Source organism: Mesoplodon densirostris, chromosome 15, assembly GCF_025265405.1.
Source record: "Mesoplodon densirostris isolate mMesDen1 chromosome 15, mMesDen1 primary haplotype, whole genome shotgun sequence".
Lineage (NCBI taxonomy): Eukaryota > Metazoa > Chordata > Mammalia > Artiodactyla > Ziphiidae > Mesoplodon > Mesoplodon densirostris.
The window spans coordinates 4246760-4390938 of NC_082675.1; the positions used below are offsets into that span (position 1 = coordinate 4246760).

The following is a 144179-nucleotide window of genomic DNA, read 5'->3' on the forward strand; positions in this document are numbered from 1 at the left end:
TCTCCGAAAATTTTTCCAACATATTTATTGAAAAAAAATCCATGAATGAGTGGACCCTCGCAGTCCAAACCCGTGTTGTTCAAGGGTCAAAAGTATATGTGGTATGTATGTGTAGTGTATATATATATATATATATATATATATATATATATAGTAATGATATATAATATATAATAATGTATATTGTAGATAGATAATATACTACATAGTAATATGCATAATTTTTATGTATGTTTAATGGATTATAGTGCAGTTCATGTATATATTCTATGCATGTAATATATAAGTATTTCATATTTATAGGCATTATATAAGCATTTTATGTAAATATTTATGTTATATATATAATTCGTAAGTATGTTTAATGGATTATTGTGTATTTCATGTATATACAATATAAATATTTTATATTTATATGCACATATGCATCACATAAATGCACTATATATGTAGCATATATATGTGTATATACATATACATTTAGTGACTGGATTATTAGAACAAGAATATGCAGCCGTGTTATCATTCCCAGTTGCACACGAGGAAAGTGAGAAATAGGCGGGTTAAGTACTTGTCTAGGGTCGCTGGGCTCTAAGGGGCAGAAGCAGGACGAGCGCCCAGCAGTCCAGCTCCAGCACCACCTCTTCCCAGTCACACCACCGTCAGTAAACGTGTGCTGACTTTTACAAGTAGGAAAAGAAAACGATAGAAGAAAGGGCCAGTGGGGCCACAGGGAATGAATGTATGGAACTATGAAGCTGCCCCTAATGCCACACCTGCACTAATGCTTTACATGTGTTGTTTATTTAATGGTAGTAACCACCCTGTGAGGCCAGTGTTATGGCAGCTCCTATCTTCAGATATTAAAACTTAACCCAGAGGAGTTAAATAGTATTCTCGGTCAAGTTGCTAGTGGTCGGCCGAGGCTGGCTCCTGGTCCAGGCCATCACGACCGCATTCTGGGCTTCTCTCGCCACGAGTGGGTGGCACATCAGAGCCATCGGACCCCAAGCCCAGGCTGCTGTCACCCCCTGCGGATGCTGCTTCCCTGGGGCCTGGGTCCCACCTTTACAAAGCATCCTGGGCCCACAGAAGATGGGTCCCACCATCCTCTCTCTGGTTCCTCACCTTCTGTCCGAGGCCCCTGGGATCCTCCACCCTGTGATCTGGCTCAGCTCCATTTCTGAGATCTCAACCTGCAGGGGGAGTCTAGGTGCCCACATGGTGACTTCTAACTGGCGGGTGAAGTTCACAGTCATGTCCACTGTGCTTTTCAGCTCCCTCCCATCACAAAAAAATGGAATCACAGCCTTAGGAAAGGAGGAGATCTTGAGATGTGTCCACAGAAACAAAACAAACAGAAAACACAAGCAAAAATCCACAACAATGATGGTTCAGGAAACTACAATGGCTCTGATTTACTGGACATCAAGACAGTTGGAGAAGCAGACTTGTGTCTAACATGTTCTCATGGACTAGTTAGTGACAAATGATGATAAATACATTCCAGAAAGAGCGTGTTGTCCTTATCAATCATGACTCACAAAACTGTAGGCCTCACTTAATGGAAGTACTTAATCTCTTTTGCCTCTATGTGTGTGCATGTGTGTATGTGTGTATATATGTGTGTGTCTGTGTATGCATGTGTATGTGTGTGTATGCGTGTGTGTTCGTGTGTATGTACGTGTGTATCTGTGTGTATGTGTTCCTTACCAGATGTACTCAGTCTTCCATAAATTAAATCTCGGGTGCGTTCACATTTTATGCTTGGGCCATTTCTGACAATTCCTAAGTGTTGACCATATGGAACTAAGAAATAGTTTTATGCCAACCACAAACAAGATCTTTTAACAAATTTAAACAGTAGAGTTTTGTGACAGATTGAAATTCTACTGGGTGAAGTGCTCAGCAAAGGCTTTGAAAAAAAGAGTGTAGGTATTTTTAACTCCTTGAAACTGTAATTTTGCAGAATGAAAGTGATGGATAACATTTTCATTATGGCCTTTGTCTTCAGCCTTCTGAGACCCATCTAATTAGCAAGTTAAGAATGAAATAAGTAAGGTCCTGTTTTACTTCACATCTTCTTGTTGAACAAACACCACACTTTATGACTTTCTTTCCTAGGCCCTCAAGGATGGAGGAGAAGCATGAACAATTACAACTTCCTATGAAAAAGATGCCAGATCCAAGAAAAGTTCTCCTCAGAATCACAAGCAAAAATGGGTCCCCCAACCTCATTTTTCAAAAACAGAAATGGAGGCCCAGCAGCATGACAAGGCTGGATCCAGATACCCAACTACATTTGGAGACAATGTCAGATTTGGGCTGTTCACAGGGTTCCCTGTTGCCATGAACCTACCATTATTCCAAATCTCTTTAAAGCTCTCAAAACCTTTAACAGACACGTAAGGTCCACCATATTCCCTAGACTACGCAGTTTGTCTGTTTTGATCACTGGTGTATCCCAGGCACAACAAAAAATGCCTAGCACCTAGTAGGTGCTTCACAAATGTTTACTGAATAATGAGTTTTAAGGAAAGATACAGAAGAAAATGATTGTCAGAAGATGGAATATAGCAGACACAAGAACACTGGTGAGAAAACAGAGTAGGTGGTCCATTCAAATGCTCCCTTTGTGTATTTTCCTCTCCTATTTCAGCGCTAATCCCAGGTATTCACATTTTCCTACGTAACCAAGACCTGGCGATGGTCTGATGAAGGCACCTACCCACAGCACCCATCTGTGAGTCCTATACCTTTGTTTGCTCTGCCAGGATCAGAGACTGGGCTGCCCGAATCCCTTTACTTTCTGCTTCTTTACTCTGGTATGCCCTTTGAGACTCAGACCCACTAAAATAATATGAAGATTACAGGCTTTTTTTGTTTTTTGTTTTTTTTGCGGTACACGGGTCTCTCACTGTCGTGGCCTCTCCTGTTGCAGAGCACAGGCTCCAGATGCACAGGCTCAGCGGCCATGGCTCACGGGCCCAGCCGCTCCGCGGCATGTAGGAACCTCCCGGACCGGGGCATGAACCCGCGTCCCCTGCATTGGCAGGCGGACTCCCAACCACTGCGCCACAAGGGAGGCCCCAAGTTATTGTTTTTAATGTGTGCAGAGAGCATGTTCTAGGGCTCATTAACTTACTGAGCTCACTGGGCAGGATGTGGGTCTCATGCCACCATTGTTTTATTGTTTCGGGGCATGTCTCGTGCTTCTGTTGCATGGTCTTGTTGCTAAGCAAGCCTGCTTGGCTTTGTGGTTAAGCAAACCTGCTTTCTTGAGTCATCATTAACTTACAGGGGTCTTCCATACTTTTTCTACTTACAATCCTCTAGTGGGATTAACTATTTAATCACCTACTTTGTGTCTTTACTCTGTCCCTATCAAAATCATTTCAAGGAACCCAGACTTTCGCATCTTCCCATACATAGAAAGCACTAAATTCATTGACTTGTTTGTTTCTTCCTTTAATGAGCATTAATCTTTTGATGTTCTGGGTTTGTTGCAAAAACCCCTATATATCCTGGCTCTGACCTTACCACTTTGGAGTGGTCCCTCAGAGCGCTCAGAGAGGCTGTCTCCTGAACTTGAGTCCTCAGACCGCCCACCAAATGAAACATAATTCTCAACTTTTAGGTTGTGCATTTTTTCCTCAATAAATGACAGTTTACTTCTGTGATTCCAGGGAAAGGGAAATAAGGAAATACAAACGTTGCCTCTCAACCACCTATTCCACAAACAGAAAGTAAAAAAGAGGGGCTCGGAACGACCCAAGCTGGTGGTACCTGGCTTACACAGATGTGGTCCCTGTTGCCAACAGAAGGCTGGACTTTCAAACTCAAAGCCTCAGGGTAAGTATTTCTCAGGAGACCCAGGAATTCAGAATCCAGCCAAACCCTAGTATCTTCATGAGGAAATTCTTGGTGCACAAGCAATGGGCTCCACATTATAAAACGTGTTACAGTGGGTGGAGTTTTTGTTCTTCCTACCATGAATAGAGGTAAATGAAATCCTTGCCTTTAAGAGACCTTTTCTGAGCTGCCTAGAAAATTCTGTCTGCAAGCGCTGAACTCACCAATAGAAAGAACTCTTTATTTAATTTTTATTGAAGTAGAGTTGATTTACTATGTTGTGTTAATTTCTGCTGTATAGCAAAGTGATTCAATTAAACATATATATATATATACATTTTTAATATCATTTTCTATTACGGTTTATCACAGGATATTGAATAGAGTTCCCTGTGCTCTATAGTAGGACCTTGTTGTTTATCCATCCTATATATAAAAGCTTACATCTGCTAACTCCAACCTTCCTCTCCATCCCTCCCCAAACTCCTTCCCCCTTGGCAACCACAAATCTGTTTTCTATGTCTGTGAGTCTGTGTCTGTTTCCTAGATATGTTCACTTGTGTCATATTTTAGAACCGGTGGAAATGACTCAGTTAGGCAGTGTGAGACATAGCCTGCATATACAATGCCCGCCCCTTGCCTCACACCCGTACTGCCATGGTGAAATGATCCCAGTTTATTACTTCATGGAAAACCTAGATTGACACTAGCACAATAGAACAAACTTATCATCATCTCATCTTGTACCACCGTAATGTAATTCAATTCACAAAAAGTTAATTTACCCATCAATTTTCAGTGCTCCTGGACACAAATGTAGTTCAAGAGGTGCTATTCAGACGACGAAAGCAAACAAACAAACAAACCAAAAAACCCCACATGGCTCAGAGAGACAATATGGCATCAGGTCTGGTGTAATATAATTGGGGACACTGAGGACCAAACTTGAATGAACATAGTTCACTAAAGAGGGGCAGCCACTACAGCCAGAACTGGTTGTTTCTTTGTGCAGAGGCTGGTGGTGTCTTTCTAGAGTATCTGATTTTTCAAGAGAGAAAGAAAAACTAGGTTTGGGGTGAAATCAATCACATTTCAACGTTGATCAACACCAGGAAAACAATAAAGCATGATGATGTTGGCCAAACAGAACAAGTCTTGGGGCTGTATCTGCCTCCAGAGCTGCCGTTTTAGGGTCTTTGGTATAATGCTTTCCTTGACAGTGTGATTTTGAGGGCTGGAGAAAAAAACTAAGGTGGGTTAATTAACGTATTTATTTTCAATGTATAAAAAACCATCTGGCACAAAAGTGCACCTCTTTGACATCATGCTCCAATCCTTATTGAATATTTTTCCTGCTCCCACAGACTTTAACATAAATATTAAAGGCTTCATCACATTTGTGAATGTAAATTAACTCACACAGCCTCCTGGGGGAGCCCTGTCCTGAGAAGGAATTGCTTCTAGGAAGACACGCTTGGGGGTCAATTAGTGATGTCTTCCTTGCACAGGTGCTAGGGAGCTGTGGCCTGCTTGTTTTGTCTCAGCCATGTTTACTATAAATTCAAGTTTAAATTCTGTGACAGGTCCTGAAGGTCTTCAAATACAACTAACAACCAAGTATTCAAGATGTTTTCTCAGTAGCCATGATTGGTATCTTCATCTCTATCGCCCGAAAGTCAAACATCACAAAAGCAGCGTTGTTTAACAAAGGATTTAGTAACCTTATTTCTCCCTAAATTCCACTCTTTATTTTTTTTGACAATTTTAAGTTTTTTTAAATTAATTTTTATTGGAGTATAGTTGATTTACAATGTCGTGTTACTTTCTGCTCTACAGCCAAGTGAATCAGTATATATATATATATATATATATATATATATATATATATACTCTTTTTTAGGATCTATCCTCATATAGGTCACTACAGAGCATTGAGTAGAGTTCCCTGTGCTATACAGTAGGTCCCCCACTATCTTTCTTTTAAGGTAATAATGCTTTGTGGTAATAACGCTTTGTACTCTTGCCCCACATGGTTCTTTGCACAAACTGTCTTCCCCTGTGGACTCACGGGGTTCCTAGGGTTGAGAGTCTCTCTGAGTCCTTCTCCCATATAACCTGGTTACATGCCCCTGAGAACTGAGTTGTGATTTTTTAAGATTAAGGTAAAATTCACATATCATAAAATTCACCTTGTAAAGTGTACAAATTAGTGGATTTTTAGGTTCACAGTTGTGTAACAGTCACTACTAACTAATTTTAGGATATTTTCATCACCCCCAAAGGAAACATCCTACTCATTAGCAGTCACTGCTCATTTCTGCTTCCCCGCCTACAGCCCCTGACAACCACAAATCTACCTTCTGTTTCCATGGACTTTTCTATTCTGGACATTTCATATAAATGGAATTATACAATCTATGGCTTTTCACGACTGGCTTCTTGCACTGAGCAGGTTTTCAAAGCTCATCCATGTGGTAGCATCTAACAGTGTGTAATTCCTCTAAATGGCTGGATAATAGTCCATTGTATGGATAGACCATATGTGTTTATCCAATTATGTAGAAAATGGACATTTGGGGGTTTTTTTTGACATTACGAATAACGTTGCTATGAAGATTCATGTACAAGTTTTTGTGTTGACATATATTTTTATTTCTCTTGGATGTATACCTAGGAGTGAGAATTCTGGGTCATATGAGAAATCCATGTTTAATATTTTGAGAAACTGCCAGACTGTTTCCCAAAGCAGCTGCTTCATTTTACATTCCCACCAGTATGGGTATTCCAATTTCTAAATCCTTGACAGCCATGATTTTGAGAATAAACTCTCCACAGAAGCTATGAACTGTTACATTCCAGACTTCTCTACCCATCCATCAACAAACATTTTGGAAAGGTCTTTCCTGGGGTTGTCCATCAAGAGGAAAATTTCTCCACTGGGGAGGATGCCCTATTTTACATAAGGAACCACTTGCAGAATCTAAACTGAGACACAGGGACTTCCCTGGAGGTCCAGTGGTTAAGACTTCATCTTCCTATGCAAGGAATGTGGGTTCGATCCCTGGTCAGGGAGCTAAGATCCCACATGCCTCGGGGCCAAAAAACCAAAACATAAAACAGAAGCAATACTGTAACAAATTCAATAAAGACTTTAAAAATGGTCCACATAAAAAAAATCATTAAAAAATAAATAAAAAGAGACACAGAAGCACCAGTGGAAACATCTCAGTTTCTGTTTATCAACCTGGGTATTATTTTCTTCCAAATACCCCCATATTCACCAAGAATGCTCTTTTTTAATGAACCTACTGGAGTAGGTATTCATTAAGTGCTGCATTGAACAGATGACTGGATATATGCATGACTGAATAAATGAAAAATAGATGGATGAATGAACAAGCTCAGGGAATATTTACTGAACACCCTGTATATACCAGATGCTGTGCTGGACGTAGATACAGAAGTGAACCCCGGAGACTTGTGAGAACCCATAGAGATCACGTTCTATTGTGGGCAAAAGACAGAACAAAGCAAAGAAACAAGTTAAAGAAAAATTCCAGCCAGGGGTAAATGCTATAAAGGAAACAAGAATTCCAGTAGAATGTTTGGATCTTTGGAAGAGAACTTTAGAAATAACCTTTCCTCTATCCTATCCACATGCTACATTGTTGTCAATTTCATTATTTTCAAAGCTAATTTTCAAAAATTCTCACCCATTGACCATTGTCTAAAATGACCCTTCTCTGATCAAAGAGTAAACCCCAAACTCCTTGGCTCAGCTGGCATGCTCTTCATGCTTCTATTAACAAATTGGTCGACCAGGCATACACCGGGGTCCTAGCCTGGGTGGAGACCCCCTGTCTCGGCCAGAGAGGTTCTTTTTCTGATCTGATTCAAAATAACAAAACCGACGTTGAGAATGGAACAGCACAGGCTTTGTTCAATGGCCAAAGAATGGAGAAGCAGGAACCTAGTTCACAAATTAACTCCTCAAGCCAATTCAGGCAGACACCATATATAGAAGAGGGTCAAGGTAAAAGGGAGGGATTTGGAAAGAGTGGGAAGAATATTCATGAGTTACCCAAGAACAAGGGCATGGTTTGGACTAGGAATTGATGCAACTCTCCTTTTTAGTCCTTATTTGAGCTTTCTGGTTGTTGTCATGTCAATTGTCAACTGTCATGGCACCTGTGGGTGTGTCATTTAGCTAATGTACTACAATAAGCCTATAAGGAGGCTCAAGGTCCACTGGAAGTCAACTCTTCTGCCATCTTGGACATCATTGGTTCTAACTGGTTCTTGTTTTTTCCCTTTGCAGCTTCCTCCTGACACTTAGATAAGAGAATAGGTTTCTATCTGAGGGAGGGGCAGGGGTATGATCCTGAGGGGACAGCCTTGGTAACACTTGTCCTTCGACATCATCTCCAACACTTCCCCTACAATCGGAGCTTTGAGACAATTGATACCTCCCCTATTTTCCCAAGCAGGTTGAGCATTTATAAAAAAAGAGCCAAGGCTTTTTCAACTATGAGAACGCCTTACTTCTCATTGTCTTCCTAATCAAATTCTGTCTGCTCCCTCATGCCTCCTATATCTACTTCCAGACCCTTTTCAATCATTTCCCAAATCATAAAATAGAGTTCCTTATCACCATCTGCTGATATGACCTAGCACTTTCTCCCAGTTTAGCTGCATATCTAATAAACGACACTGAAAACCTTTCAGAGGCAGGACACAGGTGAGCTTTCATCTTCATATCCTCAGTGCTCAAGACAGTGAATGGTACAACGTATATGATTGATTGACAGAGGGATGGATGAATGAATGAATGAGAAAAGCTTCTTCCTTTCTCCTTAGCAGGAAACCCCTGCCCAACAGGAGATTGTATGAGCCATCTGGAGTCCTTCAGTTGCCTCCCAACACAGACAGGTCCAGAACTGACTTGCAGTAAGTTATGTTACCTAAGCTGGACTAGAGCCATTCTTAGCAGCTTTTGGACTGAACTTGGTTGGAAAAGATTCTTTTCCATCCTTAACACAGAGTTGCACAGATATGAGCTTCAATCCACTCGCAGTCATGGTCCCTGATGTGTGAAGAAGCTTATCTGGAGAAATAAAAGGGATGCATAGAAACAAGAAACAGGAGCAAGGGTCCAGTCACGGTTTCATCTCTGGTTCCAATCATCATGAAGCCCCCACCTTCTAAAGATTAGTTTATGAGATTTTACGAGATCCAAGATATTATCCTCCTTTCCACCTTTTTTTTCTGCAAGTAGAATTCAGTTCTCACCCAGGGACAATTTTACCCTGAGGGTAAAAGATGTTCCAGGGGACATTTAGCAAGGTCTGGAGACATTGTTGGTTGTTACAACTCAGGCAAGTGGTTGTCTCTGGCATCTAGTGGGTAGAGGCTAGGGATGCTGATAAACACTGTACAATGTACAGGATGGACCCTCACAACAAAGGATTACCAGACTGCAAATGGCAGGGTTGAGAAGCCCTGAATTAGTAAGAACTCAAGCCTTATAACAAGGATTCTAGCTGGTGCATTTATGCCTGGGACTTGGGAAGGCCACGCCCTGAGGCGGCAGGCTACGCTCCACCCTGAGAAGCAAACCTACCAAGTAACATCCGCAAGTGAACCTCCGAAACATGCACCCTACACAGCCGGCATCTCCATGTTAAAGTAATTGATTTCTATATGTTCATGGCCTTCCCTGGCAGGCAGGTGAAAAACACTTTTTCTTCCCTTCGTAATTTTGCTCTCTTCAGGCAAGGGTACCCCACGATATTGACCTCTGAAGTTAAACAAATAAAAACAGGGCTTATTAACCTTGGTTTTTTTAAACAACTCCATTAACATTCCACAGTTTATGTAGGCTGGAGATGTGGGCCTATTGATTTGACTTGAAAGAACTCCTTCTTCCTGGAGAGTAGATGTCTACTATTCTGCAATTTGCAGCCTCTGTGCTGTCAGACAGGCCTGTGTCTCCCCAAAGCTTTATTGATTGGTGAGGCCACTGATTTTTTAATGAACCCATGTACAATGCAGAATATGAGTAGCCTTGGGGCTTCCCTGGTGGCGCAGTGGTTGAGAGTCTGCCTGCCGATGCAGGGGACACAGGTTCATGCCCCGGTCTGGGAAGATTCCACATGCCGCGGAGTGGCTGGGCCCGTGAGCCATGGCCGCTGAGCCTGTGAGTCCAGAGCCTGTGCTCCACAACGGCAGAGGCCACAACAGTGAGAGGCCCGTGTACCGCAAAACAAAAAAAACAAAAACAAAAACAAAAAGAATATGAGTAGCCTTGTATTGATTGAACCTCAAGGGATGACTTCTTTATAGAGAAAGCCCCCCTCTAAACGTTTCCCATTTCATTTTGTCTTTGTGTTGTTTCATTTTGCTATTCATTTCATCTTTTGCACACAGTGAAATGAGATGCTTAACAACCATCTGGCTCCATGCGGAAGTGTTTGCTTCCAAACGCTTCCCCAGAGGGTCAAAGCCTCTGATTGATCTTAGTACGTTCACTTTAACCTTTCAGCATTCATGAAGAAATGGGTGTTCAGTCATGATTCAGGGTGTCGTCCCACTAATGCAGCAGCCAGTGAAAACATCCATGAAGTTCAATAAGTGTTTCTTTAATGCTTATCATCATGCTTTGTCGTAGCTGACAAAGCACAGACCCTGGAGTCGGATGAATGGGACTCAAACCTCATTTTACTTGTTTAGTTCATGAATGATCTTGGCATGTAAACTTCCAGAGCCTTGGTCTCTTACTGTGAAATGGAGAAAAAATCAGTTATATCCTAGAGGATTGCTGTATCCATCACTTTAAAAACCGGGTGCTTGAAAATCATTCAGCAAATTCAGTTCTCCATTCTCTACCTTCCTGGTTGCTGTAAAGAAAAGATGATCTGAAAAAACTTGGGAACTTTAGAAAAATCGCATATTGGCCCTAAAACAAACCAAAGGACCCTTCCATTGCATAGAATGAGTATTTTGAAAAGATTAAGAAACCAAGGCAAGGACCTACAGCATAGCACAGGGCCACATATATATATATATATATATATATATATATATATATATATATATATATATATATATATATATATATATATATATGTGTGTGTGTGTGTGTGTGTGTGTGTGTGTGTGTGTGTGTGTGTATATATACACATACATATATATATACACATATATATATGTATATATATATACACACATATATATATGTATATATATATATACACACACACACACACACACACTCGCTCAATATTCTGTAATAATCTATATGGGAAAAGAATCTGAAAAAGAATAGATATATATGTATAACTGAATCACTTTGCTGTACACCTGAAACTAGCACAACATTGTAAATCAACTATACTGCAATATAAAATAAAAATTAAAAAAAAGAGAGAGGACTTCCCTGGTGGTGCAGTGGTTAACAATCCGCCTGCCAATGCAGGGTACATGGGTTTGAGCCCTGGTCCGGGAAGATCCCACATGCCGTGGAGCAACTAAGCCCATGCACCACAACTACTGAGCCTGTGCTCTGGAGCCCGTGAGCCACAACCACTGAGCCTGTGAGCCACAACTACTGACGCCCATGCACCTAGAGCCCATGCTCCACAACAAGAGAAGCCACTGCAATGAGAAGCCTGTGCGTCGCAATGGAGAGTAGCTCCCGCTCGCCCCAACTAGAGAAAGCCTGCACGCAGCAACGAAGACCCAGCGCAGCCAAAAATTAAAAAAATAAATTAAAAATAAATAAAAGAGAAAGAAACCAAGGCTTGGACAGATGAAACAACTAGCCCAAGGTCACGGAAAGTGTGGTAGAACCAGGATTTGAATCTATGTCATGTGGCTCCAGACTCTGCACTCTGCTGCATAGACATCTATGCAGGGTATCTACCCACATATAACCGCAGTTCTAAAGACTGTTGGAAATGCATTATCACCAATATAAAATAGAAAGGAATGGAGTATTTGATGGCGAGATTAAAATAGGGGCACAGAACTAAGGAAGAAATAGAAAGGCCAGGGGGAGAGGTAGTGGATGGACTATGGGGAATAGACTGAAAGTTTACACAACCTGATTTAAGAATCAAAAAGAGGTTCTAAGGGCAGTAGGAGTAAATATAAAAGTCTCCTGGACTCCCGGTAGCAAGCAGAGCGAAAGAGGGATCAGGTCCCTCCTGTAACGTAGAATGAGTACAAATGTGCCCCGTGGTCCTCAGGCCACCTGCCTGGGAGCTGCCCACTCATCTCGGCTACACCAGGCAAAGGGCCAGGCCACTGCTTTGTTCAATGCCCACTAGCGGGGATTCCTCAGGCAGGAAAACTTGAGTTGCCTGCACACATCCTTAGACGCACCCCACTCTCTCCTTTGCAAGCACTCCACTGCTGAAGTGTGTTATGGAAAGATCAGCTTTCTGAGATGGAGCCACGAGGTAGAGCTAAGCTCCACGCAGCAGGTGCGGTCAAGGGCGGGCAGCTTTAAGTGCCACGGCTAAGGGGAGTCTGAGAGCTTGGAACCAAGTGACTGCAGGACAGTCTGCAGCACCTTGTGTTAGAACAAAGGTTACAGAGGGAGCATTGGACAGCTTTAATGCTGTGACTATTAGCATCTTTTAAAGTTTAGTAAAAGGAGTCCAATAAGGGCTGAATGTAGCTAAGCTATGGCCCCTTCTGTTCTCAACACACCTGGATGGTGGTCTCTAGTTTAGGTTTTTAACATCCCAGAGACATAACCAGGGAGCCCCCTGAGTTATTTTCAGGAGCAGAAATGCTGCTGCTGCTGCTGTTGATAATAATAATGATGATGATGATGGTGATAACAACACACCTGCTTCATGATTTGCATTTTACAAATTGTCAATTATACGAAATGTCTCACTCACTGTTTTGCCCATTATGCCTCAAGAAGCACCTGGAAGCATGGACCCTTGTTGATTGACCGACTGATAAATAATGATATTATATCATATTCATAGAACAACGGGGCTTGGGAGATAGACTGAGCTTACCTTTTCTGTTAAGAGGAAAAGCTGAGATTCCTAGAGTTGAATTGACTTGCTGAGGGTCATGGAGTCACTGGCCAAGAGAGAAGCCTCACTTTTCTGTATTAAAGGCAAAATAGAGTGTGGTTATGAGCATGAAGGGTAGGACCCCCCGTGCCTGGGTTCAAACTCCAGCCCCACCACTCACCTCTTGTGTAGACACTGCACGTGAACCCAGAGGAAGCTGCTGACATTCCCCAGAGGTGACGTCAGGTTCTACGTAGTGACCAATTTCCTTTCCATCTCTGAGCAAGCAGCTGGTCACATTCGATTTCCTCTGACAGCCCATCCATCAGAAGACACTCTTCCTCACCTTTACCCATCAGAGACTGCATTTGAAACTAAGATGCTTCCCTGGAGCAGGGAAAGCTTTAAAATGTTGATGTAACTTCTTTGAGCACTTTAGCATCTCATTAGTATCTGGTCCAGCTGATACTGAAGCCTGAAAACTTAATTATTGCAGAGGAAGTTGGCAGGCGCTCTCTTCCAGGGCAGCAATAGTGTTTTATTTATTTCTCTCTGAGAACGAAAAAAGTCCGGTCCCAGGCTGATGATGCTTGACTGGTTTCTGGTGTTCCGGAAAGCAAGGTTCCTTGGCAAGCAATACAGTCCCTAACAACACAAAGACATGAGCCCATTCTTTAGTCTGAAAGACAGACGCTCAAAGGTTATGATATAATCACACCCCGGGACTCGCAGTTTTCTTCCTTCCTCAAAAGGCCTTCAAAGAACCTTAGTAAAAAGAAGAAAATGGGCCTTATAGGGGATGTGGTTGGAAACACAAGCGTTTTGAAAATTCAGAAAAGCTAACTCCAACAAACTGATCCCTTTGATGAAAAGCAGTAGCCGGGGGTAATTTTTCTAATAGTTTTAAGAATGCTCTATATCTACACAACACACTGAAAATTCAGTCATGCACAGAGCTGATCAGGGGCAGCTCTGGAGCCAGCAAGCACCTATGGGTACCTAGGGGTCCACCACCTATTAACTGGGTGATTTAAGGTGAGTTACATGATGTCTCCACATCTGTAAAGTCACACAATAAATACTATTTTTTGTGTAATACCTACCTCAAAAAGATCTGTGGGTGAAGGAGTCAATATGTCAAACAAGCTTATAATAGTGCCTAGTGTCAGCTTAGAAATTATTAACCATTTCTTTTTTTTTTAATTTATTTTTGGCCACATTGGGTCTTTGTTGCTGGGCACTGGCTTTCTCTAGTTGCAATGAGCAGGAGCTACTCTGTTGCTGTGCGTGGGCTTCTCATTGTGGTGGCTTCTCTTGTTGTCGAGCATGGGCTCTAGGCGCACGAGCTTCAGTAGTTGTGGCACGCGGGCTCAGTAGTTGTGGCTCGCGGGCTCTAGAGCACAGGCTCACTAGTTGTGGCACACAGTTTTAGTTGCTCCGCAGCATGTGGGATCTTCCCGGACCAGGGCTCGAACCTGTGTTCCCTGCACTGGCAGGCAGATTCCTATCCACTGCGCCACCAGGGAAGCCCGATTATTAACAATTTCTTTTCATTAGCCTGATTATAACCCTCTAGGGGCAGGAGGCAAAGACAGCCCATCCTGGGGTCTCACAAAGCTCTCTGTACATCATTCTGCTCAGAGAAGGTCATCAATATCTATTCAATATGGTGGAACGAAAGTGTTTTATTAAATCATAATCCCTCAGGTCTCAAGCCCAAGTCAAAGCATGAATGAAGAGTTTCCAAATACCAATCCACGCCTCTATGATGATTCTCAATGTCAGGACATTCACTGGAAATGTTCTAGCAAAGACTATGTGACCACTCAGGCACTCACTGCATCTTTGGATAATGTTATGGGCTGAATTGTGTCTCCCCGAAACTCTTTATTTTTTCTGATATAATTTCTCCTGTTTATTTTATGTTTTTCATTTTTTTATTGAGGTATAGTTGATTTACAATGTTGCTTTAATTTCTGTTGTACAGCAAAGTGAGTCAGTTATACATATATATATACATTCTTTTTTTAATATTCTTTTCCATGATGGTTTGTCACAGGATATTGAATATAGCTCCCTGTGCTATACAGTATGACCCTGTTGTTTATCCATTCTATATAGAATAGCTTACATCTGCTTACCCAAAGTCCCCACTCCATCCCTCCCCCAACCCCCTCCCCCTTGGCAACCACAAGTCTCTATGTCTGTGAGTCTGTTTCTGTTTCATAGATAAGTTCATTTGTGTTATATTTTAGATACCACAAATAAAGTGATATCGGTTGGTATTTATCTTTCTCTGTCTGACTTCCTTCACTTAGTGTGATAATCTCTAGTTGCATCCACATTGCTGCAAATCTCCCTGAAATTCTTACGGACTGAATTATTGAAGTCCTAAGACCTTTAGGGAAGTAATGAAGATGAAATGAGGTCATAAGCATGGGCCCTAATCTAATAGGACTGGTGTCCTTACAAGAAGAGGCAGAGACACCAAAGACCACTCTTCCTTCCTTGGATTAGGGCCCAAATCGGTTGCCTTTTAACTTCTACTTGAACTTTTAAGTGGAATTCACTTAAAAAAAAAAGACTCCATTGACATGATGGCCCTTCCAATCCTTAAGAAGAGTTTCCATCCCATCTTCGTCCCAGCCATGAGCTTTTTCCTTTTCTCACCCGGTAAACACTGATGCTTTCTTTCATTGTTTCTCCTGTGGTTTCATGTCTGGGGCCCTCGGCACCACCATGAACACCTCTTAAAGAACACACTGCAATGCATCAGAGCTCGTCACATTACCTGCAATGACAGAGGAGGCACAAAGGGACAAGGGACATGAAGTGTGTTTCCTGCATTGGCCAAAGCAAGAGTATTCAGGGCTCATACACCATAATCCAATGGGTCTTAGAGTGTACATTTTTGATAGAGCAAATGCTTATTTTGCAAATGAGTTATTTAGGGATACTCTTTATTTCCTCAACGACTCAGATCTCTCTTGAAATCCTGGTCCTGCCCATTTGATCTTTTCATGGTTCACTCTTGACAGAGACCGGGTTACAGATTTCACATTCCTCTGAGCTATAGTTTCAGAAAACAAGCAGAATAAGTGTGAAGAGAAATGGCACGTGTAATTATAGTGCTAACTTAACCTTCTCAACAATGTACGTGGTAAGTACTCTTTTTCTTCTCTTTTATATAGATGATTTGCTTTACATTGATATTAAATTGGGAACTGATAGGTACTTGTCAACAGAACAGAAAATGTGGAGTGAAAATCTGAAAACATGATAATTGAACTAGAGAAGGTGAAGCATTGTCATGTTTTACATGTATTTTTTGCTCCCTCTAAATAAAATTGTATTATTTTTTGTTTTATTTTGTTCACTTTTATTTTATTTAGTTTTTATACAGCAGGTTCTTATTAGTTATCTACTTTGTACATATTAGTGTATATATGTCAATCCCAATCTCCCAATTCATCCCACCACCACCCCCACCCCGCTTTCCCCCCTTAGTGTCCATACATTTGTTCTCTACAAACATCTGGGTCTCTATTTCTACCTTGCAAACTGGTTCTTCTGTACCATTTTTCTAGATTCTACATACATGCAATAATATAGGATATTTGTTTTTCTATTTCTGACTCACTTCACTCTGTATGACAGTCTCTAGGTCCATCCACGTCTCTACAAATGACCCAATTTCGTTCGTTTTTATGGTTGAGTAATATTCCATTGTATATATGTACCATATCTTCTTTACCCATTCATCTGTCAATGGGCATTTAGTTGCTTCCATGACCTGGCTATTGTAAATAGCACTGCAATGAACATTGGGGTGCATTGTCTTCTTGAATTATGGTTTTCTCTGGGTGTATGCCTAGTAGTGGGATTTCTGGGTCATATGGTACTTCTATTTTTAGTTTTTTAAGGAACCTCCATACTGTTCTCCATAGTGGCTGTATCAATTTACATTCCCAACAACAGTGCAAGAGGGTTCCGTTTTCTCCACACCCTCTCCAGCATTTGTTGTTTGTAGATTTTCTGATAAGACCCATTCTAACCAGTGTGAGGTGATACCTCATTGTAGTTTTGATTTGCATTTCTCTAATAACTAGTAATGTTGAGCAGCTTTTCACATGCATCTTGGCCATCTGTATATCTTCTTTGGAGAAAAGTCTATTTAAGTCTTCTGCCCATTTTTGGAATGGGTTGTTTGTTTTGTAATATTGAGCTGCACGAGCTATTTATATATTTTGGAGATTAATCCTTTGTCTGCTGATTCATTTGCAAATATTTTCTCCCATTCTGAGCGTTGTCTTTTCGTTGCTTATGGTTTCCTTTGCTGTGCAAAAGCTTTTAAGTTTCATTAGGTTCCATTTGTTTATTTTTGGTTTTATTTCCATTACTCTAGGAAGTGGGTTAAAAAAGATCTTGTTGTGATTTATGTCAAAGAGTGTTCTTCCTATGTTTTTCTCTAAGAGTTTTAGAGTGTCTGGTCTTACATTCAGGTCTTTAATTCATTTTGAGTTTATTTTTGTGTATAGTGTTAGGGTGTGTGCTAATTTCATCCTTTTACATGTAACTGTCCAGTTTTCCCAGCACAACTTATTGAAGAGACTGTCTTTTCTCTATTGTATATTCTTGCCTCCTTTATCAAAGATAAGTTGACCATATGTTCATGGGTTTATCACTGAGCTTTCTATCCTGTTCCACTGATCTGTATTTCTGTTTTTGTGCCAGTACCATATTGTCTTGATTACTGTAGCTTTGTGGTATAGTCTGAAGTCAGGGAGCCTGATTCTTCCAGCTCCATTTTTTTTCCCTCAAGACTGCTTTGGCTATTCAGGTTATTTTGTGTCTCCATACAAATTTTAAGATTTTTTGTTCTAGTTTCCTAAAAAATTCCATTGGTAATTTGATAGGGATTGCATTGAATCTGTAGACTGCTTTGGGTAGTGTACTTATGTTCACAATATTGATTCTTCCAATCCAAGAACATGGTATATCTCTCCATCTGTTTGTGTCATCTTTGATTTCTTTCATCAGTGTGTTATAATTTTCTGAGTACAGGTCTTTTACCTCCTTAGGTAGGTTTATTCCTAGGTATTTTATTCTTTTTGTTGCAATTTTGAAAGGGATTGTTTTCTTAATTTCTCCTTCTCATCTTTCGTTGTTAGTGTATAGGAATGCAAGAGATTTCTGTGCATTAAAATCGTAGTCATTCATCCATGCACCAAGTATTATCTGAACATATATTCTTGTCAAATTTCTGTTCTGGGCATGAAGATGATAAATAAAGAAACAATCAAAAGGTACAGAGATCAAGCTTGGAAGAGTCCATTCTCACCAGGGAGATTAAACAATCACAAATAGATATTTCAGATATCCAGTAAGGAAAGGAAGACTTGAGGAACTGGGGGTGGAAAGAACTCATTATGAGAAGCCCGCGCACCACAACAAAGAGTAGCCCCCACTCGCTGCAACTAGAGAGAGCCTGCGTGCAGCAATTAAGACCCAACGCAGCCAAAAATAAATAAATAAATAAACGAATAAATAAATAAACAAATAGTTTAGATGTTGAGAGAAGTTCTTAGGAGCAGAACTAAGGTTTCCATGAAAAAGGGAAGAACTTCAGCCCATGTTTTGCAAGGTCAGCTCCTGTCCGAGTTTCCAGCTGCCCTGTGGATTTCCAACTTGCCTTGCTAGCACCTACGACTGCACAGACCAATTCCTTGCAATTCTTTTCTTAAGACATGCACGTACTACTGGTTCTGTTCTTACCACTTGGCGGGCAGAGATGAAGCACTGGCTGCCCAGGGGCAAAGCCAAGATTGGACCAAAAACACTTAGAAGTAAATGCTTACTGTTGTAGCTGCCATGGTATTGCTGCAGCCAGCCATGTCTTGTGATAAATGAAGTTAAAATTTTATCTTAACTAACCCAAAAAACTAACCCTTTGCATGTAAAAAATCAAATTCCTAAAAATTTGATTCAAACAAACAAACAAACAAGCAAAAATGCCCAACAAAACTGATTAAATGTGTTTTGCACAATGTGAAGTTCTGTTGGTAGGAGAAATATACAAGGAGATCCAAAGCTCATCAATACTGACCACAAGGCTTGTGGTTGATTATACACTGGATTCTCCTGTGTTCAGAAAGCCCCAGGAGTAATAACCAACTCTGAAATCTGTTTGCTCATATGCTGTCTGCTGGCTTCCCCATGCCAGCCTCTGAAGGGGACTCTCATGATAACTTTATTTCATTTTTCTCTCTTTGCCCTCAGGTGTTATGATTGAGCTATGACTGATAAAACTTCAAGAGAGCTGTAAACTTCAGCCCAAGAGAAACTAGGGTTTTGGCTACAACTTAAATCATGATTTTTAATTGTAGTGCCAAGCCTCAGATATCTCTGAAGTCTGCCTAGCCCACCATTTAAACTCTATTTTTGTGGTCTTTGATAACATGTTATCCCGTTATTCTGGCAGTAGATGCTTTCGAAATCCAGCTACCTGCTGGTCCCTGAAGAAAATGAAGAGAGACGCTTCTAAAAAGACAGTACTTAAAGGAAAATTCAATAAAAATTCAGCCGGGCTCAAAGCACAGTTCTTGTGTCAAGGGGGTAATAGTTAATATGGGGAAAAGGGAAAAACAGGAAGAAACTCCCATTATCACTCTACCTGCGGACAGAGAACATCCATCAGTAGTGAAGATTAACTAGATAGTAACACTCACCTATCTGACCCCTCTAAGGGGTCACTGCAAAGAAGATGGTGGGCTGGTGGGCTTTATGTATTGTTCAACAAGTTTTCTTGATCGAGTCTTTCTTCATAATTTGTACAACAGAATATAAAACAGATGAGTCTGCAAACCCTCCATGGAAAGCTTGAAGCTGGAGAAGTGACACTAAGCACAAATGTTTCCCTTGGAAAGTGGGCGGAACTGAACCAAGAAAAATCCAAGAAATTGGAAAGCCCACGAAGGTAGAGACCAACTTTCATGTCTGGCACATGGTATGTTTTCATCCCATGAGTGTTAAATGGATGTGAAGCCATCAAACAATGCTGTTCTAAATACTCATTAGGAATTTCTCTTTTCCTGATAGCCATCCCCACGGTAACAGCAACCATGTTGGGAAGAATGACCCTGCCCACCTTGGCCAACTTTGATTGGTCCATTGGTGAACACATGACCCAAACTGGGCCAATGAGACAACAGGAGTGCAATTAAGGGATGAAGTCTGTCTTAGCTCTATTTTTGAGAGGTAGAGACATAAACTTAGGAGCAGTTGGTGGCTCCACCAACTGAAAAGCAGGGAAAGTTTTTCTGTAGGAAGAGCAATAATGAGAGACAAATGCAGAGAGAAGCAGAAATAAGAGCTCCAAGGCTGGTTCCAGGTCATTCTTGAGTAAGGGATGGTTAATTTCCTGCCCTTGATGTCCAGGAGACGCTCTGCCATCATAATAACAAAAATCAGTGCTCTTTCATCCTGAGTCCACAGGGAGCGTTGCTGACATGGAGTCTCTACATTTTTTATATAATCCTGAAGTATTTAAGACATTTTTCACTTATCAGTGAGAGACAAACACCAGAGCCTACACGACCAGCTCACATCCTTGGCCTCACTGCTAGGAAGGTCAGATGAGTCATTATAAGAGGCACTGAAGCAGGGAGGGGTACATTGGGAGATTGGGATTGACATATACACACTACTATATTTAAAATAGATCAACAAGGACCTACTGCACAGCACAGGGAACTCTACCCAATACTCTGTAATGACCTATATGGGAAAAGAATCTTAAAAAAGTGGATGTATGTATACGTATAACTGATTCACTTTGCTGTACAGCAGAAACTAACACAACATTGTAAATCAACTAGACCTAATTAAAATTAATTAAAAAGAAAGAGGCTCTGAAATAAGCATCACAGGACGTGGGTTCATCTCTCAGCTATGCTGCAAGTTTCCTGGGTGATTCCAAGCCAGCAAGAATCTCGCTGGTCTCCACTCCCTCATCTGTAAAACTGGGCATCATAATGGAGCCTGTTGGATTTCCAAAGGATGGAGAGTGATTTGACCATGATGAGAGGTGGGGGGAAGGTACAAGATGGAGAGAGGGAGGGGAGTGGAGAGGATGGGGGAGAGAAGAAAGAATCATTATATTGACAAGTAGAGAAAAAAGACAGTTTTGAGCTCTGAAAGGAGCAAGAGTCACCAACAAAAATGTCCCCAAAGACCAAGCAGGTGATGGATAGAGGTGAAGACGGAAGAAACAAGAGCGCCCCCAGAGGGAGGTACTATTATTACACCCATTTTACAAAAGAGGAAACTGAGGCTCAGAGAAAGAAGCGACTTAGCTAAGGTCACACCTGGTCAGATGCTGAGCTGGGACTTGCCAAACTCCGAAGCACACGCTCTTAACCGATGCCCCAGAGCCACAGTAATTGAGGTTGGAGGTCAAGTGTGATTGTCTTTGCTGTGTTGGTATCTCAGTAGGACTGTACCACGTCCCAGTGAATAAAAAATATGAGAGGCTTGAGTCGATTCCATTCATGGCTGAGTCTCTCTCTCTATTGGATAGATAATAAGGAACAGGCAAAGTGAAGTCGAGATGTCTTCTATCACTCAGTACCAACCTCCATCAGCAGACTCTGAATTGACAGACAGGCGTTTGTCAGGCTTCTGTGGGTGGGTAAAGGATGAGGAATCTCCCGGTTCTGTACTGAGGAGGCCAGCAGAGTACTCTGTGAGAGACAGAGAGAGACAAAGAAACTGAGACAGAAAGAGAATCCGCCTGCTCAAATAAAGCCAAGGAACAAAGCAACAGCAGGCAGAGGAAACACATGTTTAGACACAACTAGAGAGACAGCTAGAGAGAGTGAAACACAGGCTGCAATGCAGAGAACATGGAAGCTGAGACACAAAGAAAGAGAAAAAGACAGAGTCACAGAAACAAAGCAGAGAGAAAGGGAGAGGGAAATACAGAGAAACTGTAAATGCACAGCAACCCTCAAAGGAGGCGCCATTATCATGCCCATTTTACAGGATAGAAAACCGAGGCTCAGAGGTGGTTACCGGTGTGCCCAAGGCCGACATCTAATAAGCAGTGGGATGGGGATGGTCGAGTGCCCAGCTTCAAAGAACCAGCTCTCGGCTTATGCCCCACACAGTTTGATGAAGATCGTTTTGTGAGAGGAAGTGGTTTCTACCGTCCCAGAAGTGGCAGGTCAAATGTGATCCTTTTGTTCGTGTTGGTAAAAGCCTCTTTCAGTCCAGGTCAAGGGAAGTCAGGGGTTCTCTTATGTTCACCTGCTCTGGTCTCCATCCACATGGCTCTGAGTAGGAGATGCAGCTCAAGATGGATGTTCCTGTCTGTCTCCTCTGTTTAAAAAGTCAGTTAATTTCTGGTTCTGGACCAGAGAGGAGCAGCCGAGGATTCCTTAGAAAGGCCTCTTCTCTGAGTGGTGAGAGGGAGAAGAAACTGGGGACAGAGCAGCATTCGGAGTGATGGACTGAATACCGGCTCCACACCCTAATCCCTGGGATCTGCACATGTCACCTTAATGGCTCGAAAGGGACTGACAGATGTAATTAAGTTCAGAGTCTTGAGATGGGGATAAGATTATCCTGGCATATCCAGGCAAATCCTGAATACAACTGCATGGATCCTTATAGGAGGAGGGCAGAGGACAATGTGGCACAGAGAGAAGAAACCCGTTAGTTTCCTGGGGCTGCTGTAACAAATCACCATACAATGCGTGACTTAACAGAAACGTATCTGCTCACAGTACTGGGGCTCAAAAGTCCAAAATCTGTGTGACTTGGCAGAAAGCAAGGTCAGCAGGGTGGTGTTTTCTCCAGAAGCTCCAGGGGAGAATCTGGTCCTCTGGTCCCCTTGGTTGGTGGCCGAAGCACCCCAATCTCCACTTCCGTGTTCACCTGAGCTGTTCTGCTTGTATCCGTCACCTGCTTGGTCTTTGGGGACATTTTTATTGGTGACTCTTCCTCCTTTCAGAGCTTGGAAGTGTCATTTTCTCTACGTGTCTATATAATGATCCTCTCTTCTCTCCTCCCCCCTCCCTCCCAAATCCCCTCCCTCTCCTTCCTTTTCCATTGTCTCTCTCTCCCTCTTGCACTCCCCCCGCCCCCACCTCTCATCATGGTCAAATCACTCTCTATCCTTCAGAAGTCCAACAGGCTCCATTACGAATCAGCAGGACCCACCTGCATTGGGGAGGTACATCCATCCATGTTCAACAACCATCCATGTTCAACATCCATCCATGTTCAACATCCATCTGTGCTGAAACTTTGGTGACCTGGGGAGTGGAGATTGGGGTGAGGCAGCCACAAGCTGAGGCAACCAGAGGACCAGATTCTCCCCTGGAGCCTCTGGAGGGAGCTCCATGCTGCTGACCTTGATTTTGGCCCAGTCAAGCTGAGTCTGGACCTTCTACCTCCATAACTGTGAAAGGATATGTTTCTGTGGTTTTGAGTCATCCATTGTGTGGTGATTTGTTACAGAGGCCCCAGGAAACTAATATGCCATCAGACCGAGAGAGAGAAGACAGCAAATACAAAAGCTGAAAGACTGGTAAGAGGGAAGGATAGACAAATAGAGAAACAAGAATAAAAGAGAGACTGGGAGAAAATGTCAAGAACACCTAAGTTTAAATGTGGGTGGATTCTGCATTTTATGCTCAGGCTTCCATAATTCAGGTGGGTCCTACCGATTCACATACCCCAGCATCAACACTGAATAATAAGTGTCTGAGTGTTTATCTCTAATTACTTCCCAGTACTTGAATCTATTAGTGGTTCAGTCAAGCTCTGCCTAATTACATCTGTAACCTGCTAATACAAGCATCTTTGTTGACTGAAGGAATTTTCTTATCCAGCTTAGACCAAATTAAAATTTAATATGACACCAAGTTGCCACCAAACTAGCATGCAAATATCAGTCATTTAATTAATGCCGAAACCTGATTAGACAGAGCTACTTAGAGAAATACTCCAGAAGACAGGCATACAACTCAAGTTCACAACAATGACCTCACTGAAGGGTGAGTGAGCCCTGTTATAAGACTCCTGCAACTGGCTACTGGTAGGTCCAGTCACAGGGGAGAACGCAGCTGGGTCTTTGGCTGGTTCCCATCCCTTGGACAAGTCCTGTTTCTGGGTGTCTGGACCAAGAGATTGGAAAGGAGAGGGAACCAGAGAGAGAGACAGTGACAGAAACAGACATAGAGGTAGAGGGAGAGAGAGAGAAATAGACTGAGAACCTAATGCCTAAATAGAGTCAAAGAAGCAGAAAGACAGACAGGAAGACATCAAGCAGGAAGAGAGAACATACAGAGGAAGACAGAGTCAACAGAGAGAGACAGAGAAAGAATGAGGAAGCCAGACTGATTTTAAAAAGAGAGAGAGTTAATCCAGGAGAGAAGTCAACAGCTAAGGACACCGAAAGAAATAAAAAACAACAGAACAGGGAGACGGCAAGACAGATCAAGAGATACAGAGAGATAGAGAGTCAAAGAGAAATACAGAAGCAGAGGCATCCCTCTGACCCAGGGATGCCTGCTGTCAACATCCTGCGGTGCCCCGGGGCTCCCTGGAGGACCACTGGCCCATCCACACCTGGAACTAAGTGCTCTCTGACTGGCCAGCCAAGGCTGAGTCACCTGAGCCACAGTACTGGGGCCCATCCTTACCCAGCCCTGTTTAAGCTGCATTCCCAGCGCTTTTCCAGGTATCTGGCATGTAATAGATACTCAACAGACACGTGTTAGGAAGAAAGGGGGAGAGGCAGGGATAGAGAGAGAGAGGAACACAAAGAAAAGAGATTCTCACAAACTCCTGGGCGGGAGGTCACTTGCCCATCCCACTTTGTGAAGGAGCTGAGGTTCAGAGGGGCTTGATTTTCTGTCCCCAAGTCATACGGTGGGTGAGTCACACACATTCCAATCCTTGGGAAGTTGAGATGCACACACTTTCTTCAACCATTCATGTTTCATCAGATTTCTCTCTCTTTCCAGACACTTCTCAGAACACCCAGCAGTGGGGTATGATAGCTCATAGCCCAGGTTTTAGGACAGTCTGCCTGCTCCAAAAGCTACCTATATTTGGGAGAGTCAATTTCCCCAGTTTTCTCATCTGTAAAATGGATATAAGAGTTTCTATAACTCCTACCATTGAATGATTAATAGTAATAAGGCATTTCAAACATGTAAAAGCACATGTGGCACATAGTTGGTGCTCAGTTAAGAGTAGCTGTTGGTTTTATTACTCACAGATCATTGTTCTTCCTGACAAACTCCTACCCATCCTTCAAAACCCCATTTCAATGTTGTCTTTACTTTAAAGCCTTCCCTGATGGAACATTTTCCTCTCGGGAGAATTAGCTCTTTGTCTAAATATGTAACCATATCACTTGTAAAATACCTCCTCTTACATATAGGAACATGGCCAGCAGATATCTCTCAGCTTCACTGTAAAAATCTTGAAGGTAAGTGATGGGTGTCATTTAATTTTGTATGCCTAGAATCAGAGTGGGTCTGAAGCACAGAAGGTACTTGAATAACTTAATAAATACAACGATAAAAAAGAACTCTACAACAAGGACCTATTGTAGAGCACGGGGAACTCTACTCAATATTCTATAATAACCTATATAGGAAAAGAATCTGAAAAAGAATGGATATCTGTATATGTATAACTGAGCCACTTTGCTGTACACCTGAAACTAACACAACATTGTAAATCAAGAATACCCCAGTATAAAATAAAAATTAAATTAAAAAAGAAGGAGAACTCTAAGAGGGTGAGCTGTGTGGGGTTGGTTGAATGCAGGTGAGCTGGGGAACTGCAGGAAAGTGGTGACAGTTTCTTGGCCAGAGAAGGTATGAATGTACACCCCCTTCCCCTTTGATCCTGAGCCTGCCCTGCCCTCTCCCATGTCCCACCAAGAAGCAAACTCCTCTCAGGAGAGTTAATCTGGCTAAGACATTTTTTAAAATCTCTTTGCATAATGAAAAGAAGGTTGTGTGTCACTATGGGTAAATCTGATGGAAAACTGCTTCTTTCCCCCAAATTCTTTCTGAATTATCTTTCAGAAAAGGCTAAACGAATGTAGTAATAAGCCAAATTCTATAAAAATTCTCTCTCTTGTTCTACTAATTGCCACCCACTGGAAGCAGATGCTCTCAGGTGGAGTGTGGGTTCTGGTCCAGCCATCTTTCTATTTAGGAATTGGACACTTAAACAATGGACTCTGTGACTTTGTGCCTATGTCATCATTATTCACCACCTTTTTTTTTTTTTTCTTTAGAGGAAGGCACAAGGGGATATGTCTATTGAGACAGCTTAATATATAAATTAGATGATTTGCTAAATTACAATAATCCAAAGCAATCCTGGCATGCTACCCCAGCACCTTTGAGTCATACTTCGGGGCACAAATACATACAGATGGACCTGCTGGTGGCAGCAGTATTTCTGATTTCTAATGTTACAGCAAAGCCAACTCCATCATTTCTCTGCCAAAGTCTCAGAGCATGCAAGTGGGCTCATTTCTCAAGGCTGTGTGAAACGGGACAAAAACTAATCAGTCCCTGGCATTTATCTTGCTAGAAAAACACAGTATCTATTGGCCTTCACCTTCATGGAGAGAAAATCTTTCTCATCCTCTGACAAATACTTCAGAAGTTTGGGGAAACTATTTGGCATCCCATTTTGTTCAATGTCTCTTAAACTGAAAAACAATCGCAAACTCCTAATTTAAATTAGGAGTTTGGGATTAACAGATACGCACTAGTATATATAAAATAGATAACCAACAAGGACCTACTGTATAGCACAGGGAACTCCAAAATTTTATAATAAGCTATAAGGGAAAAGAATCTGAAAAAGAATACATATATATATATAATTGAATCACCGTGCTGTACATCTGAAACTAACACAACATTGTAAATCAACTATACTTCAATTAAAAAATAGCAACACACAAAAAAAAAACTCAACAATTTTCTGGGTCCCCCTTATTAATGGAAGCATAATCATTAGCATATTATCATAAACATCATCATAAGTGCCTCATTTTTGCCTCCAAAAGCTCCACGCCAGAAAATGATCCTTGTTTATGCTCCTAAGAGAAAAGAAATGTAAACTTTACTCTCCCCTCTCCTATGCTGTCAACACACTGTTCTCTAAAATGTGCCCCTGGGTCTAAAGGGATCTCAGATCTGAGACTGGGCTTTTATGACCCCCTGCCCAGTCCATGCAGGGGTCAGCGATTATCAGTGTTGATGATGGGGGAACGGTGCCACTGACCACCTCCTCCAGAGATGGAAAGGGAGACTATTTATGGCTGCATGGGAACAGGAAACAGAAAGCAGCTTAGCCATTTCCTTCAGTTTGCTGATCCTGGAAGTAAACTCTTAATCCAGTTTGGAAGAGGGGCCCCTGGGGTAATGGTTTTGATGTTTGATTTCAGCTGATCCTATTATGAGACAGGGGAAAAAAAAAATCCATGCTTCTGACCTAAATGGGAAGGAATTCCAAAAAAAGAGAGGATAAATGTATATGTAGAGCTGATTCACTTTGCTGTATAGTAGAATCTAACACAACATTGTAAAGCAACTCTACGCCAATAAAATTTTTTTAAAAATAAATAGTTGGGGCTTCCCTGGTGGCTCAGTGGTTGGGAGTCCGCCTGCCGATGCAGGGGACACGGGTTCGTGCCCCGGTCCAGGAAGATCCCACATGCCACGGAGCGGCTGGGCCTGTGAGCCATGGCCACTGGGCCTGCGTGTCCAGAGCCTGTGCTCCGCAACAGGAGAGGCCACAACAGTGAGAGGCCTGCATACAGCAAAATAAATAAATAAATAAATAAATAAATAGTTAATAGATCATTTTAAGGAACGGTTTTCTTTATCAGGATAGAGGGTGGAGCCTGACGGGGGATGGAGGCAGTTCCTGAACTGGGGAATTTATACCGTCTAATGTTCAAGGGGCTCGCTGACACCCAGAGTTAATCTAATTTCTCTTTATTTTTTTTTTTGGCTGTGCCACGTGGCTTGCAGGATCTTAGTTTCCCAACCAGGGATTGAACCCAGGCCCCCTACAGTGGAAGCGCAAGTCCTAACCACTGGACCACCAGGGAATTCCTCTAATTTCCACACTCACATGCAGTGATGGAATTTGGAAATGACTTTCATCAGTGATGCTGGAACTCTCATGTCAACCCCAGACAGCAGAAGAAGTCTTGTGATCTCAGGAGGAGGGATGCTGGCTACATCTAGAAACCGTTGAAGCGGATGACTGTCTTCACTTGACAGGGCAGAAGCTCCAAGAAGCCGGGTGTGTTCCTCAAGGATCCCAAGCTAGAAGGTGGGAGAACTTGGACTCACCTCCCAGCCCCCAGTTTCCTTCAATGGCTCCTCAGGAATCCAGGCACCAAATATCTCAGTCTTTTGTGCAATTTGCCAAGAGATCTGGGAAACGACATTCATAATCCCTGAGTCCTGTTCAGTTGCTGCTTCATTATTAAATGGAATCTTCATTTGGAGAAATAACCCGATATCATGTGCAGGATGGTGGACCCAGTCCAGCACATGCAACAGCTATGATTAATTGTTTGACCTAAGGAAGCCTGGCATGTGTCTATGACAGTAATTTGTACCTTCCTTTCCACACCATGTCCTGCCCCTGGGACCCCCTTTTCACCTGTAAGTCTCACAACCACCCTGGGAGGTGGGCAGGGGAGAGATGATTATTCTACCTAAAGAGACAGGGAGGGGCTTCCCTGGTGGCGCAGTGGTTGAGAGTCCGCCTATCGATGCAGGGGACATGGGTTCGTGCCCTGGTCCAGGAGGATCCCACATACCGCGGAGTGGCTGGGCCCGTGAGCCGTGGCCGCTGAGCCTGCGCGTCCAGAGCCTGTGCTCCGCAACGGGAGAGGCCACAACAGTGAGAGGCCCGCGTACCGCAAAAAAAAAAAAAAAAAAAAAAAAAAAAAAAAGAGAGAGACAGGAAAACTGGGACACAGAGGTCAGCTAGCTTGGCCAAGTTCATGCCTGAAGTTTAACATAGTTCTGCCAGAAGGAGAATCTAAGTCCTATGACTTCTAGTGTAATATTTTTCCCCCTCTGGGAGTTTCCCTCTATCTCTCTCTCCCTCCTATAAACAGGGTATTTATATTAACCTCACTGGCACACCCCTCACCTGCAGTTCAATACTTAGCAGGGAGCAGATTTTGAGATCCACACCCTTGGCCTAGATCTTTCGCTAAGTGACTTCCTTAAAGTTTTCATTAATTTTACTACGGGGACTAACTCCAGTTCTTTTGTTATGTTACTGTGACTATTAAGTACAAAATCTATAGAAATCATTTAAACACACAAAACACAGCCCTCCTCTGAGCAGTCGTGTTTGCTGTTCCCTTGCCTGGAACTGTCACCCCCTGACCTTTGCCAGCTTGGCCCCTTCTCCCATCGGAGTCAGACACCCCTCCTGGCAGGGTCTCCCTGTGCAGCCGTCCTCTCTAAAGTAGCCTCACCCACCCTGGCCTCTGATCCCATTACCTGGTATTGTTTTCTTTTTTTTTGTTTTGTTTTTTTTTTTTTTTTTTTCTTTTTGCGGTATGCGGGCCTCTCACTATTGCGGCCTCTCCCGTTGCGGAGCACAGGCTCCGGACGCGCAGGCCCAGCGGCCATGGCTCATGGGCCCAGCCGCTCCGCGGCATATGGGATCCTCCCAGACCGGGGCACGAACCCGTATCCCCTGCATCGGCAGGCGGACTCTCAACCACTGCGCCACCAGGGAGGCCCTGTTTTCTTTTTGACACGTTTCACTGACTGTGGGTTGAAAACCTCAGGAGCTTTCCAAGTGGAATCTGAAACCGGCTTGGTACCCAGAGGGCAGGGAGAAACCAAAGGAAAAGGCAGCCACTCCAGATGGGTAGGTGGCAGTTTAACAAGCAGGGAACTTCTCACCTTCAACCAAAATGCTGCTGCATTGGCTTTTTAAAGTCACACATGCAGATGTCTGCGGTGGTTGATGATCAATGATGTTGATAATAAAGAAAGGATGTGTGTTCTAAGCGGTGACACAGAGGAGTCCGGCTCCCTGCTCAGATCTGGAAATCCTAGGGGAGAAAGAACAGTGGTTTTAACTCATCCTGTCCCCCCCGCCTTACGAAAGGTGTGCACATCTCAGGGGCCACGGGTGTCCCTGTGCAATGTCAACCAGGGATTTGTCTCTGAGCCTCTGAGGATGGCTGATGCATAGTCATGTTGGAGGGATGCAGTGAGGGCAGGTGAGCTTGACCTTAGATCTGAAGACGACACAAAGTCCTTGCCCACCATTGCCCAGATGCTGTCATCCACGGACACACATTTTACTATATCCTTGTCGTCTTCAAAATATGACTTGCTTGATACTTTTCTTTAACTCAGGCCTAACTTCCCAAACGAACTGAACTTGTTGTAAGTAATGGTATTGTAGGATCCTAAGTCTGGTGTGTTAGCTTCACTTTGCTTTCTTCTAATGCACTTTATTTATAGGAATATATACATATAAGGTACATATGCATGTATGTCTCTCTCTCTCTCTCTCTCTATATATATATATATATAGACACACACATATAGATACATATTCACACACAAACACATATACACCCTCCCTGTGCACCACCTACATTATTTTATTTTTTGTTTGTTTGTGTGGGATTTTTTTTGGCTGTGTAGCACACATATAAGGTACATACGCATGTATGTGTCTCTCTCTATATATATATGTATAGACACACACATATAGATACATATTCACACACAAACACATATACACCCTTCCTGTGCACTGCCTACATTATTTTATTTTTTTGTTTGTTTGTGTGGGGGTTTTTTTTGGCTGTGTAGCACGGACTGTGGGATCTTAGTTCCCTGACCAGGGATGGAACCCGGACCCACAGCAGTGAAAGTGCAGAGTCCTAACCACTGGACCACCAGGGAACACCTACATTATTTTAAAACCTAGAATGGGGTGGGGAGGGATGGAATCGGGAGTTTGGGGTTAGCAGATGCAAACTATTATATAAAAAACAGATAAATAACAAGGTCCTACTGTAGAGCACAGGGAACTATATTCAATATCCTCCAATAAACCAAAATGGAAAAGAATATGAAAAAGAATATATATGCATAACTGAATCACTGTGCAGTACAGCAGAAATTAACACAACATTGTAAATCAACTATACTTCAATAAAACAAATTTTTAAAAAAACCTAGAATGATTAAGGATGTCACACTTTGACAAACACGAATCTTATTGAAAAATGACTCATTTTACTCAAGAGAAGATGTGGGCCAGACAGGAGAAAGGACTTATCCAGGGTCATTTAACTAAAATAATGACAGAGCCAGAACTGAAAAGCCAGAACTGCTGACTCCCAATCCAGACCTCTTTTCCCAAGGTCATAAATGCCTGGCCTGACACACAAAGCTGCACCATCTAAGGTATGAACAGCACCCCCTTGGGATGCATTTGGGTAGAGCGCCACCTGCAGGGCCATACTAACACACCTGTGGGTGTGTGCAGGTGTGCCCTAGCTGGGTGGCCACTTAGTGGGAGGGGATGCTCAAGCTGTAGCAGGTGGGTTGAAATCCACAGCCTTAAGTTTCCTTCCCACTTAAGAACTGCCTACCCAAGATGACCCCAAGCTCCAGTCAACCCCCCATGTGTCCTTTCCTGACCCTTCATGGAATGGAAACCCCGTCTTGACCTTTGCAACATCCAGATGTCAAAATGTCAGACTCTAGGACTCGAGAGAATTAAAAGAAAAAAGTAGTAAAGAAAAAAATAAAACTACTGAACTCTAAGGCCACCCACATCCTATGAGTATGTACAACATAGAACTTGCAAAGAAACGGATCAGTGACTTTGTGGGTGAAGGGAGAGAGCCCTTCTGCAGGGCCTTCAGCACAGGTGAAGGAAACTCAGAAGACGATAGGGTGGTCACTGGTTAGGAGAATTTTAGCTTATTCCCCCCAATTGGGTTACAACAGATCATAACTCTATGGGACTCAGGGACACAGATTATTCCAGATCAGAGTTCTCAGCCACAGGTAATTGTGTCACCCGGGGCATACTGGCAATGTCTGGAGATTTTCGGTCACAACTTGGCGTGGAGGGGACCGGCATTTGGTGGGTGGGATCCAAGGATGCTGCTACACATCCTACCATTCTCAGAATGGCCCCTCTCGGCAAAGAATTATCCAAAGAAAAATGTCAGGACTTCCCTGGAAATCTAGTGGTTAGGACTCCACGCTTCCACTGCAGAGGGCACAGGTTCCATCACTGGTTGGGGAACTAAGATCCCACAAGCCGTGGGATGCGACCAAAAAAATAAAATAAAATAAAATAAAAAAGAAAGAAACAAGAAAAAGAAAAATGTCAATCATGCTGGGGTTGAGCAACCCTGAGGTCAAGGGGACAGCTCTGAATTTTACTTGAAGTGACTGTGAATGCAGCAAAGAAGCATCTCCATCCCACCTCCATCCACCAAAACGTCAGAGACAGGCTCCTGCTTTTTTCCCACTAACTCAAGGGGAAATCCACACAGTCCTTCCTACCAGCTGCATTCAACCTGCTCCAGGGGCTGATGACTGCTACAAGACAGTGATAGGACCCCTATTGTAATCATTCATTTTCCTCATCTCTAGCTGCAGAGAAGATTACATTATTTTATCAGATGCTGTTTTAAATGGGTTCGGGTGTTCATCTTTAAGGTAATGTGACACGAAATATTATTGGGAGGAAACTGGGAGGAAAAAATGAGAGGTGATTTCTTCATGGAGAATAAAGGAGAACCAACAGCGACCTACTGTATAGCATAGGGAACTGTACTCAATATTTTTTCATAACCTGTAAGGGAAAAGAATCTGAAAAAGAATCTACATATATATATATATATATATATATATATATATATATATATATATATATGTATATATAAAACTGAATCACTGTGCTGTACACCTGAAACTAACACAACATTGTAAATCAACTATACTTCAATTAAAAAAATGTAAAAATTAAATTAAATTAAAAAAATAAATAAAGAGAATGGAGACTGGGGAAAAGACTCCTCTTGGGAGGAAAAGCCTTTCTCTCAGGGCAATATATGGATCCTAGCGTCCTGGGACCCACTGACCTAGGGCTGCCAAATAATGAAGCCATCTGTGCACAGGCTGGGTTTAAAAAGACCCCAGGAACTTCCCTGGTGGCGCAGTGGTTAAGAATCCGCCTGCCAATGCAGGGGACACGCGTTCGAGCTCTGGTCCAGGAAGATCCCACCTGCCGCAGAGCAACTGAGCCCGTGTGCCACAACTACTGAGCCTGTGCTCTAAAGCCCGTGAGCCACAACTACTTAGCCCGCGAGCCACAACTACTGAAGCCCCCGCGCCTAGAGCCCGTGCTCCATGACAAGAGAAGCCACCGCAGTGAGAAGCCTGCACACCGCAACGAAGAGTAGCCCCTGCTCGCCACAACCAAGGAAAGCCTGCGTGCAGCAACGAAGACCCAACGGAGCTAAGAAAAAGAAAAAAAGGATCACCAGTCACAATAAATATAACCGACACGGAGCCTTTGGTCCAGTCCAGAATGCCCCCGAGCTTCGCTCAGGTCAACTCAGCTCCCAGGGAGAAGCTAACTCAGGGCTGCCCTTCAAGACAGACCTCAGCCTCTTCCCTGCCACCACCACCTCCCACCCGGATGACGACAGAAGCTTCCAAAGCAGAATCCCACCTTCTACTCTCTCAATCCTCCAGCTGCCTCCCTACACAGCAGCCGCTTTTCCAGACTGAACTGTTTTAAGTAAACAGAAGTAAGATAAAGTCACTCTCCTGCTTACAATCCTCCAGTCACGTCCTACTGTTCTTAGGGAAAAACAAACAAACAAACCAAAAACTTGTTCTAGGGTCCTGGGAGGACCGCACGATAGGGTATCTGCGTGCGTCCTTAATCTGAGTCTGTTCCTTTCCAGCATTCACCGCGTCCAAGCCTCAGGGTCTCGTCCTAATTCCTGAAATAACGGGTTTCCTCCTGTCTCCAAGCCTTTGCCCACACAGTGCCCACAGCAGCGAGCTTTTCTCCCACACGTCCTTGTGCTCAGCTTGTAGGACACAGCTTAAAGCCATATTCCCATAGATTGTTTCAAACTGTTGATTGCAATCTGAACGCAAGTACTTCCTCTCCATCCACACGGGGGTCTCGTCAAGGAAGAGGTCTGCAGAGCAGAGCTGCAGTGAACGGCCCCAGAACCTCACTCCCCTCTTAGGAGCAAGACACCCAGAGCCCACAGCCATCCCCGACCGATGTCCCAGGGGGCCACATCCTCCCCAGTATTCAGTTCCTTGAGAACAGAACAGGAAGAAAAGAGGAGCAACAAAGGAAGGGGAATAAAATTGTTCTCCTTGTCACAAACGCAGTGCGATGCCCTCACTAGATGTACTTATTCAATATCTACCGTGTGTCAAATGCTTTTTTAAAGAATTTTATTGAGGTATACATGATGTAAGATAGAATGCATGTATTTTAAAAAATTATTTACTTTTTATTTATTTTGGTTGTGCCGGGTCTTAGTTGCGGCATGCCTGCAGGATCTAGTTCCCCCACCAGGGTTCGAACCTGGGCCCCCTGCATTGGGAGCTCAGAGTCTTACCCACTGGACCCCCAGGGAAGTCCCTGCATGTATTTAAAATATATAATATTTTGTAAGTTTTGATCTATGTATAAACCTGCAAAATAAGGACTAAAATTGAGATAAGGATAAAGAAGTTTACTGGTACCACTTTGTCATCCCTCCATCCCACCCCTCCCTGGGACACTCACCCCCATCTGCACACAACTGCTGATCTGATTTCTGAAGTTATAGATTTGTTTTCACAGTCTATGATTTCATAAAAATTGAATCATACATCTTCTGCATGACTTCTTTCATTTAGCATAATTATTTTCAGACCCGTCCTCGCAAGTCAGGTGAGCTGAATAGGCTGCCCTGACAACAGGGTGCGTGTCCTACCCGTGGTGAGGAGAAGGGACAGCCCATGAGACTAAAGACAGCAAAGGCCTCCTCCTAGAGGTCATCCTCCTCCCCACTGGAAGGCAAATGTTACCCAGGAGAGAGCCAGGTGTCTGGAGATGCAGATTACCTGGTTGTTTAGTTCTTGACTGGCTGAGTGAGGGTCAGTAAGTTCTCTCAGAACCTTGGGAACGGCAGGATAAAGACCTGGAACTCGGAGGTTAAAATTGATTAGAGGATCTCCAAGGTCTCCATCCAAATCAGATACAGTCTGTGAACTCTCTGCCTTTGGATTCCACCTGCTAGAGGCAGGGATAAAGGCTCTGCCTTCACAGAGAGGCAGGTGGGTGAGTAGGTGAAGCAGGTCTGGATACAGTGTTGTGATGTGGTGTGATGATGGAAATGGGCATGCTGGTTCAGACTTCTGCTTACTGGATGTCTGACTTTGGCAAGTTCTTTAAACTGGGCTTCAGTGGCCGCCTCTATAAAATGGGTAACGAACAGCGCCTGCTCCTGAGGTGTGATTATCACCATGACCACTGGAGGGCACTGTCCTGTATACAGGGGGCTGCAGCTCCTGGGTTTCAGCTGCTTGCTCCCATAGGGGAAGGCAAATCAATTTCAGCAAGACCTTCATTTTTTTTTTTTCCCCCAAGATAAGCCAGAAATTTCGACTTCAACTAACATTCCTAAATTCAAATCTTCAATGTACAAAAGCTGTAAAAAAATATTGTGTGGGCCCAAATGCTTTGTTTGTCCAGCCTACAGATTGCAATTATATGTTATATGAAATGAGACAAGCATCCAATTTTAATGCTCTTAGGATAACTACAATTCCTGCCACTATTGCTCTATGACTTCTCATGCATTTACTAAAAGGCAGGGTACTCTGCTCACCACACCCTCTTTATTCTCTCAACAGTATCACCTCAACTTGGCAGATGGGGAGAAAAAAGGCTCAGAGAGGTTGGAGGATCTGGCTGAGGTCACACATCCAGGAAGTGACAAAGCGGGGATTTGAACCTAGGTCTGCACATCCCAGGAACAGTGGCTGGATGCACTCTACTCTGGCATCTTTCCTCCTGGTCTTTCTCTGGTAAATCTACCTCTTCGACCTCCCCTGTCTGTGGACAGATGATGTTAGTCAAACTAACTAACATGGGACCAGAGATCTCCACTGAGGACTGAACAATCTCGGGCAGGGTTTATGGCCATCACCCCAGACAGAAGCATCTGCTTTGCACACTCAAGTGTGTGGAAACAGCCAATGATGAAGTGGGTCTGAGTCTAAGGCATCTCATTCTGGCAGTGCTCCTGCTGTAGCATCATTAAATAGGGGCTGCTGTTTCTCCCACAGATGGGGCTGCTTTGGTGTGGGTACATCTATGTGCTGTATTTAGAAATCCCATTCAATTGAAATGTTGCAGTCTGGTTCAAAATATTCCCAATGGCTGTAAGGATGCAAGCTCCATCTTTGTCAGCATATTTACTGCAAATTCCCAGGTAGACACTGACCACATCAGTTTGCTCATCAACTTTGTACATCTCTCTCTGTCTCTCTCCTAAATGGACACAGGGTCAGGGACAGCACCAGATGGGATGGAAATAGTGGTTGGTCTACAAATACCTTGGTAAACCACAGAGATGAGTCTCTTTGTCAATGATGATGCCCAATCCTGGGGGCCATTTCAATGGCAGGATGTGTGCCCTAGGATGTTTGGAGTACCACTGGCCAACCATAAAGCACTGGGGCTCATCTGAGATGCAAGAAGAGGCAATGGAGGCAAAGCTGACCTTGCTTTTGGAGTTGAAATCATGGTTCCATCATGGCATCCTCTTGGAAAAGTAATTTTTTGTGTTGTTGGGTTTGTTGATTTGTTTTTGCTTCAAAGGATTTATCCTATTATAATGCGTCCCTTCTTGGGACAATTTTTTTCAACTTCAAACCATTTAATAGATAATAGATGTAGATAAGAAGCAGTCGTAGTACTGAAGAGTATGGGTATCCTGAAACAAATCAGTCTCAACACAGGTAGTGCTTCATTTCTTGAGCTGTGTTAATGACTCACTTTATTGCTGTCCTTTTCACAACACGGGTTTCTTTATTAGACTGTATATATTTGGTGTATACCTCTCACTCCTCTCTGCAGCCATCTGGCATCTCCATGCAGCAGAGATGTACACAGATTTGCGGGACTCTGTTCTGGACCCCCAGTGCCTTCATTCCACGGCAGGTGGGGTGGGGGGAAGCAGAGTCAGGCAAACCGACATCTAACAAGCAGATCGCAGGGGCAGTCTCACACACTCAGAGGCAGCTCCCTCCCTCCCTGCGGAAGCGAGCTTGGTTTTACAAAGCTGCTTCCTCAATGGGAATTTTGAACAGCCCACCAGGAAGCCCCAAACGGGAACTCTGATTGGATGTCAAGTCACAGGGTGGCTGGCGGGCTTTCCCAGAAAATTAGACCGTGTTCTGTCCCATTAGGTTCCCTATGGCCTGGGCAGCTCATGGCACTGAGTAACTGTCTCCATCTGCCAACTTCCCTCCCCTGGGGAGAGACTGGGGCCTCGCAGTCATCATCCCTGAATCAGCTGCCTCATCAGCCAAAGGTAAATATTTTCCAGAAGCAAGATGATTCTGTAGAGAGCAGGAAAGGTGCCCAAGTCTGCCTGGAGGTCCTCTGCAGCCCTTTTCTGGATCTTTCCCAAGCTTCCCTGTCCCTTTTTTCTGCTCTCAATTAAAAGCCTATAGCTTCCTTCATCTAATCTTGAATAGGGCACTTCTCTTAAGGGCATCAGAGTTTTATGCATGATCTTTAACTGTGGGGTAAAACCTACAACAGATTGATTGACCAAAAATGTCTGCAACAGTCACATTATCTTTTTATGTTTTTTAAAAATTTTATTGAAATGTAGTTGATTTACAATGTTGTGTTAATTTCTATTGTATAGCCAAGTGATGCAGGGATACATATATATATATATATTCTTTTCCATATTATTTTCCATGTTGGTTTATCACAGGATATTGAATATAGTTCTCTGTGCTATACAGTAGGACCTTGATTTTTATCCATCTTATAGATAATAGTTTACATCTGCTGACCCCAAACTCCCTATCCTTCCCTCCCCCACCTCCCCTCCCCCTTGGCAACCACAAGTCTGTTCTCTATGTCTCATTCACATTATCTTAATGTGACATTGACACTCTTACTATCCCAAGGTGAGGTCCACAGACCCTCCCCTTGACCTTGGACAGACTTGTGGCCCCGGTAGAAGTTACACTAAGTGACCTTTGAGGCTTAATCATAAAAGACCCACTTCATTTTTCAAAGGAGCAAAGTTTTGAAGCTCAGCAATGTTATTTGGTTTCTTGTTCTCCTGATAAATATAAATTAAAATAAATTTCCTGAACAGACTCACAGACATAGATGACACAGCCACGATATGACACCCCCAGAATCCACTCCACTCCTGCGCTCAAGGCAGACATTGCTCATCACAGAGCTCCTGGGTGCAGCCAATTAGCCTATGAGACAAAACCTGTCTTCCATCCTCAAAATGGACCCAGACTTTAAAGACTGCAGTGGGGAGGAAAAATTGGAAATGTGGATAAATATCCACAGTATGGAGTATTATTCAGCAGTTTTAAACATATGAGGAAGAACTATTCCATTGACTTGGAAAGTTATCCAAGACAGGTTGGAGTGTGCAAACCAATATACACAGTACACACAACACACACAAGAAGCCTCATCCAAGTCTAAAGACAAACAAGTAGGCGCCAATCTCTCTCGTTTCACTTCAAGCCCTGGCCTGTGTCACAAGGTAGGAGGTAGGTTTGGGAAGAAGGATTCACGCACGTGCAGCCAGACATCATATGTGTCTAATTAGCTGCCTGGGAGCCAGAAAGCAATATTTGGAGGATGCTGCGGGGAGCACGCTAATACACGTTTACACAGAAGCCTTTGGATGGGATGTTGGGCGACAGATGAAAGACTGAGCTGTCATCACTGGTCTTCTTTGGCAGATCAGAGATCTGACAAATGTGCTGAAAATAGCCGTTCAGTGCGCTGGTTCCGTCAGGGTGTGGGGAGGGTGATTTCATGAACTATGGATCCCAAGATTCTTTCGAAGATGGGCCACTTTCGACCAGAAGGATGATTGCTCGGTTACTGGCCTCCTTTTCTTGTAACTTTCTGCCACTCCATTTTTTTTTTTTAACTTGGATGGATTTCCATCTTGACGGCTGTCTTTAGAGTTCTCTTTTTAGTCGTACCCTGTTTCACAGAAAAAGATGTTTCTCTTTTCATTTCTACCCCTTTAATGTGATCTTCTTGAAGTATTATGCTGTTTCATCCAAGGTGGGCTCAGAGAAAAAAAGATCCCTCCACTTTGGGGCAATTGTGGAGCATTTTCAATTCTTCAAGGATTCAGCCCCCATCGACACCAGAATAATAAAGTGTTATTTAGCCAAATTCCCCATAAATCTCTGAGAGCAAATTACTGTTATATTCACTTTCAAAGCAAGCAAATTAAAAATCCAGAATGCCCGGATGATTACGTTTGAATTTCCACCCAATGCTCAGTAGTTGATCGATATTAACTCACACTAATAAGAAAATTTAAGACACCTCCTATCAAATAAATCTTGCCTCAAAAAGGAAAAGATAAATTCAGGTTCTGTTAGAAAAAATACATGGATTTTACTGAGAAAGATAAAGCAAGTGGAGTAAAGAGTTACTTATTTTAGCTAAATACTTTTCCAGAATTCTCCCTCTCAGAAGGCAAGACAGCGGATTAAGAAAGACAGAATATGCACCATAAATCAGAATAATTGCATTATTTCACTACCTTGTTGGCTCAGTTTTCTCCTGACAAAATGTTTAAATTAGGAGGGGGATCCTCTTTTGCATTTAAATCTTTTTTAATACACTCAGCCAGTTCTGAATCGTCGTAAAATATGTATCGTTCTAAAAAGAAGGATGGGAATTCAGGTTTGATTCCAAACTCAATGGTCACTAGTTCAGACCATTAGGACATAAATTATCATTTGCATGTGGTTGAAGAGGGAGCAGTTCTGGCAGAGATGGTAGTAAATCTGAATTAGAATAATGGCTTCTTGAGTCTGACTGTAAGCAGGCAGCCCCTTCTGAAATACACTCAGCTTTCCATATACGGTAAGTTCCCATCCACCAACAAGTATAAATTTGGGTGAAGAGGAAGATTAAATTTTATGACGTTCCAGACAAATCATTTCCAAGTCCTAAAACGGTGCATGTAATTAGATTGAATTCTCAGATACTTTCTAATCAACTGGGACTGTTTATGAGAAAATCAAGCTTTTAACAGCAGGGGAGCCTAAGAAGTAGGCTTCAACTGGCCTGTACATTAAGCTATCGATTTTTATAACTATTTTCAAACATTATTCCTTTTTGTCTTTTACATTTAAAAAAGCCAAATAGGCTCATATTATCATACTTTTAAATTCCATTTTTATTACCACTCTGTCCAAATCTTAACTCAAATGCATTGTGCTTGAAATATAAGATAGGCAGATAGATGGCATTTTTAAGATATCAGTCTAAAAAGAGTCTAAAAACTAGAGCTATGTCCATTTGCAGCTATTTTACTCAAGATTTATGAAAGCAATATTGGATAAAGTTTAATTAATGATGCAAATGACAACATAATGCTTTGGAGATCTTTAATTCCAACCATCTGCTTGGCACTAAAAAAAATTAATTTTCATCATCACAAAGGAAGGTACGGGGATCATTAAGATATTTCTTCAGTCTTTCTTCTTGGTCCAACATCTCTTTTAAAAATATGGACTGTTGGCAATTGGAACTAATTAAGATAAAAAGAACTAACATTTAATAGACATAGAAAACAAACTTATGGTTACCAAAGGGGAAAGGGGGGGGAGGGATAAATTAGGAGTTTCAAATTAACAGATACACACTACTATATATACAATAGATGAACAACAAGGACCTACTGTATAGCACAGGGAACTATACTCAATATCTTGTAATAACCCATGATGGAAAAGAATCTGAAAAATGGTATATACATATGTATAACTGAATTACTTTGCCCTATACCTGAAACTAACACAACATTGTAAATCAACTATATTTAAATTAAAAATAATTAACATTTATTAATTGCTAGCTATGGATGTTCTATATACTTATTTAATGAACCTTTCCTCCATACATATTAGACAGGTATGGAGGACATCTCTCAGCATCCCCATGCCCCCCCCCATCCTCTTGCTTACAACAGGGGGACGGATTGCATCATTAACCTCAGTCTTCATACCTGTTGCCATGGGATGATGTCAGTTCATCCCCCTGAAAGGTCCTTTTGACTTGGAGTTCAACCACGAGCCTTGCTTTGGCCAACAGAAGGAGACAGAAGTGTCAGTGTTCCACTTCTGAGCCTCGGATTTAAAAGGTAGTGGGTTTCAACTGCTCCCGGGGCCTCTGCTGTCTCCATGAAAAGAGCATGACAGGGCTAGCCTGCTGGTGCCAGAGGAACACAAGGGACACAGCTGGAGGGGTCACCTTTAGCAAGAGCACAGCCCGCACCAATGGGACCCAGCCAACACACAGACATTTGAGGGATAGTACATTAATAATTTAAATATTTTTTTTTTAGTTTGAAATATTCACAAAGTTATATAACAGGTTTTTTTAAAATAAATAAATTTACTTATTTATTTATTTTTGGGTGCATTGGGTCTTCATTGCTGCATGCAGCCTCTCTAGTTGCGGTGAGCAGGGGCTACTCTTCATTGTGGTACGTGGGCTTCTCATCGCGGTGGTGTCTCTTGTTGCGGAGCACGGGCTCTAGGTGCATGGGCTTCAGTAGTTGTGGCTCACAGGCTCAGTAGTTGTGGCTCGCGGGCTCTAGAGCGCAGGCTCAGTATTTGTGGCGCACGGGCTGCGTTGCTCCACGGCATGTGGGATCTTCCCAGACCAGGGCTCGAACCCGTGTCTCCTGCTTTGTCAGGAGGATTCCTAACCACTGTGCCCCAAGGGAAGTCCCCTATAACACTTTTAAGTATAGTATAAGGAACTCTCTTCTCCCCTGAACCACCTGAGAGGAAATTGCCAATCTAATGCCTGATCACTTTGAATTACTGAAGTGCCTTCCTACAACAAGAATAAAACCTACAAACCCTCAGAACAGACATAAAATCAACAAATTCACATTGATATATTACTAATATTTAATTATGAAACCTCACTCAACTTTCACCCCATGTCCCAAGACTGCTTTATACAGCAAAGGGCCCAAGTCTGCATTATGGCTGTTCACAGGAGCCCTCAAAGTGTCTCTTTCTATCAGAGTTGCTAAGATGGAAGGGAAACCTATAGATGCTGATGGTCATCTCTGTCAACACATGGGGAAAACCTGGAGAGGAAGAGTCTGGCACAGACAGTAGCAGAGCTCAAAGATGGAAAGAAGGAGAATGGAGTCCTACTGCCCATTCTCTGAACATCCAGATCCAAAGACACCCACAGGCGCTGGAGCCAGTGACCACCAACTACCCTACTCAAGACCAGCTTCTCACCATATGATCCAGCAATCCTACTCCTGGGCATATATATGGAGAAAAACATAATTTGAAAAGATACATGCACCCCAATGTTCATAGCAGCACTATTTACAACAGCCAGGATATGGAAGCAACCTAAGTGTCCATCAACAGGAATGGATAAAGAAGATGTGGTAAATATATACAATGGAATATTACTCAGCCATAAAAAAAAACAAAATAATGTCCTTTGCAGCAACATGGATGGACCTAGAGATTGTCATACTGAGTGAAATAAGTCAGACAGAGAAAGACAAGTGTCATATGATATCGCTTATATGTGGAACCTAAAAAAAAGGGTACAAATGAACTTATCTATAAAACAGAAATAGAGTTACAGATATAGAAAACAAACTTATGGTTATCAGGGGGTAAGGGGCGGAGAGGGAGGGATAAAATGGGAGATTGGGATTGACATATACACACTACTATATAGAAGACAGATAACTAATAAGGACCTACTGTATAGCACAGGGAACTCTACTCAATACTTTGTAATGACCTATACGGGAAAAGAATCTAAAAAAGAGTGGATATATGTATATATAAAACTGATTCACTTTGCTGTACACCTGAAACTAACACAACGTTGTAAATCAGTCATATTCCAATAAAAATTTTAAAAATTAAAAAAAGAAAAAGACCAGCTTCTCCCTGGAATCCTAGAGCTGTTCCCTGGAGGATGGACCTGGATAGAACAATGTTCCTTTCTATTCTACTCAGAGAGTCTGAGTTTGCTGCTTGGGGTTTTATCCATTCTCTATCCTTACCAGGCCTATCTACTTATTTACCTATCAGGAAATGTTTCAAACTTAAAGTTACAGATACAAACCCTAGCTCAGCCTATGAGGTGGTAACTTCACTTTTCAGTGCCTCTGTTTACTCATCCATAAGATGGGTGCTGGAAGGACTGAATAGCCATATGAAGCCCTCAGCAGAGTTACAACCCACCATAAATGTTCTCTGATGTTGCATGTTATATGGAACATGATGTGTCCCATATAATTACTGGTATTATTATCCCTACCCCTCCTCAGGTCATCCAAGAAAACCACAGGCTCATGGAGCCTTGCTGTGCAGGACAGGATAGAAAACAAACAAACAAAAAGAGTAGGGCTTCCCTGGTGGCACAGTGGTTGAGAGTCCGCCTGCCGATGCAGGGGACACAGGTTCGTGCCCCAGTCCGGGAGGATCCCACATGCCGCAGAGCAGCTGGGCCCGTGAGCCATGGCCGCTGAGCCTGCACGTCTGGAGCCTGTGCTCCACAACGGGAGAGGCCACAACAGTGAGAGGCCCGCGTACAGCAAAAAAAAAAAAAAAAAAAAAAAAAAGAAGAGTAAAATTAGCTTCCAAATATGCGGATATTTACTGTAAATTAAAACTGATCAGGGAATTCCCTGGTGGTCCAGTGGTTAGGAATCCGAGCTTTCACTGCCAAGGACCTGGGTTTGAGGAACTAAGATCCCACAAGCTGAGCAGCTCAGCTAAAAGAAGATCAAATCAGACATTTCTGAAAGAGAAGGGAAGGCTAAATCTGGACTTTAATCATCAAGAAGGGAGGCTCCCATGACTTATTCATTCCATGTTGCTAGAGGGAATTGTTTTATGATTAACTCTGTTTTCCGTTAAAACAATATTGGTCTGCAGGGCCTCCCTGGTGGCGCAAGTGGTTGAGAGTCCGCCTGCCGATGCAGGGGATACGGGTTCGTGCCCCGGTCTGGGAGGATCCCATATGCCGCGGAGCGGCTGGGCCCGTGAGCCATGGCCGCTGAGCCTGCGCGTCTGGAGCCTGTGCTCCGCAACGGGGGAGGCCACAGCAGTGAGAGGCCCGCATACCGCAAAAAAAAAAAAAAAAAAAAAAAACAATATTGGTCTGCAGAAGGATCATTAAGCCAGTCATACTTTTGATGCACATAACAGAAATAAACAAGTGTGTTAGGTCCTATTCCCTTCCGTTACTCCATGAAAATATTACATTTGCTTAAGTTAATTAAGCTTATTTAATTTTTGTTGCATTTTAATAAGTTCATTTATAAGAAAATAAACAAGAGGACATATATATTTCATGTATCAAAACAAGGAAAACAAAAGACTTCCAGATTAGAATCCATAGTCAGGTAACAATCAGCAAATTCTTATTAAATTCATCATCTTATTATTTTTAAATTGCTTGGTATTTCAACTAATTTCAAGGATTAGGATCCAGATTAGTGATTCACATGCCATGTCTTCCAAAGCCATGAAATGATGCTTCAATTCACCATTGCCTGATCTTCCTTTTCCACTTTCAATAATGATTTATCAGCCCTTGAGTGGGATAAGCTATTCTAGCTGTTTCCTCACATCCTCCTTCTCATGGAAGAGAGGAGGTTCATAACCCCACAAAACCTAGATCTCTCCTGCTGGTGTCTACCAGGTTTCTGTTTAATCTGAGCTCAGCAGAGAAAAAGAAGGTGGTAGAATTCCCTGATGTCACATGATGGCATGTAATAATGTAATATGGTCTATCTATAATCCTTAGCATATCAGAAGGACTTGATTTTTACAAAGCTCAACCTGGTCTTGGTCCATGAGATGGCAGCCTAAAACAGTGATCCAAATTCTTTTCCAGCTCATTCTCCAACTGTGAATAGGCCAAGAAGAGATAAAAATTGTCTGCATCATCCATCTAAGTCGGCCACTGGTCAGTCCCTATAACTCAACTTCAGCCTCCTGGCATAACAGACTGTGATAATGTTGATTTGTTTGATCCACATATATTTATTAAGCACCAGCTATATGCCACACACTTATCTAGACATGGACGATCCTGCAGGGAGGAAAGCTAGACTTTGATGATAAAGAAGTTGTTTTATTTTTTTCCCCAGAGTGAAACAGACCACAATAAATAAATATACAACATGTCAAATGGTAATAAATGCAAAGAAGCCAAATAAAGCAGGATGAGGGAATCGAGAGTGAAGAGTTGTTTTTTTTCTTAAATTTGTTTTACTGAAGTATAGTTGATTTACAATGTTGTGTTAATTTCCACTGTACAGCAAAGTGATTCAGTTATACATAGATAGATTCTTTTTCATATTCTTTTCCATTATGGTTTATCACAGGATACTGAATAGAGTTCCATGTGCTATACAATAGGACCTTGTTGTTTATTCATTCTGTATATAATAGTTTGCATCTGCTAACCCCAAACTCCCAGTCCACCCCTCCCCCACCCTCCCTCCCTCTTGGCAACCACAAGTCTGTTCTCTATGTCTGTGAGTCTGTTTCTGTTTCGTAGATATGTTCATTTGTGTCATATATTAGATTCCACATATAGGTGATATCGTATGGTATTAGTCTTTCTCTTTCTGACTGACTTCACTTAGTATGATAATCTCCAGGTCCATCCATGTTGCTGCAAATGGCTTTATTTCATTCTTTTTCGTGGCTGAGAGTTGTTATTTTAAATTGGGTGTTCACGGAAAGCTTTAACTGAAAAGGTGACAAACAAGGATGAGGATGATGAAGAAAATTGATAATAACCATATGGGTCCTTCATTGGGATTATATTCACCTAAGCCTTGGGATTCCGCAAAGTAGATTGTTATTACCTCCTATTTTAAGGGGAATGCAAAAGTTGAGTTGTCTTTTTCACAAGGTCACCTCCACAAGTAACTAGCTATCATGTTGCTGAAGCATTTTCTTTCTGAATCATGGATTGAAAGGAGGAGCACATTTCCTGGCTCCAAGGTGTGGGGTGATAGCAACCAGACTCTGACTCTTTCTTGTTGGCTATTTTGGAATGGGCTGAGTTGAACCAGCCATTGTTACAGATTGATGTATTTCTAGATAACAGGTGGACCCATCATAGCATCATGCATCCCTTCACAGACTCAGTGCCTTACCTGATCAATGTGTGAAATATGTATTAGCTGCCTTATTCTAATCATCTCTATCAATGTCGATTTTATCAATGCTATCTAGAAGTGCTGGGACATTTCTTCATCATACCTTGCTGTATATACTAGATGAATGACAAATTTAAATTTGATATACTTTCTGGGCAATTGCTGGTAACCGGGAAGGAATTGGGACACCAGGATCTACAAGGATTGAGCAGCAGGGTTTTCTTGTTCTTCTATGCTTTTGTATCAGCTGGCTAATCACACTAGGAAACTGGCAAGGAAGGTGGTATGTGCTAGATTGGGAATGGTGGAAACAAATTCCAGGAATCTGGGGAGGAGTCATAGGCACATTTAATTAATTAGATGCAGTCAATTCATAAGGAGATCATTTGAATGAAAGTTCAGTCCAGATAAGGACGATTAAGTCCAACCCATGACAATGGAGAACCCAGGATGCTACAGGTGGGACACTGTTTTGAAATTTCTGCAAGAGGAGATATCCCTGAAATTTATAATTGAAGATATTTTAAGAAATCAGTAAATTCCCATCTCAAGGATCTTTGTACCATTCTGTCTGCCTGGAATGTTCTCACTCCAAATTTTCTTTTTTTAAAAAATTAATTGATTAATTAATTTATTTATTTTTGGCTGCGTTGGGTCTTTGTTGCTGCGTGGGCATTTTTTAGTTGCGGAGAGTGGAGTCACCCTCCACCGTGGTGCGTGGATTTCAGTAGATGTGGCTCGCGGGCTCTAGAGTGCAGCTGTGGTGCACGGGCTCAGTTGCTCCGTGGCATGTGGGATCTTCCCAGACCAGGGCTCGAACCCGCGTCCGCTGTCTTGGCAGGCAGATTCCCAACTGCTGTGCCACCAGGGAAGCCCTCACTCCAAATTTTCTAGAGCTGACTCATTATTCAAATTGCCACTCCAATGTTACCATTCTCCGAGGGGCTTTCCTCCCAAAGCCACAAGCCCCACCTCAACTATATCATCTGATTGTATTTGCATCAAATTAACCTTTGTTTTATTATTCATTTATTCATTCATCTATGTGTTTTTTGTCTTTGCTGCTAAAATATAGCTCCAAGAAATTAAGAATCTAGTCTATCCCCATGGGCTGCTCTTGTCCTAATGCCTAGAAAAATGCTTGCACATAGGAGTTACCCAATAAATGAATGGCTCACTTTTTTTATAAGTGAGCAAGTGGGAGAAAAGGAATGTTAAATAATTTGTCTAAGGTCATGTTGTAATAGGGAAGAACAAATCTGACTCCATATTAGATCAGTGTCTTTTACTTTAACCTTTGTATTCCATCGTTTTGCTACAAGTTAAGAATGTTGCCTATAGCCCATCCTCAAGGCTGACCTTAAAGGTATAACACCTTTCCATTCACATAGAGATAAAAAGTTGCAGAACAGAGAATAACATGTGTCTTGTTGGAGGCTTACAGGAACGTGGTGCACAGCTGACCTGACCTAGGTGCACAGCTGCGAGAACAAAGGATTCCTGCACCAAGAAGTTAGCAACGACCAACCACACCTGCCCCTCACCTGGTCTTTAAAAATGCTTTGCTAAAACCCTTCGGGGAGTTCAGGGGGGTTTCAGGCACAAGTCACGTGTCTCCTTGCATGGCCCTGCAATAAGCCTTTCTCTGCTCCAAACTCCAATGTTCTGGTAGGGTTGGGCATTTGGTAACAATGCCTGATACCCAGAGGCAGAGTTAGGACTCAAATGTAAGACCCTTGACTGTTGGTGGATTCAGCTTTCCAGACTCCTAACGAAAAAATTCCTCAGAGTTGAATGTTTAATGGTGGATATTAAACTGAATGCTCATGCTTTGGAGATACACGAATATTGGAAAGACCATATTTGTTTTTTGTTTTCTTTTTTTGGGCAGTCAAGCCTTGTCACCCATGAAAGTTTAGTGTGGAGACTTTTCTGAAGCACATACATTTCACCTCCAGAAGGAAAACTGGAAATGTTTTTTTTCCACAGACAACATGAGCAATTTAGAAAATAATTTGCTACATAAAGGCATTTTACAGTAATGCCAATAAGATTGAGCAAATCTCATTAATGTAAAATATACTCACTTGGAAATTATCCCAATTCTATTTCACAGTGCAACTATTGTAATTAAGTCACAGTGTGTCTCTGTTATTTAGGAAAATAAGCAATTACACTATGCGTCCTTGCGACCTATTGCTAATTGAGTGCATTGAGCTTATACTCTTGCAGTCTTGTCTGGAACTAAATCTGATAATCTAATTCTGAGGACCCTGCTCAGGGCAACGGACTGCCTCATACAAAAGCATTATTAGTGTCTCAGCAACACTGCCTGATCCACTGCAGGTCACGCAGCAAACTGACCGTGGATGTAGACTCAAGTTGTCTTTGATTATGAAACACACAAGTATACTCATTCAACAGAGAGTGACTGAGGAACTCCTACATGCTAGGCCTGTGAGGAACACAGGCCACACTGTGGAGCTTGCTACATAAGGGATTATAAAGAACCCCAAAAAATCAACTCAAAGATGTAACAGCATCACAAAATAGGGTATCTGAGGGCTGAAAAAAGAATTTCACTCTGTTATTCAAGGCAGACATGGCATACAAAGGGCAAGCATGTTAGAGATCTACAGAGCTAATGCACAGCATGATGACTATACTTGACACTACTGGATTGAATAATGGAAATTTGCTAACAGAGGAGATTTCAGATGCTCTCATCACACACACGTCAAAAAATGTTAACTGTGTGGGGAGATGATACATGAATTACCTTGACTATAGTAATCATTTTACTATATATCTGTATCTATCAATAGATAGATAATTATCAGGTTGTACACCTTACATATGTAAGCAGCTTTTGGCAGGAAAGAGCTCTCTGCAGGAGGCCCCTTTTTTTCTCAACACTAACCTTCAACCAGGCACCCCCATGCTCCACTCATCTCCCGCACAAGCACACTTTTCCAATATTTTGATCACACAATACCTTGCCTAACCTGTTGGTTCTTTCCGTAGATCAAAGTAGAAATGAAGAATAAGTAATTAACAGTTGATCAGATCTCTTTCCTCGCTTCCCTTTCAGTAAGCTCATGAACAAACTGTGTGAACAAGAGAGCATCTAAAGAAAGATCACAAGAAGTCAACAAGCCTGCCCACAGTGGGGGATGGAGATGACTCTGACCCCCCATCTCAATGATTAACTGAGATGACTTCCCTGTTTCCCTTTAAAAGCTTTCATGGCTGAGCAGAATCTTCAGAGATGATTTTTGGGGGACACTGAGTCCACCGTCTCCCCAGATGGCTGGCATTCTGATTAAAAGCATCTTTCCTTTCTACCAACATTTGTCTCTCTCTCTTGAGTATTGATTTTTGAGCAGCAAGCAGCCGGACCTGAGTTCGGTAACACATATATACAAGTTTTATTTCTTAAAAAAAGAGGAAGGTGACCTGGCCAAGGATCTAAAAGACAGTCAACCTGTTGAACCAGTCAAAGAGAAGTTCAGACTCAAACTAACACTACCAGCTCTTGTCTCACTTCTGTCCAAGGCTTTCTAAGGTCTTGTATCCCAGAGGAGATGATCCCTGGGGGTAGAAGAAGTTCAGCTTGTTTCTGGTTGATATGATTCACCACTAACATTGGGACAACCTTTCAATGAATGGGTATTAAGAGCTTTTGTCTGTGACTAAAGGGGAAAGAGGTAAACAGGCTTGTGTTCACCAGCCCTTCTAATTATACTCCTCCAGACGTTTTGGGCAGGTCATGGCTAGAAATCTTCTTTTTCAGCAAGGAAAAGATGAGATTTCAGTGTCTCTGCCTACATGGAGCCACATCTTTCTCATATTAGTTTTCCTATGAATTCATAGCCATGGAATGACTAGGCATCTCAATTACATACAGAGAAAATTGATTTCATAAATACGAAGAAAAATGTCCTATGATATGGGACAAATATCATATGAAAGACAAATATCATATGCTATCACTTATATGTGGAATCTAAAAGAATGGTTCAAAGGAACCTATTTACAAAGCAGAAACAGAGTCACAGATGTAGAAAACAAACTTACAGTTACCAAGGGGGAAAGGGGGGGAAGGATAAATTGGAAGATTGGGATTAACATATACATGCTACTATGTATAAAATAAGTAACTGATAAGGACCTACTGTATAGCACAGGAACTCTACCCAATACTTTGTAATGACCTATATGGGAAAAGAATATAAAAAAGAGTAGACATATGTAAAACTGATTCACTTTGCTATACACCTGAAACTAATACAACATTGTAAATCAACTATACTCCAATAAGAATTAATTTTAAAAAAAAGAAATATGAAAAGGGCTCAAATGGAAGAAAGGGATATCTATATCTATAAACAATCAGGAGTTCTTATTTTAAAGAAGAGGAAATGGCATTCTGAAATGTCCATAATAGTGTGAACATTACCATCTATCCCTATTATGATAATATTAATGAGGGGGTGTAGACTATAATGTGAGTTCTCTTGCCAGCATCATGAATACTGGCAGATTACGAATATGCATTGAAAAAATATTCTTCCATCAACGAAAACCCACTTGTTACCCAAGTAAGATGTGAGTTAACTACTGTGGATCAGGATGGGATTGGAAGAGTTATCAAATGGAAGCTTTATTGAACTCATCATAATAACGCTCTTCCTTTTTACAATTACTCAACATATAAGAGCTAAATTCTTACCTTGTTGTCTTTAAGCCAGGTGGAGCATGACACTCCTGAGACCAAGGTTTAAAATTTCAATCACCATGATGAGCAGTGAGCTTTATAGAGGAAAATTTCAATCCTGAAGCACAAATTCCACTCCTAACCTTGGCTAGTTCGTTCACTAACAAGGGACATTGGATCTTAGGCAAGAAGATGTAGACAGTCCCACAGAAGAATCACCACCATCCATGGGAGGCCCAGTTTGAAGTACACAAGCTGCTGATGGTGAGGTATTTAAGCTTTTCATGCAGAGAAAGAAAGCACAATCGTACTGGTGGTACTCATATTCAGGAGTTCTCTAGAGTCATGTAACTCCTTTATTTATATATTACATATATTAATGTGTTATGTTATTATAATATACATGTTAAATATATATGTAGATATATGTAACATTTGATACATAAAATGATCTTTTTGGATAGTTTCTTTTGCTATGCATTCAAGTTCAACATTCTGCCATTAATCCCATCCAGTGTATTTTTCACTTGTAGTTTTCATCTTTAGAAGTTTGATTTGAGATCTTTTTTTATATCTTTCATGTCTTTAATTAACTTTTGAACATATGGAATACAGTTATAACTACTTCAATCTCCTTGTTTGCTAATTCTCACATCCATGCCAATTCTGGCTTGGAATTGATTGATTGCTTTTTCTCATATTGGGTTGTATTGTCTTGCTTCTTGGCATATCTGGTAATTTTTTTTTAATCCAGTAATTTTTCACTGGATGCCAGACATTGTGCATTTTATCTTATTGGGTGCTGGGTATTTTTGTAATCCTATAAATATTCTTGAGGTTTGTTTTGGGACACGATTAAGTTACTTGGAAATAGTTTGGTCCTTTGAGGTCTCACTCTTGATAGTTTGTCAGGAGTGGAGCAGTGTTCAATCTAATTATTCACCACTACTGGGACATGACCCTTCTGTGTGCATTATTCAATCTCCATGGGTCAGGAGGTTTTCCAGACTGGCTGGTAGAAACAAGAACTATTCCCAGCCCTGTGTGTCACCACTGTTCTCATTAATCCACTGTGCTGGTTCTTTCTCCAGACTTAGGTAACTTTCTCACACCTTGGTGCTGATACCTACTCTTAATAATATGCAAAGGAACCTTCTGCAGATCTCTGGAATTTTATCTTTGCACTTCTTTCTTCTCCCCCATACTCTGAAAAATGTAGTTGCCTTTGTCTCCCTTGACTTCAAACTCTATTTCTTCAACTCAGGCAGTCCACCAGGCTCTGTGTGGCTTCTCCTCTCCCATGCTGTGGTCTTGGAATGCTCTCAAGTCAGCATCCCGGGGCAACTGAGGTTTTACCTCCTTTGTTTTTTCTCAGGGATGAACTTGCAATAATGACCAGTACCCAGGGTCTTGAAAACTATTATTTCATATATATTTTGGTTTTGAGTGTTTCAGGTAGAAGGTAAATTCATCTATATATTCCACCCTAGCTTAAAGGAGAAGCCTTCTTATCATAATTGTAGTTAATTATTTATGTCTTTAAGAACTTCTTTTTCTACTAGAATTATCCTGAATACAGGAACCATAGCTGGATTGTTCAGCAACATACATTATAATTCAGTGGAGGGGCCGGCACACAGTAGGTACTCAAGTTTAAAAAAATGGAATAAATAATGAATAAGAGACTAAATGATTACATATCTCTTTGGGAATTTAAATGATTAGATTAAACATACCAGTTTATAGACTCTAACCTAGCATTACTAATTTAGATGATGATTCAAGTGGACAAAGGTCTATAGTTTTAGCCCACCTGGCAACCCATTTACTTTCTTCTGACAGCAGCATATTAAACTTCCCATGGCAAATGGCCCCTTCCCCATTCTCAGTCCAGGAAACTAAAATGGGAGGGACACGACTGCCAGCTTTGGGGTTAGGCTGGAAACCCCGGATACGCCAATCAGTGGGTCCCATTCTATCATCACAGTTCAAAGAGAGACATAGGGTTCACCTGGATCCATAAAATTAAACCTGATCTTTTAAGTAATTACTGAAAAAGAAAAGCTTTGCTTCATTCTGACTATACTAACCTGGTTGAAAGAAAGCTTGGAGCTTCTGGGGGCTCACCTTCCCACAGTAAGGAAAAATAATATACCCCCAGAAAGCTGAGCAAAAGAAGATCCTAATAATATTATCTCAACATCTTGATCCACATGAATTTCTTATCATGTGAGTTAATGAATTGCCCCTCTGCATTAAGCCAGTTTTAACTGGGTTTCTACCATTTGCAGTCTTAAATAATATATTAATGAAGCTAGAAAATAATGAGTTAACATATAAACTGTTTCTAAAACATGTTGTATACATAGTGAAGGGTAAAATAGTGAAGAGACAGTAGAGATCAATGTGGGTGTATCAGTTAGCTGTGGCTGAATAACAAATCACCCCCAACAAGTTGGCATAAATAATAAGCATCTATTATCATGATCACTGGTCTTCATAATAGCTAGAGCAGCTCTTCAGACTACAGATCTATGCATCTGTGGGTCAACTGAAGATGCACATATATTGATACTTTGACCCAGTAATTTCATTCCTGGGAATACTCAGGCATATCCAAGGCAACAGGGGCAACAATGTTCATGTAAGGAACAACCCCATTGCCAAGCTCTCTGGAGGTATCTAGTCCCCAGGCAAGAAGTCTGTTAGCTCAACTCCCACTTCCTTTGGCGTGGCATTAGCTGTTAGAACACTTTCAAATGAGCTCATTCTTCTAATCTCTTCTGTCCTCTGTAATCAGGTGGTTTTCAAGTTCATTTACTCACATGGTCTCACAATGAATGTTCATTACAATACTATTTAAAAATCAAGATTTTTCTGCCTTTCTAACCCAATGCACTGGGTTTTTGCATTGAACAGCTTTTAGAATTCTTATCACAGTATTTCAGGCGGTTTCTATGTTATATTCTATTAAGATGATTCCACCCAAGGTTGTCACAATTAAGAGATTACAGCTTTTGCAGGCTGTTTTGTTAGGAATATATTCATATACTCACTCTGTCAGACACATCCCATGAGCCTGCGTTTAACATCTCATCCGATAGCATAATTCAACAAAAAGGATAAAATAAGCAATATTTATTAATATTATGGAATAGATTTTGCAGGAATGTTAGATAGGCACACACTGTCTTCCCAAAGCAAACGTTTCTGCATTTCTAGCAGCACAAGCAAGGACAAAGAGGAAAAGAGAAGGAATAGAGGTAGGGAGGAAGAGGCATGAAATGTGAGGACTTCTCCTAATTGTATAACTCTGGTTATAGATTTACTTTTTCTCGTGCACTCTTTCTTATCTCTTCTAAAAAGAATGCAAAATTTATTCTCACAGAAGTAATAAACACCATCTGGGTTGTCCTCTGAGTTTGACAACATCACTACTTGATCAAATAGTGTAAGAAAATATATCCCCTATGCAAAGTCCACAGATATCACGATTTTGTACCCAGACAGTATTTTCTGAGGGTGTGGAGTTGGAAAATCACATTTGGACTTCTCAGGCCCAATACCTGGATCGGTAAGACCACAGTGACCACCTGGCCCCCTCTTGTTTCTGACCTCCTAGTATCTTCCCAACTAGAACACCTCTGCTGATTTCTAAGCCCAGGCAGGGTCCATCTACCCACCAGCCACCTCCCTCCACTTCCAAGGCTGGCTACAGAGATTGGTTCTGGGTGCGCCCATAACCCAAGTTACTCCAAGCAGAGCAACTAATAAGCAGCCCCAGGACTTGTGCTGGACCTGATGAAGCAGAGCAGTGATCTCCCTGAAGTGACCAGGCTGGTCGGATGGACGCTGGGAGCTGCTAGTGATCAACTTGCCACCAGGAGGGAAGAGCCTGCAGGAGATGATGCCAACCCAGAGAAGAGACAAGGAGACCGGTCGCTAAGGATACGGCATCCAGACACCCCTGGTACCAATCTGCCCTTTCTGCTTGGGTTTTATTCGTGCAGTACCTAAGGCGTCAGTCGGACAAAGCCCACAGGATAAACACCGCAACAACCAAGAGGAAGTGTGGAAACAAACACCGAGGGCCTTTGTGAAAAACAGAGAATCAAACAGATACAACCTTTGGAGAGAGAGGAAGATTAGTGGCTACCTATCTAGCAGTCGATTCTTTCATTGACAACAGGGTCTGCTCCCGGCTACAAATCCTGCAAAGGTCCAATATTCACCTTACAAAACTCCTTTTAATCCAGGACAGTGGGATCCGAAGACTAGTGGAAGGCTTTGTGGAGAGGTTTTCTTTCCTGATAAAGAGATATACATGAGGAGAAACATCCTTCTTCCTGCCTTTGGATACAGCTGGGTGAGTGTGTGATGTCCAGAAGAGCTGCAGCTATCTTGTGATCATGAGGAAACACACTGGAGAATGACAGCCAGTGCACTGGGTATCATGGAGTGGAAAAACAAAAACATTTGGTGGATGCTGGTGTGCTACTGGATTAACAAACCACAGAACCAACCACCTCTGAACTTCTGGGTATGAAATATAATAAACTCCTACCATTTTAGACACTTTGGGGTGGTATTATACTAACTGTGTCTGACATCATGGTAAGTAATACACAGATCTCAAGCCCTCTCCATGTGTTTGCAACCAAGACTCGGGGAATGCTCATCAGATACATGCAGGTTTCCAAAAACCCCGTGGCATAACAAAGATGCTCAATGATCTTACTAGTTGAAAGAGATCTTCTAAAGCAGACAGAAAACTGTCCCAGACAAGATTCAGTGGAGTCAGCCAGGACATAGCCCTGCTGTATAATTCCACCGGGAAAGGAAGCTCCAGCCAGTCTCGCATGCTCTCATTCACTTACCACTCACAAATTCCTTCATAAGACAAGTACCTGCCAGTACTTCTTTGTGCTTTACCTCGTACAACTCAAATATTTTAAGGATGGAAGACGAAAAAGAGAAGTTTAAGGCTCTGTCACAACTACACAGCTCTTGTTGGAGCAGGAAATCAGCCAGAGAGAATGAATAAATGAAAATGTGCAGCTGTATTCTAAAAGTTGATCTACAAAACAGATGATGGGCTGGATTTGGCCCCTAACTGTTGTTTTCTGACTCCTGATCTCAGAAAAAGGAGGTTTCTGCACTTCTTACATGAAGATCCCTGGACAGGTAAGGTTGTGATAAGGGAAGTCTGTATGTGGATGGTGACCCCTGGGGCCTCTGTTCCCAAAGGGGAAAGGAGGAAGTGAAATTCTATTCAGAATTATGAATAGGAATCTTGGAAACTGAGTTAGGTCCACAAGTAGTTTACAAATGAGCACTATAAATTCTGAACTCCATTTGGTTTGAAATGTCATATTCATCTTGGGAACTGCCAACAAATGACTCTACAAGATCCAAGGGCCTATCAGAGTTTGGATGGGGCCATTCTTTTTTTTATTTTTTTGCGGTACGCGGGCCTCTCACTGTTGTGGCCTCTCTCGTTGTGGAGCACAGGCTCCAGACGCGCAGGCTCAGTGGCCATGGCTCACGGGCCCAGCCGCTCCGCGGCATGTGGGATCTTCCCGGACCGGGGCACGAACCCGTGTCCCCTGCATGGGCAGGCGGACTCTCAACCACTGCGCCACTAGGGAAGCCCCTGGATGGGGCCATTCTTGCCCATCTTCCTGATCCCACCTCCCTGGACTCCTCCTTCCTCTGTTCCAGCCACTTGTTCTTGCAATTTCTCCAACAGAGCAAGCTTAGTCCATCTCCACTTGCCCTGCTGTCCTGCCTGGACAGCTCCTGCCCAGTATTCACAGCTCGCCTCCCTCACCTCATTCATGCTTCCCTTCCAAAGTCTGCTTTCTCAAGGAAGCCTTCCAAACCACCGAATCTAAAAGAGCCAGATCTGGGAATTCCCTGGCGGTCCAGTGTTTAGGACTCTTAGCGTCCACTGCCGGGGGCCTGGGTTCAATCCCTGGTCGGGGAACTAAGATTCCACAGCCTCGTAGCACGGCCAAAAACAAACAAATAAAAATAAAATAAAATAGGGATTTCCCTGGTGGTCCATTGGTTAAGACTCTGCGCTCCCAATGCAGGGGTCCCGGGTTCAATCCCTGGTCAGGGAACTAGATCCTGCATGCCGCAATGAAGAGCCCAAGCCACGTGCCACGACTAAGACCCAGTGCAGTCAAATAAATAAATTAATGTTTTTAAAAATTAAAAATAAAACTAATAAAACAAAATAAAATAGCCGGGTCCTTCGCTATTCATTCTCCTTCCTTCCTCTGCACCCTGATCCTGGAGATCTTTGCCTTTCAAGTTAACAGAAAAAAATTGCCTTCTCCGCACCTCCCCGGCCGGCCCCCAACCCACTCCTGCATACCTGGAGTTCCAGGTATTTAAATTTTCAACTTAAAAACGGTAGTGAGGATGTTTCCAAAAAGTGGGTCTAGTCACGATGTCTGAGAACCTGCAGCTTCAAAGAAGCTGGATTTCCAGGTTATTCCCGGCTGTGCCTAGTGACCTTGGGAAAGCAAAAGCAACTTTTTCATTTCACTTGGCAATGCCCCTTCCAATGCGTTTATAGGCCAGCTTTAGGCAGAAAGGCCCCCGGGAGAGAGGCCGTGATTCTCACGATGTGCTCTAGGCTTACAGCAATCAGCCCATCCTAGGACGGGGGCGGAACCTGCAGCTGCCCCGAAGAGGGCGCAGGGCGCAGGCGGTAACCAAGTGGGTTGAGCCTCCAGGGCCCCCCGCGCACTCGGAGCCCAGACCTGCAGGCCCTTCACCTCGGCGTGGCCATTAATCTCCCTTTTTCTGCACTTGGCCGGAACCCTGAGATCCCGGACAGGCGCCTGCATCCTAGGGGAAGGGCGCCCTCGGCTGACTGCTCCCGGGGCTCAGAGGGTGAACCCCTCCCCGCATCGTCTCGCCGCCGGCCCTGGTGCCCCCGAATCTACGCGGCCACCCCCACCGCACGTGCCCATGATACAAACAGCAACAGTCACGCCACCAGCTGGCCTGCTAGTGGACGCTCCAGGCGCTGTGCTGTGTGCCCGACGTGCCCATCAAAATCCCTCTACTACACTTGGTCCATTTGCGCCGTGGAGTCCGGTTCCGGAGATTCGCACCCACCTCCTCCCAGCACAAACCACCTGGGAGCCCCCCAGTCTCCACCTGCACCCCCAAACTGCTTTGATCTCAATCTCAGATGCCTCCGGGCGGTCCCAGATTTCTGGCAAGAGACTAGCGCTGTGATCGTGCCTTCCTCCGTGGGCCAACATCGGCTCTTGGGACCCCAGGGTTGGGGAGAAGGGGGCGCAAAACATTGGATTTCCAAGGGGCGATGGAGTGAGACCCCACGGCTGTAGGAATGGAGGCGCACAGATTGGCTCCATCCCCCGTGCTGACAGGTGGACTGAGCTGGGAGCAGGGCAGGGACCCCTCGTCTGGGGTGAAGATGAGCAAGAAGCCAGGACACTCCTACCCCAGAACCGCAGTTTGACTGACCCAGGGGTAGGCAGCTGGGAGACGATCCACAGAGCCTTCCCCTTGGCCACACCCCCTCATCGACCCTGGGGCACCACTTAGAGATGCGGGAGCAGCCATAGTGGCCCCCAAAAGCCGCAAGACTCCGGACAGGACCCGTCCATCCAGGGAGGAGGAGCTGTCCCTGCACAGGCGCTCCCGGGGCGACCAGCCAGCTTCGCCAGATTCCCGCGTACAAACTCCCGGTTCAGGTGCCCACCACCTGGAAGCACCCGGAGATCGGAGGGAGCTTCCCGAGCCGAGAGCGCCACCGCGACGGCCGCCCGCCCTCGCCTTACCTCTGCCCGGGGGCGACCTCAGAGAGCGTCCTGCGTCCCCCGCCGCTTCCCCGGACTCCGGGGCGCCACCCGCAGCCGAGTCACCGGCCCGGCAGCATCTCGGATGGGCGCGCCCGGCCCCGCTCCCCTCGGAAGACCGCCCTCCCCTCAGAGCATCTGCCCGCGCCCCTCCTGGCCCACTGCTCCTGGGAGGCTAGGCTTCGCGCGCTTTGGACCGGACCGCCCCGACCACGCCCATACCACGCCCCGGGCACGCCCACCGGCTCCGCCCCCCGCCTACCCCGCCTCTCCGGTCAGCCTTGTCTCAGTTCCAACGGACCTATGACTCTCCGTCCTCACCGCCTCCGGACCCCACCCCTCTCCCCACCTCCCGTCCCGCTCCGTCTCCGGAACCGTCCCTCCCCACCTCCCTCTGCCCAGTCTGTTACTTCCGGTCTCGCCCACCCGCCAGCCACCTGGTCTGGCGGCGAGCGCCAGGGCGCATGAGGTGAAGCAAGCAGAAAGGAGCATCCTTCCAGAGTGTGAGGTAACGATGCCTACAGGGGAGGACGCGATGCTCCAGAAGGATGGGCTCCTCCGACAGAGGGACTTCATGTGGCCACTCCCTTCCTTCCCGCTCTGGGTCGCAGCCCTAGAGAGTTCTACCCAGATACCCAGGGACTCAGACCTGGAGATGGCCCTTCCACCTTCCCGCGGCCCTTCAGGGCGAGTGATCAGCACCTCGTAACCCCCAAATTTTGGGTGACACCCTGGGAGCGGGAAAAGTGTGGGATTAAAAGTCCCATGCAGGGACTTACCTGGCGGTCCAGTGGTTAGGGCTCTGCCCTTCCAATGCAGGGGGCACAGGTTCTGTCCCTGGTTGGGAAACTAAGGTCCCACAAGCTGGGCAGCGTGGCAAAAAAAAAAAAAAAAAAAAAAAAAAAAAAGGTCCCATGGGGCTTAAAATGAAAAGAGTTATGATTGCATTTTTTCACATTCTGCTTTTTAAAAAATTATCATTATTGGGCATAATTGCATACAACATTATGTTTAGTTACAAGTGTACAACACAAAGATTTGGTATTTGTATACATTGTGAAATGATCACTGCAATGTCTGGTTGGCATCTGTCACCATACATAGTTAGAATTATGTGTGTGTGTGTGTGTGTGTGTGTGATAAGAACTTTTAGGATTTACTCTCTAACAGTTGCATTTTTTAAAATAAGTTTATTTATTTTATTATTTAATTAAATTAATTAATTAGTTTATTTATTGGCTGTGTTGGGTCTTTGTTGCTGCACGTGGGCTCTCTCTAGTTGCGGCGAGTGGGGGCTACTCTTCCTCGCACTGAGCAGGCTTCTCATTGCAGTGGCTTCTCTTGTTGCGGAGCACGGGTTCTCGGCATGTGGGCTTCAGTAGTTGTGACATGTGGGCTCAGTAGTTGTGGCTCACAGGCTTAGTTGCTCCGCGGCATGTGGGATCTTCCCGGACCAGGGCTCAAACCCGTGTCCCCTGCATTGGCAGGCGGATTCTCAACCACTGCGCCACCAGGGAAGCCCCAGGCAACATTCTTAACTGGGAGCAAAAGCAACAGAATACAAAGGTTAAAGTAAGCAACTAAGGCCGCGAGCCACAGGTACTGAGCCCACGTGCCACAACTACTGAAGCCCGTGCGCCTAGAGCCCATGGTCCACAACAAGAGAAGCCACCGCAATGAGAAGCCCGCACACCGCAACAAAGACCCAATGCAGCCAAAAATAAATAAATAAATAAATATATTTATTTTAAAAAAAGATTAAAGTAAAAGAAACAAATCCAATATGGTGTCAGATTTGTTCCTCCCTATTACATTGTTAGAGGTAGAAGGAGCAGATGGGAAGGCAGAAACCTGCCAAGAGAGGCTTAGACCCAAGTTGCTGCCACCTCCCCAAACCAGCAACACCTGGCCGTCCCCCACCCAGGGTCCCTGCTTCTCACCCACAGGGCTCGGGTGGCCCCGCTCCCACTGAGTTGGCTCAGTGGAATATCAGAAAGGTAGAAAGGGGCCTCCCTGGTGGCGCAGTGGTTAAGAGTCCGCCTGCCGATGCAGGGGATACGGGTTCGTGCCCCGGTCTGGGAGGATCCCATATGCCGCGGAGCGGCTGGGCCCGTGAGCCATGGCCGCTGGGCCTGCGCATCCGGAGCCTGTGCTCCGCAACGGGAGAGGCCACAACAGTGAGAGGCCCGCATACCGCAAAAAGAAAAAAAAAAAAAAGAAAGGTAGAAAGGAAGACTGATTTTTGCATGTGTCATCCTTCCTGGTTACTAGAGAACCCCCAGGCATCCTGATTTCAATTGCTTTAAAAACAAAACAAAAAACAAACAAAAAAACCAAGAAGAAACAATAAAGAGATCCAGAACGACTGCAGATCCATTTCTTTTCCCCCAGACAGGTCCTCCTAGAGAACCAGGGGCCAAGCCTGGGAGGAGGGATGGATTTGAAGAGCTCTCCCCAGCATCAGTGGCCTCTCTCAGCTCCGTGGGGCTAGGATTCTAGACCCAGGCTGGGCGAGGAAGACAGGGCTGCTACTGTGCCCTTATCACTTTAAACCTTGGCAGTTCAGACAGAATCCAGCCACTGGGGATTTCCAGACCCAGGGCCCCTGTTTCCTTGTGGCCAAGTGTTCAATCTCTAGGAGGGCCCAGTGAGAACTGCTTCTTTTTATTATTATTTTTTTAAGTGTTATTGGAATGTAGTTGATTTACAATATTGTGTTAGTTTCAGGTGTACCAAAGTGATTTAGTTATACGTATGCATACATTCATTCTTTTTCAGATTCTTTACCCATATAAGGTTATTACAGAATACTGAGTAGAGTTTCCTGTGCTGTACAGAGAGCTGCTTCTTAAAATGTATACAGTATGCTGCTTTGGGTGGCGTGGTTTTGCTTTAGAATCCCAAGAGCCTGTGTTGTGATTCTCCCACCGGGACTTCCATAAACTTCATGCTGCATCTTCTTCCCCGTGGTTACCTCTGGGACCATGGAGTCTGCCTGGTGGTTCGTCCCAAACATTAGAACTGATTGCACCAAAGCCTGGACTGACCGCAGTGCCCTTTCCTGTTGTTGACTCCACTCAGAGCTGGTAGCCTTGCATGTCACTTGGTAGATGAGCCAGAGTAGCACTCCTGAGTGTGAAACGTGTTTCCTCTAGAACCCAAGGAGAGACCAACTAGACCCTGTGCTTTCCTCATTGTGACATTAGATGCAGCCCTTTGCCTTTCACTTCAGAGAGGATGTCTGCCTGCCTGTGACCACTAAATGTGGTACAGCTTCCCTGAAATGCGGGTCCCCAAATCTTCTTGCCCTCTGGAGCACATGTGTCTCTCCAGGGCCTCCATTAAAAGGTAGTAGCCACCTTTTTTACTCATTCTGTGCAATCAGCACGATGTCATTGATGTACTAGACCAACATGATCTTCAGTGGTGATAAAAGAAATTTTCACATATTGAGGTATAGGGAAGTCATTCTGGCTTACAGATGAGTTAACTTGAATTTTATGCGAAGTAAAATAGCCCGTTTGTGGCCTATGAAACAGACATTGTACATCTGTTTTAGTTATTAGACCAAAAGTAAAGAATGTCCATGTTGAAAGTAAAGATTAAATGGCACTTCCCTGGCGGTTCAGTGGTTAAGATTCTGAGCTTCCATTGCAGGGGGCATGGGTTCGATCCTTGGTCGGGGAACTAAGGTCTCGCATGCTGCACAGTGCGGCCAAAAAAGAAAAAGATTCAATGCCTCCCTTCCTAGGACACCGATCTGGTCCTCCTTTGATGATAAGACTGCCTTCCAGGTGCCAAGGCCATGCTGACACGTTGTGTATGTGCTGGTCTGTGTGTGTGTGTGTTTCCCTTGAAATGTCACCCTGACTTGTTTAGTGTTCTTTGTTCTGACAAGACATAAAACTGTGCTGAAAACCCTGCTTCTCTGGAGCAGCTTCTCAGAGTAATCTGGGAAGCAGGCTTCTGGGCTAGTCCTCAGTTTGTCTCAAATAAAACTCTTTTCTATGCTTATTATAGATTGTTTATTGATTATTTTCATTGACATTGCAGTGTCCAGGGAGTCCAGAGCTCCGTAGGCTGTATTTTGACAGCAAGAAGGAGTGTTAATCTAGTCCTGAGACCACACTGTCATTTCATATTTTTGTCCATCCACATGAATATAAAGATTTGCATGCGTGTGCACGGGTGCATATGTGTGCATTCTGAGTTGTCATGCAAAATCTTTTTAACAATGTGAGTTAAAGTAGAAAAGGTGATGCCAAGACTTTAGTGTCCGTACATAGCAGTAGAATCCCTGCATCCTTAGGTATACATGCATTTAACTTTCTGCGTTGCCAGATTGCTCCCCCAAATGCTTGTACCAGTTGGCAAGTTGTATTTGAAGTTAGAAGGTTTCTTTACTCTCTGAAATGAGAGAGTTTTCCGGAAGCAAGGGCATGTGTGTCTTATTTTGGGGTGATGCACATCTGGCTGGGTTTTATAGTTCTGCAGTTGTTGTTTTATTTTCCAGAGTAACACTCATGTTTATGGCTCACCATTTAATTTCCCTACTGTCAAGAGGCAGAATGAATTTATTCCTCTTTTTAAAAGAATGATATAAGTAGGGAATAATGAATGCAAAATGCTGTAGTTAAACATCAGCAGATAAGCTGATGGATCGGCTCTCACTTAGATGATGCTATAAACAGAAAGAAAGTAACGTTTACTCGTTTGCAAAATAACAAGAACGGGTGATGGATTTGGTGTTCTTTGACTCTGAGTGACTCATTACAGCAAATTGTTATTTTCCAGTTAATAGAGGGAATAAAAAGTACAAAGCAGAGAAAAGGCATTGCTTTCAAGAGCACGCCGGGTCTCTTGCACTGTTGAATCACGTGAACTATTGCAAAGTTAACTGTTATGGACAGACCTGTGTTCTCGCCAAATTCACCTGCTGAAGTCTTAACTCCCAGGACCCTCAGGATATGTCTATTTTTGGAGATAGGGTCTTTAAAGAGGGAATTAAGGTAAAATGAGGCCATGTGAGTGGGCCCTGAGCCAATCTGACTGATGCTTTTAAAAGAGGAAGACATACGACACAGATACACACAGAGCGAAGACCATGTGAGGACACAGGGGAAAGCCAAGAGGGGAAAGTCCTGCCCACAGGAATCTTTCCTTTTCCAGTTTCTGGTGGCTCCTGGCATTGTGTGCTGTGTCAGCATAGTTCAGTCTCTGCCTCTATCTCTATGTGGTCCTGCCCTCTCTTCTCTGTTTTTTTTTTTCTCGTCTTCTTACAAGGACACTTGCTATTGGATTGAAGGCCCACCTGGCTAATCCAGGGTGAGTGCATCTCAAGATCTGTCACTTAGTTACATCTGTAAAGACTCTATTTCCAAATACGGTCACATTCATAGGTTCCAAGTGGTCATATCTTTTAAAAAGACCATCCAACCCACTACAGGACCCACCTGGATAATCCAGGGCAGTCTCCTCATCTGCAAAGATTTGATTGCATCTGCAAAGACCCTATTTCCAGAGAAGGTCACATTCACAGGTTCTTGGGATTAGGAAATGCATGTGCCATTGGGAGCCATGCCCATCACATCCCCCAATAGATGTGCTGGGTGGATTAAACTATTTTATCCATGTAAAGTGCTTGCACCAGTGCCTGGCACGGAGTGAGGGACTTATATGTATTGACTAAATTAACATTTTTATTATCCACACTGTATCAAAAGTGGGGGAAGGCTAGACAGTAGAGCAATGCATTTCAAGATAAATGAGAAAGCACATTTCTTAGTCACAAAGAAGCATATCCCTATATGATTAATATGCAAATGCCGAATAAAATGTTGAAAGAATCCATTTATAAACCCATTAGAAATAAACCTTCGCACCACTGTGATAAATACTCAGAAAAGATAGTTGATGAAAAACGTAATGAACCAATAAAAAGGCTGGGATTTCAACAGGGCTGTTTTCTAAATGCAAATAAGTTGAGTGCTGTTTTCGAGACCCACACTTGTGTGTTGTATATGCAGGGGTCTCACCCTCTGAGGGTGTCTGCTGACCCTTCCGGCCTTGAGACCCCCTGCACACCACCCAGCATCCTGCTGTGACAGAAGCAACCCCCAGTGGGATCTGGAAAGAATCTCGCAGATCCAGGGAAATGGGGGCTTTTTAGAGGCAGGTGTAGCCTGGGGTTTGAAGGTAGAGAGCTGGGTTCCTTGGTGACACCTCTGTCTCTGAACAGCTGTGTGAAATTAAATGACAAACTCTCTGAACATCTTCTATGAAGTGGCAATTTCCTTGCAGGCTCACTGTGGGGATTAAATGAATTAAAATAAAAAGAGCGGCCCAGCCTTCAAAACATTGTTCTTAAAGCTTTCTTCTTTCAGCAGAAATGGACCCTAAAGAATTGACTCCAAATGCAGTGTTTTTTGTTTGTTTGTTTGTCTGTTTAATTTCTTTTTCAACAATGAAGAAAGAAATTACCAAAAAGCTGATTTTGTAATGAAAGCACACAATTAGGTAAATGAAAATAGAGCCTCAAAGATAACTGCATGCTGTATTTTGTTTTTCTTCCCAGAAACCCCTTTGGGTTCTCATTTTACCTGCTTCAAGGCAACAAATAAAAATAATTGCTTTGTCAGAGCCCAGACCACAGTAGAGTCAGCCCTTTTTTAAAAATTTCATTGAAAAGGTAAAAGCAGTTTGGGTTAAGAGCAGAGACAGTGTCTGATGAGGGGCTTCACCCCCGTGAGCTGAGACCCTTGGAGGGTGTTTCTCTGTGGCAGCTTTTGATCATCATGTGTAAGATCATAGTGTGTCCTGTAACAGAGTGAAGTTTCTGACCAATAGAAATGCATAGCTTCATATGACATCTATAATTTTGACTTTGACAAATGCTAAGTAGGCTGAATGAAGAAGATCTGGGGGTCAGAGTTGGCCTCAGGTCTTCATTTGTCATTTCTTAGACACTGGCCAATTCCTATGTGTCCTTGACAGGGAGGAACAGATTTTCCTCTGCCCTTCTGGGTTCTTCTGGCTGGTCTAAGAATTAAACCGACATAAGACAGATTAACAGGGGAACATCAAAGTTTAAAAACACGTATGTATACATGGGAGAGACCCAGGAAAACTGAGCGACTCGCCAAAATGGCTGAAACCCTCACCTTAAATACCATCTGCAGCTAAAGGCAAAAGAGGATATTAAGGTAGGGGTTTGGGACCTCACAGGGGAGGAAGGCAATTCACGTGGAGATGGGAAAGCAAATGTTTGGTAAACAAATGTTTGCTGGGCCAGGCAGCAGTGACAAGGGGGCACAGAGTGGACTCTGAACTCTAGCCCCTGCTGAGTTTGTCACCCATGCTAAGCAGCCCGTGCCCCAGGCAAAGAAACTGTTTTTACTTATACCAGCTAGTGGCCTTTTATCAACAGGATGCCCAGAAGGCCTGCGGCAAAACCAGACTGAAGCAGCTAGATCTGAGAGAGAGAGAGAGAGAGAGAGAGAGAGAGAGAGAGAGAGAGAGAGAGAGAGAGAGAGGAAGGGAGGGAGGGAGGGAGGGAGAGAGACAGACAGAGAGAGACAGAGAGGGAGAGAGAGAGAGAGGGAGAGGGAGGGAGGGAGGGAGGGAGAGAGGGAGGGAGGGAGAGAGACAGACAGAGAGAGAGAGACAGAGAGGGAGAGAGAGAGAGAGGGAGAGGGAGGGAGGGAGGGAGGGAGAGAGAGAGGGAGAGAGAGCGCACGAGAGAGAGCAAAGTAAGCTAGAGATCACCGCTTTCCTTGCCTTGATTTACCTCTGCGTTTGTTTCAAAAGTACATGGTGTTTGGCAAAGACGCTTTGCAGCTGTCCTTAGAGAGATGCAGTGGCTCGGGCTTGACCTCAGGAACGCACCTGCGCAGATGCAACCTGGAGGTGTCCTAAAGTCACCTTTGCTTCATCACCATGCTGAGGTCTCTGCCCAAAGCGGGGTTTACACTCTGCACAATTTGTGCCATGTGGAAAGGAGCGTGCAAGACTGTGCATGCCCCAACTGCCTGCTGGAAATCTCCACCCCTTTCCTAGAGCCCTGATGACCTGACTGCCTTCTACTCCTTAAATTCCCTTACTCCCCTTCTGATAGGGACCAGGGCTCTTGGCCTCCTTAATCAATAGAAATGGACTAGAGGCCAGGTAAGAAATTCAGGCAAGGCTTTATTGGGGCCCCTGCTGCAGCAGTGGGGAGTGAGAACAAACAACAGCTTCCCTTGCTCACCTCAGGGGGGTGAGTTTATTCCTTATATGGGGTGAGGGTAAGGGTGTGTCCAGGGGTTGGGCTGGAGGCGTGACTTAGGTGGTCTGCCCACCCCTTTGGTTGAGTTGAGTGCAGGGGGCATGTGCAGTGCCCTGCTTTGGCTCCTGCCCCCCAGCTTTTGCCTCCTGGCTCTTCAGAAGTGGCAGCTGAGTTTTTTGGTCTTTCATATCTTTTCGTCCATAATTTGCCCCAACTGCAGATGCACACAGTTATTTTTAGTCCCATATACTTTCTTTGTATGTTGTGGCTCAAGGAGAGATTTGTCCAGGTGCAAGCCCTGCAGCAAAGGGTCCCACGTCCCAGGCCCCAGCCTGCCTCCTTCCCTCCCGGGAGCTGGTGCCTTTAGAGCATCAATTCCCCTTCTTCATCCTCTGGCCATTGAGTAAAAACCCGCCTTGCCTGTGGCAAACTCAGTTTCCTTCTTGGCAGCATAAATCTGAGCAGGAATGAATCCCTGACTGACCAGGGGGGATTCAGTTCAGCTGGGGCCCCAAGAGGTAACCAGTTTCCCTCACCACACCAAGCCTATATTCTTTGCAGATATCTCTGGGGATAGCTCTCTTCCAGGAATAGGTTCTTTATCTAAATTCTTTAGCCAGCTAAGGGGGAGGTAAAAAGAAAGGCTTCCTGAGTCTTCTCTTTCTTAAAAATAATCAGCCTAAAATAATCCTTATTCCAAGTGTTGCAGGAAAAAAAAACAGTGCAAAAGGATGGTCACACCCCATGTCTCAGGCGAGTCCCTGGGAAGGCCACCAAGTGTGGGTTCTTGGCTTTGTGCAGGAAAGAATTCAAGAGCCAACTATACTAAAGTGAAGGCAGGTATATTCAGGGAGACACATACTCCATAGACAGAGTGTGAGCCATCTCGGAAAGCAAGAGGCCCCGAAATATGGGGTGGTTAATTTTTATAGGCTGGGTAAGTCAGTGGGAGGATTATTCCAGCTATTTTGGGGGAAGGGGCGGGGCTTTCCAGGAATTGGGCCACCACCCACTTTTTGCCCTTTTATGGTTGGCCTCAGAACTGTCATGGCGCCTGTGAGTGTATAATGAGGTTCAAGGTCTAGTGGAAGCCAGTCATCTGCCATCTTGAACCTAGTTTGTTCTAACCAGTTTATGTCGTGTCCTCAATGGCTATGTTATTCTTTTAAAGGTTGTGCCCTGCCCACTTCCTGTCTCACAAAGAGACAAAATTTGGTGGCAAATTTTGCTGCCTCTACAGGGCTGAGCTAGTACTTACGGCCAGATTTCATCATTATCCAGACATCGTTCTCATTCCTTTGTGATGCACTAATGAATCTGTTTCCTCAAAATGAGGTTTTCCAGTTCTGCTAATGTGAGCTGAGCATCAGGGCTGGTTCACAAGCACTGGTCCCTGAACCCTTCTCTGGACCCTGCTTCCCTTTCCTGGAGCCTAGAGAAGTAACTGCTCTAATGATGAACACCAGGGTCATTTCCGATCCTGACCTCATTTTGGCTTTCTTTCACTGGCTTGAACAGGTTTTGCAAGACAAAAGAGAAACACACTTTTCTTTAACATGGTTTACCATGTCCTCCTGCATGATTCTAGCTGATACTTGATGAGCCGGACAAAACAATATCATAATCAGCACATTCTAGATAAGACCACGTTTCCATCAAAAGAATGTTGGGAGCATTCACATAGCTATAATTAGCAAAGAAGAAGTTAGAGAAATCAAATGCATGCAATCCTTTTAAGTATGGTTGACTTAAGACCTAATTACTTTGGAGTAATTGGCCTATACTACCAAACATAAAATAGAGAGCTAGTGGGAAGCAGCCGCATAGCACAGGGAGATCAGCTCGGTGCTTTGTGACCACCTAGAGGGGTGGGATAGGGAGGGTGGGAGGGAGGGAGATGCAAGAGGGAGGGGATATGGGGATGTATGTATATGCATAGCTGATTCACTTTGTTATACAGCAGAAACTAACACACCATTATAAAGCAATTATACTCCAATAAAGATGTAAAAAAACAAAAAAATAAGGTAATAATAGAAAAAAAAAAAAAACACAAAGCTTTGGAGGCTGTTGCAGTGAATACAATGGGCCAAGTAGGGGACGGGATGGAATCATTGAGTTTTAATTAATTGGATACCAGGGAATGCACACTTCCTGACAGAGAGCTCTTCACTTATGCAGATTTATACAGTTTGGGATTTCAGGAGCCTATAAAAGTTTCTTCCATTGAATTCCTGCCCAACTGAGAGGTATTGAAAACCAGCAGATGGGTTGAAAGTTACAAAAATAACTTCTGGTTTCTTACTGGTGACACTCAGCATGTAAGTGTGCTCCCAAAGTTCTCGCTCTCTCTCCCTTTGTGTCTCTCTCTCAATTTTTTTTTTATTGTGGTAAAGTAAAAATGTGATAAACTTTTAACCATTTTAAGTGTACATTTCCGTGATATTAAATACATTTATAATTTTGTGCAACCATTATCATGCTCCATCTTGATAACTCTTTTCATTTTGTAAAACTGAAACTCTATACATATTAAATAATGTCACCTTCTCCACCCCATCACTCCAACCTTTGGCAATCACCATTCTAAGTATCTCATATAAGTGGAATCATATAGTATTTGTCTTTTTGTGACTGGCTTATTTCATTCTGCATTATGACCTCGAGGTTCATACATGTTGTAGCAGACGCCAGAATTCCCTTCCTTTTTTTTTTTAATTTAACATCTTTAATGGAATATAATTGCTCTACAATGTTGTGTTAGTTGCTGCTTTATAACAAAGTGAATCAGTTATACATATGTTCCCATATCTCTTCCCTCTTGGGTCTCCCTCCCTCCCACCCTCCCTATCCCACCCCTCTAGGTGGTCACAAAGCACGGAGCTGATCTCCCTGTGCTATGCAGCTGCTTCCCACTAGCTATCTACTTTATATTTCGTAGTGTATATATGTCAATGCTACTCTCTCACTTCGTCCCAGCTTACCCTTCCCCACTCCCCGTGTCCTCAAGTCCATTCTATATGTCTGAGTCTTTATTCCTGTCCTGCCCCTAGGTTCTTCAGAAGCTTTTTTTTTTTTTTTTTTGGATTCCATATATATGTGTTAGCATACAGTATTTGTTTTTCTCTTTCTGACTTACTTCACTCTGTATGACAGACTCTAGGTCTATCCACCTCACTACAAATAACTCAATTTCATTCCTTTTTATGGCTGAGTAATATTCCATTGTATATATGTGCCACATCTTCTTTATCCATTCACCTGTCGATAGACTCTTATGTTGCTTCCATGTCCTGACTATTCTAAATAGAGCTGCAATGAACATTGTGGTCCATGACTCTTTTTGAATTATGGTTTTCTCAGGGTATATGACCAGTGGTGGGATTACTGGGTTGTATGATAGTTCTATTTTTAGTTTTTTAAGGAACTTCCATACTGTTCTCCATAGTGGCTGTATCAATTTACATTCCCACCAACAGTGCAAGAGGGTTCCCTTTTCTCCACACCCTCTCCAGCATTTATTGTTTATAGATTCTTTGATGATGGCCATTCTGACTGGTGTGAGGTGATAACTCATTGTAGTTTTGATTTGCATTTCTCTAATGATTAGTGATGTTGAGCATCCTTTCCTGTGTTTGTTGGCAATCTGTAGGTCTTCTTGGGAGAAATGTCTATTTAGGTCTTCTGCCCATTTTCGGATTGGGTTGTTTGTTTTTTGAATATTGAGCTGCATGAGCAGCTTGTATATTTTGGAGACTAATCCTTTGTGAGTTGCTTCATTTATAAATATTTTCTCCCATTCTGAGGGTTGTCTTTTCATCATGTTTATGGTTTCCTTTGCTGTGCAAAAGCTGTTAAGTTTCATTAGGTTCCATTTGTTTATTTTTGTTTTTATTTCCATTTCTCTGGGAGGTGGGTCAAAAAGGATCTTGCTGTGATTTATGTCATGGAGTGTTCTGCCTATGTTTTCCTCTAAGAGTTGTATAGTGTCTGGCCTTACATTTAGGTCTTTAATCCATTTTGAGTTTATTTTTGTGTATGGTGTTAGGGAGTGTTCTAATTTCATTCTTTTACATTTAGCTGTCCAGTTTTCCCAGCACCACTTATTGAAGAGGCTGTCTTTTCTCCATTGTATATTCTTGCCTCCTTTATCAAAAATAAGTTGACCATATGTGTATGGGTTTATCTCTGGGTTTTCTATCCTGTTCCATTGATTTATATTTCTGTTTTTGTGCCAGTACCATACTGTCTTGATTACTGTAGCTTTGTAGTATAGTCTGAAGTCAGGGAGACTGATTCCTCCAGCTCCGTTTTTCGTTCTCAAGATTGCTTTGGCTATTCGGGGTCTTTTGTGTTTCCATACAAATTGTGAAATTTTTTGTTCTAGTTCTGTGAAAAATGCCATTGGTAGTTTGATAGGGATTGCATTGAATCTGTAGATTGCTTTGGGTAGTAGAGTCATTTTCACAATGTTGATTCTTCCAATCCAAGAACGTGGTTTATCTCTGCATCTCTTTGTATCATCTTTAATTTCTTTCATCAGTGTCTTACAGGTTTCTGCATACAGGTCTTTTTTTCTCCTTAGGTAGGCTTATTCCTAGGTATTTTGTTCTTTTTGTTGCAATGGTAAATGGGAGTGATTCCTTAATTTCTCTTTCAGATTTTTCATCATTAGTGTATAGGAATGCAAGAGATTTCTGTGCATTATTTTTGTATCCTGATACTTTACCAAATTCATTGATTAGCCCTAGTAGTTTTCTGGTAGCATCCTTAGAATTCTCTATGTATAGTATCATGTCATATGCAAACAGTGAGAGCTTTACTTCTTCTTTTCCAATTAGTATTCCTTGTATTTCTTTTTCTTCTCTGATTGCTGTGGCTAAAACTTCCAAAACTATGTCAAATAATAGTAGTGAGAGTGGGTAACCTTGTCTTGTTCCTGATCTTAGTGAAATGTTTTCACTTTTTCACCATTGAGGATGACGTTGGCTGTGGGTTTGTCATATATGGCCTTTATTATGTTGAGGTAGGTTCCCTCTATGCCTACTTCCTGGAGAGGTTTTATCATAAATGGGTGTTGAATTTTGTTGAAAGCTTTTTCTGTGTCCATTGAGATGAGCATATGGTTTTTCTTCTTCAATTTGTTAATATGGTTTATCACATTGATTGATTTGCGTATATTGAAGAATCCTTGCATTCCTGGGATAACCCCCAGTTGATCATGCTGTATGATCCTTTTAGTCTGCTGCTGGATTCTGTTTGCTAGCATTTTTTTGAGGATTTTTGCACCTATGTTCATCAGTGATATTGGCCTGTAGTTTTCCTTTTTTGTGACATCTTTGTCTGGTTTTGGTATCAGGGTGATGGTGGCCTTGTAGAATGAGTTTGGCTTGTTCCTCCCTCTGCTATATTTTGGAAGATTTTGAGAAGGATAAGTGTTAAGTCTTCTATAAATATTTGGTAGAATTCGCCTGGGAAGCCATCTGGTCCTGGGCTTTTGTTTGTTGGAAGATTTTTAATCACAGTTTCAATTTCAGTGCTTGTGATTGGTCTGTTTATATTTTCTATTTCTTCCTGGTTCAGTCTTGGAAGATTGTGCTTTTCTAAGAATTTGTCCATTTCTTCCAAGTTGTCCATTTTATTGGCATATAGTTGCTTGTAGTAATCTCTCATGATCCTTTGTATTTCTGCAGTGTCAGTTGTTACTTTTCCTTTTTCATTTCTAATTCTGTTGATTTGATTCTTCCCCCTTTTTTTCTTGATGAGTCTGGCTAATGGTTTATCAATTTTGTTTATCTTCTCAAAGAACCAGCTTTTAATTTCATTGATCTTTGCTATTGTTTCCTTCTTTTTTATTTATTTCTGATCTGATCTTTATGGTTTCTTTCCTTCTGCTAACTTTGGGCTTTTTTTGTTCTTCTTTCTCTAATTGCTTTAGGTGTAAGGTTAGGTTGTTTATTTGAGGTGTTTCTTGTTTCTTGAGGTAGGATTGTATTGCTCTAAACTTCCGTCTTAGAACTGCTTTTGCTGCATCCCATAGATTTTGGGTTGTCGTGTTTTCATTGCCATTTGTTTCTAGGTATTTTTTAATTTTCTCTTTGATTTCTTCAGTGAGCTCTTTGTTATGTAGTAATATATTGTTTAGCCTTCATATGTTTGTATTTTTTACAGATTTTTTCCTGTAATTGATATCTAGTCTCATAGCATTGTGGTCGGAAAAGATACTTGATATGATTTCAGTTTTCTTAAATTTACCAAGGCTTGATTTGTGACCCAAGATATGATGTATCCTGGAGAATGTTCCATGAGCACTTGAGAAAAATGTGTATTCTGTTGTTTTTGAATGGAATGTCCTATAAATATCAATTAAGTCCATCTTGTTTAATGAATCATTTAAAGCTTGTGTTTCCTTATTTATTTTCACTTTGGATGATCTGTCCATTGGTGCAAGTGGGGTGTTAACATCCCCTACTATAATTGCGTTACTGTCAATTTCCCCTTTTACAGCTGTTAGCATTTCCCTTATGTATTGAGGTGCTCCTATGTTGGGTGCATAAATATTTCCAATTGTTATATCTTCTTGGATTGATCCTTTGATCATTGTGCATTGTCCTTCTGTGTCTCTTTTAATAGTCTTTATTTTGAAGTCTATTTTGTCTGATATGAGAATTGCTACTCCAGCTTTCTTTTGATTTCCATTTGCATGGAATATCTTTTTCCATCCCCTCACTTTCAATCTGTATGTGTCCCGAGGTCTGAAGTGGGTCTCTTGTAGATAGCATATATATGGGTCTTGTTTTTATTTCCATTCAGCCAGTCTATATCTTTTGGTTGGAGCATTTAATCCATTTACATTTAAAGTAATTATCTATATGTATGTTCCTATTACCATTTTCTTAATTGTTTTGGGTTTGTTTTTGTAGGTCTCTTCCTTCTCTTGTGTTTCCTGCCTAGAGAATTCCTTTAGCATTTGTGGTAAAGCTGGTTTGGTGGTGCTGAATTCTCTTAGCTTTTGCTTGTCTGTAAAGCTTTTAATTTCTCTGTCGAATCAGATGAGATCCTTGCTGGGTAGAGTAATCTTGGTTGTAGGTTTTTCCCTTTCATCACTTTAAATATGTCCTGCCACTCCCTTCTGGCTTACAGAATTTCTGCTGAAAGGTCAGCTGTTAACCTTATGGGGATTCCCTTGTATGTTATTTGTTGCTTTTCCCTTGCTGCTTTTAATTTTTTTTCTTTGTATTTAATTTTTGATAGTTTGATTAATATGTGTCTCGGCGTGTTTCTCCTTGGATTTATCCTGTATGGGACTGTCTGCACTTCCTGGACTTGATTATTTCTTTTCCCATATTAGGAAAGTTTTCAACTATAATCTCTTTAAATATTTTCTCAGTCCCTTTCTTTTTCACTTCTTCTGCTGGGACCCCTATAATTCAAATACTGGTGCATTTAATGGTGTCCCAGATGTCTCTGAGATTGTCCTCAATTCTTTTCATTCTTTTTTCTTTATTCTGCTCTGCAGTAGTTATTTCCACTATTTTATCTTCCAGGTCTCTTACCCGTTCTTCTGCCTCAGTTATTCTGCTATTGATTCCTTGTAGAGAATTTTTAATTTCAGTTATTGTGTTGTTCATCATTGTTTGTTTGCTTTTTAGTTGTTCTAGGTCCTTGTTAAATGTTTCTTGTATTTTCTCCCTTCTATTTCCAAGATTTTGGATCATCTTTACTATCATTACTCTGAATTCTTTTTTCAGGATGACTGCCTATTTCCTCTTCATTTGTTTAGTCTGGTGGGTTTTTACCTAGCTCCTTCATCTGCTGTGTTGTTCTCTGTCTTGTCATTTTGCTTAACTTACTGTGTTTGGGGTCTCCTTTTTGCAGGCTGTAGATTCGTAGTTCCTGTTGTTTTTGGTGTCTGCCCTCAGTGGGTAAAGTTGGTTCAGTGCATTTTGTAGGCTTCCTGGTGGAGGGGACTGATGCCTGTGTTCTGGTTGATGAGGCTGGATCTTGTCTTTCTGGTGGGCAGGACTGTATCTGGTGGTGTGTTTTGGAGTGTCTGTGACCTTATGATTTTAGGCAGCCTTTCTGCTAATGGGTGGGGTTGTGTTCCTGTCTTGCTAGTTGTTTGGCATAAGGTGTCCAGCACTGTAGCTTGCTGGTCGTTGAGTGGAGCTGGGTCTTAGCGTTGCGATGGAGATCTCTGGGAGAGCTTTCACCATTTGATATTATGTGTGGCTGCGAGGTCTCTGGTGGACCAATGTCCTGAACTGGGTCTCCCACCTCAGAGGCTCAGGCCTGACACCCAGTCAGAGCATCAAGACCCTGTCAGCCACACGGTTGGGCAACAGAGGTCTGTTACTTCAGTACACAGCATTCCTCTCCCTGCTAGTGTTGCAGGGTCTCCTGCAGAGATGGGGGTGGGTGGGTGTGGCTCACCGTGGTGACAAGGACACTGGCAGCAGAAGTTCTGGGAAGTACCCCTTGGCGTGAACTCTCCCAGAGCTCGCCATTGGCCCCACCAAAGAGCCCACCCTCCTTTTTAAGGCTAATAATATTCCATTGTATGGACAGACCACATTTTGCTAATCCATTCATTGGTCTCCGAGGACGCTTGGGTTGCATCCATGTTTTATCTCTTGTGAATAATGCTGCTATTGTTCCTGGTGAATTTAAGTTTCTTGCTTTGTCGAGAAAGAATTGGGAGACTAAGTGATAGGTAAGAAATGGATTTACTTAGAGAGAAACACACTCCACAGGCAGAATGTGGGCCATCTCAGAAAGTGAGAGAGCCCAGAAATATGGTGTGGTTAGTTTTTATTGGCTGGTAATTTCATCGGCTGAGTGGGAGGATTATTCCAATTATTTTGGGGAAGGGGTGGAGATTTCCAGGAATTGGGTCACCGCCCACTTTTTGGCCTTTCATGGTTGGCCTCAGAACTGTCATGGTGCTGGTGGGTGTGTCATATAGTTGCTAATGTATTACAGTGAGCATATAATGAGGCGGAAGGTCCACCGGAAGTAGGATCATCTGTCATCTTGGACCTAGTTGGTTCTCACCAGTTTTTGGCTTGTCCTATGGCTGTATCATTCTTTTAAAGGTTGTGCCCTGCCCCGTTCCCTCCTGTTTCACTATGGATATGAGTCCACATGTATTTCTTTGAGACCTTGCTTTCAATTCCTTTGGGTATCGAACCAGAAGTGGAATTTTGCTGGATCCAATGGTAATTCTAATTTTTTGAGGAATCACTATAATGTTTTCTATAGCGGCTGTACCATTTTACATTCTCACCAATAGTGACCAACAGTTCTAGAAGGGAACAGAATTTACCACTCCAAAATATTTCTTTGGCATGCAAATTATTTTGAGCTGAAAACAATCAAGGCCCATAAGACTCACACAAAGAAACTTTGATCTTCCCTCTAACTGCCTAAAAAATTTAGACAGAGGTTCTAGTCCCAGAATAGAGCTATCACCGGAGATGTCTGCAAAGAATATGGACTAGGTGTGGTGGTGGGGAAACAGGACCTCGAGATCAGAGTCCACTCTGTGTCCCATTGTCTCTGTCTGGCCCAGCAAACATTTAGTTACTAAACATTTGCTTTTCCATCTCCATGTGAATTGCCTTCCTCCCCTTTAAAGTCCTAAACCTCTACCTGCAACTTCTTTTGTCTTTAGCTGAAGATGGTATTTAAGGTGAGGGTTTTAGCCATTTTGGCAAGTTGCTCAGTTTTTCTGGATCTCCCTCATATATATAGGTTATTAAAGTTTGATTTTCTCCTGTTCATCTGTCTCATGTCAATTTAATTCTTAGACCAGCCAGAGAACCTGTAGTGTAGAGGAAATGTTATCCTCCCGGACAGTTCCTGCCTCAGCCAGGGCTGCCTTGTTCCCAAGTCCTGAGCGTGGCTCACCCCTTCCCCTCTGGACTCACAGAAGGATGGTCCTTGCTGGAGCCCGTGGTCAGATGGGGCCATGTGACTTGTTCTGACCTCACTTCCAGACCATAGCACTTCATTGCCAGGGAGAGAATGACCAGAGCTCTCCTTTCCCTTTGGGTGAGAGATCAGATGTTCTAGAGGCAGAACAGAGTGTGCAGTGTACACCGTTTCTGTAAAAACAAGGCAAAAAGAATCACTCATGTTCAGGCTTGTAGGTGCCCAGACTATCTGTGGAGGACCAATGAGAAAATGAATAAAAATTCTGTTTGGCTGATGGTTTGGAGTGTAGCAATGAAAGGGAGCATTTTCAGTTATCTTCTTTTAGGCTTTTGGATTTTGAATCCTGAGAGTGTATTATTTTTATTCAAAAAGTGATACTACAGTATACAATTAAAAATACAAATCCCAAGCTCTGCTCTAAGACAAACCCCCAGACCCATGAATATTCACCCCCAAATTTTTAGCCCAGGATCCTTAAGGAGAGTTAACAAGATCTGAAAGCCCTTTCCCTGTGCATGTTGCCAGCTTGTACTACATCATTGCTTAAGTCACCCAGCCTAGGATGTTTTTCTGACTTAGGGAGGTTCATTCAGAAATGGATTCCGCAAGTCTTTCTACATAATAAGTATTTTTTTATCAAGAGAAATAACAGGAGGAAACAAAAAGAAAGAGAGCTTCCAAAAATTGTATTTAGGGAGTTCATTTTCAATAATTTTGAACCATCACTTTCTGGGGAGGTTTGGGATATTGTCAGAAAGATAGAGGCAAAGAAAAAAATAATTACAGCAGTTGTCTTAGCTGTGTCAGGACTTGGTCCTGATGCTGCTGATAAAATCAGCTAGGCTGGAAGTGAGTGTGAATTGTTATCATGAGAAATAGCTGTGGATCTGGCAGCCAAGAAAGCAGAAGAAAGCAGAGTGTTTGTTCATTATCAAGATTTATTGTTTTCAGCTCTGGGAAGTGTTGGCAAAGCAAAAATAAAGTCACAAGGTAAAGTTTACTTAAAAAAAAAAAGAGTGTGAGAGAGAAAGGAAAAAGATTATTTTCCTGTGGTTGGAAAGTAGGGCAAGGGGATGGATTACTTGTTAGGAGATAATTAAAGAGTCAGATGGGAAATTTCGTAGAGTACACATGCTGGAAAACTGTATTTGAGATTAAAATAATAACAGCAGAATCCACCAAACAAGAGAGATTTGGCGATGCAAGCTTTCCCTGTAACTACACATGGCAGAAGGGGCTTGAGAGCTCTCTGGGGTCTTTGTAAGGGCACTAATGCTACTCATGGGGGCTGCACCCTCGTGACCAGGTCACCTCCCAAAGACCCCACCTCCTAACACCATCACCTTGGGGGTTAGGATTCAACACAGGAATCTGTGAGAGACTCAAACATTCAGCCCATAGCACCTGGCAGCCATGAATCTGTTCTTTACCTCTACAATGGTGTAATTTCCAGGGTGTTATATAAAGAGAACCACCCTGTATGTAACCTTTTAAGATTGGCTTTAAAATTTTCTTTTAGTCATCCTAATTCCCTTGATATCCATCCAAGCTGTTGCTTGTATCAATGCTGCTCCTTTTTGTTTCTTGGTGTTCCCTGGTATGAATGTACATACTACAGTTTTTATAACCATTGTATTTGAGCAACGTTCTAGTTTGGGGCTGTTTCAAATAAAGCTGCTATGAACCTTTGTATATAGGTTTATAAGTGATTCATTTTCTTTGAGCCCTTGACAGCATTTGGTTCTATCTATCTATCTGTCTATCTATCTATCTGTCCATCTATCTATCTTTAATTTTAACCATTCTGATAGGTGTGTTATGGTATCTCCTTGTGGTTTTAATTTGCTATTTAACTTTTTAATACAAATTAAACTCCTCTGTTTGATTTTAATGATAACAGTTACTGCTATTTGTGATTAATTTACATGATTGCTAAGGCAGGGACTACATCTCTTTTGCAGCTGCATCTGTATTTCCATTTTCTGGCACTTAGCAGGTGCTCAGTAAATATTACTGAGCAGGGAATTCCCTGGAGGTCCAGTGGTTAGGACTCCACGCTTTCACTGCCGAGGACCTGGGTTCAATCCCTAGTCGGGGGACTAAGATCACACAAGCCGCAGTGCGGCCAAAAAAAAAAAATTACTGACCAAATAAATATACCAGTTACTAAGCTAAACCCTGGAGTGACGAAGGTGTTCATAACAGGCTCTGACCTTTGAAAAACACAGTTCAGTGTAGGGTTGCTCAACCCTGGCACCATTAACATTTTGAGCCAGAACATGATCACGGAGGGTGTGATGCAGCTGTCTTGTTCTTCCTAAGATATTTAGCAGCATCTCCGGTCTCTACCCACCAGTAGTGTTACCCAAACTGTGACTCCCAAATCATCTCCACACATGGCCAGATATTCCAAAACTGCCTGCAGTTGACAGCTAATGTTCTTTTTTCCCCCTTTATTGTAATTTTTGTAGTGCTTTTATTTTTTTTTTAAACTTTTTATTTCATGTTGGAGTATAGTTGATTAACAATGTGTTAGTTTCAGGTGTACAACAAAGTGATTCAGCTATACATATACATGTATCCATTCTTTTTCAAATCCTTTTCCATTTAGGTTGTTACATAATATTGAGCAGAGTTCCCTGTGCTGTACAGTAAGTCCTTATTAGTTATCCATTTTAAACATAGCAGGGTGTACGTGTCAGTCCTAAACTCCCTACTGTCCCTTCCCCCACTAGAGAACTAATGTTCTAATAGGAGAGACAGGAGTCTCTCCTGGGAAGGAAAGTGTAACTAAATATACCTACCAGCCAAGCACAAGGATAGAGTTCAAGACTCAGTTGGCTGGTAGTTCCTTGCCTCCCAGAATGTAAATTACATCCCCAGAATTTTACAGGATGTTCTGCCAGAACTTTGAGGAGATTTAATTAATTAAACAAATACTGAATGAATTCCTGCAATCGCCAGGCACCATGCCAGCCCTTGAAGATGGAACCGGGAACCACACAGACACACTTTTGTTTTCATAAAGTTACTGTCTACAGACAAAGTCAGAGGTTGAACAAGTTACCTTGAGGATGAGGATCATTTGGGACATGAAGTCAAGGATGCTCTGGGTTCTTTTGATGTAAGTCATCATTCAGTATTTACCTTGCTCTTGGTCAGCTCTTAAGTTTAATGCTCAGGGAAAAACACTAAAGAAAAAGATATTAAGAAAAAAAAATAGTCCTAAATACCAGAAGCAACCTCTCTTGTCCCATTTCCAGGACTATGCAAAGTAGGAGAACCTTTGTCATCTCAGCCTCAGCACGTCCTGAAATCCATCAGAGTGAAATAATCTATTAGAGGACGTAATCATTAGATCATTAGAGAGCAAGGAACGTTTTTCTCTCTCTGTATCTCTCTCCCTTTTCCTTTACAAAACAACCTTTCTTGTCACTGTGAGTGATAAGCTGAGTAATGATGGCTGGAAGGGGTCCCTGAAGACAAGCTGGTGGGTTCGGCTGTGGTACCCACATCTTTTATTTTCTGTGTCTTGATGCTGTGACATCTGGGCCCTTGCTGACATGGAAGGGACCGCCCTTCCCAAGATCAGCCTATTTCTAAGATAGTAGGAAGCCCCGAAGGGTGCTTTACAAATAAAACCCAGTCCCTCTGGAGCCTCTACCCCAACCACTTTCCTTATTGAGCTCTCACACTCAGGGCCACTCTCCACCCGCCTTCGTCACCCCAGGGCCAGGTGCCAGGCAACCTGGACAGCCTTTTTGTCCCAGGTCCTCTGAAATCGTTCGAATTAGTGGAACCTAAGCCTGTTTACTCTGCGTCACCCATTCCTTCCCATAGAAACCAGAATAAAGGTCCTTGCTGTCATATTCCTTGGATCTGGGTAAAGCTAGAAACACGGTGATGGACACAGACTTCGTAACAGCAGGCATTCACAAATCCTGTGCTGGGTGGCTTTTTGTTTGAACTCTCTGTTCAGTGCAAAAGTCAGCCTACAATTTACAAGTCCATGTCCATGATGAGCGGCTCTCCCTGTGTAGAAAGGTGCTGAGAAGGACACTGGCCCTCTTCACGTACACGTGCCCCGTCTGCCTTCTTCCCCCTCCTCCAAGCACACGTACAGTGTTGTCACTCCATGAATGAAGGCAGGCGGGGGGTTCTTTTTACTTATTTGTTATTAACTTATTTATTTTTATGAAGTATAGTTGATTTACAATGTTGTGTTAATTTCTGCTGTACAACAAAGTCATTCAGATATACATATATATACATTTTTAAAAATGTTCTTTTCCATGATGGTTTATCACAGGATATTGAATATAATTCCCTGTGCTCTACAGTAGAACCTTGTTGTTTATCCATCCTATATAGAACAGCTTACATCTGCTGACCCCAAACTCCCACTCCATCCCTCCCCCAACCCTGACCCCCCTTGGCAACCACCAGTCTGTTCTCTAAGTCCGTGATTCTGTTTCTGTTTCATAGATAGGTTCGTTTGTGTCATTTTTTTAGATTCTACATTTAAGTGATATCATATGGTATTTGTCTTTCTCTTTCTGACTTACTTCATTTAATATGATAATCTCCAGGTCCATCCATGTTGCTGCAAATGGCATTATTTCATTCTTTTTTATGGCTGAGTAATATTCCATTGTACATATGTACCACATCTTCTTTATCCATTCCTCTGTTGATGGGCATTTAGGTTGTTTCCATGTCTTGGCTATTATAAACAGTGCTGCTATGAACATAGGGGTGCATGTATCATTTTGAATTATTAGTTTTGTCCAGATATATGCCCAGGAGTGGGATTGCTGGATCCTATGGTAGCTCTATTTTTAGTTTTCTGAGGAACCTCCATACTGTTCTCCATAGTGGCTGCACCAACTTACATTCCAGGTGGGGTTTTCTTCCATTACATCCCATCCCACTGCAGGCTGAGGACATGAAGAACCCAGCAGAGCTCCTTATTCATGTAGCTCATAGTTGGTGTCACGGACTATGCACCTTATGGGGTCCTTTCCCATCCTTGGTCTCACGATGCTTTCACAAGCCCACGTAGGCACCAATATTCTCCCCAAATTCTAAAGCTCAGAGTTTGCACCACGGGTCCACAGCCACACAGGTAAGTAGAAGTAGAAACAGCCAGAATCCAGGCTGTGCCTCACGATTGGAGTAATGGTGGCCCTAGATGAAGGTGTTGGGCCACGTCCCGTGTGTGGTGCTTGGATCGTGGCATCCGCAGGCATGGGGTTGGGGAGGACTGAGCTGTGACGGTGCCCAGAGATGCAGTGCTGTCTGAGCTGCTCATTCAGTGAAGGACAGGGCCCTGAAGACGGATGGTCTGTCCACTCGGAGGTGTGGGCCGTCTGTGGGCAACCTGTGAATCAGGCTCTATCGACACCGCCTGTGAGCTGTTGAACTTGGCGAGCCTTCTTTGGGTTGACAAAGAGGAATGTGGCAATTGATCGCGTTCTTGACATTCTGCTGAGTCTCGGGTTTTAAACTGCACTTTACTGTGTGTTTGTTTTGCAGAACAAATGGCTCCTTCTATGAGATCTTGCAAGTGGACTTTGGAGTTGACAACAGCAGTGGCCTGGCTGGCGCCCTACAGATCACCTGGCAGGTGGAGTACCCGGTGGAGGACGTACAGAATGCATCTCTGGCAACAGCCCAAAGATGCACTAAGCTGTGAGCTGGTGCAGGTAACGGCCTTGGGAAGTGACAGAAGAGCAGGTGTTGAGGGGAAGGGCGTGTAGCTCTGAGCAGCCTGAAGAAGGTCGAGTGGGAGAGTTGGGGTCCTGCTCGAGGCAAGTGAGTCTCATCCAGCTGGCCAGTGAGGGTTCTGCTTGTAGACAGACCATTCACTGAGCGCCAGCTGTGTACGAGGCACCGCACTAGGTGCTGGAGAAACACCTGCTGAGCAAACAAGCAAAGTGCTTGTGATCCAATAGGGAAGCAAACAGGTAAGCATGCATTACAGACTGTGATGTGATCTATGAGAGGGGATTACAAGTGACCGAGAAAAGGAGGAAATAATTTAGCCAGGTGGTCAGGAGAGGCCTCTCTAAAAGCTGGCCTTTGAGGCGAAAAGGGACAAAAAATTCAGCCAAGCACAAAAAATTTGGGGCCAAGGGGCCCTTATATATTAGTTTGGCCAATAAGTTCGTTCGGGTTTTTTCTGTAACTTTTCTGAACTTTTTGGCCAACCCAATATAAAGAACTCACAAAACTCAGCAGAAAAACAACAACGACAACAAATCCTTTTAGAATATGGGTGAAAGACATAGATTATTTTCCCAAGGAGAGGATATGGATGATAAATGAACACATGAAAAGATGTTCAACATCGCTCGCCATTAGGGAAATGCAAATTTAAACCACAATGATATACCCCTACACACTTATTAGAATGGGCTAAACTAGAGAACACTGATACCACCAAATGCCGGTGAGGGTGCAGAGAAACCTCTTCTCTCTTACATCACCAGAGGGAATGTAAAATGGTGTAGCTACTCTGGAAAACAATTTGAGAGTTTCTCACAAAACTACACATTCACTCACCAGACAACCCAGTAATCATCACACTCTTTGGCATTTAACACATAGAAATGAAAATCTATGTTCACACAAAAACCTGAATAAAAATGTTTATACATAGATTTATTTGTACTGGAAAAATATAGGAAAATAACCCAAGTGTCCTTTAGTAGTTGAATGGAACATAGGCTGGTACATCCATACAGTGGAGTACCAATTTGTGAGGCAAAGGCATAACTAGGGACAAAGAAATGCCTTGATGGACATGCAGGAACCCTGCTTAGTGAAAAACAAATACCAATCTAAAAGTGTTACATACCCTAAGTTTCCTTTTATGTAACATTTTTAAGGGGGATTTAATATTATATTATATTTTATTTTAAATTATTTTTATTTTAATTTTACTTTATATTATTTTATTGACCATGCCACACAGCATGTGGGATCTTAGTTCCCCAACCAAGGATCAAACCCTTGCCCCCTGTGTTGGAAGCATGGAGTCTTACCCACTGGACCACCAGGGAAGTCTCTATGTACCATTCTTGAAATGAAAAAAAAAACAGACATGGAGGAGGGATGAGTCGTAGCCAGGGGAAATGGGCAGAAGGTCGGGTGGTTGGTGGGTGTGGCTACAAAGGGGCAACGTCACAGAGATCCTTTGTCATGATGACAGAGTTCTGCATCTAATTTACTGTTGGGTACACAGATCTGTACACAAGATTGAATTGCATAGAAGTGCACACGTATACACACCAATGAACACAGGTTAAAAAATGTTGGAAGTTGAATAAGGTCTGTAGTCAAGTTAACAGTAATGTTACCAATGTCAGTTACCAAAATGAAAGGGGTGAAAGAATAAATTAGGAGGGTGGGCTTAACATATACCATATACCACTGTACAGCAGAGGGAACTATACTCAATATTTTGTAATAACCTATAAACGAAAAAATTCTGAAAAAGAGTGGGTATATATTTCTATTTTTTTTACATCTTTATTGGAGTATAATTGCTTTACAATGGTGTGTTAGTTTCTGCTTTATAACAAAGTGAATCAGTTATACATATACATATGTTCCCATATCTCTTCCCTCTTGCGTCTCCCTCCCTCCCACCCTCCCTATCCCACCCCTCCAGGCGGTCACAAAGCACCGACCTGATTCTATATCCATCTATTTATAAACTGAATCACTGTGCTGTACACCTGAAACTAACACAACATTGTAAATCAACTATACTCCAATAAAAACAAACAAACAAACAGTAATGTTACCGAAGTCAGTTTTCTGGCTTTATGTATTGTACTTTGGCTGCGTAAGATGTCACCGTTGGGGGCAGTGTACACAAGATTCTTTTTCCCATCTTTCAACTTTCCATGCGTCTATAGTTACTTCAACATAAGAAGATTAATTGTAAAAAGTAAAACAAGGGTACAGAAGTCACTTATCTCTAGCTACAGTAGGCAGCATCTTCCAGAAGGCTACCATTCAGCAGTTTATGGGATTTGGAGACAGCCAAAAGAGCTGATTAAAAATTAACCAAGTTAAGAAGCAACACTACCTACTTTGGTCTCACTTTATTGAATAGCTCCATTGACTTGAAGCCATGTCACAGCCAGTTTTCACAGTGAACCCAGCAATGCACTGTAACACACATCGCCACCCCAGCACTGGGTAATTCAAACTACACGCAAGCCCATGCTCTCTCTAGAGAGCCTCCCTAAGTAAAACTCAGCCCTGAAATGTGACAGAAATGCAGTGTGCACAGCACACATAAAACTGGCCTCCCCAGAGAAGCAAGAAACCCAGACAACACTGAAGCAGGAGGAATCATGCCTGAAGGGTAGAGGCAGCCTGTGGCTAGGGCAGTGCGGTTGTAAGTGATTCACTGTCAGGTCCTTTTTAAAAGTTCTGTTCTATTCTATTCTATTTTTTTTTTTTTTTGCCCCACTGCGCAGCATTCGGGATTTTAGTTCCCCAACCACCAGGGATCAAACCTGTGCCCCCTGCATTGGGAACTCAGAGTCTTAAGCCCTGGACTGCCAGGGAAGTCCCCACTGTCTTGTGGTTTTTAATCTACAAACTTACGTTAGGCATTCAGGCTGCTGGACCAGCAACGTGAGCCATCCCATTCGACATACTGAAAATTGTCTTCTATCAGCAGGTTTGTTTCTTCCCTCCCTGAGCCCAAGTCATCCAGTGAATACTCTGTGCAAATAACCAGCATTAACCAACATTCTTGGATGATCTTGAAACCCTGCACTTTGTAAATGCTGCTGTAGAACCTCTGCACTTGGAGGTGTCCAGGGCGATTCAGCTACCCACAGCTAATGACCCAGCACGTGGACACCAGTGAACACATTCAGCAAAACTGTTACTCCAGTGTTCACTTAACAGGCGGTGGGGAGAGGGTGAGGAACGGGGGGTGCGGAGAGGGCGAGGTTATGCCATATACTAGCCCACAATCAAAAACTGAGGAGTACAAAGGGCTGCAGAGCAGAATGCAGGCGAAAATCAGCTAAATCAAAAAGAAAAAGGAAAAACCCATTGAGATGTTGAATTCAGGTGACCTGTGTCCACTCCGGAAAACCTTTGCTGATGGAGAGTTTGTGAAGGTGATGGGAAAAACACAGACCCAGCTAAACAAGTTCAGGAAAGAAAGTGGTGGCTGTCAGTTGGAGGAGCAAAGTGACAGAATTCTGGGTGTTTCTGTTGAAGGAATGTGACATGACAAATTTCTAAGGCTTTGTCAATACTATTAATATTTATGACGTATCTCGCAAAAAAAGTCCGTCAGGCGGCACATACATCAAAGACTCCTCTCAGGAATTGTTCTGTTGTTGGGTGATGAGCCCTGAATGACAAAATTGAGAGCGATTATGTGAAGGGTTTTATGTTTCTGTTTGACTCGCCCTCAAAGGTGGTAAAATCATCAGGAGACTGTATTCTGAGAAAATAATTTTCCTTTTGAAAAAAAAAATCACCTTGACTGTTGAGGGAGAAACTGAGTTATTTATCACAAGGTGGAGTCATAAATATGCAAATGTTTATGAGCGCTGAGAGACATCAACTCTCTCCCAAATCCACCTCATTCTCCTTTAATTTAGGGATTCTGCTTAGAAATGCCAAACCTGGGCGCTGCCTACAAAGTTTCTCTGCCCCTCTGTGCTCATCAGTAGAGGAACTGTCCCTCCTTCTCCGCAGCTGGGAAAATGAGGCTGCCTGTGTGGCCAAGTGAGGACATTTACCGACGCCATGGGATCTAAGACAGCTCATCCTTCTGGAGCCCTGCTTTCCTTCTCTGTCAAGGGGGTAATAGGACAACCTCAACAGGTTACTTTGAGGATGAAATGAGGCAACATATGTACACTTCTTGTTACAATGTAAGAATATCATAGATGTCATCAACTTTGTTTTTTATTAGTATGCCGGCACGATTAAACGGGAGACACTTAAGAATAGTGGTGAAATTAAAAATATAACGGGGTGGCATTGTCACGTGACCCATGGGACTAGATGCAGCTTGTAATTGTCGAAGTCCCTCCCCTCCCCCCAGGGCACACCAGCTATACATCGGCGCCGCCTGAGAGAAACGGCAAATAAATGTTGCAATGCTTTTTTTTTTTTTTTGCATAGCTTATCGCAGAGTCCAGCACATCTTTTTCTAGATAACTTTAATTTTGCAAACTGCCAGGATGGCGTTTTTGATGGGCTTGAACTCTTTCAGAGGAGAGGGGACTACAGGCGGCAGTCCCCAGGGTGCCCACTAGATGGCGCTCACAGACCGACTAGCTCGTGGCCGCGCTGGGCCTGCGACCCCCTCCCCCAGAAGGCTCCCGAACACACCTGCCCTCCCCCCCGCCCCCCGGGCCCAGTCTTCTCCCCAGTCAGCTGACTGCTTCATCCAGCCCTTTGCTCACTTGCGAGTCCCGGTCGCCTCAAGTGTGAGAAATGAAGGCCCCTCCCGCAGCCCCACCCAGCGCTCAGCACAGCACCTGAGACGCACCTGGTCCGCACCTGGCCCGCGGCCTCCGGCCCCTTGGACAGGTGCTGCCTCTCCGCCAGCATCACCGCCCGCCCCGCGGCTGGATGGAGCCTGCGAGTGGCTGCTTTTCTCGAAAGGCTTTATCATTTTAATGTGAAATAATACACATTCATTATAAAAATGTTAAACATAATTTAAAAAGCCCAAATCCCAACACCCCCCCCCCATATGACATTAGTTATATTGGAGAATCATCATTCGGGGCGGTCTACATCCATGAATCCACAGCGAGAGGAGTGGCTGGCTGGATAAGTAGACGGTGGTTGGACACCGTATTTTATAGCAACGAAATCCTACTCTAAAGCTGTATTTTTTTCGTGAAGGTGTTACATTCCTTTTTATTTATAGATAAAGAGGACAAAGAATCCAAAGTAGGGTTGTCGTATTTCATAAAAGAAATGAGCAAAAATAGAAAAATTAGCTGATAAGAGATTTTGATTTTTAAAATACCTTGGTAAATTTAAGAAAGAAAAGTTTGTAGAAAAAAATCATACCAAGGTTTGGAACGATTATTATCATTACTATTCTTCTTATTACTGTCACTATAGCTGCTATCGTCGCCTCCACGTCCATCGCCACACCGTCTCTATTTCTTCCATGACACAATTTTAGCCGGTGACGGCAGCTCCTTGATTTGAAAGTAGAAGAAACGGCACGCTGAGATTTCTTGCCATTTCCCCCATCCGGATATTTATTGGTTTTGCAAGTTTTACATTGTTAAAGTCTGTAACGTCGATACCCTCCGTGGAGCCTAGTTGCTACATTCCTTCATTGTCAACTCTCTGACTATGGGAAGCCGGTCTTGCTTGCTTCATCTGCTTCATCGGTTACCCCCCAGCCATCTGCTGCTTTCCATCCTCAGAGACGGTGCATGTCTTTTATCTGCCGATGGCCCTTTCTTGTTGTTGTTGGGGGATTACATTTTAATGCCTTTATTCCCACTGTAATGCGATCTAGAGGATAAATGAGGTTAGTCCAGTGGTTCATCCACCATAATCCCAACCTTCTTTAGAAACCGTAGCGTGCGGTTCCGGTTTAAGGGGTAGGTTGTCGGTCACTCCTTCTCAAACCTGCCTGTGTGCCAGGCACGGGGGTGGGAACCAGGACGGATGGAGGACACAGTTCTTGGCATCAGTGGTGTCAACAAGGACTTTGTGCCCAGGAACAGAATTCTGTGTGTGTGTGTGTGTGTGTGTGTGTGTGTGTGTGTGTGTGTGTGTGGAATTGCTTTAAAGAAGGATGAAATAAACCGAGGACGACCCTGCCACGTCCTCCGCGGGGGGGTGATGCGCTGCCGCTGGTGGGGGGGTTGATGCGCTGCCGCTGGTGGGGGGGTGGTGATGCGCTGCCGCTCGGGGGAGGGGGTGGTGATGCGCTGCCGCTTGGGGCGGTCACACGTCAGAGCCGCTTGGGGCCGTCACACGTCAGAGCCGAAGCGAAGCTGCTGGTAATGAGGAGGCATCGTCCCCAGGGAGGAGGCCATCAGTCTGCATCTCCCAGGTGGAAAGGGTAAAGGGCCAGGGAAACAGCAGGAGGCGCAGCACGTGGCCAGGGGCCCCCGCCCAGCGGCTCCACAGGGTTCTTGTCTTTGGGATCCTAAGCCTCCTGAGGACAGGCACACAGTCACACGTTTATAAAACCCTGTGGTGCCTGCAACGGCACTGCCGGTACTGCAGGTCATGGGGCTTAACATCAGATCCTCCAGCACCCGGTTCCCACGTGGTTGGCTGGGCGGTGGGCGTGAGAGCGCAGAGCACGGATGGGGACAGAAGAACAGGGCTTATTCCCACCGAAAGTGGGCGCCGCCACTCAGCTCCACTCTCTTCACGTGAGAGTCGGAGCCCAAGGTGGCCCGACATTCCTGATGTCCATGACCAGCCAGAAACTTGAAGATGAAAAATGTTTCCAAGTTTTAATTGTTATCTGAAACTTTTAAAAGGAGGTAAAGTCCAGTGTGGCCAAGTGGCAACATGTCCAGGCAGGCGGTTGACAATGGATGGTGCCCTCACTGAGGACAGGGACTATCCAGTTCTTCATTCTGTATCCTTCCTTTTCCTTCATTGGGAAAGGAAGGAGGGAGCTAGAGAGGGATTGATTGATTTCATCCCTGGCTGTTTCCATGAGATACAGGCAGAGGGAGGAACAGAGGTGGGGGGTCCGGTCCAGCTGCTGTCTTGGACAGTTTGAGCAGAAGAGGTGAAAGACGGGATCTATCAGAGAGACAGTAGATGGCAAAGCACTAAATTACAGCGATTAAGAGCGTCGGGACCTGGGGTCAGACCAAAACACAGGTTCAAATCTTGCCTTGACACTTTCTGGCTGTGTGACCTGGGGCAAGACCCTGGATGTCCCTGAGCCTCAATGTCCCCGTCTGCAAATGGAGATGATAAATCAATAAGGCACAATTACTCCAGCCAAGGATGTCCCCAGAGGCTGCTGGGAGGGTCCAAGGCAGCTTGGCTCCAGAATCCATGCTCCACCCCTGCCGCCCCAATTTTCTGGTTCTCTGCCCGGCCAACCCCACCCCATCCCTACCGGGCCTGCTTCACCCACTTTCACACACAGCTCTTGCTGACAATGGAATTTATATCTGTGTCTCAGTCAGATGTATTTCAATAGCTGCAGGTTGACAGATGGTATTTGATCTGGATGTGGCATCATCGGAGACCATCTGATAAGCTCAACCTCCCACAGAAACTGAGGCATGGCGGGGTGACTTTTCCTGGTCACTTATTTGTTCTTCTCCAGATTCAGAGAGTATTTGTTTATGATACTCAGCTAGGCAGAGCTGAACTGACCCCAAAATTCCTATCTCCCAAGTCCCAGATCTTTCCTGGGATGAGGAATAGCCACATGGAGTCCTGTGTGAAGAGGACCATGGCTCTGCTGGGTGGTTGTCCCTCCTTTTAGAGGTGCAGCTCCTGGATGCCACTGTCCCAGGCAAGGCACACAGACCTTCATCACATCAGACCAGCCAATGCCTCACAAGTCATTCATTGTTAAGACAGTCATTTGGACAGAGGCGATTTGTGTTTCCCCCAAAGTGCATTCTCTTTCCACTGCCAATTGATTATGTGTTTTATTCCTGGTCCGTGAGTGATTACTCCGTGATGCTGATGTGAGTTCCAGTTCAAAGGGCTTCATTTGTAACGCAGAGAACAAGCCTCTAATAGAGTGAAATTCCTGTTAATCAACCCTTTCAGTAGCATTGAGTTTTGGAAATCTAATTTGTAAAGAGTTTACTAAGCTTTTGGTCATTCCAGTGTTGACAGCATTCTTCAAGTCCCATTCTTTGTGTTGACAGACAGAATTTTCCCACCAGTTTTCCCTGTCTCGGGAAATGGCGCCTCCCATGTGCTTGGAATAAAATTGAGTCACAGAAGTAGAAAACAAACTTATGGTTACCAAGGCGGGTGGGGGGGATAAATTGGGAGATTGGAATTGACATATACACACGACTGTATACAAAAGATAACTAATAGGAACATACTGTATACACAGGGAACTCTTATTTTTTGCTCTGTAATGACCTATGTGGGAATGGAGTCTAGAAGAGATTGGATATATGTATAGGTGTAACTGATTCACTTTGCTGTACTAACACAACATTGTAAATCAACTATACTCCAATTTAAAAAAATAATTTTTAAAAAAAGGACTCAAAAATCAAGGAGACATCCGTGACGGTTCCATCATGTGGAAACTCAAAGATCTATCCAGGATCCAACCATTTCACTCCATCTCACCTGGCAACACCTCAGCCCAATGGCATCATTTCTTGCCAGGGTGACCACAGTGACTCCCTGGCCAGTCTCCTTGCCAGTTCTATGACACCCATCCTTTTAATTTTCTTCATAGCACTTAGCACTCCAAAATCACCTCGTGACCTTGTTGGCGAACTTCTCTCTCTCCTTATGGGAATGTTTAGTCCCTAAGGGAAGGTCATGTTTGTCTTTATATACTTCTGTCTTCTCACTACCTGGAAGACAACTTGACATCTGGTCAGTGTTCAATTAATATTTGTTGAAAAAGAAGCATCAGAGAGAAGGACAGAAATAACTATTTGAGCCACTTTGGCTTCCTAAATGGATATGGTCTTCTGAGGAGTGTTCACCTCCATCTGTCTCCTTTTCTACATCTTCCCACTGCTTTTTTTCCCTTCTTTCTTTCGCTTTCCCCCCTTTCCCTCCTCTTTATGTTCTCTGCTCTCCCATCTTTTTTTGTTGTTGTTGTTTGTTTGTTTGTTTGTTTTTATGATGGTGCATTTTGGTTTGTTCCATGGGTGGTAAAAGGAGCAAAAAGAATGTTCTCCTACAAAGATGCACACGGGACTTGGACGCAGAGAGGCGTGAAGGGACATCATTATATCATCATCTCAGTAAACATACGATCATAAACAGACTTGATGTCCTGCAGATGGCTGTTGAATTAATAAATGGAAACAAAACAACTAGACAAAGGGGATGTGGGGCGAGTATTCAAGGCCAGTGAGGATAAAGGCGAAGGTAGAGAGAGAGACGGGGAAAGACTATGTCGGGCCTGGTAGGTCCTGTGATGGGCTCTTGAGTTTTTTACTTATTTTATCAGTATTTTAAAAAATTGAAGTATAGTTGATTTACAACGTTGTGTTAGTTTCTGCTGTACAGCAAAGTGATTCAGATATATATATATAGATGTATTTATCTATATATACATACATTGTTTTTTTGGGTTTTTTGGGTTTTTTTGTTTTTTGGTTTTTTTGGCCGCACAGCGCCACATGTGGAATGTTAGTTCCCTGAACAGGTATTGAACCCGTGTCCCCTGCAGTGGAAGCGCAGAGTTTTAACTGCTGGACCGCCAGGGGAGTCCCTACATTCTTTTTGAAATATTCTTTTCCATGATGGTTTATCACAGGATATTGAATATAGTTCCCTGTGCTCTACAGTTGGACCTTGTTGTTTATCCATTCTGTATATAAACGCTTACATCTGCTGACCCCAACCTCCCACTCCATCCCTCCTCCGACCCCCTCCTTCTTGGCAACCACCAGTCTGTTCTCTGTGTCCATGATTCTGTTTCTGTTTCATAGATACATTCATTTATGTCATATTAGAGATTCTACATATAAGGGGTATCATATGGTATTTGTCTTTCTCTTGACTGTTGATAAAGACCTTATGTTTGTGTGAGATGGGGTTTGAGGAGAGAAAGGTCTGACAGGTATCTTAATGGTCTTACTCTGACTGCCGTGTTGAGCAAAGACCGAAGGGGAATAAGGGCAAAAGCCAGATTCCCTAGGACTGTGCTGCAGTAAATGGTAGCTTCGGCCAAGGATGTAGTTCTGGAGGTGGAGTTGGTGAGGACGGTCCTATTCTGGATGTGCAAAGGGAGATCTGAGAAGATTCACTGAAGAATTTCATGTGGGATGTGAAAGAATGATAGCAGCAAGATTTAGAACTCAGAAACAACAGAAAGGGTCATCCATGGGCGGATGAATGGATAAAGAAGATGTGGTATATATATATATATATATATATATATATATATATATATATATATATACAATGGAATATTACTCAGCCATCAAAAAGAATGAAATCATGCCATTTGCAGCAACATGGATGAACTTAGAGATGATCACACTAAGTGAAGTAAGTCAGACAGAGAAAGATAAGTATCATAAGATATCACTTATATGTGGAATCTAAAAAAAAAAAAAAAAAAGAAAGAAGAAAAATGATACAAATGAACTTATTTCCAAAACAGAAAGAGACTCACAGACATGGAAAACAAACTTATGGTTACCAAAGGGGGTGGCAGAAAAATTAGGAGTTGGGATTAACATATACACACTACCATATATAAAATAGATAACCAGTAAGGACCTACTGTATAGCACAGGGAACTCAATATCTTATAACAACCTATAAGGCAAGAGAATGTGAAATATATATATATACTGCTGGTGACCCCTCCCGGGGCTCACGGGTGTGCCTGTGGCTGACACGCGCCCCCTTTTCTCCCGCGCAGGACACGGAGGTTCTGAACACGGCCATTCTCACCGGAAAGGTTGTTTCAGTTCCCGTCAAGGTCGTGGCCATTCAAGAGGATGGTTCGGTGGTGGACGTGTCAGAGGCTGTGGAATGCAGGTCTGTGGATGAAGACGTCGTCAAGGTACCACGGGCGTTACCTCCAGATTCCCAGGCGTTCAGTCCTTTCCCTCCCCTTCTGTCCCGGGGCTGCCCTGAGCATCCCAGGCTCGAAGGGCTGAGCCCGGGATGAGGATGCTGAGGACGGAGGGAGTGATGCCAAGGACTCGCCTGGAATCAGAGGGGGCTGCACGCGCCGTCCTGCTTCCTTCCCCCGGTCTTAATCGTGAGCGGAAACAATTCTCTTCCCCTTCTTTTGCTCATAGGACAATATTTCCTGAATTTTAGCCAGCTACCTGCCATCTTCGCAATTTTTGCCAACTTCCTGTGCCAAATAATATAATTTACTCATTATATTTTCTTTAAATGCCTCACTTTTCAACCTTAAATATCTTAAATGTCTCATTAGAAGACAATAAAATCCATGAGCTTGATGTACTAATTTTTTCTTAATACACATGAAAATAAACGACTATTAACTTTTTAAAAAGTCCATCCATGTGCCCCCTAACTTCATTTGGGTGCCAGTGGGACACAGCTCACAGTCTGGGGAAATCTGGCCATGGCACATTTCTGCTGCATCCTCCATCCTAATTAGCTGGATTTAGGACTCCATATTCAGCCAGGAACCAGCCCATGATGTTTTCTCATATCTTTGCAGGGGTCTGTTTGAATCACTGAATTTAGAGTTTCTGTCCGTTTTTTCTTGCCGCCCTGATTGGCAGTTTCCTCTTGCAGCAGAGACCCTGAGAGAAAGACTTACATCTTTAGAATGATCCTTTCTCTTTAAGCTGCTAAGAGAGCTCCCAGGTCCTGTGTCTTCATTCATTTTAGAAAAACACTGTAATGCTGAGTTCTGCCTTCTTTCTGCTCTGCTGGCTCCTGTTCAGAGGTGAAATGAAACTTGGTCCCCGTCTGAAGAACTTTGTGGCGGACAGAAAATCCTGCAGGGTTTTCCCTGTGGTGGAAAAGATCTGGAAGGGATTCCTTCTTTCTTACAGTGACCTGCAGGAGGCTGTGCCTTAAGCTGGAGATGGTTTTGATAAGGAAGAATTGATGTGTCTGTGAGGCCTAATTTAAAAAAAAATTAATCCTTAGGAAACCCCAATTTGGCATCGCCTGCTTTCTGGGTGGAATGCTAATTCTCCCCTCGAGACCGAAGGTGGACTGGCTTCAGAGTACACACAGCCTTGCCCTGGGGCTCCTGGCAGCCTCGGACTCTGTGGGCAAGTTCGATTAAACAAATCTAAAGCCTTCGATATTCTGAGTCTAGAAAGATCTGAGCCAAGTCATACAAACTCATCTGCACAGAATGAAAAATATTGATTCATTGCCCTTGGTTGCCTTTGAAAATGCATGTTATTTACCATCCCCCTGTCATCCCAGGAGGGAGACACTGGTGTGGCCCACAGAGGTGGCATCTGTGTGATTATGCCACCCTGAGCTCAAACAGATGGCTCAGCTCTCTAGACCCCTCCACCTTGTTCCCTCCCGAGAGCCTGGCGTGGAGTCGCCCAGGGCTGGACCTCCACTGTCCTGCCTGGAGAGCTCTACCCACAGAGGCAAGCCCAAGTTCATGGGTCCCATTGCTGCCGTGTACTTGGTTGTCTTCCCTTCGCAGAAATATACTAAAAGTATCCTCCCCTGAGCCCGAGAGAGAAATTGCTTTGGAAGACAGTAGTTTCTGGTTCAGCGGTCGCGTTCGTGGCCTCATGAAGCTGGGGCTGTCTTCTAGCGAACCGTGGCCTGATCTTAGCAAACGAGAGCGTGCAGACCCCCAAGCACAGAGCTGCTATAAGACGTTTCTAGGGGAGCCCAGGCTCTGTTGCAGATCCCGGCACTTGGGTCAATTGAGGGGGATTCACTAAATGGCTGTGATGTATTTGTCATGGCTTTCGTGTCAATATTTGTCATAAATTTTGTCATAACACTAAGATGTACAGCGTCATCCTCAGAGCTGTCCGCTGGCCTGGGCATCACCCCAGGGGCACCTAAACACTTGGATGCTCATTAGCACCCCAGGGAGAGACGCCCTTGGTCTGTGGATTTGTCACCCGGTCAGTTCCTCATGGTGCAGGAAACGCTGTGTGATTCCCCAGTGAGGGTCTTGCAGGTTTCACCAAAGATCGTCAGGTGATGGAAATTCTGAGCATTGGGATTGTGACTTAGGTAAGGGACAAAGTATAAATTTAGGATGGTGTAAATTGTAGTGATACACAAATTGGCTTCTTTGACTTGGGACCGTATGACATCAGGGGGAATAAATCTGAGGACATAAAGGATTTTGAAGGGCTGGAACCTTGGCAAGATTGGAAACGATCTGTGTCACATTTTAAGTGGACAACTACTTCTACATTAAAAAAAACATACATAGAAGATGCATATTAATTGCATGTGTGTGTGTGCAAGAAACCTTGGCAGTTTTGTTCACAGTGAGATCTGATGAACCAGCTGTGTTTTTAATTGAAGTATAGTGGATTTACAATATTGTATTAGTTTTAGGTGTACAACATGGCGATTCCATATTTTTACAGCTTATACTCCATTAAAAGTTGTTACAAGATCATGGCTCTAATTCCCTGTGGAACCACCTGTCTGAAGCAGCTGCCACAGGCTGATATGATTTTTGTTGGCATTAATGGGTGCATGACCCCAGAACAGAGGTCACAGGTAGGCAGACTGCAGGCTGCATCTGGTTCAGAGGAGTGTGTGTGTGTGTGTCTGTGTGTCTGTGTGAGTGTGTGTGTGTATTTAATTTGCTGCCATCCTGTAAAAGTTGGCAAATCACATAGAAATCTGGATTTCCAGCTTCTGAAATTCACAAGGTCGAGTAGCCCTGGGCCCACACTGCTTCCTGTGACCCTCAACCCGGAAGTGACCGGCGGACGCCCCTGTGCGTAAGGCTGATGCATCCAGATCACTGCAGTCTCCACCCTTTCCTCTTGCCTCCCACATGGAGGTGGAGGGATATTTGTGATTTCTCGTCACACTTGTGCTGCTGTTTTTTTTATAGTAGTTTTCAGAGGAAAGGGAGCTATTTCTTGTCCCCTGGTCTCTATAAGTCAAAGATGGTACATGTCACTCGTTCCTCTGATGGAGAATTCTGTATCTTTCTAGGCATTAGAGGATGGCTGGAAATTGGATCGTATTGGATCAAAGAGTGTCTGAGGGGCTGAGGGCCCTTGAAATCAAATCACAGGAGAAATGATTGAAGGAAGTGTGAGTGTTGAGCCTGGTGATGAGAAGAAAAGGCCCAGGGAGAGGTGAAGAGGGAAACATGACAGCTCTTTTGAAGTCTTTCAAGGGCCATCCTTTGGAATGCGGAGTAGATTTGTGCTTTTTAGGTTCCAACAGTGAAAGTTAAAGAGGAACTTTTGGTTCCCTATAAAGAAAAAGAATGCAGGGGGAGTGAATTCCTTGGTTAAGCTTTCAGGCAAATGATGTTGGTTCCAATTCTTGTTCCATCTTCTTTTCTATTTGACCTGGGGAAAATGACTGAATCTCCTTGAGCCCAGTTTTCTTCTCTATAAAATGGAATGATAATAGGACAGTGGAAAGATCTGCAGAGATTTGTTAGCACATGTAAGGCAGAACTACCCATAATCAAAGTAATCCTTGAAAATCCTTTAAAGAACACCTGAACTTTTACAAGTTCAAAAGACATTTGGGGTTTGTTTGTTTGCTTGATTTTGTTTTCAATTTCTTGCATTTGAGCCTTGCAAACTTCCTGTGGCAATGTATGGCGAGGTCTACTTTTACAGGTGGTGTTGAGGGGAATCTTAGATAAGATTTGGGAGAAGTTGAAGATAACTCGAATTTTTCCTTCTTTATTCTAGTGTTCTCTTCTTCATATCTTCTGATGGATGTGTTGTCAGATGGAAATCTACTCTTATTCTTATTTATTCTTATGTATTACTCTTATTCTTATTTATTAACACAAATAATTGAATTTTCATTAAATGGTTGAAATGGTGTGTGATACAATCTCAATGTGGAATTTTGGAGGAGGATAAAATATGATACTTTTTTTTAATTTTTAAAAAATTTTATTGAAGTATAGTTGACTTACAGTGTTATGTTAATTTCTGCTGTACAGCAAAGTGACTCAGGTATACACATATTGATTTTCATATTCTTTTCCATTATGGTTTATCATAGGATATTAAATATAGTTCCCTGTGCTATACAATAGGGCTTTGTTGTTTATCCATCCTATATATACTAGTTTGCATCTGCTCATCCCAAATTCACAACCCTTCCCTCCCTCATCCCCCTCCCCCTTGGCAACCACAAGTCTGTTTTCTATGTCTGTGAGTCTGTTTCTGTTTGATATGACAGATATGTTCATTTGTAGTATTTTAGATTAAACTTATAAATGATATCATATGGGGAAAATACCATTTTAGAGCGTGACTATATTGTAATTTTTAAACATTTTATTTATCGATATTTATTTATTTATATTGAAGTATAGCTGATTTACAATGTTGTGTTAGTTTTAGGTATACAGCAAAGTGATATATATTTTTTTTTCTTTTTCAGATTCTTTACCCTTATAGGTTATTACAAAATATTGAGTATAGTTCTCTGGGCTATAGAGTAGGTCCTTGTTGGTTATCTATTTTATATTATATTGTAATGTTTGAATGTCTTTCTTGTTAGCTCATGCTGGTGGGCTCTTGTTTTTCTGCAATTAATAACTGTATTGTTTGTCAATGAACTGTAGTTCCCAGAACCCCAGAAGCCAGTCATGCATCACTGATAGGGGATGAACTCTTTACTCTTGGAGAGAAATAAAAATACAATCATGTGTACTGGTGGGGTGGGTGTACCGTCTCAAGGATGCTGCCCTCCGTCTTATCCCTGCAACAGTTCAGTTTCTCAGCTTCCAGCATCAACTGGACTAGCAGCAAAGAGAAGCAAAAGGACTAACAAAAGGGCATTCACATCCTAAAGCCCTCCCATCCCCTGGGAGGCACCGTATGTTCAAACTTGGCCTGCTAACGTTGAAGGCAGAATCTTCTGATGGATGGGCTGTCAGAGGGAAATCAAAATTTCCCTGCTGCTTACACACACTGTGCGGTTACTAGCGTCCCATGTCACCTCTGGAAGAAATATCAGCTTTGATAAATCAGCAGAATTTCCTGGGCTAATTTTCAGCAGCTGCCCAAGGGCTGTGGGACTAAGTCTTCCTCAAATTTGAATCTGGAGAGTCGTAATATTATAGGGAATATATTTCTTGGAATCGGTGCTCTAGAGAGACATGATTGAACTACTCTCATTGCGTGAAACATAGCGTTATCCAGTGGGTGGGATTGCACAGCTGTGATAGCCCATGGGGTCTGGCAGTTATAACTCCCTCCCTAGTTATATCTGGGCATTTTGTTTGTGGATAAGGAACAGAAACCCAAATCTCACTTGCTTAAACCAGTAAAGAAAGTATATTGGTTCACGTAACTAAAAGTGGCCATAATGACCTCAAGCAAAATGGATCAGAAGCTCGTTAGGTTTTGGTTTCTCTCCATCCCTTAGTTCTGTTATCTTCTATCTTGTATTTATTCTCAGATGGACTCTTTCTATACATTTATTTTTTCTTGAAATATAGTTGATTTACAATGTGTTCATTTCTGCTGTACAGCAAAGTGAGTCAATTATACATATACATATATATATACACATATTCTTCTCATATTCTTTTCCACTATAGTTTATCGCAGGATACTGAATATAGTTCCCTGTGCTGTACAGTACGACCTTGTTTTTTATCTATCCTGTAGATACTAATTTGCATCTGCTAATCCCAAACTGCCACTCCATCCCTCCCCACCCCCCTCCCCCTTGGCAACCACAAGTCTCTTCTCCATATGTGTGAGTCTGTTTCTTTTTTGCAGACAGGTTCATTCATGTTGTACTTTAGATTCCATCCATAAGTGATATCATATGATATTTGTCTTTCTCTTTCTGACTGACTTCACTTAGATGATCATCTCTAGTTACATTCCCGTTGCTGGGACTCTTTCTATATATGGCCTCCGATGCCTAGAGGTTTATGTCATTTCATATTCAAGTCCAGAAAAACGAAGCTTCTCTTCCCTAATGCTTCCAACAAGATCCCAGAAGTGAATGGAACTGACTCTTGTGTCCATTCTTGATCCTGTAGTTCTGTGGCCATAGAAGAGAATATACGCCTTGGTCTTGCTTGGGTCAAACGCCCACCTGTGGGTCTAGAGGTGGCACCACTTTAGCCAAAAGCACCCGGTCTAAGCATGAGAGAGCGAGGGAGGGTTTATTCACCAGGGATATTCCTGTATCCCAAGAACACTGGACCCCTACCTAGGTCCCCAAACAGGTGGAGGCTTTGCGCATCTTTTTCCTGGGCCCGTGCTACTTCCTGGGCCCAGTATCCCTCTCCGACTCCCTGCATCTGGACACGCCCCAGCTGTGTCCTCTGGACTCTGGCTCAGGTGCCCCTGCTCTGTGCAGCCACCTCCTTCCTGCCGTTCTGCATCCCGCCTCCCACACCGGGGTCCTCACCTCTGTGCTTCTGTGCCCTGTGTAGATGCACGTATTAGGGACTCAGCATGTCGTGTGCCCCTGTACAGGTGGTAGGTTTGCCCCTTGAGGGCAGGTCCGTGTCTCACTTCTCTTCCTGCCCCGAAGGGTCTGTTAGAAGGAGCAGCGAGAACAGCCACAGCCCACGGTGACACCGTGCCAGACTCTGGTCCACTGGTTCTTTACACATTGCAGCCTCCGACCCGCCCAGCACCCCGACAGAGTAGGTACCACTCTTATGCCCATTTTACAGCCCAGGAAACTGAGGCGGGAGAGGTTTAAATGTCTGGGCTCAGTGGGTGGTGAGTAAGCATTAGTCCACTGCATGTGCAAATTCATGGTACCGAAAAGTGGACAAATAGTCCCTTCCTATTTCCTCTCTCCTGTGAAGACAGAATTAAAGACAGGTGTTTCGGGCCTCCCTGGTGGCGCAGTGGTTAAGAGTCCGCCTGCCGATGCAGGGGATACGGGTTCGTGCCCCGGTCTGGGAGGATCCCATATGCCGCGGAGCGGCTGGGCCCGTGAGCCATGGCCGCTGGGCCTGCGCATCCGGAGCCTGTGCTCCGCAACGGGAGAGGCCACAACAGTGAGAGGCCCGCATACCGCAAAAAAAAGAAAAAAAAAAAAAAAAAGACAGGTGTTTCTGAAAGTCCACGTTTTATGTAAGACTTTTGATTGTTGGCAAGTCATCCAGTTGAAAGAGATGTGCAGACGCGTTTTGCCCGGGGGCTGTGGTTCTCACCTTCCATGTGTCCTGCACTGTAGGAGGAGATAAACCTAATGGAAGGTGAGGCCCAGGCACCTGGGGGTGGGATTGAAGACCTCGTGGGGATCCCCGCAGTGTTGATGAAATAGGTTCAGAACAGTCTCTCTGCACTGACTTATCTCCAAAGGGTCCTTGTCTGCTGTGGGCTCCAACGGGCTTCCAGAGAAACCCTCAGGCGGATCCTAATGTTCTTAGAAGGAGATGGAGAAAAATCCAGAAGTGGTTTAAGCCCATTTCTTTCTCTTTTGGCAAAGGCTTGGCACACATTCCTGCAGAAAACACTACTCTTCTGTTTCTCGGCATGAATTCCCTCCCCTTCGCCCATCACCGGGAGCCAGGCAGCTAAGAATAAGTTGTCAGGCAGTTTGGATGTTATTGCCTAATTTTGTCCTTCTTGATGCTGGTAATTTGGACTCTCATTGTTCCATTCTAATGGGAGATGTGTCATATATTTCCTGTTGGCCAGAGGATAGATACTGCTCCATCCCCAACCTTTTGTTCCTGTCAGCATCGTTCAGATTTCAATATTAATGAGATCTTTTGTTCCTTTCTGTCTTTAGCATCTCTAATGAAGAACTAACATTCTGGAATTGTTTGGGCATCATGTGGAGAGACCTTGGGACTAGCCAGTGTAGATCTGCAGGCGTCGGGCTTTGCGCCCTCAGTTATCAGAGCTGCAAGCTCCCTCCTCCTCTCCTGGCTGCCTCTCCCCTGCTCTTCTCCATCAGGCCTGCTCAGGGAAAGGCCGGGGGCGGGCGGTTACTGGGGTCCTGGTCTGTGACTATCTCAAATATCAGGCAGGGTCAACTACAGACACTACGCCTGTGTCCCCTGGAGACACATTTATCCTTTTTTTTAAAAAAATTGAAGTATAATTGATTTAAAATGTTGTGTTAGTTTCAGGTGTACAGCAAAGTGATTCAGTTATTATGTAATATAATATTAGTATAATATAATATAAAATGAATCTATTCTTTTTCAGAGTCTTTTCCATTACAGGTTATTACAAGATATTGAATATAGCTCCCTGTGCTATACAGTAGGGCCTTGTTGTTTATCTATAGTAGTGTGTATCTGTTAATTCCAAATTCCTACTTTATCCCTCCCCCTCCTTTCCCCTTTGGTAACCATATGTTTGTTTTCTGTCTGTGAGTCTATTTCTATTTTGTAAATAAGTTCATCTGTATCCTTTTTTTTAGATTCTACATATAAGCGATATCATATGGTATTTGTCTTTCTCTGCCTGACTTATTTCAGTTAGTGTGATAATCTCTAGGTCCATGCAAGTTGCTGCAAATGGTATTGTTTCGCCCCTTTATATGGCTGAGTAATATTCCACTATATATATATATATATATATATATATATATATATATATGTATGCCACATCTCCTTTATCCATTCTTCTATTGATGGACACTTAGATTTCTACTCTGTCTTGGCTATCGTAAATAGTGCTGCTGTGAACATTGGGGTGCAGAGATACATTTATCCTTGATGCTTTGGAGCTTGCTTCACAATTTCAACTCCTGACCTTCAGCTTTGATGGTGGGTATCAGTTCTCCTGATTAGGGAGTAGAAGAAAGCAACACCAGGACTGAAGCATCCGAACCTGGGCCCAGCGAGAGGGCAGGTTTGTGCCTCAGTTTGTGCACATGATGTTTGTGCCATCAGTTTGGAGAATCAGCACCCTCATTTTCCAGTGGAGGAAACTGAGGCTCAGAGGTTAGGCCATCACATCAGCATTGCACAGCTAGAGAGGGATGGACTTGGACAGGAACCCAGTCTTAGGTTATCCAGAGTCCTTCCAGAGGGCACTGTGACCTTGCTCAGCTGGAGAAGGGCTCCATGAAGGAAGGTGGACTTGCCTTTGACCAGAGCCTCAGGTCAATCAGTGCCGGGCACTTTTTCCTTCATAACATGGTCCCTGGGGACCTTGGGCTCCAGCTGATGGACACCTCTGGCCACCTCCCTCTCTGCAGGGCTTCCAGCTGGGACTCCAGCTGAAAGTGAAGGTTGAAGTTCACGTGTCCTACCCTGAATGTCACCACATGCTGACCCTTGCGGGAGGAATAAGGAGTAACTTGCCAAGGTCATGTGTAGGCAGTGGCTGAACTTAGGTCCAACAGAGGACTTTGTGAATCCATGTCCCCCCATTGAGGCTGGCAATGGCCGGTTTCTCCTTCCTCGGACCCATGAAAATACCAGACTCTTCTAACAGGTAAGGGAGAACCAGGAGCCAGGTCATCACAGCTGCAGGAACCAAAAGGATGTGAATCCACTGACCTCCTTGTCTCCAGCTGAGCACACATTCAGAGACGGAGCACCTCACTGAAGTCACACGGGCAGAACCAGAATCGGAACCCAGGCCGCCTGCCTCCCAGCCTGGGGCCTTTGGGCCACATGGCCTTTGGGGTTACCCTTGAAGAGGCTGGCTTTTCTTTCTCTTTCCTGCAAGAAGCCGGCAGGAGTCTTTCAAACCAGCAATCCTGAGTCTTCATCTGATTGCTCTGCCCACAGAGGTGTTCTAGCCAGATCGATTTAACTGGGGTGAAGTTCTGTGGCATGGGAGTACATTGCACAAAACCAGAAACACTTTAGGCCCTTGGATAACTTTTAAGAATGGAAAAGATTAAAAAGTTTTAGAACTACGTGTTCTAACCAAAGGAACAGGTCTTTTGAGACAGATATCTAGAATGGCCAAACTGCAGCCCAGTGTATAAATACAAAAATATAGTAATACAGTAATAGTAATCATATAGTAGTAATACTGTAGTAACAATGATAGGTAATAAGAGTAACACTAATAATAGTAAAAGAGTAGTTTGAGGATTTACCCTGTACCAGATGCCCTGCTATGTGGGCGCCTGCAGGCACAGGGTCTCATTTAATTCTCGCCCCGGCTGTACCATCTGGGCACGTCATTATCCCCATTTTAGGGGCAGAGGGAACCGAGGTTCAGAGAGGTGGATTCCTTGTCCAAGGTCACACAGCGAAGGGAGGAGTTGAGATCCTAATCCAGGATTAGGATCTGCCTCCGAGACACCCCGAGACGATTTTGCAAAGGTCACTGGACTCAGTGCAAAGCTCCCACCAGCGACCCCAAAGCAAAAGGCGACCTCGGGATTTGGAAGAAGTGGGGTCTCTTCCCCTGGTGCACGGGTCGCGGGGTGGGGGGGGACCTCCCTCCGGCCCTCCGGCCCCGCCCACCAGCCCCAGGGCCGCGGAGCCTCCCTCCACCGGGAAGGTGGCCGGGCTCAGAGTCTCCGGGTTGGGCTCCGTCCGTCCTTATATAGCGCCCCCTGTCGGCCCCTTGGAGCGTCTCCGGGGTCTGCGCGGGGCGGGCTGTGCGCGGGCGCGCCCTCTAGCGTCGGCGGGAGGTAGTGAACCGCGCGGCGCCAGGACCCGCAGGTGGGCGCACACCTGGGGCCGCAGCATCCGGATGCAAATTCCTGCCTGACCTCACAGCGCTGCCTTCTCTCACCATGCATGCGCCTCTTTCTTTCCTGTTCTGCCCTTTCCAGCCACTTCCCATGATCTAATTAAAGCAATGGAAGTTTCCCCGGGAAAAGGCACAAAATCATACAGAATTCAGCCTGTAATTTCAGGATTTCATAGGCCCTTCTTTATCTCAGCCATAAATGTCCTCACTCAGTACCTTAGCAGAGCTTCTTGGATGTAACAAAAGAACGAGGGCATTTTAAATACTGCTATTTCCCCCCCAAAGTCCAGTTTCAATAAATAAATGGAGAATAGACAAAATCAGGTTTCAGGATATTGGTATAGCATGACTGCCCACAATGAACAAGTGAATGCTCTTAAATGCAAACGTTACAATGAAAAGATGTGTTGGAGATACAGTTGACCCTTGAACAACACAGGTTTAACTGCGCGAGTCTACTTATACATGGTTTTTTTTTTTTTTTTTCAATAGTAAATACTATAATACTGCACCGTCTTCCCTTGGTTGAATCCAGAGGTGTGGATACAGATAAACCATTTATACCAGGGCCGACTATAAATTCTATGCAGATTTTCGACTGCGTGGAGGGTCAGTGCCTCTAATCCCCAAATTGTTCAAGAGTCAACTGTTCCAGTTTCAAGGGGAAATTGGGTCTCGTGATGGGTGCGAGTTTTAAGTAGCACGATGAAAGGATTTTGCAGCAATCCACCCTGTGTGATTTGTCACTGGGCTTGCAGCCTCCTTTGGAGACAGATTCAAAAGTGTAATTCTGCCATCTTTCATGAATGTGAGGCACAAACCCAAACTTCTTGACGTCTCCAAGCAATGTGGTCACAGGATGAAGGAGTCTGGGTCTTGACTCCTGTTGCTAGCGGGGACCCAGCATGGGCTTATGGGAAGCTCCCTAGGAAATATGAGTGACCTCAGTGGAGCTTGGGGAGCCTTTGCTATGGGTCAGGTGAGCCCTCAAGTGTTTCACCTGTGTGACACCCTGTAACCTTCACAACAGGAGGTGTTATTGTTGAGGAAGCCGAGGGGCTGAGAGATATAGAAAACTGCATCACCCCCCATCGCAGGGGCCACAGTGGGGTGAGGACTCGGACCCACCTCTCTCTTACCCAAGGGTCACCCCGTGAGTCTTCAGGAGGAGGGGAGAGGGAAACACAGCACCTCACTGAGCTGCAATCTGAGCCACAGGAGGTGGGCAGGGGGCAGCTCCCCATCCTAGAGCCCAGAGGCAGACAGGTAATTAACAGAAGGACCCTGCTGGCTACTCTATTGGCCTGAAGAATATGCCTCCACTTTCTCCCTGGGATGCAGGGTCCTGGGAATAAACTACCAACTGCCCTGGGATGCAGGGTCGTGGGAGTAAACTACCAATTGCCCTGGGATGCAGGCTCGTGGGAATAAACTAAAACTGAGGCATAGGGAGTGGGGCTGGCTGATCTCACGGCAGACAGAGAATCGGCACCACCAGCAGCCATAGGCCCCTCGCTGGGGTGTGATTGGCGAGACTGTCAGTCTTGTTAGCGCTCCCAATGCAGTACTGATGACCAGGCGTTTTTTCTGTGTTGTTATTTTTCTAACATAATCACTATTGAAAACATCTGTTGTTGAACTCGGCACTGGGTGCAGAGCCTCGCTTGATTGGTCTATTAATTTCATCCATAAATTATGCATTAAAGTGGTTGCAGAAGCAAAGAGGAATGGGGCAGGAGCTGGGGGAAAGTAAGTCAGCCACGGCCCCGGTAAGTTGCGGGAACCATGCTTCTGTTGGCTGATGGCTTTCCCTTAACTTGCATTTTCCTCCCAACTCAAGACTGATAAAAATCACAGACAACTAATGATCCATTAGGAGTCCAGGAAACACCAGGTCCCGGGAGGCTACTTCCCCAGCCTGCACTGTGCTCTGTGCAGATCCACCCAGATGCTGGGTCCTGAACCCCATGGGGAGGGCCCCTCCCAGCTGAGCTCTGAGCTACAGACATCACACTCAGTATCTCAGTTCATCCTCCTGATGCTACTGGGAAGGACCAGTCAACTCCATAGAATCAGCCACAGACTCTTCCTTCCTATTGGTCAAGGCCGAGGACCGGGCTCCCTGCCTGGGTGATGCCAACCTCTGCTGCATCCTGCAGCCTGCAGATCCAGCCTTGCCTCAGGACACAGACGCCTTCATTCAGGGAGTCTCCTTACTTGCACTTTCCAAGGCCTTACCCCGCTCACGCCTCCTCCACTGCCTGCTCTGGCCCCTCCAGCCTCTGAAGTCCGAGTTATCAGGCCCCCTCGGCGTTCTGCGGTTCATTTCTGGAAGAAATTCCGCACAGAGCAGATCTGGGGGCCACGTGCAAAACCAAAGCACCCATTAGACAGCACGTTATGGAAAACTAGGTGTATGGTATCGTCCTCAACTCTATACGGAGCTCCTGATTTATTTATTTATGGTACCTTTGTACAGTTGATGAACATACATGGACACATTCTTATCTCCCAAAGTCTATAGGAGCGTCTTTAGACTGTGATGGAGTAGCAGCCATGGGACACGAACCCCGCAGCGCCTTGGGTCTGACGCAGCGATGAACAGCGTCCTGGGATCTGCACAGCTCTTTTAGCACTGTCTTTTGCATGGGGCATTACTCTTGTTGATGTATCTTCATTTTTCAAAGTGTGGGGTGACAGCCCAGGAGAGAATGAGAAGACAGATGTCCAGCCTGAGGGTCCCATCATGGGAAGGGCTTTGTCCTCGGGAATGAAACTATTAGCTGTGTTTCACTAATTATTAATGGAAATGTTAACTAGCACAAAACAGGGAAACTGGTGCTGTCTGGGAAGCAAACTGTCTTTACTGTTGTCAGAGCAGCAATTCTTTTTTAGTTTACTGCAAAAGTATATATCTATATACATATACATACACATACACTTATCTCTACAGGAATAGATAGATAGATATAGTGTACAGGAATATGTATATCTATATGAATGTATATATAGGAGTATATATATATATTTATACAGACAGATAATAGGAATATATATTAGGTACATATTTAGGAATATATATATGCATACATATGTACACATGTATGATACACACATATGTGTATGATATAGGTCTCCCAGACACTGTACATATGACATTATCCTGAGGAAGTTGTGACATGGCAGCCAGGCACTCGTGGAGATGAGTGATGCCTGGGCAGAGGGAACCTTGACCATGAGGCAACCTGGCCAAGGGACCACAGTCTAAGGTCCCTAGGGAAGCCTTAATGAACCTTATGGAAATCCATCCAATTGATGCTTCCCTCTCTGTGAATGAGTGTGGGAATCTCCCACCACATGTCAGTAGGCAGATAGCATTTAGGCAGCTGATATGTGATCAGCATTTACTGATCGTCTAACTTGGACCATCTTCCCCCAGGACCCCCATCCCTGCTGCTCTTAAAAATGAGTGATAGTGGGTGACCTGAGGTTTGACGTGGGCAGACGTGGGTGCGTGGCATGGCCTGCAATCTATCTGGTAAACAGTGTGAGATCCTTTCACCGTCCTGTGTAGAAAAGAACATTGTTTTCATTTGTAAAAAAAACGGTTTAAATGGATTTTTCCTTAGTACAAGGAATGCCTCCACACAGATGGATACAAACATTAAAACGGAACATTTTCATCGAAACAGTTTCAGTAGGAAAGTTCTAAAGGTAATATAAAATATTAAAATTAAACCGGAATCTAATATAAATAATTCAACTTGATGTGTCTCTACCTTATCCTAGCGCCCAACTGAGAGATAACCATTGTTGGCATTTTTGTGTGGATTATTCCAAATATTTATCTGGGCATTTCTGCACATATATGGGCCTGTAGAAAACACAGATCATCGCTGTGCACCTCTGCTGGCCTTGTTTTTACATAAAACACACAGAGAGCATCCGTCTGTGTTTCTCTCCACCTGGCTCTCTCCACGTGGCGTTAGGGACAGAATTGGTGTCCTCATTCATGGCTGGTTATTATTACTCTACGCTCATTACTTGCCCCAGCTCTGCTGTTTCTATGAGCGCCTGACATCAGGAGGTGTGCCTTTCCTCCCTGAGTCTTATTCCAGGGCAGGGAACAACAGAGGTTTCTCTCTGGAGCAGGATGGTGGAATCACTGGGGAGGATGCCAAGTGCCCTCCAGGCCTGGCCCTGACCCAGCCAATCAGCTTCATCTTCACTCCATCATCCATCTGCTCCCTCCAGGGGAAGAGGCTGCCCCTGAAGCAAATTCACTAAGGAAGGCTTGGGTTAAACCTTCAAGATCAAAGCACCCTTCTTAGTGACCAAGCAGGTTGCAGAGAAAACACACACACACACACACACACACACGCACAGTATAGTTATATTTGCCTCTGGGAAGCATATAGGGGTCCAGGATTGAGAGCTCTGGTAAGAAGCATGTGTGGACCATCTGTCGCGTTTCCTTTTCTGTGGTTTGCTTGTATACATTGTCCTTGTGACGTCATGTGTCATATTGCAATGGAACATTAAAATGCGCTTTCACGGTTGAATCCTGCCCAGTAAAGAACAGCATCTCCATTCTGTGTACCTGCAGCTCCCTCACCCGTAAAGCAGGAATGGTTTTACTAAAGACTCAGGCGAATCCATTTTGAACTTTTTATTTTAGATTTACTTTATTTTATTTTTTTCTTGGCCTCGCCGCACGGCATGTGGGATCTTAGTGCCCCGACCAGAGATGGAACCCATGCCCCCTGTGGTGGAAAGGCAGAGTCTTCGCCACCGGACCACAGGGTAGTCCCCATTTTGCACTTCTTAAAGTGAAAGGCAAACTATTTGGGGTAGTGAATGGATTGAAAAATCCCAAGAAACGTTTTTAGATTCTTCGTCTTTCTCCTGCCTGGGGAAGTTTTCTGTGATGCTACAGGTTCCCTGACCTCAAGGTCCTATTCATCGTGTGATGTCCCCTGCCTGGTTCTGAAAGCCACTTAGGTGCCTGGCCTGGCCCTAGGTGTGAGGGGGCATGAAAGTCGCTTCCCTCAAAGTAAGGGACTAAAAGCAACAGGGCTGTTCAGGTGCATTAGGGCCACAGAATCAGACCCGGGACAGGTCAGATTTCATGACCTTAGCCTTGAGGTCTTTCCAATTTAACTTAATTAAAGTCTATATGAATTCATTCAATGAAGTGCAATTCATAATTGAAACAAACTTTGGATGAGTGCTTGCTCTGTGCCAGGCCCCATGTCCCCAGCACAGAGATGAATAAGGCTCCATCTCTGCCCCTAAAGTCCTTCCAGTCCGGGGAAAGCAGTGGCCACACAGATGGAGAGCCTCTGAATGTTCAAATTCCACACCGTTTGCAAATCACCACTGGCTTTCCTACTCTCTGGAATAAATGCATAACCTTCTCCTGAGCAGGGTGACCCACTGTCCTGGCTTTCCCACGACGGCAGTGTTCCCCAGGTCTCAGGAATTTCCGTGCAAAAAAAGAGGAAAGTCGCAGGCAAACAGGAATAAGTTTTGCTCTATTCCTGAGGCTGTATTATAGTTCTAGTAATTTTTCCAGTAGGGGCTGGTTTGTAAGCCATATGGCCTGATCAGTCAGCCTCATTAAATCATCCTTGTTGTGAAACAGTTTCCTCGATCACAGCAAACTGTCAACCATGGGGCCAAGGCCATTGGCTTTCCCTTGGTCATTTGTCCTTCTTCACGATTAATTTCTCTTTCAACCAAGGAATCTATTATAGAAACAAATAAGAAGAGAGACCTATTATGTTGCTCTCTCTGTCCATTTGATTGTGAATTTTCTTCCCCTCCGCTACCCCAGTTCACATCCTCAGAGAGCCCACATCGTGGGCACTTTTGAGCAAAATCCTAATTATTGTTCCCAGGCTTGCAAGCCACTTTTTCCTCCTACGCTGTGCCACAAGGCTAATTTTCTGATTATTATGTATTATTCCAGAACACAAAGGAGACAATTAGGTGAACACGGGACGTGGCATGAGCAACATTTAATTATTACTGGGATAAATTCCCACTAATAAGAGCCTCTTATTTATTTAATTTTTTTATTTATTATTTTATTTATTTATTTATTTAAAGAGCCTCTTCGAAAACCATCACAGAAATGGTGCAAAAGCGGATACACATTGAAGAGAAGAAAGAGAAGTCCCCATTTGTGAATCTTAGCTCGAGAATATGGCTTTCTTACCCACACTGTTCTCCTTAGATTGGGGTAAAAACATGGGTGTAATCTTTCTACAAACACAGTGGTATGGAATCATAATAATTTAAATAATTGTCATAATAGGTGAGACCTGTGAAGCATCTTCCTTTGTGCTAGGAGTTTTTTAAATATTTTAAGGTGTAATAATCATACCTAATAAAAGTCATGGCTCATATGTGTCACCTGCTGTCCAGCCAAGAGGACTCAGGTGAGAAATGACCATGGCAGAAGAATCCTGGGACCCTGGATGACCTCAGGGGGCAGTCACTGACCATATTAGACCCTGATATGAATGAGAAATGAACGTTTCTGGCGTTCAGCCATTAGCTTGAAGGCTTGTTATAGCAATTCATCTAGGTTGATTGAGATCATTATTATAGTCAATTTCCAGATGAGAAAATTGAATATTGAATAGGGTGAAATTTATTGAACCAAGGATATTTATATAGTAAGTGGACACGTTAGAATTTAAATTTAGGCTCACTTCAATCCAGAGTCCACACTCTACCAAAATTTGAATCTGGTTTCTGTGCCAATGAGTGGCCTGTTTCATTTAATCTTTCACCTTTGGGTTATACTACGGTTGCAGATTTGGCCAGTAAAACTACTAGATGCTAAAGTAAATTTGAATTTCAGATAAACAATGCTTTTTAGTATAAGTATGTCCTATGTGATGTTTGGGACACATTTATACTGAAAATGCATTTGCCATTTAACTGAAATTGAAATTTTACTGTGTTATCTTATATTGTTTCCAACGATCCTGGTACCATGTCCCATTAATTCTGGTTTCTATATCCCAGAAACTTGCTGAATCCAATATTTGCCAACATTCCTTCCCTGTGGGTGGAAGTGTTGCCAGAAGCTGTGGAATGGAAACATGGGGTTTCAACAGTTGTGTACTTCTGTTTCCACCTCGAAACCTACTGCTGAGACCTCACTGCCATGTGGACTTTTTTGTTTTGTTTTATTTCCTGCACTGCAAATCCTCCACATCTGCCTAGGGCAGGAAAGAGGGAAACTCCTTTGACTTACTGTATCCGTATCCTAAGTACCGCCAAAAAATTCCCTTTTGAAAACGATGCCTGCTATAAACACTCGGATGTTGTTCTTATTATTTTAGATAAACAGCATTCTTAAGCTGCCCATGAGTTCTGTGCCGTAAATAGGCTAGTGAAGGCACTTTATTTGTGGTGTTCATTATAGAGGATGTCTGATGCAGATGGTGGCTCTTTGGTACTTAAGTCTTGATGCCCCTAATTGAGACGGAACTTGGGGACAATGTGGACTTTTCATGCAGTGTGGTCCAGCCTAGGATTGCAGCTGCTCTGGTTATTAATAGACAACAGTCACATGGGACAGACCCGGGGCACCTATTTGATCAGGAAGAGAGTATGATCATTAGTTTGTCATTGGTCTTGTCTGTATAACATCTACACACACTCCACTAATGACAAGCATTTGAACTTGGATTTCAAGAGGTAAAAGATGAGCAGCAGATGGTGTTTAATAGCATACTGCAGGGGTCAGAGAGGCTGTTTCCTCTCTACCTACTATCTTTTCCCCCAGCCTCAACCCCCCTCCCCCAACTGCTGCTGAGTGGGTTTCCCATCCAAAGACAGTTTAGGAGGGTTTGACTGTGGGAAGGGGCATCTCTGGGCAGAAGTGCAGTGGGAAGTTAGGGAAGCTGCCCACAGCTGAGACAGTATTTCCTTGTCATGCTGCTGTAATGCACCACCCAGACCCTCTCTTAAAGATGGAAGGAATTATTGTCCCAGATACTGGGTGTGCATCTCTCCCTGGGGAGGCCTGCCTCAGAGCTCCCCATGGGATTAACTGAGGCCAGTATTGATGTTACAAGGTAGCACATCTCTGCCTCTTCCAAATAATGCCACCATCCTTCTTCAGGTGTTCATCCTGGGGGCACTTGCAGGTACACTTCCTCTGTGCTGATCTCCACCTGAGAGTTAACTTCCCATGAAACACAACCTTAACAGCTCGTTACTATTTTCTTCAAGCAAAGCTTTTATCCTCTTGTTATCTTTCACTTTTAGGTATTTTATTCTTCTTGATGCGACTGTAAATGGGATTGTTTTCTTAATTTTTCTTTCAGAAGTTTGTGATTTGTGTATAGACATGCAACAAATATCTGCATATTAATTTTGTGTCCTGCAACTTATAGAATTTGTTGATGAGTTCTAATAGTTTTTGATGCATCTTTAGGATTTCCTATATATTGTATCATGTCATCCTAAGCAGTGACAGATTTACTTCTTCCATGCCAATTTAAATGCCTTTTATTTCTTTTTCTTGTCTTGTTGCTGTGGCCAGGACTTCTAATACTATGTTGAATAAAAATGGTGAGAGTGGGCATCCTTGTCTTTTTCCTGATTTTAGAGAAAATGTTTTCAGTTTTTTACCATTGAGTATGATGTTGGCTGTGGGTTTGTCATATGTGGCTTTTATTATTTTGAGGTCTATTCCCTCTATACCCACTTTATTGAGAGTTTTTACCATAAATTGATGTTGAATTTTGTCAAAAGTGTTTTCTGCATCTATTGAGATGATCATATGATTTCTATTTTTCATTTTGGAGAAATTTTGCTTCTAAGGATGAACATATTAGATGAAAAAAAATTAAGATTTGCAAATGTGTTGGGGTCATTCAGCTTGACACTTAGCACAAACACTTAAGAGGGGCAGTAATTAAATCACAGTGTTGTATATTTATATTGAACATCTCACACTTTCAAAATCATTTCATATCAATTATCTCATTCGCTGGCACATCAAGGGCAGCCTCTTTATGTCTAAGGATGACTCCCTTTCAGGTCTCTCATAGCTGCTTTTATGCTGCCTTCCCGATTTCATTACCTGATTTTTACCTGGCTGAAGTAAACAGCAAAGGTATCATTACCTTCGTTATAAGATGAGGAAAGTGAGACTCAGAGGCTGACTTACTCAGATCAGAGTCCAGCAAGGATTGAACCTGTTTCCTGTTCCCTAGTCAACTGCTTGCCTTCCATCCTGTGCCACCTTCATGCAGATTCCTGACCCTCACACTACAAGGACTTGGCCAAGGATTGTCTTATTTTTTGTTCCCACCTCAGTCTTATGAGCTGAACAAGTATCTATTTGTGGTGGAGGTTTCAGAGGAGAAGAGGCAGGAGGAGATCATATACTCTTCTGAAAAAGACTATGGGAGTCAGGGCTTTGGATTCACATCCTCACCACTCCACACACAATGTTGGGTGAGACATTTAACCTCTCTGAGCATCTGTGTCTTCTCTTGTAGCTATAGACTGTGACGACCACATCCAGTTCAAAGTGCTGTTGGTGAGGACCTGAGTGCAATCAGAAAATGAACCCCACCATTTAAAACACATCCCACAGTTTTTGAAGCAATGGAATACAAATCACAAAGTATATTGTATAGGAAATCTCTGAAGCATGAACTACAAATGGTCAAAGGATGCATTATTTAAAGTTCAAATTCAATAATCATTAATTAAATATAAATGAAAGCAATTACTAGATCTCAATTTATGCTAACCAGATTGCCAATAACTTTACAAAAATGCAGAAGTGCATTTCAAACCTTTTTGTTGGAAGTGCAAATTTCAGGAAAGAATTGTGACAATCTTTGTACCTATAAGTGAGCATGCCTTTTAACCAAGTAATTTTGTTTCCTTGGAATTATGCTAAGAAAATAGAGATGTGTAAAGACATGGACAGAAAGCTTATTTGTAGTGCTTTCTTATAATTTTGTACGACAGTACAAAATTTTAAGCAACATAAATGTCTCAAAATAGAGGTTTAGTTAAATATTATATTATTGATGTACATACATATCAATCAAGAAAAATAAAGATCTATCTAAATATATCTGGATAAATAGATAGGTGGATAAACTGATAAGTAGATAGAAAGATGATAGATAATAGATTGATAGGTAGATAAATAGATAATAGGTAGGTAGATAGATAATAGATAAGATAGATAGATGATAGATGGATGATAGGTAATACACAGATGGATGATAGATAGACAGATAATAGATAGATAGATAGATATGATGGATGGGTAGATAGATAGATAGATAGATAGATAGATAGATAGATAGATGATAGATAGATATGGAAAATGATACCACCACCACAAACAACAGCATGGACTGTCAGGTTGTCTTCTAACCTGTGCCCCCATGGCATGACTGTCCCCCAGTGCATCCTCTGGCTGAGTCACTCAGTCTAAGACCTTTTCCAGAAGCTGCACCGAATAAGTCCACATATTCCTGTGGCCAGCTCTCAGCCCCAAACCTAGCTGTAATGGAGACTGGGAAATGAAGTCTATTAGCTCAGCACATCTCCCTTCTCACCAAATAACTTTAATCTCAGTTACAAACGTAGAAGAGGAGAAGGGAAACTGTGGGACCAGCCAGCAGGCTCTGGCCACTCCTCTTTTCTCTGTTCTCCTGGACAATCAACGTTTTCTCCACCACAGAGACCACCCTTTGTTGTGATGTTCTAGGTTTCTGAGGAGTTGCATTTAAATCAATCATTTTGTTAATCAAATTAGGCTTTACAGATACCCAAAAGGCTTTAATGAATAAGGATATTTGGCCAAATATCTTCTAATTCAAATTCTCAAATTGAAATCCACAAGTGCATTCCCCATAGCCCATTGTTTCTATGATGATTTTTAGTCACACTGCCGTTATTAATTTTTTCCCAGTAATACAAGCACATTTTGGATCACTTTGTTAATCTTTGTGGCAGATTCTTCTGGTGCCCTTTTCTGAGTACATAGCAGATTGATTTCTCCATTTTCCCTACACTCACCAGAGCCCTATCATTAGTTCTTACCAATGGGATGTGAGTAGAGGTCATGTGTGACACCTTGGGCTCAAGTAATTAAGAGCAGGTCTGAACTTTCCATATTCTCTCTCTCCCATCCATTGGCTGATTGTAAAAGAGGTTGAGTCCTAAGGACATGGCAGATGTACAAGATAAAAGGTGCCTGGGTCTGTGAATGATGCTCTGCAGCAGGAAACCCCACTGCCCTGCGCCGGACAGTGATGTGCTGAGAAACAGACCTGTACTGTGCTACGCCCCCAAGGCAATACAACCCCATATAACTGAGTACTGATGTGTGATTTCAGCACCCAAATTGGTATTTTATTCTACTAAGCATGTGGCTAGACCCAAGCAGTGGACTCTTGGGCTAACAAAATGTTAAAAAAACCTTTTGAATAGTTGTCAATAATTAAAAATTCAGAATTTTACATAAAATGTAGATGTCATTGGGTTTCTCATAAGTTTGGTTCCTATGACTTTTTCCCCTGATGTCTCACCTGGGACTATGTTACCTTACACGCAAGAAAGACTTTGCAGCTATAATTCAGGTTACTAACCAGTCGCTCTGAAAATAGGGCAAACAGCCTGGAGGTGCCAGGTGGGTCCCGTGTAATCACTGAGCCCTTAAAAGCAGAGCTTGCTTGGGACTTCCCTGACGGTCCGGTGGTTAGGACTCGGTGCTTTCACTGCCGAGGGTCCAGGTTTGATCCCTGGTTGGGGGACTAAGATCCCACAAGCTGTGTGGCTTGGCTGAAGAAAAAAACAAAAAGCAGAGCTTTCTCTAGCCTGAAAGAGAAAGAAGTCGTAGGACTCGGAAACACGAGAAGGATTTGATGTTTGTGTGGTTGCTGGCTTGGAGACACAGAGGTCATGTGGAAAAGCCCAAGAGGGAAATTAACTCAGCCAACGTTCCAGATGAGCTGGTGAGCGGATTCTCCAGTAAGGAGAACCCCGCTGCCGACATCTTGACTTTTGCCTTGTAAGATGCACAGCAGAAAACCCAGGTGACCTGCCTGAGCTTCTGACCCAGGGAAGCCATGAGATGATAAAGAGGGCATTTTAACCCAGGTTTGCAGTAGAAAACTAATACATTTGTGAAAACACCTGGCACACCTGGAAAATACTCACGGGTGCTAAGTAGTGGTCTGACTTAAGGTGAGTTCTGAGATCCCCGGATTATCACTTTCCCTGGCCAACCTCATCGCTCATGCTACCTGCCTGCTCTTCTGACTTGCTGGTATCCACCCTAAAATAGCACGGAGCTACAATGCATTCAGTGTTTCCAAACTGTGCCTCTGAAAAGTGATCCTGGGTTCCATTTTTTCTCAGCTCATAAAAGAGGGTAAAAAAAAATTCCTAGGGGTTTCCCTGGTGGCGCAGTGGTTGAGAGTCTGCCTGCTGATGCATGGGACACGGGTTCGTGCCCCGGTCTGGGAAGATCCCACATGCCACGGAGCAGCTGGGCCCATGAGCCATGGCTGCTGAGCCTGCGCGTCTGGAGCCTGTGCTCCGCAACGGGAGAGGCCCGCGTACCGCAAAGAAAAAAAAATTCCCAAATTTGTAAAACTGGTCTTCATTCTCCTCTTTTCCATGTCTGCCTTTCCCCACCTTGCCTCTTTCAAAAACCAGGGATGCCCAGACATTTCTAATTTTCTAAAAGAAGTTTTGCTTGAATACAGACCCAGAATCCTTCATTTCATTTTGCTCTGTGTGGTCATACAGAACTGAAATTTTAGGATCAGTGAGTTAGCAGTGGGTTGCCTGTGCTGAGGTTATAAATATCTCCCACCTGGGTCCCCTATGAGACCTCCACGGAGGGTTCCCTTGATGCATGAATAAAGCAATTCATTTTTAATTGTTCTTAGAAATGGTTTTTCTGGTGTATCAGTTTAGAACAAGCTTGTTTATCAAAATCCACTGATCCAAATAATTCACAATCCAACTAAAATTACTTTTTGAAACAATAATGAGATTTTAAAAGAAGAGGTTTAGGGCTTCCCTGGTGGCGCAGTGGTTGAGAGTCCGCCTGCCGGTGTGGGGGACGCGGGTTCGGGCCCTGGTCCGGGAGGATCCCACATGCCGCAGAGCGGCTGGGCCCGTGAACCATGGCCGCTGAGCCTGTGTGTCCGGAGCCTGTGCTCCGCAACGGGAGAGGCCACAACAGTGGGAGGCCCGCGTACCACACACACACAAAAAAAGAAGAGGTTTAGATGTAAAACACCCATAGGACTGTGATATAAAGCTTATAAACAGTGCCTTTTATTTCATGGGCAGCATCTCTTGGGGTAGAACAAGTGTTTTTGGAGATTATCAGGCTGCCAGCTTATATCCTTTCTATTTCTTAGTTTGCCTGTTCAATTAAAATCTAAAAATCACTCTTGCTACACCTTTCTTCCTTTTTTTCTCTTTTCTTCATCATTCCCTTTTTTCTTCAGTATTTTCTCATGTTTTAAAAGCCAGAGAGACCAAGATAAATATGTGGTCCTGACTTTATGGTATCATGTAACTATTTTGTAAGTGACACACAAAAATGGATATGGCTTTTAAAAAGGAGGATTTTTAGCTCAGGTCCTGGAACATCTGTTGGCAACCTGGATTGCAGGCACAGCTGTATCCAGGGGCTAATGAGACATGGTTTCTCTTGTTCTGTCTCCCAGGTTTTCCTTCTGCTGTGTTGGCTCCATTGTCAGACAGACTCCTCCAACATGTGGTAATCTGGGCTGTATGCAGATCCAGAATGACCTCTCTCCAGGCTTATGTCCAGTGGAAAAGAAGCTATTTTTCTTCCCTTTCAAATTCTGGGTTTCACTCTGATTGCAGTATGGGTCCGGCCTTCCTGGGCTTAGCCCTTCTTAGGTCTTGAGGTGGTGGTGTCTGTCCACAGACTGGGTATTGGAATTAGTTGCAAATCATCTGGGAAGATGTGCTGTCAATTAATCAGTGTCCATCACATGTGGGCCATTTAGAAAGATGGTACAGGAAGGGTAGTAAGAAATGGAGGGCTTCCCTGGTGGCGCAGTGGTTGAGAATCTGCCTGCTAATGCAAGGGACATGGGTTCGAGCCCTGGTCTGGGAGGATCCCACATGCCGCAGAGCAACTAGCCCCGTGTGCCACAACTACTGAGCCTGTGCTCTAGAGCCCGCGAGCCACAACTGCTGAGCCCGCGTGCTGCAACTACTGAAGCCCACACGCCTAGAGCCCATGCTCCGCAACCAGAGAAGCCACCGATAAGAAGCCCGCGCTCCAAAACGAAGAGTAGCCCCCGCTCACCCCAACTAGAGAAAGCCCGCGGGCAGCAACGAAGATGCAACGCAGCCAAAAATAAATAAATTTATTCAAAGAAAAAAAACAGTTTATTTCTATCCTTCAAGTGGCAGCGAGTTTACTTTGTTGTGTCTTGTTGTTTATACAGCTTATGAACATAACTTAGCATCCTTCCAATAAGAGTCATTTCCTTCTCACTGAGGATCTTTTTGCTGTTGTTGTCTTCCGTTTTGTTCAATGCTGGAGCCTTGTAGTTTGAAGAAATTTTCTGCTTGTTAATAAATTCGTGCCCATTCTGCTTCTTGATCCCCCCAGCTGTGCCCAGGCCAGGTTCTGCCGCAGGGCAGCACCATCATTCAAGAAAGATTTCCGTGACACTACCACAAACTACTGGCTTCAGAAATAGTTTCGAAAAGTCCTCTGTGTAGAAACTTCCTTTGAAACAAACAATTCAGTTTATGACTTTAAATCAACTGTGGAAAACATCAAAACAAGCCGTAGAAATATTCCTTTTAATGGCTACATTTTCTTGCAGTGCAGCAGAGAATAATTTCACTACTTTGCCTCTCTTTACATCTCATCATTCCTAGTAAAGAGATTTCTTTGAAGTTTTTGCTGCATTTGTATGCGGAATCAAGAACAGTTTTCTCATTCCTAATATGGAATGATTCTTCATGACTGTATCATCAACTCTTTTGAGATCCACATGACTTTTGGTCTTTGTGCAATTAATTTTATATCTTGATATGAAACCATATATTTTTAAGATAGTTTTGAAGTCGATTTTGTTGAAAAGAGTCCAGGTTATGAGCTCACACCCATGGATTGATGACTCAGTTGTCTGATTCACTTTTTCATCTTTGAGTCAACTGTGTTCTGACAGACCTTCAGTTACCTTAGTGGAGATTCCACCTGAGAAGGGAAAGAGATTAAGAGAGACAGATGAGTTCGTCTGACCCATACAGGGCTTTTCTGGGAGACTGTTCACATTAAACCCTAATCAACACTAGGAAACATCTTTCATATGATCATGTATGTGAATAGAGCCTTCTTAGTTGAGCAGTGCATGACCTGTACAACTGTTTATGTACAGTTACAACACCTCAATTTCAGACCCTTCCTCATCATGCTCTTATTATTTCCTCAGTGATAAGGTGCTTGGGCATTAAATTCATAAGCAGTTACTGAGAACCTGCCTTGCGGTCATCTCTGTGTTGGAACCTAGTGACACAGCCATGAATACAATATCGCCTCTGACTTTAAAGATTCCCAATCTGTTGGGAGAGGTGGACTAGTCAACAGAAATTTTCTATGAATTATGGTAACAGAATGGTTTATTGGGAGCTTGGACCAAGGTACCCAGAAGGGATAGATACCAGATCGCCCGGTGAATTTTGAGACAGGCCACCATGTGGACGTCTCAGAGTCACTTACTGATGACCAGTGAGATGACTCTCCCTTGTTGGAAGTGGTAGTGGGCCAGGATGGGGTGATGGAGGAGAGGTGGGGAAGGTTCATTTGGACAAAGCTGGACTGTAACCCTAACCCTAACCCCAACCCTAACCTGGCCTGGTGAGAGCATCTTGACTAGGCCACTTGCAGAGCTGGAGGTGTATTCCCTGTGGGGAGGCGGGCATAGTGGACAGGGGTCCTACACACTGAGAAACCTAAAGCAGCCTTTGCTGGCAGCACAGAGAGCTGTTCCTGAGGAAGCAGAGGAGAGAGGGTGCCTCGCTCTGATGGGGGCTAAAGTTGTGCAGGTCCTGGGACCCATAATAGGTCCCACATAGGGGTAGGGATACTAGCCTGGGAATATTTCATATGAGACCCTGCCCAAGGGGGCAGCATGCCCAGGTGAGAGGAGCCCATTATTCTTCCTGGGACAGAGCTGAGCGGGGTTAGGTTTGAAGCGATCCGCAGAGAAAAGACCTTATCTAGTCCAGCGGGTACATGGCCATCTCCCACTGGACCAAAGGAGTAAGGGGCTGACTTACCTGCCTCACCTCTCTGAGTCATTCTGGTTAGCAAGCTGGGCCAGGAGGGGTTTGCTTAGTGGGTCTGTGATTTGTAGAGCCCTGGAGGGACCTGGTTTGTTGTTTATTTCTTCTTAGGGTCTCCATGAAATAAACTGGGTTTCTTCTTGGACTGCCTCACATTTGGCATTGCTTTAGTTTCCCAACTGTGTCCCTCTTAATCCCCTTCTGTCCTTATATATTATATTTGGCCCTAAAAGAAAAATAAGATTAACGTATGTTCCCCTTAATCTTCATTTGGGGAGAAAGTGAAAACCCTGATTCCCTAAAGTCTTCACATTTTTGTTTGAATGATTTCAGTTATGTAGGTGATCTGAAAACAGCACCAAAAATGTGAATATCTAAATGACAGTTTGACTCACTGGTAGTTTCAAGCCTCTTCTTTCAGCTTGTCAAATTTCTTAGATTTTAGTGCCTACGCATCAGTATAAAGTAAAAACAAAAGAAAAAGAAAAGAGGAACAGAAATAACAAAAATTCAAGCCATGGATAAAAAGGAAAAAAAAGGAAAAGAAGGAGGAAAAACAGAGCTAGCAAGGAAATAAACTCGGGTGCACTTATTAATTTTCTGTCTAGGCTTGCTAGAGTGTGTTCCCTATACACTCCAATCTGCTAAATAGACAGGCAAATCCGTGTCCAGTAAGCTACTCACGTGACTTTGCTCCCTGGAGGCTACAGAACAGGGGCAAGGGGTAACTGCCTATACAGATTGCATTTTCCACCTAAAGCTCAGTTGGCTGGATGAACTTCTGTGTCAAATAACAATTAATCCCAAAGTCTTCAATTGCTAACACCGCACAATGATGAATGACCCCATGTTAAATAGCAAATATTTGCATGGTCTGTAGAGATTCATCTTAACAGGGAAAGGAGATCACATTTGAATATGGAAACTGTCCAGGGAATAAACTGTTCATTTTACTTGAATAATTCAAATGATTAATTCTCTTGGCATCTTTTAAAGATTTTATTTCACTGTTATTACCCTATTAGTGTACTCAATCCATACAAATTGATACATTCCATATAAGATGGTGGATTTGCGTATATTTCACAAGTTTAATACTACATTATTTCAATTATTTACAGGATTATTGGCTTTTTATTGACAAGATTAAAAGCAAAACATCAAAGGCGATGCATATATTTCTCCCTTATTTCCTCCCACACTCCTCTGCCACCACCTTCTTACCAAACACTTAGGTATTTGGTCTTTTTCCATGAAAAAAGTAGAAGTAGATGAGAGAGGGTCTAAGGAACCCTGATTACCTTTTTTTATGACTAGTTGACCTTGTGTCCTCTAACCCAGCTCTCACCTTTAATTTCAATTTCTATTTGAATTTTGGAAGGTCACACACTTTCTCACTCCATCTACTTTACCCTTTGAATACAGCCAGGATCTGAAATTCATTTTCATAAGAGTCACCTTTTTTCCTCTACTTGACTTATTTGTGCAGTGATTGCTTTCTGCTTCCCTGGATAACAGAGGAGCTAATGCAATCTCACACAGTTAGGACTAATTGGTACCAATCTGGAGGATGCGGGTGAATGTGAGATGAGCCATCCCCCAGAATGCAGTTAGCCATGTGTCTGTGATGTCAAGAATCTGGGGTTTTAAACATCCTCATCCTGGGATTGGTAATACGTCGACCGATCATCTGAATACTGTGCTGACATCTGTACATTTCACATGGATGTCTGGAGTATTACAGAGACAGATTTTAGTCCTGCTCACATTTCTGGGTCAGGGTAGTTAGCAATGAATGTTTCAGAAAATTCAACGATATTTTACACATTGCAACAGTGGGCTTCTGCCTACCTTATAGCTAGGTGTAGTTCATCATTTTAGAACTCTTTTCTGGATAGCAATGTTGGCACTTAGCTTACCCCAGCCTGAAGATCTGTCCCCAGGTTGCCATGCAGGAATGGTTCTGCTTTTAAAAATAAGTTTAGTGATTTTAATTCCTAAAGGGAATATGCCTGACTGCCATCTGTTTAATTAAGTTTCCAATTCTTCTTCAGTTATAAACCTATTCCTGGAAACAAGTCCTCAGTTCCTAGGGTTTGTTTTCTATTTATACACTTTCTCTGAAATGCCATTATATCCTTTCAGTCATCTACAACATCGGGGCAGGGTGTGTGCGGGGTGCCTTCACATGCATGTTCCTCTGGTCTCAGCATGCAGGTTTGTGCTTACAGAACAAACATGGGGCTGTGGAAGGGTCTTCCAACCCTCATCTCAATCTTACCATCCTTGTTGTGGTGAATCAGTGGACACGATGGTATATCAGAGCCACTGGCCAAGTTGGATGGACAATAAAAAGTGTTCTAGGTAAAATAGCCATGGACCTGGCATGCCATGATGACAAAAAGAACTAGACTCTTGTCAGATAATGATGAGAAATCTCTTGTTCCCAGCCATGTTAAAGCTGAGTGATCCTACCATGAACTCATTTATGAAACAGAAACACTCACAGACAGAGGACAAACTTATGGTTACCAAAGGGGAAAGGGGTGAGGGAGATAAATTAGGAGTTTGGGATTAGCAGATACATACCACTACATATAAAATAGATAAACAACAAGGTTCTACTGTATAGCACAGGGAACTATATTCCATATCCTGTAATAAACCATAATGGAAAAGAATATGAAAAAGAATATGTATATATATGTATAACTGAATCACTTTGCTGTACACCAGAAACTAACACAACGTTATAAATCAACTATACTTTAATAAAAAAACTGAGTGATTCTATACATATTATAACAAAAGTGAATGCCTTTAAATATTAATCATGTTTCATGGAGAGTCAACCGACTTAAAAGCATTCCACTTCCTTGCCGTCTTAATGGAGGGAGGATTTAAGCTAAATTCAGGTGCAGGACTGAGGGTCACCCTGTGGGCACTGGTTATTGCTGTGACCCATGCAGAAAACACTGTCACTGGAGCCATTGGTCTAAGCCAGCTTGTTGCCTTACAAATGACCCAAAGGACGAGCTCTTTGGAAGTTCACCTTTGCTGTCTATGGTGTTGCTGCCCTCCACTGTCTGCTGTCACTTCTCCCTACTCCTGTTTGTTTTTTCCCCACATCAGGTCCTATACTGACTGTCTAATTTATAAACCACTTTTGCCTAGGAAACCACACGACCTCTTCTAGACTGTACGCTCCCCAATGAAGAATCTGTGTCCAACTTGTTCAGCCAGCACCCAGTTAGTACAGCACCAGGGCATTTTTAATTCATCAATAAATGTTTGTTGAATGAATAGTCCAATGTGTCCCAACTGTGTGTGAAGTAAGAATACATGGGTCTCAAGAATTCAAAGGAATGCCCTTTGTTCAAAGTTCAAGGGTTTAAGACACAAATTTCTTTTAAGAGGTTTTAAAAATGCTTGTTGATTTTTAGCTCTTTCCGGGGCGCGGGGGATGTGATATTGCACACCATGGGTACCACAACTTTGCTGCACCCTTCTCCTTTCCACATCTCTTGGGAAATTATTTTTCCCTCTCCATCTATGCAATTCAGTACACATCTTCTGCGTCAGTATCCCCAGACAACAATTACACTTTCCTCTGTGTGTTGTTTTGTATTCAGACTAGGGAGAAGCCCTTACAGAAAAATAATCACCCAAGCTTCATGTTTTTTTTTCCTCCACAAAACATGACCTTCGTAACCATTCTCATATTTTAAAGTTTCAAGTATTTTAGTGTCTTATTTGCTGCCAGTTACATCAATTCAAATTTCTCCAAATCAACAGAACCCTCTTGCTTTCTTGCCAGTAATTTTCTGAAAACTTTGAAACTGATAACAGCATCAGAACCCGAGTTAAAACTTTCTTGTGTTCTCTTTCAGAATGTCCATTTTCAGCATAAATGTTTTCTGCTAAAAACAAGGCCCTAGAGATAATGGGAAAGTTGCAGACTTGAAAATTGGCATGAAATCCAACCAGTGTTGCTTTGACACATTGGGCTGAGAGTCTGCTGGGGAAAAAAATGGACATTATATTTTGCTGAATAGGTTCAGGTTCTGTACTAAAAGATATAAACCTGGAAAACGTTTATTTTTTCCAGAGCTGTTTTTTTTTTTTTTTTTTTTTTTGTGGTACGTGGGCCTCTCACTGTTGTGGCCTCTCCCGTTGTGGAGCACAGGCTCCAGACGCACAGGCTCAGTGGCCATGGCTTACGGGCCCAGCCACTCCACGGCATGTGGGATCTTCCCGGACCGGGACACGAACCCATGTCCCCTGCATCGGCAGGCGGACTCTCAAACACTGCGCCACCATGGAAGCCCCAGAGCTGTTATTTTAATTACAAATAGAGACACTTTTCAGCAAGTCCTTTCTTGGGGGTGGGGCTGAGTAGCAAAATCCTGGAAGGGACAACGTTCAAAATTCGAGAAAGCTGTAAATTAAGCCACTTAACGTTACTGCCGGTGGTTGATGCCAAGCAAACGAAATCACACGAAAGGGTGGAAGAAAAATGGCCAGTCAAGATATTCAATTATCTTAAAATCATGTGCCATCATCAAACTAAAATATCTACCATGTGTCCCTAATTCACATTTTCAAATGTCATGGTTATCTTGCGAAGAGCATATTTACAAAAAAAAATCTCTATGTGTTGAATTATTTTGGGAAATGTGTATATTTAAAATGTACCATGGTTTCTTAAACCATCGATTGCCATTTCTTCATTGAAACATTACAATATTTTCTGTCTTTAAATTATTGAAAATATTACTGCATCTTCAAAATGGGATTGTCCAGACCTCTCTAGACCCTGATATAGAACACAGCTGCTCACTGTGATATAATGTATGTGTGTAGATGATGTGGATATCATGCTAGGAGAAGGTCACCATGAGGATGGATGAATCCAGTTGCCAGCAACAACTTGACCAATCAACAAGCAGGGTGGGCCCATGTTCATAGCAGCACTATTTACAAAAGCCAAGACATGGAAACAACCTAAAAGTTCACTGACGGATGAATGGATAAAGAAGATGTGGTATATATATATATATATATATATATATATATATATATATATGTATATATATATATATATATATATATATACACACACACACACACAATGGAATATTACTCAGCCATATAAAAGAAGGAAATAATGCCATTTGCATCAACAGGGATGGACCTAGAGATGATCATACTAAGTGAAGTAAGTCAGACAGAGAAAGAAAAATAACATATGATATCACTTATATGTGGAATCTAAAAAAAATGTCACAAATGAACTTATCTACTAAACAGACTCACAGACATAGACAACAGACTTGTGGTTGCCAAGGGGGAGAGGGGTGGGGGAGGGATGGATTGGGAGTTTGGGATTAGCAGATGCAAATTATTATATATAGGATGGATAAACAACTAGGTCCTACTGTATAACATAGGGAAGTATACTCAATATCCTGTGATAAACTACAATGGAAAAGAATATGAAAAAGACTATATATGTATAACTGAATCATTTTGCTGTACAGAAGAAATTAACACAACATTGTAAATCAACTGTATTTCTATAAAATTATAAAAAAAGAAGCAGCACAGTGGTCAGGGTTCTATTCTTCCCACTCAGCAGTGAACTAAGGACACCTTCCCTCCAAGCACACCATGAAGCACAGCTGGGCAGCCCCTGTGTCCATCAGTCTCAGAGATGCCTGCTGGACCTCGATCCATAGACACAGGCAACCCTGGTCAGAGTCCACTGGTCCCTATACCACATTCACTTATTGATTCCTGAAATATCTCTCTCGCAGAAATCAACATATGTTGTGAATTCCATTTGCGTTAAGAAGAAGACTTTGCCTATCTTGGAAATGTGGACCATTTCCAATGAATAGAATACTGACCACAGAAGCTTTTCAGTGTAAACTTTTAGCCTGGTTGAGGCTGAACAGGTTGGAAAGTGACTAGTGAGTATTGGTAACACTCTTATTGTTTTTTAAAGAATATTATTTCTAAGATCTGAAGAATTAATTGGGAGTTGATTCAATGGCTTCTGAACATGAAATGTCTAAGTGTAGAGTTGTTTGATCTAGATTTTGCCACTTTAAAGCATTTTCGGGCTGTTTCTATATAGCTCTCAAGTACTGAATAACAATGTCTCTAGAGAGAAACTATCCTAGCCATCACATCCCATCCTCCAAAGAGGAATATATTGGTTTTATGATCACATTTTTAATGAGAAAGTACTTGTTATCATCTCTGAGGCTTAAATGTGTTGTTTCCTTTGAGTTCACAAAATAGTCAAATATTTTTAAAGGTATCTTTCACATATTTTCAAGGAGGTTAAGTGCTCCATGGGGGATAACATACATATGTGGTCTCTGTCAACATTGAACAGGTCCCCCCTGGATTGCTACTTCCCATGCCTAGGCTCAATAAATAATTCTTGGGTTAGAAAGAAAGAATGAAGTCAATACAGCCCTATTTATTCCAAAGCTGCAGCAGTAATTCATGGTGCTAAAAATTCCCAGAGCTTTCAATTTACCTATCTGAACACCTGAAATAAATTGCAATTTTTGACAAAAAAAGTTACTCTGGGTCACATACCACCAACAATCATAAAGCTGAAACTAACATCTTTTTGCTGAAATAAGCAATGGGAATTCTCCTTGTAGCTTCCTGTTACTCAGACATGTTTTAATTTTATTCCTCTAAAAGTTGTTTTTATTTCCCCTGGAGTATTTTTATCTATTTATTTTTATAAATTTAGTTATTTATTCATTTATTTAATTTTTGGCTGCGTTGGGTCTTCGTTGCTGCACGCAGGCTTTCTCTAGTTGTGGCGAGCGGGGGCTACTTTTCATTGCAGTGCGTGGGCTTCTCATTGTGGTGGTTTCTCTTGTTGCGGAGCATGGGCTCTAGGCATGCGGCCTTCAGTAGTTGTGGCTCGTGGGCTCAGTAGTTGTGGCTCACGGGCTCTAGAGCACAGGCTCAGTAGCTGTGGCTCACGGGCTCAGTTGCTCTGCAGCATGTGGGATTTTCCCATACCAGGGCTCGAACCCGTGTCCCCTGCATTGGCAGGAGGATTCTTAGCCACTGCGCCACCAGGGAAGCCCCTTCCCCTAGAGTATTTTTAAAAGAGTGGCTGGCAATGGCCTGTCCTTGGAGAACACCTACCCTCCCCCCTTTATTTTTGATGGAAGTGTGTGTGTGTGTGTGTGTGTGTGTGTTTGCGTGTGTGAGTGGTCAGCAAATGTTGCCATTTTACAGAATCAAATACCTGTCACGTTTGAAGGAAACAGTAATTATGAATTATGGATCATTTGCAAGAAGCGATACAAAATTAGCTTCTGGGCCTGTTTCCAAAGTTGGAGTGAATTTATGACAAACTGGATATTGATGAACGGTTTCTAAAATCTGTTGAATTTGTCAGCCTAGCCTGTGAATGAGGATTTTTTAGGTCAAATAAATGAAATGGTAATGAAATAGATTGTTTCTTTATGAAAAATGAAAATGCATGAGATCTGGCCATTGTTAATTCTGTATTTGAAATCTCAACTTTATGGGTACTTTTTTTTTTTTTAATTGTGAGAGATGTGTTTAAGCTCTCATGCCAAGAAGCCCACCAAACCCTGAAGTTAAAAGAGCTACGAAAAATGACAAATATCAAATTCAGGATGGTGATGGACAGACAAAGCATATTCAAGTGGCTGTATTGTCGCTACGTTATTCTGACACGTCTAATAGAATATTATAAAGGGATGCTTCAGGGTTCAACAAAGCAATGGGGACGTGAGAACCCCAACTTTCCAAAGAGAGATGCTAGACCATCTTTGTAAAGATGGCGCCTACAGGGCCTCCCTGGTGGCGCAGTGGTTGAGAGTCCGCCTGCCGATGCAGGGGATACGGGTTCGTGCCCCGGTCTGGGGGGATCCCATATGCCGCGGAGCGGCTGGGCCCGTGAGCCATGGCCGCTGGGCCTGCGCGTCCGGAGCCTGTGCTCCGCAACGGGAGAGGCCACAGCAGTGAGAGGCCCGCATACCGCAAAAAGAAAAAAAAAAAAAAAAAAAAAAAGATGGCGCCTACAAATCTTGAGGGTGCACGAAGAGTGACAGTCCAGGAAGCCAAACGTTAGAGGGGATTCCTCTGGAGAACATCGTGTTGTAATCCCTGCTTCTCCCTGCGCTACCAGCAGGGGGCACCTGCCTTTCACCTTAAACTGGGAGTCAGATGGATTTTTGCCTCAATTTGCCCTCCCTCAAAATCAAACCTTGAAACAAGTATTCCAATACAAATAATTTATGTGGGAGGTGTTCCCAGGAAACATCGGTGGAGAGAGGAGTGACTCAGGGAAGGGAAAGAAGACAAGCAGGGATGCTTTAATAACTTCTTTTTTAAAAACTGAGATAAAATCACCATTTCATAGGATTCACCTTTTGAAGTGGACCATTCCATGTGTTTAGTATATACCTAAGGTTGCCACCATCACCACTATGTAATTCCAGGACATTTTCATCACCCCCCACAAAAGGAACCTCACACCCATTAGCAGTCCCTCCCCTCTTCCTCACCCCCTCTGGAAACCACTCGTCGGTTTTCTGTGTCTCTGGATTTGCCCATTGTGGTCATTTCATATGCATGGAATCACATAACATGTGGCCTTTTCTGACTGGCATCTTTCACGTAGCATCATGTTTTTAAGGTCCATTCATGTTATAATATGTATCACTAATTCATTCCTTTTTATGACTGTCTACAATTCCATTGCAGGGATACAAACCTTTGGTTTATTTCTCAGTTAATGGACATTTGGGTTGTTTCCACATTTTGACAATTATGAATAATTCTGTCATGAACATTTATGCACAAGTTGTAGTGGACATCCATTTTAAAATATCTTGGGTAATTACTTAGGGGTGGAATTTCTGGATAATAGGATAACTATGTTTAACTTTAAAAAATTTTAAATATAGTTTAAAAAACAAAAAATAAATATAGTTGATGTACAATATTGTGTGAGTCTCAGGTATACAGCAGTGATTCAGTTACATATATATATTTTTCAGATTCTTTTCCATTATAATTTATTGCAAGATATTGTCCTGTGCTACACAGTAGGTCCTTGTTGCTTATCTCTTTTATGTACAGTAGTTTGTATGTAAACCAAAATCTGTGCTGTATCTACCACTGAACTCTCCTACTGATCTCTGCACCCCACGAGGCTTTACTCATGATGGGCTTATGACAAAAACCCTAATGAAAGCGACAGCTTAAAACATGTCTCAAATGTCAACAAAAATGACTCCTTCCTCTATAGGTACAAGTAGACAACACATCACCTGGGAGCAAAGGTGTACTTTTCCCTTCCACATGGTACAGTTGAGGCACAAATCCCCAAACAGCTCTCTGTTTTGGTGTCACTGTAAACACAAGGTTTCTGGAAGATTCAGATTAGAGAAAAACCAACCTTCGCTGAAAATAGAGAGACATTGATAAAATGGCAATTGACTGTTTTAATATTCCATATAGTCCAACATTTCTCTCTAATCCTTTATAAAAATGTGTTGGAGGAGGGGACACCCAAAAGATACAGGAAAAGCCTGGTGTCTATAGGCTATCTTAAAACACACATTAACATCTGAAAATTCAATACTGGAGAATTTTTCCAATGTCCTCAGCCTGATACCTGCTTTTCCACAGAGAGTGTATTTTATGATGGAACTACCTACAACACACAGTAACAGAGTCAGTTATGGACCAAAGTGAACTCAATTTATTAATTATGTATTTAGCATACTGTTCAAAATTGACTTGCTGTAATCTAATGATGAAGTCCCTTAGAATAAAATTTTATTTACTCCTTTGTATTCTAATTAAAGAAAACCTGAATTCCCAGGGTCTTAGTCTTGGTTTTCACAAAGCTATTAATTTGAGAATGGATTCCAACAAAGTACTAAAGGTAGAATTCAGTACCATTATTGGAATTTTTACTGAAAAAGAGTATTATCAATCATGTATCTAACATTTTCTCAACTATTATAATATATATGTATATATATACACATACATATCCAAATTAGGATATGTATGGTCAAATATATGTTATTACCAATTTGGATACGTATGGTCAAAATTTTATATATATATATATATATATATACACACATATATCTGTATATATTTAATATGTAATATATATTGTAATAGTTAGTTGAGAAAATACTCTTTTTCACTTTAGGGTTAAGTGTTAAGGGCCAAATGTCAAGTCCAGACCTCTTTTCAGGAAAGTTAGTGGTATTCTGGGTATTCCCTCTTGGTATTTAATTTAGCTGTTTACTTGAGCCTATTGGCAGACATTCATTCCTGGGCTAGAATTGCTTGCTGATTTCATTCCATAAAAGGCCATCAGAAGCATCTTTTAAAATAAAAAGGACCAGGAAACTTTCAATGTGAGTAATCAAATCTTATCAGAAGTCTCTGTATCAGTGTCTCACCCATTCCCCAGAAGGCCCAATTGAACATTCATGAACAGCTGTCCAAAAAGGTTTAGAGATTAGTTTGCAGGCAACATGAGGGATTTTCTCCCACGAGGCTCTGTGTGTGTCTACATACAAGACCAAACACCTGGGCAACTGCCAATCCCAGCCATTCTAGAAATCTTCCTCTTGCTCGCTTAAAAAAAATAGTAATGATCCAACCTATAGCAGACATACCGTCTAATTCAGGGTCTGGGCTGCCAGGATGACACAGGGTATGTATTAGTACAAAGAGGTAGTAGGTGTGTTTTTCAGCTTTATGTTTGCAGAAAGGAAACCCACTTTTATTCTCATTTATGAGAGTAGAGAAAGGGTGTGCCACACCCCAACTTGATTGGAACCAAATGTGTATGGAAAGTATAGTCCCTATTCATGAGCAAAGCAAGGGCATCACGGTAGGGAAAGTTGTCCATGCACAGAGAAAAAATAAGTAACCTTGGTTCTCTCTACTTTTATTTTATCACATATGGCCCTTGGCCAAATTCTTCTGACATCTAAGTATCAATTCTCTGATTGCAAAGGGTGAGCAGTGATGCTGTCTGTCTGTGCAGGAGTCATTATGGGGAGGAATGAGAGGAAAACGTTGTTTATTACCTGTCATACTGTTGGACTCTGAGATCTTTACTTGTTACTCAGGAGTTTAAAGCTCTTTTCAGCCCTGATGGATTATCTCACCACCCTCTACATTAAATCATTTGCTTGTTAGAATGGTATAATGGCTCTCACAGGAAATTTGCCTTTGTTAGCTTTTAAAACTCTTCTCTTTCCCTGTCACCACCTTATCAAATGCCCTAGTTGGAAAATCTGACTTCCAGGTCTGATGTTTAACTCAACAGGTACCTTTTTTTTTTTTCAAACATTTGAAAATCGAAGTATAGTTAATTTACAATGTTGTGTTAGTTTCAGGTATACAGCAAAGTGATTCATTTATATATATCACTTTCATATTCTTTTCCATTATAGGTTATTAGTGTGTAGGATATTGAATATAATTCCCTGTGCTCTACAGTAGGTCCTTTTATCTCTCTTTTTTTTCTTTTATCTCTTTTATATATAGTTGTGTGTATCTGTTCATCCCAAACTCCTAATTTATCCCTCCCTCCCCACTATCCCCTTTGGAAACCCTAAGTTTGATGTCTATGTCTGTGAGTGACTTTCTGTTTTGTAAATAAGTTCATTGGTATCATTTTTTTAGATTCCACATATAAGTGATATCGTATGATTATTTGTCTTTCTCTGTCTGACTTACTTCACTTAGTATGATCATCTCTAAGTCCGTCCATGTTGCTGCAAATGGCATTATCAACGTGTATCTTTCTGATTGCCAGATTCTACAGCTTTCAAACAGTGATGATGATACTTTTCCTCGTGTGTAGACTGGTGATCATTTCATACTTATCTGAGTCTCTGGAAACATTAAGCATTTTTTAAGAAATGTTCACGTGAGAGCACGTTCTCTTTTACTGCTTATCTCTTAAGGATTGTCATTAACTAAATGCTTCAGTAAGATGCACCTTCACATCCTATTACAGCTGGTGGAGGGAGAGGAGATGATGGAAGTGGAAGATATGTCCTCTCCTTTTAAAGCTATGACCCAGAAGATGTGTGCATTGCTTTCCATATCCAGAGGACCAGAATTTCATCACATGACTACATATAGCTGCAAGGGAGGTGGGTGAATGCAGTGTTTGTTCTGCACAGCCAGCTAAAATTGGGGATATTGTTAGTGAAAAAGAGAAGACCAAGGATGTGTGTATGATGGGGTGGCAACAAGCAGGCTACTACAACAATACATCAGCGTTGAGAGCATAGGTGATTGCTGGGTAAATACATGCTGAATGAGATAATTTATTATTATTAATATTATTTTATTACTATGATTATCTGATACTGGCAGACAATCTCTGGTGTTAAACAAACCAGGAACATTTTTCAAGCCACCCATTAGGACTGCTTACATCTACTATAAACCTGTGGATTTCACTGCACAAGAAGTTATTTTCTACATACTGAGAAAGCTACTATTTTCTATTTTCCAATGGTTGGCAGAAATGAAAGATAGTTTTCCAGCTCATGATTAATAGAAAGTAGGAAAATTAAATGTGAGTTAATAAGATACAAATTTCAAAATAAGCTGTAGCCTCATTATTTTTTATACACTTTCAACACCACTGCTCTGTCACTGAGGAAGTGATAGGATTTCGAGAATGAGCTGAGTTCTACTGATTCTCATAATTAGAAATGCTTTCCTCAAGCTGCAAAATTGCAAGAACGGATAAAGCTAAACATGGAAGATGATGCATAACAGAACAAATGGACCAGATGTGTTCTTCCTGGACTTATATTTAGAAATAAGACTCTTGTATCAATTCTCCCATCTTAAAAAGAGACCCCTCTCCCCACCAAATAAAAAAATCCATGTTCTGTCATTGTTTGTATGCTCATACACACTAGTCCTTTTCTCCTTTGAGCGTAAGTGCAAAATTTAATTTGTGTGCCAAATTTAAATCTATTTCTATAAATTTAAGTAATATCACTGGAGTGAAAAACAGATATTTTAAAAGAGGGCTTAACATCATTTAAACGCAGAAATAAATTATTATTTAGGAATTTTAGAATTATTATATTTTTAGTATATTAATTAATTTATTATATTATTATATATGTAATATATATTATATATAATTATTATATAATTAATTATATTAATTTAGGAATTTTCTGACAAACATGTGACCCTATTTAAAATAAGAAAAAAAAGTAACTGATTTGCTTAATCTAACGTACTTTGTAGTTTATCAGATTAATATTTTCCATAGGCTACTTGTTTCCTTTTTTTTAAATTATTTATTTATTTATTTTTATTTTGGCTGCACTGGGTCTTAGTTGCTGCATGCAGGATCTTTAGTTGCAGACTCTTAGCTGTGGCATGTGGGATCTAGTTCCCTGACCAGGGATCGAATGCTGGCCCCCTGCATTAGGAGCGCCCAGTCTTACCCACTGGGCCACCAGGGAAGTCACTACTTGTTTCTTAAAAGAAAGACAATCAAATAATTTTCAGCTTAGGGCTGGGTTGACAAGTTTACCTTTCCGATGAGTTACCTAGGAACATGATTTTCATCTATGAACAGCTATGCAATTACATTGATAATATTACAGTCAGGGTTATTAACTGGTGTAGAAACACATCATTAACTTCTCAAAACATGCAGCCTTTGGCAAATATCAGTTAGAACAGCAGTCTCTCAGCTGTATGAATGCCATCATAGTATTCCTTTTTTTTTAGTATTTTATTTATTTTTTTAAAAATTTACTTTATTGAAGTATCGTTGATTTACAATGTTGTATTAATTTCTACTGTACCACCAAGTGATTCAGTTGTACATATATATACACATTCTTTTTCATATTCTTTTTCCATTGTGGTTTATCACAGGATATTGAATATAGTTCCCTGTGCTCTACAGTAGGACCTTGTTGTTTATCCATTTTATATAATATATACTAGTTTGCATCTGCTCATCCTAAACTCCCAATCCATCCCTCCCTCATCCACCTCCCCCTTGGCAAGTACATGTCTGTTCTCTATGTCTGTGAGTTTGTTTCTGTTTCATAGATAAGTTCCTTTGTGTCATATTTTAGATTCATAGAAGTGATATCACATGAGAGTTGTCTTTCTCTGTCTGACTTCACTTAGTGTGATCATCTCTAGGTCCATCCATGTTGCTGCAAATGTGAATGCCATCATAGTATTCTAAACTAGAGTTGAGAAGTCATAGGATGAAGGCTCTTGTTCAGCCCTCCCTTGAGCCCGAGAGTCACCACCAGTCAATCACACACTCTTTGAGATCAAACCTGCTCTCAGAACCCCTCTCATCACCCAGCCTTAGGACAAGTGGACCAGAATGTGCCCAGGAACTTGTCCTGACTGCCCGTCCTAGATGATTCTGCTCAGGTTGCCTGCTCTGCCTGTATGCTTCTTGGTGTGAAAGATGTGACATCTCCTAGATCATTAGGACACTTAGTGAGAAAAGCATTGATGACAGAGTTCCTTCAACAGAAATCCTTTCTTGAATACAACAGTCACATATATCATCTTTGGAGAAGAAAATATTCATTGCTTTTAATCCCACCACTAACCTGCTGTTGCCGTCTTGGTGTCCTGGCTTCCAGTGGGACATGGTGGTGAGGGATGATTACTGTGCTTGTTTCGGTGAGGAGGGGCTGTGTTATGAATCTCACATTTCCTTGGGAGAGGTCACCTGTGAGGAAGTAAGTAAAGAAATAAACCAGATGGTTTTAGAGAATAATATACATGGGAAAACAGTAACATAGGGTCATGTGATGGAAAGCGGCTGAAGCAATGGTGCTGCTCTTATGTGGGGTTCTCAGTGAAGGCCTCTCTGAGGAGGGCATTGGAGCAGAGACCTGAAGGATGTGAAAGTCAAATATGCTAAATTCAGGGGAAGAGCGTTTAGACACAGGGAATAGCAAAGGCAACAGCCCTGAGTCAGCCACAGCCTGATGTGTTTTAGAAAGATGAAGTAGCCTGTTTTTCTGGCCCCAGAAGATGGTCAGGGTAGACAGGAGAGGTTGGCTAGAGTTGATACTTTAAAAGTGTATTGCGAAGCTGTTGGTGGTTTCCCAGCAAGAGAGTGAAGTTAAAGACACTTTACAATTTACAAAGATCCCTGTGACCCGTGTGTGGAGAATGGTTTGATGGGACCAGAGTGGACTGTGATAGAACAGTTGGGAGGCTACTGCACTAGTCCAAGCATAAGAAGATGAGAACAAAGAGTAGATGGAGAGAGGAGGACCTTTCACTGGTTCAAATGATAAAACTTGCTGCTGCCTTGGATGTGAGGGATGCAGGACTCAAGAATGACCCACAGACAGACAGGAAAGTGGCACAACAGAGCTAGAGGGACCTTAGGACGTGCTGTGGGTGTATAGAGGAAGGAGCATGGAAGATTCCATGCCAGGGAATTCCAACAAGGTTTCCCAAAACTTCATGCTGTGAATTAGGCTGAAAAGAAGACCAACAGAGACACTGACACACCCATCACAGCACTGATATTCACATTTTAGCCACACATGATACTGGTCAGTGTAGGAAGCAAAACTGGGATTTGAAGTAGAATCCCTGTGTGAGAGAAAGGAAGAGCGCTGAACTCTGGGCCACAATGTCTTATCAGCTCCTTATTGTAGGCTGGCCTGTCCAGCCATCTTCTCTTTGGGCTCCACAGTCTTTTTATCCTGCTAGGGCCTGGAGGAAATCCTGTTGGCATGTACCAGCTGAGAGCCTGCTCTGGGATCCTGGGAAAGATGGTGGGATGACGCTTTAGGATGTCATTCATCTCAGAGGGGGGACCCCAGAGCAGAAGAGTAGGGCAGGTTCCAAGTAAACACCTACAGCCCCCAAGGAGGAGATGAGCCAGGTGTGACAATAGGGAGGAGTGGGGACTGTGGCATCAGAAAAGCAAATCCCCATCTGACTGTGGCCACCGCTCGCAGCTCAGGATTATCCTGGGAACGTGAGCCCAGAGCACCCGATTTTCCTTCTTTTTAAGAGAGGCCTGAAATGTAGATTTTTATGTTAAACAGTGTGGTTTTCCAATGTTGGCTAATAATTGTCTAAATTAATACTCATAATGGAATGGAAAACACATATCACTGGATGACTGAGGACCCCTGAACAGTCTTTTTTTTGCAGGTGATGTCATGATCACTCGGGGACCGTATGGCCTGGTGGGTGGAGGGCAGCCCCAGTGTACAGCCACCATCCTGCCGTGGTTACTCAGTGTGGCCCTTTCATTTTCACAAGTGTCCCAGTTTGGATGATGAAGCATTTGGTCATCCTAATTATAAAGTTCTTTCTGAGTCTACCTTCCTCAGTGGGTTTAGCATCATTTGACAAAAGAGGCTTTTCAGAAATGGGGTTTTAGTCTGTTTGGGCTGCTATAACAAAACACGATCAAGTGGGTGGCTTCTAAACAACAGACATTTATTTCTCATAATTCTGGAGGCTGGAAGTCCAAGATCAAGATGCCCAGATGTTCCGTGCCTGGTGACAGCCTGTTTCCTGGTTGATAGATGCCATCTTCTCGCTGTGTCCTCAGTGGGGAAGGGGGCAAGGGAGCTCTCCGGGATCTCTTCTATAAGGTCACTGAGTCCCATAATGCGTGGGCTGTGCTGTCACTTGCTGGAGGTGGGATTGGAATCAAGGAAGTCTTGCAGGTGAGGTTGGAGACTAACAGTTAGGGGGAGTGGCGTTAGCTCTGGGGGCTGGTGTATTTGTGCCGGGGTTGGTGTTATCCCTAAAGATGCAATGGCTTAGCCAGGCCACTGGGAGCATCTGCTGAGAAAGCGGTGATGATGGTGGTGGTAGTAGTGTGGGTAGTAGCGTGGGGTCATGCTTCTGCCTTGAAAATAGAAGCTACGCCAATCCGTCCCACTCGCATTGGGGAGGAGAAGATGCTCGTTCCTGCTGTCTACAGAAGTGTAGACGAAGTGGCTGCTTCTGCTCAACTCATGCCATGACTTTTACCAACAGCAACTCAGGCCCTTCAGTATCTCTGCAAGAGGATGAGTAATAAAGTTACCAGACAATGGAAGATCTCCTTACCTTTTGTAACCTTTTAGTCAGTGTCATCTACCCATCTAAAATTTCCAGGGAATTCCCTGACGGTCCAGTGGTTAGGACGTGGCACTTTCACTGCCCGGGGTCCCGGGTTCAGTCCCTAGTGAGGGAACTGAAATCCCACAAGCTGCGCGGGGCGGCCAAAAAAAATTTTTTTTTCCATGAAATTATGAATTTCTTACTATCTGCCTCCATCCTGCACTCCTTAGAAATTTAGAAATTTCATCTTGGTTTTTGAAGAAGAAGAATTTCGATTATAAGAAAACGCAGGGCCTGGCAGAAGAAAGAATCACACAATTCCACAATGAAGAATCATAATCTGTCCTTGTTCATAATTTTCCACAAGTGATCTATTTATATATATGTATTTTTTTCTTTCGAAAAAGGACATAGTTTTGTTATTTTGCTTGTTGGGTTTTCCAGTAGACTGTGCTTACATTTCTGATGAAAACTTTCCAGGATGGAGGCAAAGAAGCACATGGACATGGAAAAAAACAAACAGCATAACTACTTGTATATTAGCAATTTGTTAAAAAGCTGTTAGCCAGGGAGAAAAAGGGAAAAAAGCAGGGAAAACTGAATGGATATAAATTGCAGCCACCTGCTTACCCATTTCCAAAGCGTTTGTGAAATACAGATCAATTTCTTAGAAGCAATGTTGTTGAAGCTTTGCTGTTTAAGCCCCCATTGCTCACCTCTAACCTGACCCAGCCACGTCACTCTGTGAACAGCAAGTGGCCGTCTGTAAGTGGTCAGCTTTTAGGGCCAAAAGGCGTCTGGCTGAGACCATTTAAAATAGCATCACATTGCCCAGATGTAGAGAAGCCAGACAATGCATTGTGTTAATGGGTTACTGATTTCAATCCTGGGGACACATTTATAAGATGTTGATTTGGCCTGTGACTAATTACAGAATGGCTTATAAAGCTGAGTTAAAGATGCGTAAAGCTGCAGAGAGTCATGCCTTTTAAAGCTGCTTCCAGAGATGTAGTTGAGCTCACACAGAAAAGGCAGAGTCGGTCTGTAAAATATGCATTTGTCACATCGACTCCAGCCCAGAACCCATCAGTAGGAAAAGTGAGAAACCACATCTGATTATTTTGTATTTGTGATATTATTCTTGAAATGCTATTTGTACACACCCTTATTTTAGTCATTGAAGGCACTCTGTGGTTAAAACACACATTTTATATATTTTATATCCATCCACATATCAGTGAAAAAGATTACTGGCATATAAACATCTTTTCCCCTGGATGGTTGGAATTTAATGATTTTCATTATCTTTTCTAATCTGTGTTTAATGTTATTTTAAAAATAAATGTGTATTTATGTATTAAATATTTTTTAAGTAAAATAAAAATATTTTTCAAAGTAAGGATAGAGGTCACTAATTTGCAGAAGGGAAGTTGGAGGCCTGTCTCTGTGGATGTTCACATCTAATGTCTCCCCTGGAACTGAGGCTCATGGGCAAACAATGCTTGCCATGACCGTGATTCATTCAGGTCAATTTCCACCACCCTCCCCTGGACTCATGCTTCCTGTGACCTCGCTTAAAAAAAAAAGCTCCCTTATGGGCTTCCCTGGTGGCGCAGTAGTTACAAATCCACCTGCCAATACAGGGGACATGGGTTCAAGTCCTGGTCTGGGAAGATCCCACATGGAGCGCCACAACTACTGAGCCTGTGCTCTAGAGCTGGCGAGCCACAACTACTGAGTCTGCGTGCCACAAGTGCAGAAGCCCACGTGCCTAGAGCCTGTGCTTCACAACAAGAGAAGCCACTGCAATGAGATGCCCGCGCACCACAACGAAGAGCAGCCCCCGCTTGCTGCAACTAGAGAAAGCCCGCTTGCAGCAACAAAGACCCAACACAGCCAAAAATAAATAAAAATAAAATAAATAAATTTATTTTTTTTAAATCCCTTAAAAGTTGCAGATACATGAATCACTGACTTCACAACTGTTGCAGAAAGATCTGAATTAGTGTGATGATTATTTCCTGATGTCTCTCATCAGTGATTTAGCTATCCCCGTAACCACAATAAGCTCATCAAGGCTCGATCCACGTGGGTGAATTCCACATCCCATCTGAGTCATCCAGGAAAAATGAATGTGATCCTCCAAAATTAGGACCACCACAATGCATGAATTTTGCATATTATTTGTCAGGATATATTTGACTTAATTGCGAAGTTTATCATCATGGTTGTGTTTCCACTTCACAATGAACCACCCTGAACTCCTTACATGACTGTGCTATATTCTTTGTCATGGAGTGATCAGAATTAATCTGGAAAACTCAACTGATAATGTAATTACAAATCATATCTCTTTGTTTGAATATAAAATAAAATTTCCCCCTCTGCCTAAAAGTGCTTCATAGTTTCTTGGTTTGCTCAGGAAATCATGAAAGAATTTTATTTGTCCACACTTCAAAATCAAACTTTATTTTTTTTTATTTATTTTTTTTTTTTTTGCGGTATGCGGGCCTCTCACTGTTGTGGCCTCCCCCGTTGCGGAGCACAGGCTCCGGACGCACAGGCTCCGGACGCGCAGGCTCAGCGGCCATGGCTCATGGGCCCAGCCGCTCCGCGGCATATGGGATCCTCCCAGACCGGGGCACGAACCCGTATCCCCTGCATCAGCAGGCGGACTCTCAACCACTTGCACCACCAGGGAGGCCCTCAAACTTTATTTTTTTAAAAAATTTATCATTTCACTCCCCCAAATCTCTCTGACTACTACTATAGACTGAATGTCCAAATTCACGTTTTGAAGCCCTATTCCTCAAGTTGATGGTTTTGGGAGGTGGGGCCTTTGGAAGGTGATTAGGCCATGAGAGTGGAGCCCTCAGAAATGGGATTAGTGCCCTTATAAAAGAGACTCCAGAGAGCTCCCTCACCCCTTCCACCAAGTAAGGACACAGAGGGAAGGCAGCTCTCTATGAACCAGGAAGCAGGTTGTCACCAGACACCAAATCTGTGGGCATCTTCATCTCGGACTTTCGGCCCCCAGGAGTGTGAAAAATAAGGCACCCAGTCCATGGTATTCTATTATAATGGCACAAGGGGACTAAGACAGATGTTAATGGATTGATGTAACTTTGGTGATCACATTTAATTTGAACAAAGAGCTCAGTTTTTTTAGATGAGACATGGCCAGAAAGGGAACTTCTATGAAAATGCAGGCTTAAATTAAGAAAGCAGTTCATTACCACCTGTATTGTTTTTCTCCTTGAGGGCAAAGAATGACTACAGGCAATGTTTTATCTTAATTGGTGATCATGAATGGCCCTTTGGATAGTTAACACTCCTAAACATCTTTCTTCATCACCTCCCCATCCATCTGGAAACGAAATTGTGTTTAAAATTATTCAAAGCTACTATCCACCTGTGGCCAACTCCCAGAAGCCATTCTTACCTTCTCCCAGTTTACCAAACCTGATCAAATAAATTTTGACATGCTGCATTTCATTGTCATTCAGTTCAAAACACTAATGTCTGGTTTGAGTTCGTCTTTAAAATTGTGTTATTTAATTCCCAAATATCTGGGAATTTTTCATAGATCTGGTATTGATTTCTAATTTAGTTCCATTTTGGTCAGGGAATAGAAATCATATTATTTTAAAGCTTTAAAATTACTTGAATCTTCTATTAGGATCCAGAATATGATCTATATCCATAAATCCATGAATACTTGAGAATACGTTTTCCACTTGTGTCAATCATCAAAAGAGTTACTGAAGCATCTCTCTCTCTTTTTTCATCTCTCTCTTTCCTGAACCCAGTCCACAGATAGATCTAAATGAGGCCAAAGGGAGCACCGTGTTTAATAGTCTTCTTGTGCAACAGAGATAACTCTTGTGATGAAGCCCAGACTCATCAGACTCCAGGCCTCTAGACTCTCAGCTCTTTCTTAAACCCATCCTGATCTTCTGAGTCTAAGTCCCCCCTTTTATCTCATTTTCTTCCTAATTTACCATAATGGAGAGTCAAAATAAAAGATTAAATTATTTATCATTATATTATTGAGCAGATTTATGTTCCTTGCTCTTCATTATGAAAACTAATGAGTAGGACATTTTCTAATTCCCTAAGCGTATCAAACTAATTTGATTTTTACTTTTATGAAGTCTATAATTATTCTCTTCATGGTTAATTGTCCACGGTAGGAAAAAAAATGATTTCTCACACCATTACTAAGTTGCAAAATCTCATTTATCAATAATCATTTACATTAATATTAATTCCTAGCTTAAATATGCCAGCCCTTACCAGTCTTATGCTAGACTTCAGTAAGCCTATTGCTTCCCAGGACCAGCAACAGGGTAGGGATTCATCAAATGAACTGAATCTAATTTCCTTTATGGATTCTGGTTCTTAGGAGACTTCTTTTATACTCTGATGGGCACTGAAGCACATTTGTAAATATTAAGCAAAGATAAGAAGATGGCTATTCTTGGATCAGCTCTTGCCTTTACTTAGAAATGTCTCATCTATTGTCTCGGTACACAGCTGAAACTTCCATTTTTGGAATCCTGTATCATTTACACCATTATTTAGAAAGGTTCATTTTCCTGCTGCCAAAAGACCCATACATGTAGTTTCCTTGACTTACTGTGGCCATATCTGCCCCTGATGGAAGGTGGGATTGAGTTCCCAGTATGTCAATGTGTCAACATCAAGGCTGTTACATCTCCCACCAGAGGTCAGCCTCTGAGTCAGGATTTCCGGGACAGTAAATTCTATGCAAGGCGCATAGTGTCTTCTCTGAATTCTCAGAGAAGGAGCCTTCCCAGCAGCTCTACAAGGAGTGCAAGGATTGATGCCTTTGCTTTAATCTGTCTGTTCTTTCTGGAAGGATTTTCATGCACAACCCTCAGACTGGGGGGAAAAAAGCCATTCTAGTAATCAGATATCAGCACGCATGGATACATAGAAACAGAAAAAAGGTACAATTTTCATAAAAGTTCCAGGGGATGGAGTGAAATTCCTTAATCAGGTAAATTTGCAGTGGAAAAGGTTGACAGAAGCTGAAAGGCATTGTCAGTTTCACGTGGTCTGTGGGTGTCTGCTGGTGGCCTGGGACTCCGTGTCCTATACCATCACCTCCCCAACAGCAGCGAACTTTTGCCTTATAAAAGGCATCACTTTTCTTGGACAGGATATCAAGACAACTTTCTTTACTTTGCTTCCTTTCTTTCTTTCTCTCTCTCCTTCTTTTTTGCCGTGAGGTGCGCGATCCTAATTCCCCAACCAGGGATGGAACCCCTGCCCCCTGCATCGGGAGGGCAGAGTCTCAACCACTGGACCACCAGGAAGTCCCCAGGGTGAATTGCTTAACTGACCAATGAAGAAGGAAGTAACCTTTGTGAGACTACTCACTATCATTACATTCAATTAAATTTAATAACACAGTTGCTTCCTTGAACGATTTAACACAAAGAGGCACAAAACACATGGGTGCTTAGAGATGAGGTTATTCACCCGCAAGCTGATCATGGCTTCATTGTCTCAGCCGTGCTATGATTTCCATGTTACTGCCCTGAAAGGTGATGATCACACCTGACAGATAGCCAGTGCGTTCCCTGAAGATCGTGCACCTTGAATGTCTCGTCACCGAGAAAAAATGATCGCTGTGCCGATTTCACCGTGGCAAGGTTTACACAGGCTTGCTGTAAAACCAGCGGCATGTGCACCTTTAGGTAATTAGCTAAATGCTGCTTCCAGTCCTCTGTCCATTTATTCATCAGAATCAGCCCCTGTCCAGTGCCGGGTACCATGTGATTCCCAATTGATACCATGTGTATGGGATAGGCATGGGACATGCTTAGACTAAAAATATATTCTCTGTTTACCTGAGATTCAAATTGAGCTGGATGTACTGCACTCTTATGTACAAAAGCCTGCAACCCTAGCCTTCCGTCAGTATGCAATCTATC

At 42.9% G+C, this 144179-nt stretch overlaps 1 protein-coding gene and 1 long non-coding RNA gene across 2 annotated transcripts; one reads left to right on the top strand and one right to left on the bottom strand.

Moving 5' to 3' along the window:
• Positions 1 to 10677: 10677 nt before the first annotated feature.
• LOC132502305 (uncharacterized) lies at positions 10678 to 13489 on the bottom strand. Its single transcript, XR_009534470.1, has 3 exons — positions 13069 to 13489; positions 12888 to 12980; positions 10678 to 10748 (listed from the first exon to the last, which is right to left on the bottom strand). It is a non-coding gene; the product is annotated as an uncharacterized LOC132502305 (long non-coding RNA).
• A 45914-nt stretch (positions 13490 to 59403) lies between these two features.
• LOC132503155 (transmembrane protein 132D-like) lies at positions 59404 to 94360 on the top strand. Its single transcript, XM_060119569.1, has 3 exons — positions 59404 to 59536; positions 82763 to 82932; positions 93822 to 94360. Exons 2-3 carry the CDS (start codon positions 82768 to 82770, stop codon positions 94071 to 94073), a joined length of 417 nt encoding a protein of 138 aa, XP_059975552.1. The 5' UTR covers positions 59404 to 59536; positions 82763 to 82767; the 3' UTR covers positions 94074 to 94360.
• The last annotated feature ends 49819 nt before the right edge of the window (positions 94361 to 144179 follow it).

Coding starts and splice junctions, on each gene's coding strand:
- LOC132503155 (XM_060119569.1), top strand. CDS start 82,768: ATGGCTCCTTCTATGAGATCTTGCAAGTGGACTTTGGAGTTGACAACA. Junction 82,933..93,821: donor TAAGCTGTGAGCTGGTGCAG/GTAACGGCCTTG, acceptor TCTCCCGCGCAG/GACACGGAGGTTCTGAACAC.